Source organism: Sarcophilus harrisii, chromosome 3 (assembly GCF_902635505.1).
Source record: "Sarcophilus harrisii chromosome 3, mSarHar1.11, whole genome shotgun sequence".
Classification (NCBI taxonomy): domain Eukaryota; kingdom Metazoa; phylum Chordata; class Mammalia; order Dasyuromorphia; family Dasyuridae; genus Sarcophilus; species Sarcophilus harrisii.
In genome coordinates, this window is record NC_045428.1 from 242,595,213 (window position 1) to 242,731,691 (window position 136,479).

The 136,479-nt window shown below is 34.3% G+C and overlaps 1 protein-coding gene across 4 annotated transcripts; it reads right to left on the reverse strand.

Moving 5' to 3' along the window:
- Positions 1-21,225: 21,225 nt before the first annotated feature.
- Positions 21,226-92,635, reverse strand: CLIC6 (chloride intracellular channel 6). 4 transcript variants are annotated; one of them, XM_003763417.3, is made up of 6 exons: positions 90,882-92,635; positions 27,261-27,370; positions 26,699-26,824; positions 25,880-25,986; positions 23,975-24,156; positions 21,226-21,546 (listed from the first exon to the last, which is right to left on the reverse strand). In XM_003763417.3, the coding sequence occupies exons 1-6, from the start codon at positions 92,304-92,306 to the stop codon at positions 21,385-21,387; spliced, it is 2,112 nt and encodes a 703-aa protein (XP_003763465.1). In that variant the 5' UTR covers positions 92,307-92,635; the 3' UTR covers positions 21,226-21,384. The 4 variants fall into 4 exon arrangements, with proteins under 4 accessions (XP_003763465.1, XP_031815167.1, XP_031815169.1 ...); XM_031959307.1 differs by lacking the exon at positions 90,882-92,635 and adding an exon at positions 89,869-89,964; XM_031959309.1 differs by lacking the exon at positions 90,882-92,635 and adding an exon at positions 62,783-62,801.
- Positions 92,636-136,479: the final 43,844 nt, after the last annotated feature.

Here is a 136,479-nt window from a genome sequence, read left to right on the forward strand (position 1 = left end):
CTTATGGGGTGACCTCATCTGACAACATTTTTAGATCTACATCACCATCATTTGGAGGAGAAACATTTGCTCACATTTCAGAAAGTACAACTTTCTCCATATCAAGAAGAACTTCATCTCCCCACCCACCCTACCCCTCCTCCCAGTGGTTGTACTGCATTCCTTTTCCCTTTGTGCCACATTCTTCTAACCTTCAGACTCCTTACACAGGTTAGAATGCCATTTTATCTCTTCAGATTCTTTTTGCTATTTTCACATGGAATCCCTTATTCTATTTAAAAAGTAATACTTTGCCCCATACCCACTCCTGTAAGCCTGAACAATGAGGAGGTGTTCCTCAAACCCCTTTATCTTTTCTTCAAGGGAATTGAGAATTATTTTATTTCCATACTTGCTTTAGTCTTCTGTCATTCTCAATGAGATATCCTCCCACCCATTCCTACTTATTTACAAAAAGATGGATTTAGGTGTGAAGCTAGGAAAAACAATCAGAGCTATTCAAAAGTGAAATGAACTGTTTTGGTTTATTAATTACCTCTGCCAGTCATTGAATGTCTTCAATAAAAACTGAGTAACCATTTGTTGGATATTTTATAGAGATGATTATATCCTGGAGTCTTAAAAGGAATTCTCTAGAACTATTTGAAAGAGCAATAACAGACTAAGGCACTCATGTTCAGAGAGATCCTGGATTGTAGATTACTTGAAGGCAAAAATTATATTTTATACTTCTTTTTATCCCATACATTACCTGGGGAAGGGAATAAGTATTAATAAAGCATATACTATGTGCCAGACACTGTGCTAAATGCTTTAAAAATATTATCCCACTGATGTAGCATAATGCTGAGACATTAAAATTTTTTCAATAAATATTGGCTAAAAAATTTGATCCACTTGGCAAATTAATCATTGTATTCTGTTGTTCCTTAGTCTAAACTTAAAAAAAAATTAAGCTGATTCCCAAAAGAACCATCTATTTTCTTTCCTTGACATGCATGTGAATGCTATAACTGACCTTCAGGAATGAATATGACTATTTAGTACATTAACTAGTTCTCTAAGATTTTTTTTTTAAATTAAAGCACATTCCCAGGAGGTCACCATCCTCAGGTGACTCAAGGAATATTGGAGCAACTAAAAGAAAATCATCAATTAATTTTCCCAATGAAATTGAGGGTCAATGAAGTTAAAAAAAAAAAAACTTACCCAAGGTCATGTCATTCATGGGTACTAGAACTGGTACTAGAACTCAAGTCTTCTGATTCTTAGCCCAATACCCTCTTTTACATCATCCTCATGGCTGTTGGCACATAAACTCAAATTACTGTAGCATGTCTGAAGAACAGTAACAGAAATGAGAATTACTAGATCTAACATCTCTGTGATTCACTATAACCATCCCTACTAATTTCAGATAGTCACATTATCCTGAGGATGTCTCTTATGAATATGTATCTTCTCACCTTCCTCTCCTAAAGTGAAGAATTTAAATCATCCCTAAGGGTTCCAGGATTACCCTGAGGGTTTGGCAGGTGTCTATATTGCCATCCGGTGAACCCCAACTGTCTCTAATGTTTGGTGGCAGTAGTAATACTTCAGTTCTACTAAACCACTTAACACCAATTTACAAAGGGATATTTACTTTGAAGATAACTAAGAACAAAGGTAAATTTTCTCAGCACTTCAGGCCATACTCTTCCCTATCCCACATCAGTCTCTAAGAAGAGTGAGCTCAAAGCTATATATTTTTTACATGGCATTGTTTTTTTATCAATTTCACATCCAAAGGAGATAAGAACAATAAATGAGTCCTCTTCTCAGGACTGGTCTGGGTTCTGAAGGTCATTCCTTACTCACTGATACTAGGTTGGCTGCAAAACTCTTCATGTAACCCAATTCTTAGAGGCTTACTCTCTTGATCTTTCAAAATTGAGAAGGCCAGAACTTCCAGATTAATCTCTTTCATCAAAATATGTTAAAGCAACCAAAGTATTGAGGCTTATTTTCATGGGACTATATAAAGTTGGAAGGGAGCCAAGACCTCTTCCTTTATACCATTATGTCTCTTTTCAGTACTCAGCATAGTGCCTAATATAGAGCAGGTGCTTAATAAATGTTTATTAACTGACTGACTGATCAGACACTATCTGCAAAAGAATCAATGAGATCTTCAAAGAGTACAGCCACATAGAATGGGTTGACCATTCTATGGTGACCTTTGGTCACTTCAAAAAGGCACCCTCAGTTCAGTCAATAGAATTTTCGCTAATTTCAGTCAATAGAAAAAGCTTTCTCTTAAACATATGGCTAGCAGACTGAAATCAGTTACAGATTATATAGATATCTTCAAATTCCTCTCAAGCACTTCTATTACATGTCATCATGTTCTTCATGAAGCAAGCTCCTCCAGCTTCTTCACATGGGGAGACACAGTCAGAGGAGGACACGTGCCAGGAGATGTACCTAGGAAAGGGAGATATGAACTGAGAAGCATTGGTACCCTTCCATGTTCTTTGGATATAAATTAAGTTTTTTATTGATAGAGTGAAATCCCCACTAATAGGTTTCTTAACAGAATAGACATCTCTCTGTCTCTGATTAGGTGGGCCTACCTATGAGCAAAGGAATGTCTACAGAAGTCAGCTTTGAAAATATAAAAAAGAAAATACAAAAAAAAAAAAAAAAAAAGACTAGACCTACCCACTATGGATGCCAGATGGTAACTGATTACCATCTATCCATCGTGAGAAATATGGCATTGATTCTAAGTTAATGGGGGATTTAGGGAACTGGGACTTCATATGATAAGACTGCATCAGGTCCAACTGTAAAAGGCAATGAAATGAAAGCATCAACAATAGAGAATCAAAACCATGTAACTAAAATTTGAAGATTTCACTTTAAGGCTAGGTTTTCTATTTACTAACTGTGTGACTTTGAGGCAATAATTTCCCCTTTCTGTACATTCTTGAAGAATCAGGACCAGCTGACTTTAAGTTTCCTCTTGGCTTTAAATTAATGATTCTAAGATTCTAAGTAAATTAACTTTTTTGAGTCTATTTCCTCATTTGTAAAAAGGATTAGTAACACTCTACCTACCTTGCAGGGATATTGTAAAATGAGATAAAGTGTTTTGCATCCATCAAGTTCCATGTAAATATGAGCTATTATTATTTGTTATTTTTAACCTAGCATGATAAGCATAAAATCAATAAGAAACATACCTTTGAAGTGTGAGCAGCAGGAGTTGTTGAATTATGCAACTGAGAAAGTGATTGAAAATAACTTGTTTGGATGTCTCCTTTGTCTCAACATATTCTACTACTTTGTGGGATACATATTTGTGTAAAAATACTATTTTTTCCACCTTTTAAGCCCAGCACTAGGATATGTGATATATACTATGTACATTCAATAAGTGTTCTGAGTTAAATTGAATCAAATTGAAAGGTAATTTTGACATCTTCCAAATTAAAATGCACTTCATGAGGCATTTTGTTTACTCTCTCTTCCTTCAAACTTTTCAAAGTATCTAAGTTAAATTAATTTAGAAAGTTAGTTGCTAGCCAAATCTTGAGTAATTTCTTATATTTCTAAAGATTTCTGTTCCCTTTTTTCCTTCCCAATCTTGACAGTTGTTCACAAACTAGCTGAGGAAGTGAATAGAAAGAAGGGTACATTCTGGAGGAAATGATTCAGTGCATTGCGTGTCTGTTCCAGCTTCAGATATATTTGAAGTAGAGGGGATGTCCCAGTTACTCAGTTTCAGTAGTGATCTTTAGAAGGATTCCAGATTCCAGGACAACTGAGATAAAGTAGGATGAAACCTATATAGTTTTCTAAAATTAATATTTTATTTCTCTTATATTATCAAGCACTTATTTTTTCCATCCTATCTCCAATTCATGAAAAAAGATAGGAAGCGAAAAAGAAAGGGAGGATAGGGAAGGAAAGAGACAGAGACAGACAGAGACAAACAGACAGAGAGAGAGAAACAGAAGAGAGAGAGAGAGAGAGAGAGAGAGAGAGAGAGAGAGAGAGAGAGAGGAAAAGGGAGGGAGGGAGGGAAGGAAAGAGGGAGAGAGGAAAGAAGGGAAAGAGGGAGGAAGGTGTAGAAAGAAGGAGGAAGGGAGGGAGGGAGAGACAGACAGAGGTTGAGACAGAGACAGAGACAGAAAGAGAATGAGAAAAAAGAACAGAAAGAAAGAAAAAAGATCCTTTACATTAAGCAAAGCATATTCCCATGTTAGTTGTATCCAAAAATGAATTTCTTATTCAGTATCTTTCTTTCATGAGAAAGGCATCATTCTTTTTCCCCCAGTCCTCTGAAATTGTATTTGATCATTTAGGTGATTAAAGTTTTTGTCTTTCAAAATTGTTTACTTTTATAATTTGATTGCTACGTTATAATTTGGTCCTATTCTGCTCAATTCATTCTGTGTTAATTCATACACGTTTTGCCATGTCTCCTTAGAATTGTCTCTTTCCTCTTTTCTTACAGCATAAGAATATTCCATTATATTCCGATATTAAAATTTATTCATACATTTCCTATTTGATGGTTAACCCCATGCTTTCCAGAGCTTTTTGGTTTGTTTTTGTTTTTTACCAGCACAAAAAAAAAATCTTGATTTTTAACTATTCATGCATATATAAGACCTTTATCATTTTTTAAAATTTCCTTTGGGTATAGAACTAGAAATGGTATAGCTAGGCTGAACAATTTAGTAACTGTGCATAATTCCAAATTGCTTTCCAAAGTAGTTGGACACATTCATAGCTCCACAAAGAGTATATGAACGTGCCTGTTTTCTCATTTCTTTCCAATATTTGTTATTTTTAAAATAACTGTTATCTTTGTCAATCTGATAAGTTGATTGAATCATATTGCATATCAGAATTACATTCATTTCTATAATTATTAGTGATTTTCCTTTTTTTAGTGTGGCTATATAGATCTGTGGTTTCTCCCTGCGAAAACTGTCTATTAACATCCATATATCATTAACCAATTTGGGAATGGCTCTTCTTAAATTTTTAAATCAGTTTCTTATACATATTGAAAATTGACTTTTATCAGAAAAACTTGCTTCAAAGATTTTTTTCTTAGTTAATTCTATCCCTTTTAATCTTAATTGTATTAGATTTGTTGGCATAAAAACTTTTAAACTTTATATAATCAGAATTATCTACTTAATCTGCGATTTTCTCTATCTTTGATTTAGTCCAGCATCTCACTGCTTCTACCAAAATAAATTCCAAAGGGATACTTAACTTAGATATGAAAAGTCACATAAAATAATTGATATTGTACCAGTTGTGATCCTTACATCAACACTATGAAGTAGGTTCCATTATCATCCCTGTTTTTAGCAGGGAAACTAAGACAGTATAAATGACTTGTCCAGAATCAAACATGTATTAAATATCTGAGGCCAGATTTTACCTGATGTCTTCCTAACTCCAGCTTCTATTCACTGTGTCACAACCTTATAAGCATATTAGAAAAACAAAAATTGCCTGTCATATCTATGGACAGTGGAAGAGTGCTATGGGTATACATATAGGACTTTTCTTTAAACATAGTCCTCTTGCTCTCATTTGTTTTTATCCCCAATGAGCCAGGCATTATTCCCATTTTTAAGGAAGTTTCAAATCAAGCTTATTATCTTTTCCCAACATACTTTTTTCTCTTTCTGACAACTATTTCTATCAATGTCACTAAAGCTCCCATATTCAAAACTTTGATGTTGCCTTTTAACTTTTCCTTATTTTTTTTCCTATGACTGTTTGTATTCAAACAATTCCAAATTTTATGAATTATCCCTCTGAATTGTAACTCAACTCTCTTCTTTCTTCTCTATTTCCATTGCTTTCATTCTTGAATAAATACTTATTATCACCTATCTATATATTGCAATATCCCCCTGATAGTGGTTATTTTATTATTTTTACAGACATTTATTTCCACTAACTCTAACTCTCCCCACATGCAAAAAAATTTTTAAAAAGAAAAAAATCCCCATAACAAGTATTCAAATTCAAGCAAAACAAATTCCTATATTAGGCATACCAAAATTGTACTGCATGTGTGGTTGTAGTGGTGGTGGTGTTTAGGGCAGGACAGCTCAATGGATAGAATGCCAGGCCTGAAATCAGGAAGAATCATATTCCTGAATTCAAATCTGGCATCACGCATTTACTAACTAACTATGTAATCCTGGGCAGGCCACTTAACTTAATTGTTTCAGTTTTCTCATCTGAAAAATGAAGTGGAGAAGTAAGTGGCAAATCATTTCACTATCTTTGGCAAGAAAACTCCAAATGAAGTCACAAAGAGTCATAGGACATGACCTAAACAATTGAACATTTTTGGTTATTGTTTTTTTATTGCTACAAATATTTTATTTAGAAAAAGTAGTAGAATTGTATCATGGAAAAACTGAGTTTCAAGTTTACTTGAAACTCACTGGGTCCTGGTTCTGCCATTTACTAGTTAATTATCTTTAGACAAGTCACTTAAATTATCTGATCCTCAATTTCTTTTTCTGTAAAATAAAAGCAATAATATTTACACTACCTTAAGCAGACAATATTTCATAAGCTTTAAGCTTTGGATTCAGTATTTTGTACTTGAAGAGATTCCAGAGATCATCTATGGTTGCTTATATTTTTGAATATTAATGCATTTAATTTATTTATTAAAACCTACTTACAGAATATATAGTGCCTATTTATTGTCTAGAATCTACTTTACAAGGTTTGGTAAGGCTGTAATGAAATAGCGTGCAAAGTGCTTTGAAAAATCAAAAAGACTATTGAATGGTGATGATAATGATGATCTTCTAGTCTAATTCCTTTGATGTGTATGTGTATATTATAAATAATGAAATTGTGATCCAAGAAAGTTATATAAGACATTCTCTGATGGCATATGAGTAATAAGTAACAGATCCAAGTTTTCAATTCAGATCTTTTGACTCCAAATCCATCATTTTTTCTGCAAAACAACCCTATCTAGATCAGGTGTAGGTCTTCACATATTATAGATAAGAAAAGTCTCATTAAAGCAAAGATCACAAAATCAGAATTCAGATTAGTATCCAGGTGCCCACAATCAATGGGGAAGACTTTGGGTACAGAAAAGAAAAAGACAACTCTAAACAGAATAGTAAACAGAAATACTACATTGCTGTAAATCATTTGGATCCAATTAGAAGTAAGGGAAAAAATAACTGCAGGATTCTTTGTGGAAACTGAGGGAAGAAATATTAACTCTGAAGAGTCAAGGAATACTTCTTGAAGAAAGTAACATATGAATGGGTTAGGTTGACAAGGATTTTGAAAGGAGGAAACAAGAGAATAAGGTTATCCATTTTAAGGTATATCTCCCAAATAGTCCCCAAATCCAATACTATGTTGTTTTATAATTTTTAAAAGAAAAGCTGGTATTATAACATGATGTAAACTAAGCAAATTCTATCACCATTCATCAAAATAGCCTATATTTGTCAATGGTGAGAAATTATTTTTGTCAGTTCACTCTCTTATTTGAAATAATTAAATTTATGAGTTTACTGTTTGAAATATTTAACCTACAGGATGTTACCATTCATTTTCTTCTAAGAGTCTGAGCATATTTAAAATAATGTCTGCCAGTCAGGTTCTCCACAACAATCATTTTTTAAGAGTTCCCAAAAAAATTTAATACAGAGCCTCCTATTGAAGGGCATTATTAATTAAATCTCTACTGGCTTTTGTTCTGAATATTTATTTTTGGTCAAACAAAAGATATCCTGTTCTTTTCCAAGGTCCATTGATTAAAAGTATAAATGTTAGGTAACTTTCCTGTTCCCACCCACTTTAAACATGACTCCTTTCCTCATTCTCCATCAACTTCTCTATTATCTTAATGAAAAGGTTAAGGTCCAAAATACATGGGTATATTTGCATATTTATGTGTCTAGAACATTTAAGGTATCACAGTGATCCTCAGGATAGCACATGTGTAAGTGTTGGGAAGCTAAAAGAACAATAATTCTATTAATATTATGTTCTATCATAAAATTTATAACCCTGCCTTAAACTTATCTGATCTCTCAGGACAAATGTTTTTTATTAGTTGCATGGAGTTGGGTAGGGCCAGGATTGGATGTCCTCCACAAGGAAGACTGAAGAAACTCTTCATGATAATAGGCCAGTCTCCAGAGCCACTTTTGCCACATTTCCATCTTGTAAAAGTATAGGCTGTCCCATAGGCTACAAGGGAAATGCTCTGTGAACCTCTCTACAATAGTCCAAAGCTCAGAAAGAGATAAAAACTCTTTCATGTTTATGCTTCTAAAATGTTGTGTCACTATAATTTCAGTGACAGTGTAAAATGGGAGAAAGAAGGGTTAGAAGTAGAGTGAGAAAAGTTTGGTTCTAGTAATGAGGTATACTAGAAAGAGTGGAGGTTTTGGAGTTTGAGGACCTGAATTCAAATCCTAATCTTCTGTCTGAAATCTTGTGACTCTTGGGTAAATTATTCCATTTTTCTAGGCCTCAATTTCTACTTCAGTAAAATGATGGAATTGAACTATATGATTTCTAAAGTCTTTTACAAGGTCCTTTTAAATCTGATAACAACTTGATAGCTGTGTAACTTGAGTAAAGCATTTTAACCACTCAGAACCTGGAAATCTCTAGGGATTATACTTCTGTGACTGCCTCTTTAACAGGATGATTTCTCCTTTCAATGCATTCTCCTTTAAAAAATTAATGTGCAACTTTCTAGTAACATTGCACTTCCTCTTCTCACATAACTTTCATAGAGGCAGTAGTGCATAATTCCAAGGAAAGTTTTCTAGCTTTGTTTTTAATGGGATAAAAATGAAATCCTTTCACAGGGAAAAATGGACAATGGATTAACCAATTTTAACTTAATATCTTATATTATTATTAATAATAATGGATATTAATATCCATCCACTCATTCAGTTTGCTCTAAAAAAACTTACATCTTACTTTATTAGCTAAGTACACACAAAAGTGAAGTAAAAAAGGTATGTAGTTCATAGTATGGATTTTTGACTTTTTAAATTAGAAAAGACCTTTAGAAGTTATCTAATCTAAATCTCTCATTTTATAGATGAGAAAATTAAAATACAGAAAAGTAAGGTTGTCCAAGATTGCATAATTAGATAGGAGCAGAACTGGTATTAGAACTCAGATTTACTAACTCTTAGCTCAGTGTACTTTCCATTATCCTTCATTAGCCTCTCCAACTCCTTTAGTCAGCAAAGACATCCAAACAAATATTTGCATCAATTCTTCATTGAGATTTTCCTTTATAGATAGAATTTTCATATAGCCAAAGGAGAAAATATGTTTTTCCTTTCATTATGGTTAAAATACATGACTATGGGTCTCCTAAATGAGTTTTTAATGTAGGTAAGAATCAGAAAACTTTTTTCAGTTTCAAATTTTCTCACCCAAAAGACCATTCTATCTGGGGGAGACAGAAATATCTCCAGCCAAAAAAAAAAAAAAAAATTAATTAGAATTGTGCCAAGATTAAAAAAAAAAAAAAAAACCACATTCCTAGGTGACATGGAAAGAAGTTTGAAATGAATAGGTTATAAGATTTTTCTTGGTTTCTACTTTTTAAGTTTGTTTTGATAAGTACTGAGTAATTGCTCTCTGGTCCTTTATTTTCTCTAAAGTAAACTTTCCCTATAGTCAGAAGAAAAAAAAAAGTAAGGTCATTGTTTTCATCCTTGATTTTCACAATTTGCTTTTAGTCTTCAGGAGAAAAAAAAAATCTAGCTATTACATGAGACACTTGGACACCTGTACCACATGAAGTAAAATCATAACAAAGCACCTCATTGACCAACAGCAAAAGAATTCCTTCTGCTCCACCCTCCCTTCCCACCCTTTGGCAAAAGACTAAGTAAATAGCTAGCTTTAGTGCCAGTACTTTAAGGTCAACAAACTTCTGCTTTGTCAGTTGAACATGGGAATTAAATCAAGTACCTTTCATGGCAACGCCCTCTCTTCTAGCCCCATGAATATCCAAGCTGGAATATTATTAGCAAAAGCACCTTGAAGAGACCTGCCAAGACTGGGTGCAGCAGACATTCTGACACGGTCACACATCACCTAGAAAACTGGGAGATGTCACCTTACCTGACCTTAGGTTACAGGAACTATGGATTCATCTGGACTGGAGAGAACAAAGTACACACATACAGAAGTTCAGAAATATCATTAACTCCTACAATTTTGTATGATTTCACAGGACTTTGGAGAAGAAAGAACTTCCTAAATATTAAAGCAGTCTATAAATCTGATTTATTATTATATATTGTAATTCTATCTGTAGATTCTTTCCCTTCTGAATCAGCTTTTTCTGTATAGAATGTAGAATCCTTGAAGGGAAAAACTTTCATTTTTTCTTTATATCCATCCTCAGAGCCTAGCATGGGTCCTGGCATGTAGTAAGTCTTTAATAAATATTGATTCTCAACAAGAAATTTGAACATAAAGATAAGATTTTCAGTTCAGATTCATATTTTCATTATTCCCCCACAGTATTCTAGTCCAAATTATGGACTTCTGTTCGTCAAACTTGGCATTTTGTCTCTTTCCTCTGCACTTTTATCCAGGTTGTTCAACCCTTCCAATCTGCACTCTTTTCTCATCTTTATTTACCTTTTAAAATCTGTTGAAGGAATGGGGAATGTTTAGTCTAGAAAAGGATCAAGAAAGTCATGATTCCTGACTTCAAGTATTTGAATGGCTTTGGAGAAGGAAAACTTGTTCTGTTTACCCATGAAAAATGGGTTGAAGTTAAAGAGGTAAATTGAGGATTGATATCAAGAAATACTTTCTAATAATTAGAACTGTTTTGAAGTGGATTAAGTTACCTTAAGAGATAGTGGATTCCTCCTCCCCAGAGGTCTTTGAATGGTTGAGAAGAACACTTGTCATACAAACTCCTTGACATAGTTATCTTTGTATCATCTTCTATATCACTTGCACATAGTTTGGCTTATATAAATATTTGTTGCAATTAGTTGTTTCCATGTGGTATAGTAAAAAGAAAGCAAGATTTGGAGTAAGACATTCGTGCTGAAACCTTAGTCTTGCTCTTGATTACTTATGTGCTCTTAGACAAGTCATTAAAAATAATAATTAATAGTAACTACCATTGAGATAATACTTTAAATTTTACATAGAGTGTGACAAACAGTATCTCATTTTAACTTCAATTTTGGGAGGCAAGTGTTATCTCCAGTTACATCATGAGAAAACTGAGGTAGACAACAGTTAAATAATTTGCCCAAAATCACATGGATAGTATGTGTCTAAGGCTGGATTTGAAATTATCATCCTGACTTCAGATCCAGTGTTCAGAACTTACTGTTCTACCTGATAGCCTTTCTGGACCTTAGTTTGCTTATGTATAAAATCCTTATGTATAAAAATAAAATGTCTTCTAAGTTCTCTTCCAAGTCTAGATTAATGATAGTATGAGCCCTGAAAGCAGCTATTTAGGATTGATTAGGACTTTCAGAAAGGATCATTGTCTATTTGTAATATGTCAGTGGTATTTGGGAGAGAATAACAGAAAATGATCAGTTATGAACACTTTAGTTCAAATTTTTTTGCAATCCTGATTCCTTTTGAAGATCCTAGCAACAACTTTCTTTAAAAAAAAATCTTAAACTTTGAATTGAGACCAAAGGATTGTTACTCTTTATGAGAAGATAAAATAACTTCTATTCTTATAGTGCTTTAAGATTTAATATTTCCACTCAACAATGCTGTAGCAGGGGTCCTCAAACTTTTTAAATAGGGGGCCAGTTCACTGTCCCTCAGACTGTTGGAGGGCTGGACTATAGTAAAAACAAAAACTTTGTTTTGTGGGCCTTTAAATAAAGGGCCTTTAAATAAATAAAGAAACTTCATAGCCCTGGGTGAGGGGATAATCGTCCTGAGCTGTCACATCTGGCCCATGGGCTGTAGTTTGAGGACCCCTGCAAAGTATGTAATATAGCTGTTATTATTTCCATTTTTATGTGAAGAAATTTAGGACTTTACCCAAAAATCACACACCTAGTAAATAGTGATGTCAAGATTCAGAAGCCTGAAAGTTTAGGTGGCTATTATGACCTGAACTTGGAGCCAAACTACCCAGTATGCTAACTAAACAAGTCTGTTCTCCTAAAGATTCTAACTATTGATCTCCAGGCTTAGACTCATAAAATGATAGAGCTAAAAGAAGCCTAAAAGATTACCTAAACCAAATCCTCCACTTTACAGATAAGAAAATCAAGGTCCAGATTGGTAACAAAGTTTTGAGAAAGTTAGGTGGCTGATTTTTAAAGAGGTTAGACAAGTTCCTCACATCAGCCAACCAAGTTGTTTGACAGCTATAAGTTTTAACTCTTCCTTTTTCCTTCTTTTCCCTTCCCCAAAAAAACCATAAAAAGGGCAAATTAGCACCACAGGCTAACCAGGCAAAGACCTAGTGGTAAGAAAGGAGTCACTGAAGCTTTCTCTATGGCTCCCAAGGTCCTGATTGGGCACTGCCAAGTAAAGTAGGTCAGTTGCTAAAGTCATTCTCAGTTAATTCCCTCACCATCTTCTTGCCAGCTACTTTGCCATCATATTCACATGACATCTCCCATATTCTAGTTCTGGAATCTAACTCCAACATTACTACCACTCCTATTGGAAAAGATGTATTCACTTTTTCCCTTGTGGCTCCACTTACAATCCCTATAGCTTTCAAAACCAAAAAATAAATAAAAAATAAAAATAAAAACCCTTTTGAAGAGTTCTTCCCTTTCTGAATTATTTCCTATAAAAATTAAAATTCTTTGGAGTGACAAAGGAACAAGGAGTACCTTTGAATTTGCATTTGTATCCTCAGTGTTTAGCAAAATGCAAGCAAGTAGCCTAGTTAACTTCTTATTCATTCACTTTATCTTCTTTTATTCTTCATAGTCTCATCACTCCCCTTAACACTCTGGGACTTACTTCACTTCCTCAAGGATGAAGGATCCTGGGTGTAGGAGGGATCTCTTGGCTACCAAGGTAATAATAAATGGAGACTCTACACTTAGCACTCCCTGTTGCTTCCCAGAGAAAGACACAATCTGTCACTGGATTCCTATTTGAAGCCTTTTTTCTTTTGATAGGAACTCCCAGAGTTTGTGTTTCATTTACACAGCCTTCAGAGAAAACACCTGTGACTCTGATATCAATATGATATCAGAATGGGATTTTGTTATCATTCCTTAAAATTATATTTTATACATTTTTAGAAGATTTCATTGGACATATTCTTATGTCACTGATATATCTTTTCCTATCTCTTTATTCTCTCCTTCTAATTAGACTTAAGTTCTTTGAGGTCAAGAGACCATGATTTCTATTACTTCTGAACCTCCACAGATCCTTGGCCCCAGCCCAAGATAGAGCCAAGAATCCATGACAGAAAAGTCTGCTCAAGAAACTCTTCCCATTAGAAATCAGTGAGTCAGGGAAACAGAACTGAACATTCAAATGGTTGAGCTGATTCAGACTGGACATTGTGAACCACTACTCCTTTGAAGCACTTGTCTTTTTTCTACCCTTCCTTACTCCCTCCTACCTATTATTCTCACAACAATGAAGAGAAAATCTTTACAAATTTAGTGGCTAAACCTGAATCTTATCATACATAGTTTTCTACCAAAGACCGTAAATGGACCAAAAAAAAAAAAAAAAAAACTTGTTTAAAATGTTTTTTTTTTTCTTTTTAGTTTATTCCAAGATGTTGGAAAAGAAGGCTCAAGTGATAAGATAACTGATTTCCTTCTTAAGTAATTATAGCATTCATTATGACCAAAGGGAAAATGTGCTGGTCCTCTACCTCTATCCCCATTTTACATAGTTAATAGTTGCCTCCAGGAGGGAATCTGGACTAAGCAACCAAAAGCAGGAATAGAACTTTCAGAGTAACTCTGTGCCTTCCTGGTCATGCTCCAATACAGACCCACACCTCCGGGGACAATGAGCTATTATTAAGCCAACAAAATTAATTTGACAGGGAAGTGGGATTCCATAAGATAGAAGGGCTGGAGAATAAAGGACACTGCTCTTAAAACAAGTCACAGTGTTTCTTATAAAATTCCTTTCTTCCAGGCGGCTTTCAATCACCACTTCTGAGAAAATTTAAAGCTTCTTTCTCTAAATCCTGACTATTCTCTTCTGGGTGTTCTTTGAACAGGGACCTATGGATAACGTTAACTCAAATTCCCATTTCCACCAAAAAGGCTTCATTCCAGTTTGGAAAGAGGACTCCAGATGTCTTCCCATTATGGTGGCAGACTTTCAGAAAGACTTCACTACAGAATCCAAAAGAGAGTCGGAAAAGAGGTGAGGTTCTACTAAATTGTCTTGCCTTCTGTTTTCTTCTATTCCACAAAGGTTTCTTAAGCACCTACCATTTGCAAGGCATTATCTTGAAGGCTGAGATTGGTTTAGAAATAATTAGCAGTCTATGTCTATATGGTACCTCTGAAAATATGTCCAATTCATTTTTTTTTTTTTTAGCTTTCCTGCTAAGCAAGAGATTGGGTTGCCCCATAGATTTTGTAATTTGGTGATCAAGAAGCTCCAAACAACTAGGTTTTATGATCAAACTAGTCTTCAGGGTATTGTCTTTATCTGATTATTAAATGGTCCTAATAGCCAAGTTGAATTGATTACCCCATAAATTTGCCTTAGCAGTAAACAATTCAATCATGAGGATGCCAGATCCAGTATTATAGCATTTCATATAATTTTTTATCATCTTTATCATCTTTTTTATCATTCTTTATCACTCAATTGCCAATTCACCCCAAGTGACAGAGAGGGAGGATTATTAAGCAGTCCAGGGTCATCAACTAAGGCTACAGGAGTGTAGGTAGGGAAAGGAAGTGAATAATTCTCAAGATGCCACTGTATCACTTTCTCCCTCCCTCAGGACCATGTTAAAACAGTTTATACCTTCTAAGGAAGCTCAAAGAGTGTTTTGCCTCTGAGAGGTTTTCTTTGAGGGAAGAGGTACTACTTAGTACCTAGGACAAGTGATTTTGATGAAGAAAAACAGGAAGGAAGCTAAATCATTGGAATTATATAAGGAATTTTCTGATAAGCTTAAATATTAAAAAGTAGAACAAAAGATGGGGATAATAATAATAGGATTTCAAGTTTTTAAAACATTTTAAAATATCTCATTTTATTCTTAAAATAATCCTGATTTTAGTAGATTTTAATATTCCCTTGCAGATAAGAATACTGAGGCAGACAATAGTTGGTGATTTGTGCAGAGTTATATGAGTAGTAGGATTGAACTGAGGTCCTCCAGACTCCAAGCCCCGTCTCCATTTACTTCACTACCTGCCTATACAAGATCAATTAGTTTGGAATCAGTGGAAAGGCTATACTTAAAGAATATCAACCACAGTTCCTACATATCTGCCCTGCGCTCTTTAACATTTTTATCAACTGATTTTGATAGAAACATGGGTGAAATCTAACTTAAAGATGACACAAAGTTAGGTGAGAGATACAAAATTCAGGATCTTGAAAGGTGGGTAAATTGATTAATGAAAAGAGAACCTGAATTAAAGACCCATATTCAAATCCACTTTTAGATCCTTACTAGCTGTGTGATTAGAGACAAATTATTTATCACTGTCTTTGTATCCTTGTCTGCAAAATGCAAATAATATGACCTACCTCTTAGCCTTATTATAAAGATTATAAAGATCACTTGAGAGAATATTTGTGAAGTTCTTTTAAAACCTTAAAATGCAATTTAAGTGCTACTTATTAATATTACTGGTAGGCTAGATAGAAAATTGAGCCATGTCTAATGAGATGAAATTAAGGAATATAAAGTATTACACTTACATTCCCCAAAATTAACTTAATTTTTTTTATATTTATATATCTTCTCTAGGCTTACAAATTCTTATATGTACATTATCTGAATGAATTTCAGAATAACTCTGTGAAGAGTATAATATACTCATTTTACAACTCTTGTAAGCTCAGAGAGGTTAAGTAATTTGCTTATTTTAGCCCAGCCATTAAATATCTGAGAAAGGACTTGAACCTTCATCTTCCTAACTGGAAGATCAATGTTGTTTTCAGAAGAAATCAACTTTGAGGGTAGCTAGATGGTACAGTCAATAGAGCAGTAGTTCTGATCTTAGGAGAACCTGAGTTCAAATATGACTTCCTAACTATGTGACCTTGGGCAAATCACTTAACATCAATTGCCTCACCAAAAAAAAAAAAAAGGAAAGAAAAAGAAAGAAAGGAAGGAAGGGAGGAAGGAAGAAAGAAAGGGAGGGAGGGAGGGAGGGAGAAAGGAAGGAAGAAAAGAAGAAAAAAGAAAGAAAGAAAGAAAGAAAGAAAGAAAGAAAGAAAGAAAGAAAGAAAGAAAGAAAGAAAGAAAGAAAGAAAGAAAGAAAAAGAGAAAGAAAGAAGAAAAGAAAGAAAGAAAGAAAAAAAGGAAAGAGAAAAAAGAAAGAAATCAGCTTTTTAAGCATAAGATAGAGTATAGTTAGTTCATCTAAAAATTATTTGGAGGTTTGAAGTATTGTAAGCTCAGTATGAGTCAGTCATATATGACATGACAAACAGCATCAACAAAGACGAATTAATGCAATCATATAATGTCCAGAAATAAGGAAATAATGAGTTTCCTTAAACATAACAAATACATAGGAAGGACAGTGATAGGATAGAGATGTTCTTATGAGGGAAACCAGGATAGTGAAGGATCTTGAGATTTAACTATATAAAGATAAGTTTAATTATTTGGGGATGTTAAATCTGAAAAAGAAAAGAAAACTTGAGTTGGGGGATGGAAAAGGACATGATCATTGTTTTTAAGTATTTGAAAGGTATCAGATGGCCAAGAGACCAGACTTGTTCTGCTTGGTCCCACAGGGCAAAAGTAGGGGCAGTGGATAAAAATGACAGAGAGGTAGATTTAAGGTTTGATGTAAGGAAAAATTTCCTAATAATTAAGAGTCATCCACAAATGTCATGAGTTGTCTAAGCTGATAGTGATTTTCCCCTGACTAGAAGAATGGAAGTTAAAACAGAGTGATTGTTTATAATGTATTTTGTAGAGGGAATTTTTTTTCAGATGGTAGATTAGACAGTGATTGTATTCCTGTGGAATTCCTATTCTTGATGGAAATTTATATGTAGACTTGATTAAAGGTAACAAGGGAGAGCAGAGGTTCTCTTGGAATCTCTTCCAATTCTATTATTTCTGATAATAAAATCCTCAATTCATTTCATATGATCCATCCTTCGACTGACAAAAGAGGGACAAGGCTGAATTTACACTGAGACTAAGTACATAGCCTCCTATTATTTCTGCATCAGCCTAAAACTGCATAAGCCTCTGATAGTCGAGAAAACACATAACCTTTCATTGTTTCACATTCCTATGTGCCATCTAATATAAATTAATAGCATGGGGCACCATCTAGTGGTTATAATGGTAGTTTGAAAGCCTCATTTATTAGGCTATTTTGGTAGTTAGCTGGGTAGCCTTGCAAAAATAATTCTTCTTGTAGGAAATAATTCCATAGTAAATTACATACAAGATGACAAGAAGTTTTCTGTCTGTAAATTCTAGTTAAATCAATTGAGATAGCTCATCTACATAAATAGTTGTTTAATCTATTGTAGAATGTCTACTCTTGATTGAATTGTTACTCACCAGTTAAAACTGGAACTGTTTAATGATTGAATTGCAATAGTCTTGGTCAAGAGAATCCATAAAGTGAAAAATATTTTTGTTTTTCCACTCCAGGAAAACTTTTCCAAATTCTATATATTTATAAATTTCCCTTCTATTATCAAAGTTTATTTTTAGTATAAATATCTGGCAACATATTCCAGAAAATGACTTTCTAGGCACCATAAATGTGATGTTATTTTCCTTTTTCTCTCAAGCTGAAACCACTTCAGTAAACTACAAATGTTAGGCTTGGATAAAGCAACCATGTGAGGAACAAATTGAACTCAAAGCCATCTCTTGTGTCAGAGAAATTCAACTCCAGGATGAATAGATTATCCCAATTTCACATCCTGAGGCCAGTTCCACCTCTACCACAGCCAAAATACTTTTTTTTAAAAATGTTCGTTTCAGAGGGGATTCAAAAGGTTAGCAAGCTTAGTGAGATGGAAGGAAAAACACTGAGGCTTCAGTCACAACATATAGAGGATAGATAGTGTAAAAAGAGGTTTATAAGGTAAATTGTCCTGGGTTGATAGGTCTGGGGGATAAACCTCATCAAAACTGTCAGCAAGAGGTCGGTGGGTAAAGACTGACAGTGATTCTGCTCTCTTATGGTTCTAGGAGTGCTATATTTTTTTTCCTAGCCTTTTTCTTCATGATAGTCTATTTTTGATTTATTAAGTCTTATTGGCACAAAAGGTCATGAGATACTGACAGGAGAAAGTGACTGAGAATGAAAGTTATTAATCAGAGTAGGGCTTACTAATTAGTGCTTCCCTCCCACTTGGGAATCCCCTGAAACACAAAGGGAAATGAAAGTTACTAACAGTTTAGAAACAGAAAAAGTCAGATTTGGAAATCACAAAGTAGCATGTTGGGAACTGTTAGGACCAGATTTCTAAATTCATTTCTAAATCTAAAACTCTGTGATTTTATATCACTCTCAGTCTGGCAAAGAGATATTTTAAAAGCATAATCTCATTACTTGCTTGTGTTCTTTTCCAGCCTGTTTTTGGAAGTATTGTGTTCAGAAAAAGTAATATTTAATCTTCAAAATATATGGATAACTTGGGTGACTGAGAACCTACACATGGATGCCTATAACATCTGAAGACTTCTCAATACATCATCCTCAAAAAGAAGATTAAATAACTATTTGGCCAAATTTTCCCTGTATATAACCAAAAGATATTAGAAATCTAAAAGAAACAAAGATATTTTACACAGGATCATAATGTAATAAATGTTTTATACTAACAGAACAAACTTGCAAAGTCCATTTCTTAAAAATATTGGCTTTTTGAGTACAAATTGTAATCAGATATAATCTCATGAAAACTCTGTTGGAAAACAGGAGAAGAAGCAACTGTTAATTGTTTTCATACACCCACAGAATTAGAGGCTTTCCTGGCTGCTATTCTAAGAGTCATTAATAATCCTGATTTATTTTTAAGTCATCTGTTCATAGTTGTAAATGGTTTATACGGTTAATACTACATATGGATGGAGCAGAAAACCTCAATTTGTCTCCATTCTCTTAAAACATACATAATTTTCTTCATTGTTTTTCTTTAGACATAAGCAGAGAATTAAAAAAATAAGAGAAAAAAATCACCAAAGGAAGTCAGTATAAAGATTAGTTTAATTTATGAATTTTTACAATCAATTTAATTTTAAGGCACATGAAGTGTACATAGATGTTCTGTGTCTAGATCTAAAAATCTCTAGATCTTGATATTACTTCTACAACATTTGTGTACTATTTCTTTACTGCCTAAAAGATTGTATCTTAGCACTTAGGTTAAAATAATTCCTAAAAAGAGAAAAAGGTAGAGTAAGAAATTCAGATTTTGTTCTCATTGACATCACTGACAATTACAACATGAACTAGGCACTGGACTTCCAGAGGTTCATGACTAAGGAATACATGACCCTTCTCTCAACTAATTATAATAATCCAATGAATAAAGAAAAGAAAGTAGTCTCTGCTTCATGAGTGTTTTGTTCCTTTGAAATCAAGTTTTTCTTTGGACATTTATATCTGTAATGAATGTTTTAATAAAGCTTCTGTGAATTCCATAATACATGTGCAGGATATATAAATAGAAAATAAACATTTTTAAGTCAAGCATATTATGTTACTTTATATGATGTCACAGAGATACATCCCAATAGACAACAATTTATACCTCATCTGAGTCAATTTTATTTATGGCCTTAGAACACTCACCTTCCCTCTCTAGGCCTCAGTTTTTATTCACCCCTCTCACTCCCCTCCTCCCCCTATAAGGGAGTCAAAATAGAGAGTCACCAAAATTCCTTCAAATAATTTATGGTTTTGTTTTCTGTCAATTCTCATTATATAAGGAATCTCTCATGTAACTAATTAGAAGCTTTGTCTAGACTTCCAAAAGTCTTTCCAATTCCTAGCCAATAATACAGTAGCTTATGATTGTTGAGTACAGGTATGGTATCAATAAAACTAGAAATCCTCTTTTTAGTCAAAATTTTCCATTTCCCCAAACTGCTGAAAAGTGGCCAAACTGAACTGTGTGAGTTCTAGGGAAGATACTAAGAGATAGGGAAGTAACTCAAGTACTTTAAGAACTCAAGTTCATACACTGAACAATCAACTCTTGAAAAACTGAGAAGTCTGTCCCTAAGAATAATAAGTGGGAGGAGAAAAGGTGCTATTAAAATTCCACATCTGATCCCTTTGTCTTCTGGAAATTTTCTCCCAAATTTAAGCCAAGATTGAGTCTTAATGCTTTTGTGGAAGGTGAAATGAGAGGGTTTAGGAAATAAATCCATTAAAATAAAGAGTGAGTTTGTATTTAGAAGATTTATTTTCACTTCTCGAACCATTCTTCAATCCTTTAACACCTTGAGTCGAAAGACAGTGTGATACAGTAGAGGAACATCCTAACATAGAGCTGGAAGCCCTGGCTTCTAATTCCTGATATGACATGAATGAGCTGTTTGGCCTTAAACAAATCATTTACACTCTGTGGGGTTTAGTTTTCCTCCTCTGTAAAATGATAGAGTCAGACTAAGAAATCTCTAAGGTCCCTTTGAACTCTCAAATTCCATGAATAATTTTTTTTAAGTTCTTCCATGGACAATTGTCAAGGGGTTTGGCAAATGTAACCTTCAGCTGTTCCTTTCACTTAAATTGACATTTCAGTTGTGAGAAATCAAGATATAAGATAATGACAGCTAAAAATGTCTGAGAGAAAAATGAAAAAGAAAAAAGAAAAAATCAAGTAACAATTTTAACCATAACATGTCTTGCTTTGAAAATGAAACCACTAAAATATGCAATCCTAAACCAAAGATTATAACAGCCCGTTATTAATATTGAGTTGGACAAGGGTGTATATTTCACATCAATGGATATTTGGTCTATAGGGACAAGTAGAATGCATGCATGCTATTTTACAATGAGCAGATCACACTACAAGTTTGGTTGTAGTTTTTTTTTTTAAAGGATTGGCCATTGGCAAAACCTAAAAACAAAACAGGAAAACGTTTTTTTGGTGCACCACTTGATCCATTTCCATTTTTAAAGAAAACCAGAAGAGATAATGGCGTTATTTCATCCTTTTCGCCACATCAGAATATGCATACTCAATCTCCTGGTCAGCAGGGCAGGTATTTGTGAACTCATCTCTAGTGTAAGCATTGTTCAAATATCTCCATAGGCCAGTCATTTCAGAGGGAAACTCAAAATTCCTGTATTTCTTGGCCACAATCTGAAACCAAAGAAAGAATAATCAGAAGAGGGAAAACCCCAGTAAGATAAGCAACCATATTAGGCAATTCTGAAAGAACTAGCTTTATCTTCTTTCCCAGTTCCTGAGTTTATCAAACTAGCCCAAAATATCCCCACAGAGCTGCATTTAGGAAATGGAAAAGGGCAGTTTGGGGATCAAAAAACAATGTTATTTTTTGTAGTCCTGCTGAAACTTATTATTGAGACCAACATGTTACATATCAATGTTAGTATGGCCTTCTTAATGATAATGATTCAAGAGAAATGCTAGCGTTAATAGGAGTCATTGAAGTCCAAGGGAAGTAGAAAGTTCCAGAGCAACAACTTGGAAAGTTTGGGTTTTGAAGAAAATTAATAACTTTATGACCTCATAGAACTGGTGTCAATTAAGGAATCAATGGGTAGGTATTTGTATAAAGTGGAAAATCATTTGTACCACCTTATTCTGTAATATTTTTTTAAAAAATAATCAATGATGGGAGGTAAAAATATTTTAAAAGTTATTCTATTGGAAGAGTCAGAGAACCTATACTTCACAGAAAGTTATTGTCCACATTATTTATACCTGTCAGGAAGGACTACCCTTTTTCCCATTTAATATTTCTAATCAGTTCCTGAGTTCTTTGAAATCATAATAAAAGTGTGTCCTTCAGAGTTGTGAGGATCAAATGACATAAAATATGAAAAGTACTTTGCAGACCTTAAAATTATTGTTGTTCTTGTTGTAGCTGGTGTTTAGATTTTCTTTTGGAAGAATTACAGGCAGGTGATTATTCTGTTTGAATTTTTGTGGACACATTGCTTTAACAATAAATTTGGTGGGATTTATAGCAATTGATTATTGGTAAATGTTAAGAACATCATCTTATGTGATTGTAATGTTCACCCCCCTTTTCCTTATCTATGCACCTCAATAACATTGGTCTGGCTTTTTATCAGCACTCAATAAACAGGTTTAACTTTAAATGATGAAAGATGAATGGTCTATGTGTGAACTATAGCATATTACCAATGACAGTTTGTGTGCCTAAAAGCAATCACAAAGGATATTTGTCATTGTAAACAAAGGAATCAGAGAAAGCAGAAAGAGGAGAGGAAAAGTTGCTAAACAAGGAATAGTTAAATCTTCTAATAACTGCTATTATTTATTTTTTATTATTATTATTATCTAATAACCCAATTTCATAAATGATCTTAATGTAATTTGGAGTTGTTACTTTTTTTCACTGAAATTTAAAAGGTTTTCATGATGAAGTTAAAATCAGTCCATACAGATGGTCAAAGTAGAAGTGGGATCAAAATTTCTACTGAACATAAGTGATTAGAAGACAAAAGTCTGAACTCATATTTTGCTCCTCTGCTACCCAAGGGTTCCTAAATTTGTATACCATAGGCACAAAGTAAGCATAAATAGAAATCAAAGCTATAGTTAGTTCTTTGAACAAAGTGTGAATGTATCTGAAAACAAAGATTGTAGGACTGAGAAATAACAACAGTTAAAGAGAATAAGGGGTCCTTTTTAAAAAGCTAACAGCAATATTAACTCCAGCTCTAACAATATGAAGTGCATTACTCCTATCTCTATAATTTTAGGAAGGCTGGGCCAAATCCTAAATGGGCCTAAATGGGCCTACATCACATAAGGAGGAAAATTGATGATACAAAATCATTGCCAAAATCACAAAAATATACACCACCATAATGAAAATATACAAAAAAGGAAGCTGACACTGAATAATTATAATAATCAATCTTGGTCCCAGGAACAGATAATGAAACATACCTCCCCACTTGGCAGAGAATAAACTACTGCTAGAGTGGAATGCTTATGTTGTGAGACAGTCACTGGGTTGATTGGTTTTGTTTTTTCTTTGTTATAAAGGAGAACTTAATCTGGGTATATATGGAAATGACTATGATATAAAAACAAAATAAATCAATAAAGCATTCCTCAAAGAAAGTCAACAATTTAGAAGTATGCTTCTCTAGAGCTAGAAGGGTATTTTTAAAAAAGACTTGCAAAGATTCTAAATTTTACAAGGATCCCTAGAAAAGATTGCTGCAGCACTCCCAAGAAGGGCAGTCCAAAGCCACCTTGTTATCTCTCCTAGCTGCTAGAACATTGCCTTTAGTTCTTAGGCCCCTGTCGAGAGAGTGTATCTGTGGACATACTGGAGCAAGTGTTGAGGGTAAAGTGAATGGGAGCAAACCCAGATACCCCATGAGACTATCTGCCATCTTGACTTCATGAATCTGAAAGGGAAGTACTTATTACTAGAAATAGTTACAAGTTGAACTGGTTTTGATTCAACTCATGATTCTAGGGTTGTTCTTGTTCTTGTTCTTATTTTTGTGATCGGCCAAAAATGGGTGATTTCTTCAACCTATGTGAGAAGAGAAATCCAAACCTTAATGATATGGAGTTTAGGTAGAAGATTACAATCTGCTAAACTGAGTTCATTCCCATCAAGGAACTTCCTGTTGGAAACAGTGATGTCTTCTGAATTATAGGCATCAATTTCATCAGGCAGAGGGGTATTTAAGTAATTATCTAGTTTCTTCAAAGCTTTTATCAGATTTTTTTCCAAATCTAGAATCAAAAAAGGAGAAAAATTACAAAGAAGCACAATTAGAGGTAATGTCTGGTTTGAGAGATAAGTTCTTTGGATTCAGGAAGTCAATTTAGTTCATTCCTTGTGTCAGACAAAGGCTACCATTTGAGAGATCGGAGAAGTAACTCATAAAATGATGAACCTTGCTGGAGGAAGTCTCACAACTGTGCTTACAGGATACATTACAAATTTTTGTTAGCCAGCTCTGCCTGGATCCTTACCACAGCAAGGAAATCCTTTTATATTTCCCAAATTAATTCTCTCTCCCACTTCCAATAAAAACTGTTCCACATTTTTTCTTCTTTTCTCAAGCCTCCCATACCTTTTCTTCCCTCTCCGCTTCACTGAGGACTTTGCTCAGAAAAATGAGGCCATTCAATCTAAGTCCCCTTGTTATCCATTCTCTTTATCTCACAACCTCTTGGTGTTATCTCCCATTCTCTTCTCCTTTCCACTAGCTTTTTACAAAAAGGAAGCCCTCCACCTTTCCAAGCCCAACCTATTTACATTTAGACCTCATCAAGTCTTATTTCTCCTAGGAGACTGTATTCTTCCTCTTCTAGAATCTTCAATCTATCTACCAGTTCCTTCAACATTCTCAGGGTGCCCCCATTCAAAAAAACAACCCAAAACAAAACAAAAAAAAAAAAAACCTCACTTTCACTAGTATCCACAATCCTGTCAAGCTATCATTCTTTATTACTATTCATTTTCTCAGATCTTTGTCCCTCCACTTCCTCACTGAGTAAGGAATACTCATTCCTTAATCTTTTGTAATCTGTCTTCCAATCTCATCACTCAACTGAAACTATTCTCTCCAAAATTACTGCTGATATATTAATTGTGAAATATGATGGTCACTATATCTCTACATATTTAGCACTGTTGACTATTCTTTCTACTTTCTGGGCCTTTATGACATTATTTTCTCCTGGTTCTTCTCTTCTAGATCTAATCCTACTTTCTCAATCTCCTTAAACATCTCATCATCCACGTAGTGCCTCCTAACTGTAGGCATTATTTCAAGTCTCCATCCTGGACCTCTTCTTTTCTATCTATATTATCTCACTTGGTAACCTTCTCTATTAGCTATTATTCTATTACCTCCAAATTAGAATGTAAACTTTTCTGTTTCATTTTTAAAGTCCTATATAATTAGATATCTTTCCAGTCTCATCTGGAATGATCTACACTAATGAAATCACATTTCTGGATTTTATTTATTTGTTTGTTTGTTTTTGCTGAGGCAATTGGGATTAAGTGACATGCCCAGAGTCACACAACTAGGTAGTATTAAGTGTCTGAAAGCAGATTTGAATTTAGGTCCTCCTGACTTCAGGGCTGGTGCTCTATTCATTGCACCACCTAGCTGCCCCACATTTCTGGATTTAAAAAAAAGTTATTGCATAGTTATTAGTCTGCATTTGTGGGTTCCATACAAAAAGTTGATGAAATCTCAGCCTGTTTGAGAACCAAGAAGAACCTTAAAAGTCATCTCATCCAACCTTCTTGATTTAGAGATGAAGAAATTAAATAATAGAATGATAAAGTTAATTGTCTAATCATACAGATAGTGGTCTGAATTTCTGGAGTTCTGGTTAATGTTTTCCTCAGAATTCTAAATTGTCTAGAAGATGCAAAAAGAAAGAGCATAAAGAGCAAAAAGCAGAGAAACAGAGAGAGAAATTGTAAGGAACTCACTCTCATTGGCATCCTTTTTGGTGTTTTTTATAAATGCTGAAAATTTTGCAAATACATCATTTCCTGCAGAGTTTGATTCCATGTGTTGGGTTCCAAGCTTAGGATACCTGTGGAGATCAAAATGAAAGATGTCACAGACATTTTTCCAGAGCTATTCTGAATTATTGCTTGTGAAGAAAGCAGAAATCTTTTCTAAGAGAAAAAAAGCAAATGAAGAACTTAAAGTATTTTCCTTTGAGGCCTGCCCCCCTGCCTTCCAAGGAGTCCTCCTAACAGTGTACTAGAAAGAGCTGCTCTAAGTAACAACAGCTCTGTAGTCAGCTGGCACTGAGAAGTGAAAGGATCTTGGTCCCAATTCTACCCAAATTTTTGAGTGGGATAGTGACATAAATATTACATCAAAAGTATTTACCTAACTGTACTATGGTGCTAAATGCCATACAGTGAGCAAATAGACATCAGTTTCACGATCTCCCTTTTCAACAAATGTTAAGTAGCAAGAACATCCCTATCAAAAGATAAATCAGCCAACTATTCAATTAGTGTTTTTTAAGTACCTACAATGTGCCATGCAGTATGTTAGCAATGGGGATAAAAAAGGCAATTCCTGCTCTTAAACAGCTCATCATTTAATGGAGGAAGACAATATGCAAACAATGATATCACAATCAATGTGTACAGGATAAATTAGAGAAAGTTTCAGGAGAATAGAATGTGAACTTAATTCCTTTCTCAGTGCTCCTTGCAAATTTTTACATTCGTTTTTTTTTTTTTTTAAATATCTTAACTAGACTAATTCATTAATTTCCCATGAAGTACCTTGGTGGGGCTAATTTTTCTTCTAAGAATTCCTCGATCTTATTCACATCTGTCTTTACTTCTCCGTCAAAAGTCATAAAAGGTGGGTTTGTTCCAGGAGCCAGATCCTGCAAGTCTGCCGGTTTTCTAAGAGGAGATGAACAATGGAGTTAGCAGGAAGCAGCTGCTTATTAATATTCATTTCCTTTACTTAGTGTATCAATCTGCTCCAATTTTGCCAGAATAATTCTTGTTATTTCAAAGCAAATTGTCATGTTTATGATCATTTTCAAAGGCAAGGAGAACAAAAGAATTCCTTTAAATGAAAGTTTTGATTCCCCAGGCACAGGCATTGGAGAACAGCTTGACCCATGGAGTTGAGCCGCTCTATAGTACACCCACCTCCATATTCTAAATGCATATATCTGATCCTCAGTTCAAAAAAAGATCCACATTAACTGGAGGATTTTGTGAAGAATAGGAATAGGAATTGGGAAATCAGGAGAGTATAGAAAAGGGGAATGGACAAAAGAAAGAGTGAAAGAGGAAAATTAGAAATTAAAATACTCTTATGATCTCTTACCTTTTCAAGTCCACTGTTGTAACATTAAATATAACACCTTTTAGCCAAAGTATCATAAAAAGTCGCTGAGAAAATGGGCAATTTCCAATGCTCTCACCATCATAACCAGCCTACAAATTTAAAACAGAATTTTTAAGGTCTTAAGCTAAAGTAATTTCATATAAGTAAGGTATAAATTCCACAATAGAAATGCAATGGCTGATAGTAAGCCATTGCTAAAGTTTCTTTCTAGGACATTTTACTCTGGTCCCATGTTTATCTAGGTAGAATCTGACATGATCAAATGGAGGCTAGAGGAGTAAAGAGAACACAGCAATAAATAATTCAGCCAACTCTACTTCCAATATTGACTCCTTTGATTTATTGAACATTTCTTCTGTCATTTATCAACTCACCACTTCCTAATAGGAGCTTTCAACTAAGATTTTGGGAAGAAAAAAATGGTGGAAAAGAATGAAGAATGAGCACTAAGAATTTCTCCAGTGCTCTCAAAGACAAATGGAATATTATTTTTCTCCTTGAAAGAGGAGAGGTATTTTTCCCCTTGAAAGAGGGTAATATCAATGATATTACCCACTACCGCAATACAATGTAAAACTCCTATTGCAAACTATAAGCAAGAGATGATTTTAAAAAGCAGAGATTTGGGTTTAAGTCACAGCTTAAACATCTTCTCTCATGTGATTTGGAAAAATTATGTCCATTCCAATTTCAGTTTTCTCTTTTACAAAGTGAAAAAGAGAAAAAATTCTATTAATATAAAATATTACATATATTTCCAGATTAAGTCAGTCTTATTAGTTTTGCTTACTAGTTAATACTTAAAACTTTTTTTACTGAGCCCTCTCAAGAAGTGGAATAATGTGCAAATGTACGTAATATAAATACAAAAAGTGAAAAAAAATGAGAGCTTCCCTCCCCTCCCTACTCAAAAGAATAAAGCAGAAGGATTTCACAAGAATGATGGTATAAAGCAATGAAAAATATTACCTGGGTGACCTTTGACAAGTTATTCAGTCTCTGTTATCCCAGTTCATTTAACTATAAAATGGGGAATTGGACTAAACTGCCTCTGAAATTGTATCCAGCTCTGAAGCTATGATCCTATGAACCCTAATGTCCTATCTATATCTAATATTCTACAAGGCTCTTTTCCACTCCTGTAGAATTATCTCCCATTGATTTTTTTCCTCAGAGACAGAACAAGAGACGTACATAAATGAGATAGAGAACAAAGAGATATTTACTTCTCAATTACATTAAATTAAAACTTAAACTTTTATTTTTAATTTTTTTCCTTTTTAAAATTTTTAATAATATTTTATTTTTCCAAATACATGTAAAGCTAGTTTTCAACATTCATTTTTGTAAAACTTTGTGTTCCAAATTTTTCTCTTCATTATTTTTCTTCTCCCTTCTTTATTGGTATCTTAGGGATTGGTATCCCTATTGATAAACCTATTGATATCCCTATGATAAACAATCTGATAAAAATTAAATTATGTGCAATTCTCTTCAACATATTTCCATATTTGACATGTTGTATAAGAAAAATGAGACCAAAAGGGGAAAAAATGAGAAAAAAAACAAACAAACTAAAAAAGGTGAAAATACTATCCTTTGATCCACATTCAATATCTATAGTTCTCTTTTTCTGGATGCAGATGATATTTCCATCCCAAATCTATTGCCTTGAATTACTGCATTGTTGAAAAGAGTCAAGTCCATCAGTTGATCATCATATAATCTTCTTATTGTGTACTATGTACAAAGTTCCTTGGCTCTGCTCATTTCACTCAGCATCAGTTCATATAAATCTTTCCAAGCTTTTCTGAAATCAGCCTACTCATCTTTTCTTATAGAACAATACTATTCCTTTACATTTATATACCATAATTTATTTAGCTTCCCCTACTCATGTGCATCAATTTCCAGATCCTTGCTATTACAAAGAAGACTACTACAAACATTTTTGCATGTGTGGGTCTTTTTTCCTCTTTTATGATCTGGGATACAGACATAGTAGGGACACTACTGGATCAAAGAGTATGCACAGTTTTATAGCCCTTTGGGTATAAGAACCTAACTTTTAACTCTGGAATTCTGAAGAGAAAGAGATAGGAAAAAATATAAGGATTGTCCAGTAGAAAATATGTTTTCTATAAAAGATGTGGGGGAAGTGAAATAATTCCCCCTACCTTCATTTTTCAAATATACTCATTCTCAGAGAAATGAACAAGCCTTTCACTATATCTGGACCTTCACAATAGCAAGGCAATCATGCTACTCATGTTGAATTGAATCCTTATCCTACTTCCCATAGTGACTCTCCCAAACCTCATCTCAGCTCTAGCTTCCTATAGCACCCAATCCTTTCAGCTGAGGAACTTACCTTATATTTCTAAAAAATTGATGCCATTGGCCAAAAGCTTCACTTTTTCCACTTCTCCTCATTTCATAGAATCCTCCACTATCTGTTCCTTCACTCCAGTATCAGATGACAGGTGTCCTCGTTACTAAAGCCAACTTCTCTACATTTCACTTTGATCACATTTCCTCTCATGGTCAATAGCACATTACCCCCACCTTCACTGACATTCTTTCTTTAATCTTCAATATCTCCTTATATATTGGATCCTACTCAGTTTTCTACACATGTGGTCATATTTTCCATCATATCATCCTTTATCTCTCTTTCCCTTCTCTGTTATATTATAAAAGTCTCAATAATGAATTTGTTTTTGTCTTGCCCCCTTCTAAACCCATTGCAGTCTAACTTCTGATATTGTTTTGACATGAAGCTGTTCTCTCAAATTATCAGTGATCTATTAACTATTAAATCAAGTGATATTTTCTCATTCTTCTGCTTGACTCTCTGCAGCTTTTCCCACTACTGATTTCCTCCTCCTAGATTTTCTCAAGTCTCTGTCAACTTTCATGACAATGTTCTTTCTCCATTTCCCTCCAATTTTTCTCTGTCTCCTTTGCTGGATTATCATTCTTGTTATTATCTCCTAGCCACAGTCATTCCCCAAGGCCCTATCTTGTGCCCATAGAGTGATAGATCTGGATTCAGAAAGAACTGAATTCAAATCTGGTTTCAGACAATTACTAGTTATATCATCTTTGCCTTAACCTCCACCTACCTCAGGATCTTCAACTGTAAATGGGGCTAATACTAGCCTCTATTTTCCAGGGTTGTTATGATAATAAAACAAGACTATACTTGTAAAGTTTAAAAAATATTTAAAGCATCATATAAATGCTATAAATATCCTTATCTCATAAGTTTTCAGACATTCAATTATCATCTCTAGGAAAATGATTTCCAGATCTGTATACCAATCTCTTATTTCTTTTCTGAGCTCCACTATTGTATCTACAATTGTCTAGTGGATATTTTGAAGGAGCTGATCCACAGGCATCACAAATTCAACATGTCCAAAGAAAAACTCATTATTTTCCCCCTAAAGTCTTCTCCTCTATTAAATATTCCTATTACAATTGAAAACAACATCATTATTTCAGGTTTGTTACTTCAAATTCCTACCTGACTTTTCACTCTCACTTTCTCCACATATCTAATAAATTGCCAAATCCTCTTACTTTTCTTCACAAATTCTCACTTATATGTCCTCTTCTCTCCAAACAACTTTCTGATTCAGATTCAGATTCTTGTTACCTCTCACTTGGACTATTGCAATGGTATTGGAATAGGTCTTTCTGCCTTCACTCTTTCCCAAGTCCAATTCATTCTCCACACAACTACCATCCTGACTGACAAAAGTATAAATCTGACCATGTAGAATCATATTTAAACTCCTCTAAGGCATTTAAGGCTCTTTACAATTTAATCTCTTCTGATTTTTCCATCTCAATTCATTTCCCTACATGAACTCTACAATTGAGCAACACCAGTTTTCCTCATGTTTTTTTAATGACTAATATCTTAATTTTTTGACAGTTAACAAGCAATTATTTTTCTCCCTCCCACTCTCCTCCAACTGAAAAAAAGCAACCCTTGTAGCAAATATGTATAGTAATATGTATAGTAAAGCAAAACAAATTATATCTCTTTCACCATTTCTCACAATGCAATTTATTATATTTATCAGTACGTTTGTATACCCTATTGCATTTTTATGCCATAATTTGTTTATTATTCCTTTGCTATTTTTACTCATGACACTCCATCTCTCAACTTTTCCTGCTTTTGCACAGGCTATTATTGCTTATGCCTATAATGGTCTCTAGCCTCAATTTGACTTCTTGGCATCCCTAGCTTTCTTTAATACTCAGCTCAATTACTACCTTCTGCAAAAGGCTTTCCCTATTTTCCTCTTGAATTTTCCCATTTAAAATTACTTTCTTTTTACTTGATATGTTTATTGATAAATATATAGAAATATTTATAGGAATATATTTATATTTATTTGTTTCCCTCATTCACATGTAAGCTTCTTGAGGAGACAGACAGGCTTCTTGAGGAGAGAGACAGTTTTCATGAGTTTTGTCTCTCTCTATATCCCAGGTACAGTGTTTGGCATATAGTAAATGCTTAATAAATTCTTATTGATATTGATTGATTTGTCCTTCTGGCAGTGGAGTATATAAGCAGTGAGGTAATAGAAAAAGAAGGAAGGTGTCAACTCTTATAATGGTAAACACCTCCTCTGAGATGGACATTTATTAGCAAAGTTGACAAAGCATGACCTGAAATTCTTCTTCCTCTGTCCCAAAGAACTACTAAATAAGTACATAATAATGAAGGATGCTTGGACATGTTCTTCAGTAAAGGACTCATGTGACTTCAAATGAAATCACAATGTATGGCAAGAAAAAATTACATTTAATAAATTAATTCTCTATACCAAAGTAATATAGGCATAACCTGAACAAAAAAGGTCAGCTTAGTGGCCTTTCCTTTGTATACTGAGGAAAAGAAAATTAAAATGTGGAACAGTAGGAAGAGAATTAGAGAAGTCAATTAACTTTGGTCAGCTGTTTTTTGCTGTGTGACAATAAGCAAACTGCTTATTTCATCTGGTCTCTTTATCTATAAAATCAGGTAGTTGGAATACATGGGGTCTCAGGTTCTTTTTAAGCTCTAATCTTCTCTGGTGCTATGATCATATGGCTCTAAGGGAGCACATTCCTCCATGAAGTTCAAATTACTTACAAGGAGATATAACAAGGACTACATCTGAGCACCAGAGAGCCTCAATTAAATAACCAAAGACAGAAATGTGACAACTGCTTTACTTAAATCTACTATTACAGTTCATAACAAGAGGATTTGAGGGGTTGTCTATATATTCATTTTTTGGAGAGGATTTGCTTGAGCTTAATCTTTAAAAATGGGAAAAGATATACAGATTGCATCCTAAATTTCATATGATTGAATTCAATTAGAAAAGAGAAGATAATGGTTAATTGTAAAACTAATTTTATTTTCCCTTGGGGCCTGATATTATTGTGCATCTTCCCTTCTTACCAATCACTGATATACTTCTTTGCATCAGTTTCCTGAACACTCAAAACAAATGAAATTTTTGAGATTAATAAGGAGTTAGTGAAAAGGGGAAGACAGCAACAATGAATACCATGTGTTTATATGCTCATCCTTATCATATGGACTATGAAAAGACCCTCCTTATTAATCTCTTTTCTTTTGGCTCTTCTTTCCTACATCTTCTACACAATGGCCAAAATGACTTTTTGACCATTTCATTGTTTTTTATTCAAAAACTTCAGTGGCTCTCTATTATCTCTAGGATAAAATATTCATTTAGTCTGACATTTAAGAGCTCCAGCAATGTGAATGTAAGCTAATTTTACAGTTGCATTTCACATTATCCTCTTTCATATATTCCTATATTCCAAAAATGCTGTTCCCAGAACTTGACATGCTATTCCTCACCTCCCTGGATTACAAAGATATAAAATATATCACCTTCTCATCTTTACCTTTTAGAATTTTTAATCTTCCTTCATAGCTCAACACATTTGCTTTTCCTGATTCTTACTAGTCAATAATATTCTTTCAATCAATCATCATCTACTAAATAGTTTCTTTGTACCAGGCACTCTGATAGGGGAAGGGGATACAAAAATGAAAGGAAGAGAGGGGGGTCAACAGTGTCAATAACTGAAGAAATCAAGGAGAATGGGGATTGAGAAAAGGTCAATGGATTTGACAATTTAGAGATCATTAGTAACTTTGGAGAGAACCATTTTTGTAGAATGATAAAATTAGAAGCACTGTTGTAGGGGGGTAAAAAGAAAGTGGCATTTGCAAGTAGTTAATGACACAAAGCAGAAGAAATATAAGAAAATAGTTAATTGGAATAGGAGGATAAACGGTTTGTTTTGTTTTTTGAAGATGGAGGAGATATGAGCATGTTCAGTAAGGAAAGAATCAGTAGATAAAGAGAGATTGAAAATACATGAGAGAGTGGTGATGACAAAGATTGCAATCTATTGAAGAAGATGAGAAGGAATAAGGTAAGATAAGAAGTAACGCCATCTCCTCAAGTGAGATAGGTGAAGGAGGAGATAGTGGCAGAGATAGTCTGCATCTCAGAGATACAAGATGAAAGAGAAGGGAAAAGAGGGAGTTTGTTGCCTCATTTTTTTCCTGTAAAATGTGAGACAAGTTTCTTGGCTGAGAAGGTGGGAAGATGAGGAGACATTGAAGATTTGAGGAAAGATGAAAAGGCTTAGAAAAGCCACTGTAGAGAATGGAATAATTTGTGACAAAACAGGTATAGAAGGATTTCCCAATAAGACTAAAAGCCCAGTTGAGGTTGTGTAACATCAATTTGTAGTGAACCTAAGTCAAATGGTTGCATAATTTTGTCCAGTAAGTTCAGAGGAATGTATGAAGGTGCAGCAGATATTTAAAAAAGTAACCAGGGAGGCTATATGATTGGGGTGGCAAGTAGGCTTCAGTAATTGCAAATAGATGGAAGAAAAAAAAGATTTTAGAATGAAAAGCTTTTGCCTTTGGAACAGATTTTTCTCAGAGTACAGTGGAAGATCTTGGTGGTATTTGGTTGAAATTTTGGGTGAGAAAGTTGAGGCAGTTTGGAATAAGTAGGCATGGAAAATGATGTTTGATTGCTAATCTATAGGAGCTTAGAATTACTGAAATGTGGAAGATATAACCAGGTATGAGAATATTCATAATGACATGGAGGTCACCACTCCACTTCTCAAAGGAGGCTAGAGATCAGGCTGGAGGCATGTACAGAAAGAAGTACAGGGTCAGCAGAAAAATAGGAGGACTTCTTGGAGAGAAGATTAAACCAGAAAGGGGCATCCAGGAGAAGGAAAACCTGGGGTTAAAGGCAAGGTTTATCCTCTTTGCACCAGAAGCTTTCCACACTTGATAGAGAGATTGGGCAGGTAGCAGAAGAAAGCTTTCTCGTACTGACAAGGATGAAAATCATTGCTTTAGAGAATATGGAAAATTTCTTCAGGCAATATACTCTCCCCCTTTCTAAAAATCCCTAAAGTTATTTTGTCTCGATCTCTCCTTTCCCCCTATCCTTTGCCATCATATATCACATTTTGTGTGTGTAAAGAAAACTAGATGGCACGGTGTTTAAAGTGCTGACCCAGGAATTAGAAAGACCTGAGTTCAAGTCTAATAACTAGTTATTAGCTTTATGACCATGGACAAATCACTTAATGGTTTTCTGCCCCAGTTTACTCATCTGTAAAATGGGGCTTATAATGGGGCCTATGTCACAAGGTTATTGTAAGGCTAAAATGAGACATTATTTATGAAGCACTATCCAAACTTTAAAGCAGAGAGGTAGATAGATAAATATGCATACACACATATGCAAGCTATTATAAATGCATGTCACATTAAATCCATTCCCTACTATCCAAAATCCCAGGTGTGGAAAATATCTGATGCAAAGAGGATCCACCTTGGCTTTGACCTCAGGTCTTGCATCTTCTGGGTACCCCTTTCTTATCTAATCTTCACTCTTTGGAGTATAGAGGAACAGCCCCTTATAGGAACATTGTATTTCTAGAAGTTAGAACAATGCTTTAAATAAATGTTTTAATAAATAATTGTTTTCACATTGGAGGCAGCAAAAGACACAAATACTGTGTCTGTTGGTAGGAATAACCCCAAATAATTCTCCTTTCTTCACCTTAGAACACAACAAAATGTATTCTCACCACTGCTACCTCATCTCTTCCCCAATCTTTACTAAGGGAAAAGAAACCTGAATTCTATTTTTTTTTCCATTTCCATGGCTTACTGTTTTGTTATTCTTTAAAACTGTGTCACATCCTCAGTAACTGCAGGTTTTAACATACTCAAGGCAAGAAAAGGGGAAAGGGTACAAAAGAATAGGACATTCAATCACATAGTTTGGCTAGTCTGGACTTGCAGTCTTTTACAGCTCTATTTTATAGTAGTCATATTAAGTACAGTAAAGTCCAAAGTAAGTCTGCAGAGTGGTGCAATCATTTATTTTTCTGACTTGTCTCTTTAACCTTTGGAATCTTAGTCTAACTCATTTTGAATGCAATGAAATCTCTGTTTAACTGTGTATTTTTTATTGTTGGATTTCTTGATAAAGCTCACCTTCACAAAGAGCTCTGTGTCTGGAAATGGACATCTTTAATGCAGAAAGTAGTTTTCAACCCTGAACTCCAAAGAATAATTATATTGTGTGAGCCTCTTAATTTGTTCCATCTCTTTAATGATCTCAACCTCTGTATCAAGTCAATGTTTTTCCTGGTAATTGTCCTACTCCTCTCTATTTCCTGTATCCTAGCAGTTACTGCTCCCATTTTATGGAAGCAGGGTTAAATGAATGGGGGACAGGGATATGTCCTTGTTAGCAGATTCTGTTAAGGTCTCAGGCTTCTAGAGACTCAGTAGCAGAATTACAGATGAGATCTGATATCTGGCTTGTTGGTGGCAGGAGCGTCTGTGTGGCCAGAATATTGGTGATTTATATAATAGTCATGAAAGCTGCCTTTGCACATTATCCCCCAGGGTCACTTTAAAATCAAAGAGTTCAAACCTAGTATAGATGTTTGACTGAAGGCTGAACAACATTTTAGAAGAATTAATTGGCCACCACTAGTGCCAATAAAACAGGATTTACATATGCAGTATTGCCTCATCTTAAATTACTCTTAAAAGAAATCTGTCTCGGTAAATTGTAAATGAGGGGGGTTACGGGAACATGGTGGGAGTGACTAGGACATCTTGCTGCCTAATTTTATTACTTTAATGTGTTTCAGTACTAGAATGTGCCAGCAAAAATAAAGGAGAGAATACATAATCTACATAGCCCATTATTGAGCAATAAGAATTCCATCTTGATGGTATTCGTAAAATAGACAAGATGATGGGATGAATACATATAAGTGAAGCATGACTAACTGACAACATCACAATAAATGAAAAGTCTGATCAAATAAAGTCTGTCCACAAGCATTTATTAAGCCAGATACTGTACTGGGGAGAATAAAAAAGACAAAAAATTAGTTCTGCTCTCAAGAAGCTCACAGTCTAACTGGGAAGGAAAGTTTTTTAAAGTTTTATTTGCCAATACTAATAACTCTAGGCTAATTTTAAGATTTCTCAACTATGTTCTAAGCCTTGGAAGAAATGTTTGTGTGTTTGTGTGTGTGTGTGTGTGTGTGTGTGTGTGTGCGCATTTTTAATACATTCAGATCAAGCAGATTGATATATAAAACTATTTTCCCTGATCCTCATTAGTTGTTGAAGACAACTTTGGATAACTGAAGTCTTTGAACAACTCAGAATTGTATGTTCTGCTTTTAAAACTCAATTTTTTAAGAGTTTGAGACTGTAATTCTCTTTACAATTTATTCATGTTGCATCATTTCAGAACATTGAAATTTCTGCCAACTTTTCCCTCAAAAGAGATTGGATGAAATGAACAACACAGCAACCTGCATTATAAAAATGGATCATTTAGCATTTACTCTCTTTTGATCAAACCTTACTTTAAATAATGTCTATATGGTTTGTCTCTTTCACACTGATTTAATCTATTTGAAACTCAGAAAAAGAAAAATTACTTAATTTTAGTATCTTTTGCTATAGGCAAACAGAATTTCATTCAATTCAATATACAATGATAAAAGCTTAAGATACTATGCAAAGTAATTGTTCATGAGTCAAAGCTATGAAATAGTTGTTACACAATTAAAAGGTCAAAGTTTATTTGCTTTTTTTTAGCATGGATTTGAAGCTTTATAAGCTCTCCAAAGTCTATTTTTTTCTTTTCTTTTCTTTTCTTTCTTTTTCTTTCTTTCTTTTTTTTTTCTGAATCAATTGAGGTTAAGTGATTTCCCTAGGGTCCCATAGCTAGGAAGTGTTAAGTGTCTAAAGTTAGATTTGAATTCAGGTCCTCTTGACTTCAGAGCTGGTGCTCTATCCACTGTGCCACCTAGCAGCCCTCAAAGTCTATTTTTAAAGACAACTATCTAAAAAAGAGAAATATCTGTAATATGGGTAGTTCCACATTTTAATAGGTTTCTCCCACATGTAGTTTGGGAGTGATTTTGCTGGTGTGGGTAGTTCTTCTATTGAGTCAGATATCAACTGATATATGACAATATTAGAGAATTGTTTGAGGCTCATAGGACATGGGCAACTTTCCTATAGTAACATAGCTAGTAAGTTCCAAAGGAAAGATATGAATTCAGGTCTTCCTGATTTCAAGTCCAGCACCATTTCATAGCTGCCTTTCTATAGCCAATGACAATTATGTCTTTTTCATTGCACAATATTGCTTTTCTTTCTTCTTTCTTCCTTTATTTACTCCTTCCTTCCCTCCTTCCACATGTCCTCCCTTCCATCCTTCCTTCCCTTCTGCTTTCCTTCTTTCCTTCTTTCTTTCCTTCCTTCCTTCCTTTCTTCTTTTTTTCATTCTTTCCTTCCTTTTTTCCTTCCTTCCTTCCTTTTTTCTTCTTTCCCTCCTTCCTTCTTTTCTTCTTTCTTTTTTCCTTCTTTCCTTCCTTTCTCCCCTCCTTCTTTCCTTCCTTCCTTCCTTCTTTCCTTCCTTCCTTCCTTTTTTCTTCTTTCCCTCCTTCCTTCCTTCTTTCTTTTTTCCTTCTTTCCTTCCTTTCTTCCCTCCTTTCCTTCCTTCTATTCTTCTTTCCTTCCTTCCTTCCTTTCTTCTTTCCTGCCCTCCTTCCTTCCCATTTCTTGAATTGAATTGACAAATCCTGAGTAGAGCAAATGATCTAAATCCATTTATATTGGTTCCAGCTTATTATTCTTCATGAACAAGGTCATGTCAAACAAAAGGACCTTTATTTATGTGTCCAAATGTCCTTGAAATACATGCAAAGTTTTGTCTTTTCTTAGGGAGAGGGAAAGAAGAAGATCACTTTGTTGTGACCTCCATAGTGGAAATGCAAGTTATTCAGATTTTATTGGGGCTCATTTTTTTTTCTCTGTGTAAATGAAATAGCAAGAGGTGACCTGTAGTGCCCCAGGAAGAAGAGAAGCTCTGGAGTTTGTTTAGAGGTATAGCCTGGAAGGCATCTGCCATCAGTCTGTTGTGAACAAGAACAGGCTGGTTTGGGAGATGATACTAAACCAGCATAACCAGCCATATGATACTTCCAAGCCCCCTAAAGGCCTACTAGTTCTTTCTATTCATCCAACCAGAACCATTCTACCAGGACACTCTGTCAGACTTGTACTAGATTCATGCTATTTAGTTTTCAGAAGTATACTCTACTTTTTTTTGATAATTTCTTTCTTGGCTTTGGGAAGATGTTTTTAAAATGCTATGAATTTTAGTAATGCCATGTATATGGTTGTCCCCTCCTTGTGTATTGACTATATAAAAATTCACTCCTCTGCCTTTGTTTTCAATGTCTTCAATGACCCTTAGGGTCATTTTCTCAAGTTAATGTCAAGTTCTCATTGTAGAGAGGTTCTAGAAGTGTTGGGAGAGATTTGGGATTAGTACTTCTTTGGTCTGGGTCATTAATATGGATGCTTTTCTTCAGGGGAAATGTTCAAATGACTTTGGAGAATTCCAATAAAGAGTCATCTGGCTTATTAAACAACAAAAAAAGGAGTATAGCCTATTCAAAGAAGAACAGCCAGCTGGTGTTATAGAGTGCTGGGCCTGAAGTCAGGAAGACCTATTTTCATGAGCTCAAATCCGGACCAGGACACTTACTAACTTTGTAACCCTGGGCAAGTTATTTAATCTCTGTTTGCCTCAGTTTCCTCACCTATAAAATGAATCAGAGAAGTAAATGGCAAACTGCTCAAGCATCTTTTCTAAGAAAATCCCAAATTAGATCATGAAGAGTTGGATAAACTAAAATGATTAAGCATCAACAACAAATATTCAAAGGATCATGTCATTTATAATCAAAGAAAATAGATTCAAATCTCAGCTCCACTACTTTTGAAAAACATTCAATCTCCGATTTAGAATGGATCTCAGCATCCATCTCCTGTCGTTTATACCTAGAAAAAAAAAAATATCTTCTACAAGATACTAAGCAAATGACTATAAAGCCTCTGTATAAAAAGATAGGTAATAATGAAGGGAAAAAATTACCCCCCAATACAGCACATTCCATTGAGAGATAGCTTTAATTGTGTAGACATTTCTACACAGCCTAACCTAACCAAATGTAAATTTCCTCCTTTGAAATTTTGACTCATTATTCCTAAATCTGTTCTTTGCAACCAAACAAAACAAATTTAATCCCTCTTTCACATGACATTTCAAATATTTGAAGACATATCATAGCATCAAGAATCTTTTTTTCCCCAATATCCAGTACTTTCAACTGATCTTATTATGGCATAAATTGAAGTCATCTCTCTCACCATTTTGGTTCCTTATTCTATAATTTCTTTTGCTTATCAACTTCCCTCCTAAAAGATAATACTCAAAATTGATCCCACTAATCTAGGTATGGTCTAACCAAAATATTGTGAGACTCATTCTTGGAAACTTTGCGTTTCTTGTTGTTGTTCAGTTCTTCTAACTCTTTATGACCCCATTTGGGATTTTCTTTGCAAAAATACTGGAGCGATTTGTCATTGCTTTCTCCAGCTCATTTTACAGATGAGGCAGACAAGGTTAAGTGACTAGCCCAGAATCACACAGTAAATCTTTGAGACCAGATTTGAACTCAAATCTCCTTAACTTCAGGCCCACCACTATATCAATTGGGCCATCTCACTTTTCTTAATGCAGTTCAAAATTGCATTAACATTTTCCATACTTCCTTTTCTTAATTCCTTTAAAAAAAACAGCATAAAATTGTATAAAGATCTAAAATTCAATTTCATCAGTTGTAAAATGAGGTTAGATTACTGAGAAGTCCTGAATATTTCATAAAAAGTACATTGGCTCCAGAGTTAAAGGATCTGAAATCCTGACCCTGAGATCAAAGTGATCTTGAGCTCTCTTTCAGCTCTAAATCCTATAATCTCAATGCTATAATAATGGTAGCGTGAGAGGTCATAAATTTAGAGCTGGAAGGGATGTTAGAGACAATCTAGTGTAAATCCCTCATTTTAGAGATGAAGAACATAAAGCTTAAAGAGAAGTGATTTACCAAAAAACACAAACCTAGTAAAAACATCATGGACAGCCTATGACATTCTTTCCATTACACTAATAATGCCTTAATATAACAAATTAAGAAGTAAAGTGCTGTCAAGTAAAAAAAAAAAGTTAATAACAGGAAGTAAAAAATTAAAGTGATTTACAAAAAAGTTTTTTGTTTATTAAAAAAAAAAAAAATAACACCAGATCACCAGCCAATTGCTAACTCTCCAGTACAATTGGACACAACCTGTAGCTGAACTGCTTCCCTTCCCCAAATCTTGGTATGGACTTTAGTTTTAGGATTCATCTTTTATAGTTCTCTATTTGTCAGTGGTAGAGCAGAAACCTACTCCCAGGGAAGGCTGAAATTGGTAAATCAGAGAAGCTTGAGACTCAAGAGAAAGATGAAGGGATGGTTATAGAGTTGTGTAGAGACCTGTATAGAAAATTATATAGAAGGAAGAGGCCCAGAACTGGTAACAACTATATAAAATTATAAGAAGAAACAATTGTTTCTTTCTGTAAATTGTAAATATTTCTCAAAACTTTTCCTTTCAGTAATGTTCTGAGGGACCCTTCTCCAACTTCTTTTGTGTCCAACCTCCTGGAATCAGACCAAAAAATTTAAGAAAGTTGGTCCCAATAGTTTGAGAGTAGAGTCCACAGATGAATAGGACTGTAAAAAGTAAAAACTTTATCTAGGTACAAATGGCTTCTCCTAGTCTCCCTGAAAAAAAAAATTCTCAATGGATTGTCCTCACCCTAATGAGAACCACAGACATTTTACATACACTAGTTTGAGAAAAAGGGAGAACAAGCAGTAAGGGATGGTTATAGCTGGGCCAACAAAAGGGATTTGAAAGGATTGACAATAGCATATTTATAACAAGAATATCATAGAAAAATAATCAGGAGTAAGACTGAAAAATACTATGAAGATTGGCCAAGGAGGAGAAATGTTAAAAAAATAAATAAATAAACAAAAGACCATCTAACTAAATACTTTAGAAGAATAATAAGTCAAAAATCCCCTGAAAAGGTGATGATGAATAATAATGGAATATTTCCAAGATCTTCAGGAATAGTTCAAAGAGGCATTCAAAGAAAACAAAATGTAAAGATCTTAAAGAAGAAATCAATAAGTATAATAAGAGAGGAGGCAATATGGGGGGAAAACCAGAGACTCAATAAAACAACAATTGTCTGAAAGAAACAAATAGAAACAATAGCAAAATGCAGAGGCAAGAGAAAAAAATTAAATAAATATAAATACTAAAACACTTAAGGAATATGTGAAAACTCTATAAATGAATAATTCTGTTTGAAGATAATCTAAGGATCACACATTTTCTATAAACAGCTCCTGAAAAATAAAATTTAAATAATATAACTCAGCAAATCATATGGAAAAACTTCACTGAAATATTGAAAGACTATAACAAGATACCAATATAAATGAACCTTAGGTTTAACCCTACAAACAACAGCATAGTCAAGTTCCAAATTTACAAGAGCAAGTCACAAGTTTTTCAGGGAGCAAAGAAAAACTTTTCAGATTACAAGATAATTGATCACAATGTCATAGAATTATTTACTATTTGTTAAACATCAATGGAAAAGTAAATGACAGTTGCTGGCTCAAATAATGTATCTTGCAAAGATGAGCTTTGGTATCAAAGGGGAAAAATCCCTGAATATTCAGGAAAATGAAATATTTTTAATTATTTCTTCAAAAAAATCCAAATTTTAAAAAGAATCCAAATATATCAAGGTTTTCAATATGTAAATTCCTCAAACAGAATAAAGTGAAATGCTTTAATATTAACAATGAAAGACTAAAAATGAAATATTTATTCTCGTATAACTAGGTCTAGACAAGGGTATATGGGGAAGTCTTTCTTTTATTTGTTTTTATTTTCTTTATTTAAAAAGATTCTCAAATTGCCCAAAGGACCTTGAACAAATGAAGAAGCATCAGTGAGCAAAAGAACCCAAGGAACAAAAAAATATGAAGCATAAAATAAAGAGAACAAGAAAAAAAAGATAATATTTTGGGGACCAAAAAATATAGACAATGATAGTCATGCAAAATTAGTAGAAGACTTTAATAGTCCTTGAAGATCTGGATAAATCCACAGAAACATAAGCAATAAAAAAGACAACTAAACAATTACAAATTAATTCTACTGAACATAGGAAGCACACTGAAAATTTAAACTACAAAAATTGTCCACAAAACTATACTTTATCAATTTTTCATAAAACAAATGTTTCTGATATAAAAATCAGAGAAACACAAAGTAGAAAAAAAGAATATAGACCAATTTCTTTTTAAAAACTGATGCAAGAAATTTAGGAGAAAGAAATGAGCATTTATTAAGCATCTGCTATATGTCAAGCATTGTGTTAAATGTTTTACTAATATTATCTCATTTGATTCTCTCAAGAACCATGGGAAGTAGATATTATAATGCCCATTTTACAGTTGAGTAAATTGAACCAGACAAACAATAAATGATTTTCCAAGGACACACTTAAGTGTCTGAGGCTCTTTTTGAACTCAAGTCTTGTTGACTCCAGAATCAGCCTTCTAGCCATATACAACATAGTGTTTAAAGAATATCCTTACAAAGATAATACAGAAATCCAAACTAAATTCCTGCTTAAGACTCAATGATGGTTTAATATTAAAAAAAAAAAACTATTGGCATAATAAAAAGCATGATTATTTCCATGCAGATGAGAAGGGAGCCTTTGACAAAATCCAATCCAACAATCATTCATGCTAAATAATAATAATAATAATAATAATAATAGTTATAATAATTATTATTATGTAAGGATGTTTCTTTTTCTTTAATGTGATCAAAAGCAGTGGAGAAACAAAATTGTCCCCATTTGTAAAAAGCATGATGATGTACGTAGAAAATGTAAGCAAAATTGGAAATAAAATTGTGATTATTTAGGTCTTGAGTTGACTAACAATATAACAAATATATCAGCATTTTAAAAACAATGTTAAGAAAAACACAAGAAATGATAAAGTGAAAAATCCTATTCATAATGATTTCAAAATGCATAAAATACCTGACAGCAAGTCTGCAAAGGCAATACACACATTCAATATAATTATTGCTTTAACATTTTATCCCAATAAGTGGAAATATTCAGTACTAATGGTTGAATTATGCAAATAAAATAAAAATACTATCTAAATTATTTTACAAGTATAGCATCACAACAAAAAAGACTATCATGGTAATATTTTTGCTACTTTCAGTTAGAGAAAAAAATCAAGATTCTTGAGAAAGAAATGACAAAAAGTACAAATGGAAAAAAAAAAAAAAAAACAAGCATTGCCAGATGTTAAAAAGTGAATTAATGTCTGATATATTCTAATAGTTGGCACTAATTAAAATGAAAGAAAAAATTAATCAATGAAACAAACCATATAAGGAAAAATGAAAGTAATTGAAAACTGCAGCTTAGTATTTTTTAAATCCAGGAATATAAATTATTGGAAAGGAGAAGAATGCCTTTAAAAAAAAAAAAATCTGAGAAAACTGAAAAGCAATTTGGTAAAATTAAGTCTTAGGTAAATGACAAAACATAAAGCCCAAAAAAACTCAAAATAAATGTGGGACTTTAATATCAAAGGTTGCATCATTAAAAATTAGAAGATAAAAGGAAGAGATAATAAATACCTATCAAAAAACATGGTTGAGAATTTTTAACCAAATAAAAGATGAGGAGATCATAAAAGATAAAAAAGATAATTTTCATTACATAAGATTCTAACACTTTTACACAAAATTAATGAAAATAAAATAAGAGAAAGTGTTGAGTAGAAAAAATATTAACATAACTGAAAAATTCCAAGATCCAAGATGAATTGCATATATGCAAATATATGTATTATGTTATGTATATATACATATAACTTAAGTATATACAATAACATGATGTATAATTATATTAATATTACAATATATAAAATAAAGAGTTATTCCCCAATACTGTGATTTAGTTGGAGCAAACAATAATTTTGATTTGGTTTTATATGATAACAACAATAATTACATGTGTGCTTTGACTAACACTAAAGCTGACACAGAAAATCTTTCACCAGATAAAACCAGAATGGCTGCTTTCCACACCTTTAGTTATTTCTTTGTCACTTCATTTATGGATTTCAAGCCACACACATATTTTATTGCTTTCTTTTGTTGCATTTGGAATTCTGTGAGTTTAAAAAGAGATATTAATCCATGGAAACATGAAAAAATGTATCTCTTAAAGAACAAACTTCAATGATTATAAGTGATATTGCAATGGCTCTTCAAGCATTTCAAGGAGCATTTAAGTTCATTAAAAAAATTGTCACACCAAAACAAAGAAATGGTAACTGGGGGTGTTAAAAAAAAATCATCCTCTACACTGTGACATATTTAACTTGTATAGGACTGCCTGCCATCTGGGGAAGGGGATGAAGGGAGGGAGGGGAAAAGTTGGAACAGAAGTAAGTGCAAGGGATAATGTTGTAAAAAAAAAATTACCCAGGCATGGGCTCTGTCAATAAAAAGTTATAATAAAAAAAAGAAAAAAATCATCCTCTAAATTAATAATATTTAATGAAGAGATGGTTGTAATTCTAGCTTAGTACTGCCTCTCTTTGAGAAAAACAGAGTAGCCTGTGACTACAATTTCCTGTTCCCTTCTTGGCCAGAATTAAGTCTTTCTTGGACAGGGATGGAAGGGGTGAAAAGGAAGAGGATAGTATTATCTATTCTACCTCTTTTTGAACCCCACAATAACTATGCTACATGTGGAGGACAGCCCTTCGATATATATGGGGGCCTTGCTACCAGCATATCTATCATATAAAATATTATTTGTTAAGTGCATTTAAGACTTGGAAAAATAAAATATTATGTAAGGTCAGAGTGGGAAGGTCATTACCAGCAATGAAGAATTTATGGAGGAAGTGACATTTGAGTTGGGCTTTAAAAGACTGGCATGAATTCAGCAGGAGTTCATTCTAAGTCTAGGCACAATATAAACAAAGATGTGGAATTATGAAAGATCATGTATGTTCCAGGGAAGGAGATTGTTCTGTTTGATAAAAGTATCAATGATAGGAAGGAAATCTCCTACTCAATTTATCATAGCAAACTGATAAGAGCATACTACTGGGGTCCCCAAAAATAAAAATAACGGGGCTGGTATTGATCGTACACAGTGTGTATAGTGGAACAAACATTGGAATGAGGCTGGGATTTTACTCTTGGCTCTGCAACTAGTATACTGTAATCTTGATTGAGTCACTTAATTCCTTGGGGGCTCATTTTTCTCACATGTACAATTAAGAAGTTGAACAAGATTATATGAAAGTTAGGATTTAAAGACCTTTTAGTTCAGGGGTCAGGAAATTATGTCCATAGACATAAACCTACCAGCTATTTGTATGTGCTTTGTCAAGCTAAGAATATTTTTGACATTTCAAGATAAATTTTAATTTTGAGAGAAATTTTAAAACATAAAAAACCTCATTCTTAGTTCATTGGATGATAGCAGGCTGTGGAAAGGATTTGATCCCCCAGACTGTAGTTTATCAGTTGAAAAGATGAGGAAACTGAGTGACCTGTCCAAAGTCACACAGGTTGTTAAAGACAGAGTTAGATGGGCCCTAATGCATTGTTGGTGGAGTGTGAAATGATCCAACCATTCTGGAGAGTAATCAGGAACTATGCCCAAAGGGCTATAAAACTGTGCATACCCTTTGACCCAGCAATGCCATTACTGGGTCTGTATCCCAAGGAAATCATAAAGAAAAAAAGACCCATATGTGCAAAAATGTGTGTAGCAGCTCTTTTTGTGTTAGCAAAGAATTAGAAAATTAATAAATGCCCCTCAATTGAGGAATGGCTAAACAAGTTGGGGTATATGAAGGTAATGGAATTTTATTATTCTATAAAAATGATGAACAAGCTGATTTTAGAAAGGCCTGAAAAGATTTACACAAACTGATGCAGAATGAAACAAGCATAACTAGGAATACACTGTATACAATAATAGCAAGAATATGTGGTGATCAACCATTAAAGGCTTGGTTCTTCTCAGTGGCTCAGTTATCCAAAGCAATCCCAATAGATTCTGGATAGAAAATGCCATCTACAACCAGAGAGAGAACTAAGGAGACTGAACGTAAATCAACATATGCTATGTTCACTTCTTTTTTCTGTTTTTTTTTCTCTCTCCCATAGTTTTCCCTTTTGCTCTGATTTTTCTCTCCCAACATGATTCATAAAGCAATGTGTATTAAATACACACAAAAAATTAAAAGGCAAGAGTTAGAATTACAGACTGATATCCTGATTCCAGGGAACATTCAACTAAACCACAATTATGTTCTTTGAACTCCTGTCAGCTCTAAAACCCATGATTCAAAGAAACCTTTTTTTTGAAAGGAAAAATAATTTTTGATGGGAGAATAAAGGAAAAGGCTGGTGTTTATACAAGTATGATGAGATATGTAATTCTATATGTCCCATCTTACTTTCAATTAATTAGAAGGAAACCTATATGTAGTTCTTTTAATAGATGAAAAGAAAACCATGGGGCAGGTGGAGGATCTCTAAATTATTCCATGTATAGGCAATAAACTATGAGAAGATTTTTAGTTTGAAAAGGGACAAAACATGAGATATATACAGGATTAATTTGACTTGATCAAAGTATATGTAGAAAAGATTATTGAGTGGTGATGGACCTACTCAAGTATGATTACTTCAGTGGGACTTCTAGGACAAATACAAACAATAGCAATCTGGATGAGAGCTTTAAAACAAAGAGAATAGATTTGATGTGGGCAGCAAGAGAAGACCATTGAGGGTTTTCTATGGAGGAAAATGATATGGTAAAATACCAGCTAAAAATAGTATTTGGGTGGCAACATTTGAGACTGAATAAAGTATTAGGGGAAGATTAGATAGGGCAAAGCCAATGGGGAAAAAATTCAGAGAAGTCAGATGAGTTCCTAAGGCAATGGATACCACGATTTCAGTTATTCTCTGGGTCCAAATCCTAAAATTATTGCTTGCAGGACCCCATTGTTTAATTTCTTTTTATTAATAAAAGACACAATAAGCCAAAACAAAGTCACTTACTAAAATAGTATGAGTAGCAGCAATACCTACCCACAAATAAACCAGAATTAACAAGGCAAGTGGACACAGAAATCAAAAGAGACACATATAAGTAGGAAATCTGTGAGGAAGTATGCACAAAGGGGAACTAATGCTACAGAGTTGCAGGCTCTGTTGTGGTCTTGTTGGGTCCCCATGTTTCTCTCTGCTGGAGGAGATGCAAAAATGGGGATTAGCTGGACTCCGTGGCACTTTCCCAGTGCCTAGTTCAGTGTTTCATTCTTTTTCAGGTCCTGTTCCTAACTGTACTTCAAAGTCATACCTTTCTTACTTGTTGCTTCATTCTGGAACTTCACTTGGTATCTGGAATTCCCTTGATCTACAACAACCCACCACCTTTGTAGCCTTTATAATATTCTTACTCTGAAATATTCTTGTGCAAGACCTGCTCTTTTTCTGCTGGGGAGTACCTCCCAGAGCATCAATTTTTATGGCAGGATCCAGGCTGGCCTGACTTCATTCTCTTTCTGCCTTCTTTCTGATATTCTAGACTTTAAAAGCAGCCACTTGTCCTGGATACCTTTCTTCTCCTTCCCCTCTTTTCATATTCCTTTTCTGTACTGTCTTCCCCCATTAAGCTCTTTGAGAGCAAGAATTAATTTTTTTTTTGCTTAAATTTGTATTACCAGTGCCTGACACATATTAAGCTCTTTTTTTCCCCTGAAGCAATTGGGGTTAAGTGACTTGCCCAGGGTCACACAGCTAGGAAGTGTTAAGTGTCTGAGATCAAATTTGAAGTCAAGACTTCCTGACTTCAGGGCTGGTGCTCTCTCCACTATGCCACCTAGCTGCCCCTATATATTAAATTCTTAATAAATGTTTCCTTCATCCTTCCTTTCCTTCTTTCCTTTTTCTTTTCCTTACCTATTTCCTTTCTTCCTTCCCTTTTTCCTTCCTTCCTTCTATCCCTCCTTCCATTTATCCTTTCTTCCTTCTGAAATCAGCCTGCTTCTGGACATTGCTTAATAAATATTTGTTGAATGGATGAATGAATTTGTAATAACCAAGTCAGACTGTCAAAATATCTTGAGTTGTCTGACCCGGGCCTATGGAATAAGTACCACTTTTAGAAATGTTAGTTCTACTGGTAAATGAGGTAATATGAGAATTTGCCTGGTCTGCTTTGTGAAAGTTTTACAAATAGTGTGAAAGACCTAAGAGAATGTGTGGTATGTGCTGTATTTATCATATCCAATTAATTCATCAAATAAGGGACAAAGGCAGGACAACCAAGGGAGGAAAGATCTTCTCTATGCCCTACTCCTCTTTATTTTGAAACTCTTTGACTCTGATATACTTAAGACAATGATGTGCATCATCTCTTTTTTCTTACCATTTCCTCTGGAGCCAAAATATACATTCTCCATAAACTTGCTAACGAAAACTGATAGGTAATCTTCTGCATAGGGAACCATATTTGAAGTCTTTTCAGACTGGCAAAATCTGCCAGAACTTGCATTCTACTGACATAACTTTTTATGAAACTGAGGTCACTCCCATGTTTCAGTGTGACATGGAAAAAGTCAAACAAGATGGAAAGACATGGATAATGTTGTAGGTCAGTCTTGATTTTGATTAGTCTGGTGCTTCAAGTTTTTCAACTGTATAATATTTTAAAGATCATACAATAGTTAACACAAGGTACACTTTCATTAAGCAAAAACATAATTTACCTTTGGTAGATCACAAAACCGATTTACAACAGAATGAGATCACTTTTTTCCAAGATCCCTCTCCTGACTCTGAACCCAATGCTTGATGTTGTTGGCATAGTGGGATGTGAATTCTATAAATATAAAGAGGCTTCCTGGTTGTATTTGAAGAAGTTGGCACAAATTTAAGATAATGACGAACTGCCAATCATGGTGGAATGTCCTTTTTTTCTAAGCTATTTTGTAAAGTTCCTCTACTTTTAAAAGTTAGATGTTCTGACTTTTCCTTGTAGAACCAAGGCAACTTCAGCTGTCCTCAGCTCTTTTGTCTGCCATCTCCTTGGTGATGGCAAATTTCAGAAACTAAAAACAGCTCTTATCTGAGATAAATTTCCATTAGAGGGAGCAATAGATCTAGAGGAAGAATGACATTAACACATTATGACTACAACAATGTAAAAGAAAAGAACAACCAAAAACAGTCAAAAGTCATTGTTGGCAAATCGCAAACAAAGATGATCCCAAAGAAAAGATATGAGAAAACACCTTCACTCACTACTCTGTAGAGACCCGAATTCCATGGGTTTGGTAAATTGCATATGTTTCGGACTTAATCAGATTATTAATAGACTTTACTGTTTTTTTCCTCTTTTTCCTCTACTTTCTCCTTAAAATATTATTTGTTAAGTAGGATAGCTCTCTGAGGTAGATCACTGCAAAGATACTGGGAGAAAATCTAGTGACAAAAAAAAAATGATCAATAAAATTTATTTTTAAAAAAGACAATAAAATATAGAGCAGAAGTATAATTAAGTTCATCTATTTCTTTTGAGCCAAAAGTATAAATAACCCACTAACAATATTTCCCCTCCAAAATGGGCAATTTTCAATATGGTATTTGCTGAAATTATTATTTTTAATAAATTTGACATTCCTTTATTTGCAAAAATTCCTTTTTCCTATTCTTTCAAAATTGGCAAAATCTTGAAGACAGAGGAATTATAGAGTATATTATGCCACCCTATTGTCTTTAATTTAACATGTCCAAAAAATAGGATCCCTCCCAAATCAACTTCCCTTTTCCAGCTCTCTCATTTCTATCAGTAGCAACAATACTCTCTCATTTTCCTAGCCAAGAAACCTTGAAGTCATCTTTGATCTTTTCTCTTCTTCAATCTATATATTCAATCTTTCACTAAGTCTTGTTTCACCCTTCAAAATGTGTCTCAAATTTTCCTTTTGCTCTTATCCCCACAGCCACCTCACTAATCAGACTTTCATCACCTCAGATGTAAATTATTTCAATAGCTTTCTCATTGTGCTCTTTCCCTCTGGTCTCTCCTACTCCAATTCATATTGCACATGCTTCTGGATGACTCTTACTTAAAGACTTCACTTTGATCATGTCACCTCTGCTCAAAAAGTAGGAAGAGACCCTAGAGGTCATCCAGTCCAACTTCCTCATTTTAAACTGAAGGGAACTGAGACCCAGAAAGCTTAAGCGATTTTCCCAGTATTATACAGGTAAAATACTTTACTAATTAGTTAAGTAAATTCTTAGATTACAAGAATTCTATAATCTAGTACAAACCTTATCCTTATTTCCCATTACTTACCTGCAAATTTTATTATTTGGTTATTCTTCAATCGTTTCTGACTCTTCTTAACCTCACTTGGGATTTTCTTGGCAAAGATACTGAAGTGGTTTGCTATTTCCTTCTCCAGATAATTTTAAAATTGATGCACATTTGGTTTAAGTGACTTGCCCAGGATCATACAGCTAGTAACTGCCTTACCTGAAGCTGAATCTAAACCCAAGTATTTAAATGGAAGAGGGGATAGAGTGCCAGAACTAAGTTAGGAAAACTGATCTTCCTGAGTTCAAATCTGGCCATAGCTACCTAGCAGCTGTGTGATGCTGGGCAAGTCACTTAACCTTATGTGTCTCAGTTTATTCACATTCAAAATAAGCTGGAGAAGGAAATGGAAAACCACTCCAGAACCTTTGCCAAGAAAACTCCAAATGGTGTCAAAAAGAGTCATTTGTGATCAAAAGCAATTGAACAACAAAAAGATGAGTCTTCCAGACTCCCATGCCCAGTACTCTATGCATTGCACCATCTAGCTGCATATGCTCTTCCTTAAATTAATTTGAACTCCTCATTCTCCTTTCTTCTTTTCCATGGATGAACACAGTGACCATTCTCACTGTAACCTCCATGCCTTTTCCCATGATTCTCCTCCTTACTGCAAATGCTTCCCCTCTTATTTCTATCCATATCATATGAATCCTTAAGACTGAACTAAGTCCTAATTCTTCCATTAAAGTAATCTTGTCTACTTCAGGTCTTTGCTTTCTCAGTGTACTCAGAACTAACACTGCATTGTTTTCATTTTAATATCTCTAAATGTCTGTATCTCTCAGTTTCTGGCTCTCTCTAGTTCTCAGTCTTTCTCTGGCTCTGTGTGTTTCTGTGTATCTGCTTCTGTCTCTCTCTGTGTCCATGTGTCTTCTCTGTCTCTGTTTCTCTGTCTCTTTTTCTGTTATTGTCTGTCTCAGTCTCTGTTTCTGTCTGTCTGTCTCTATATGTGTGTGTGTCTGTCTATCTCTGTCTCTCTCTGTGTGTGTATCTCTCTCTTTCTCTCTCTCACCAGCTTTTTAAGAGACAAAGTAGCACAAGAAAATTATAGCGGGCTTTCAAGAGGTCTAGGTTTCAAGTCTCCTTTAAAGATTTATTTCTATTGCTATGGTCAAAGCCACTTATTCCCTTAGAGCCTATTTCCTCATTTATACAAAGGGCATATTAATACTTGAGCATTTTATCTGATAGTTTTGAGATGAGGAAAATCCTTTGTAAACTATAAAGTACAAATGGTATCTCATTGAGGTCAGAGATTTGATTTCTATATTTCTCCTCCATTGTGCTTAGCATATGGAGATCTTAAGTGATCTGTTGGATCAATGAAATCAAATGGTTATTGTCCTTAGCAGCACTATTTCTCTTTCCATGGAGTTATATGAAAACTACTAATTGTGAAGGGAACCAGGAAATTTGTTTTGATCTTTGTTTTCCAATATAATAAGGTCTGACACACAATATCTTAGATAGCACCTCCACGTAGAAGATTCCATGGAAAAGATGGTATCTTTCTACATTGAGTAGGGAGTCATTTCTAGAATTGTGATGATATATAAAGGAAATACCTTTTAAAAACATACTAAAGAACATGTGTACATATTCTGATTGGCAAATATATAAATAAATAGAGATTAAAGGAAAGGCTTCTTGATTTAGCTATATTCAAAAAAGGCCTATAAGTTTCAGCTATTCTCAGTTTGCCTTATTCATTTTGGGGAGATCTTGGTGATTCTTTGTTCATGACATCTGCTGGAGGGAGCTGAGTCTCCAACTTTAGAAGTTTCAAAAGGCTAAGAGATCAAGGAAAGAAAACTGAGAATCAGAGCCTGGTGTTGCTGTATCAATATGGATATCCCAAAGCAATATGCAGTAACATCTTCAAGTTTTCTGTTCAGCATAAGTTGAGATGAAGTCTCATATATTAGAGAGGATGCCTTTGGAAATTAACTTAGTAGGATCAATACTAGATAGATAGATAGATAGACAGACAGACAGATAGATAGATGATAGAGGAAAACTGATTCCTCTCTCTTTCTTTCTCCTAGAGACGAAGTAGTACAAGGGAAAATATGCCCTGGATATAGATACTGAAGAATGTTTGTTTTGGTTCTTCCTTCAAAGTAAATATATTTTTGTAAAAGTAAATCAATGATAAGTTGTTAAATTATTCCTTTTAACTAGGGTGCTAGTAATGGAGTACTTAGACTGATTGAAGCAAAGGAAAAATTATCCCCATTCCCTTGAAGCTCCCTGGAACTTCAAGGGGTTGTTATAGCCTTTATGGTCTTGAAAGAGTGAATCAGAGCATATTCATTACATTGGAAAGAAATTATTTTACTATTAAAATGAGCTCTGTCCCAGAGTTAGACTAGTTACATCCCACCCCACTCCCTCACAATTGAGAAATAATGTATCCAGAGTTCTTGCTATAATATTTTTATGCTTCAAACACTAGTACTAATACTGGCAGCCTACCGGTAAGATTTTAGAGACAATAAAAGGACTCACTTGCTTCAATGTATTTCTTCCCCCACACCAAAGATATTTTTCACTGTCAGCCAATGAAACTACTTTTCATTCATACTTGACTTAAAAATCCCCCTTTTAGAATTACTAATAGGTTTTTCCAGAGAAGTAGAAGCACTATCTTCAGAAGAATTAGATTTTAAAATATTATATATTCATTGGAAGCAAGGATTTAATTCTTATTCTCTATATATCCTAAAAGCTCTACCATTTCCTTTGTCTAGAAGAATTCTCCTTGCCAACAGATCTCTTAGTTGATAAGTCCTAGGATATATGCAAGTTAAAGGACCTGCCCAGGATCACATAGCTAACAAATAAACACCAGAAGAGAATTTCAATACATCTCTTTCTGATTACAAGCCTAATAATATATTTACTAATCTAGATTATCTATGCATATCAATAGATTAACCCAGTAAATTATTTTATAGAATGGTACATAAATTGCTTGGGATAAGTAATAATTTGTATATGGTTTCATTTTCTCATAGCACTTTGAAACATATGTGCTTCTACTGATATGAGGCAGAGGGCATTTCACTTTGACAAATGAAACCAAACTAGTTTTCCTTTATTTGGTTATTTCTCTCTCAGTTAAGGATTGCACATTCAGGCACTATTCTAGGCACATTACTGGACACATATCTATCAAAAGTAGATTCTCATTGATTCCAGATCATGCAAACTGGGCTCTGTTTTTTACAAATATCATAATTCCTATAATGACTCTGATGAGTAAAATCCTTACAGTGTTTCTACAAAAACAGAGAAAACAAAGAGTTATGCATTATTTTGGTTCTACAATCTGCTCTGGAAGGATCATTCTAGAGAAATAGCAGTATTTCTTGGTAATTTTTCATTCCAACCTCTGTTACCATTGGAAATCCCAGAAAAAGCTGTAACAAAGATAATTTAGTTGCATTTCAAATGGATTTAGAATAAAACAACTTATCTTCCAACTTGGCTTTGCCTAAATCTATGTGCTCTTGCTAAAGTCATTTGACAAATTCTATATCTATAAAATGTTTATGGAAAAGACAGGCCAAAATACCTTCAACATGTGAAAAGTAACATTCATTTCCTCCAATTTACTACAAAAATTAACCTCATGTTTATATTGTCATTTTTCTTTCTTTAAATCAGTGAAACTACTTTCTTTTCATGCTATTGATGCCATCTAGTGGCATTATTGTAAATGTCAAAATATTTTTAAGGTGATAAATTGTCTCTAGTTTTGAGTTTGAAAAGAAAGGGCATAATATATTTAAAATGTGGCCAAAGGGACTCTTAAAATAAACTACAATATCTCCAAGGAGGAGAGGACAGCATGCTTTTGTTCCTTAAAGCCAAGATAATCCTATTTTAAAACATAATTTTTGAAGCATTGTGTCCTCAATAGAAATAAGGAAATTACAATAAAGGGAAGTTTTGAGAGATAATGGATTCTGTTTTAGACATATTGAATTTGAGATAATTATAGGACTGATGGAAGTAACCACCAAGAATTTGGCAATGTGGAATTGGAGTTCAGGAAAGAGACTTACTATAGAAGCATACAGTAGCTTGGAAGTAAACACAGACACTAAAGGATAGAGGTGAGCCAGAGTTGAATATTGTCAGGACTTCATATACCTAAGGCAAGGCTTTGTCTTGGTGCCTTTTTCTCACTTGTCTGCATGAGAGAGTGAAAGCAGTTTAGAACTGGAGAAATGGAAAAAACAGACTTTCAAAGCATTTGGTACTTTAGAACTACTACACTTTACATAGCTTGTAATGTCAATCCTTCAGAAATGAAAATCAGAAAGTTATAAAAAATTAGTCACCATGAGCTAGAATCAAGTCACCCAGGAAAACCCTAAGTCCAGAGACCAGAAAATTTAATGAAAAATTAATCCTAAGAATATTAGCTAGCTTGGAAGACTTTGGGGTTTGAAAAAATCTCCTGTTATTGAAGAGACACCTAGCCAAAATCCTGAAGGAAGCAAGATAAGAAAGGATTTCTAAAGTTTCAAAACAAAGATGGCCATCTTCCTGAAAAAAACTCTTTAAAAATCCTCTGAGTTTTAACTAAGTAGCCATAGTAGTACTCTTAACTCTTCTCGTGAGAAAGAAATAGCCAAGTATTTTAGCTGAGCCAGAAATGGCTTTCCAGATGGCCTTTGTCCAGAGTTAGAATGTATCTAAAAATATATTTTGGAGGTAATACATAAGAAATCATATAAACCACATGACCAGAAGACCAATATCCAGAAGAATTACCCTGTACATTATGGTACATTCCTAAGGGATAGAGAGTGAACTTCAAAGGTCGGAAGACTGTTGAGGTGATAAACCCCTACGCTAGTGTGGTGGTGGTAACAGGACAGAAGATGGTTTATATAAAAGATGTTGCAATGCAAGCTTAAAGGATGGGGAGAATTGTGATATACTGTTCTCTAGGGTTGGCGGAGCAGTTAGAGGAAAAGATAATTTTGCAAGCATTAAGTTTAAGATGCCAACTGACTATCCAATTCTAGATGTCTGGAAAGCAGTTAAAGATACAAGACTAGGGCTTAGCGGAGAAGTTGGGGCAGGATAGGCAAATTTGAGAATCATCCATATAAAGATGGTAATTAGGTCAAGCTGATGATTAGAAGCTGATGAGATCATCAATTGAAGTAGGATAAAAGGAGAAAAGGATCCAAGACAGAATGAGGGACACTTATAGTTAAAAGATATGACTTGGAAGAAGATTTAGCAAAAACAGAAAAGGAACAGTTAGATATGGAGGACAAGAAAGAGGACAGTGGTGTTCAAAAAATGTAGAAAGAAGAGTATCAAGGAGAGAGTGATCACCAATGTTATAGGCTGCAGGGAAGTCAAAAAGAATGAGAATTAAGAAAAGATCTACTGACTTTATTGTGATGATACATTTTATTTATATGATGTAACATTTATTATTACAAAAACTGTATATTAATTCTAATCTAAAATGTGTTAATTTTTAAATCATACTTATCTGGAGTTATTTGATTGATTTATTATTTTATTTTACCTCTAGTACATATAAAAACAATTCTTTTTCTTTCATATTTTGAGAATTTGCAACTCTTCCTGAGAATTTGCAAGCTTTTTCCTTCCTTCCTTCTCCTCTCCTCTCCCTTATTGAGAAGGCAAGCAATTTGATATAGGCTATATGTGTGCAGTCATGAAAAATATATTTCCCTGTAAGTCATGTTGTGAAAGAAAATACAAAAAAATAAAAATAAAATAAAGGAAAAATATGCTTCAAGCTGAACTCAAATTTCATCAATTTTTCATCATATGTCATTCAGAATTGTTTTAAGTCATTGCATTTCTGAGAATAGCTATGCTGTTCATACTTGATCATCAAACAATGTTGCTATTATTATATACAACGTTCTCCTAGTTCTGCTTATTCACTTTGCATCCATTTATATATGTCATCCCAGGCTTTTCTGAGAGCATCCTGATTATCACTCCTTATAGCACAATAGTATTCCACCATAATCATAGACAACAACTTGTTCAGCCATTCCACAATTGATGGACATTCCCACAATTTCCAATTTTTTGCCAAGCTATCTACTACAACAGTTGCTATAAATATTTTGTACATGTAGGGCCTTTTTCTTTTTGTTTTATATTTCTTTGGGATACAGACCTAAAAGTAGTATTACTTGGTCAAAGAGTAGACCTGGTTTTATAGCTCTGGCACTATTTAGTACAAAACATATTTTAAATCTAAAATAAATAATCAAAATTAACTTTAACTCAAATTTAAATAAAAATTAACTCCTTGAGGACACTGTTTTGGAAATTGTGGCAAGTATCGGATGAGGAAATTTTTACTACCAATTAAATTTGGTCATTTATAGTTTTGTTACATGTACATAATTTTGTGATTTATAATCTTAGGGAGTTACCTCCACCTCTAGGAAGTTAAATGTCACAGATGAGACTTGAACCAGGATCTTGCTGGCTTCAAGTACTACACTATATTACCTCTCATGGCCAAAACATATCAAGTGATTAATAAATATATGTTAGTCTACTGATGGAGATACTGATGGATTATTTTTCCATTCTGAGATTCTTAAGCTTTATCATTAATTATAACCCCAATAAGATAAAATTTTTAATTTCATTTTGAAAACAAAGTCATAGAGGGGCAGCTGGGTGGCGTAGTAGATAAGAGTACCAGCCCTGAAGTCAGGAGAACCTGAGTTCTAATCTGATCTCAAACACAACACTTCCTAGCTATGTGACTCTGGGCAAGTCACTTAACCCCAATTGCAGAAGGAAAAAAAAAAGTCATAGGAAAAGATAATGATAAATGTTGCAGAGGATGGGGAAAAATTGGGATACTAATGCACTGTTAGTGGAGTTGTGAACTGATCTAATAATTCTGGAGAACAGTTTGGAACTACTCCCAAAAGGCTATCAAACTGTGTATACTCTTTGATCCAGCAGTGTCTTTACTGGATCTGTATCACAAAGAAATCATAAACAGAAAAGGACCCACATGTGCAAAACTGTTTGTAGCAGCCCTTTTCGTAGTGAACTAGAAATTGAGTGGATGCCCATCAGTTAGGGAATGGTTGAATAAGTTGTGGTATATGAATGTAATGGAATGTTATTGCTCTATAAGAAACAATCAGCAGGATGATTTCAGAGAGGCCTGGAGAGACTTACATGAACTGATGCTGAGTGAAGTGAACAGAACCAAAAGAACATTGTACACAGCAACAAGATTATGTGATAATCAACTCTGATGAATGTGGCTTTTTTCAACAATGAGGTGATTCAGGCTAATTCCAATAGACTTGTGATGGAGAGTCACCTGCATCCACAAAGAGGACTATCAGAACTGAATGTGGATCACAACAGAGTATTTACACCTTTTCATTGTTGTTTGCTTGCTTTGTGCTTGTTTCCTTCTCATTTTTTTTTCCTTTTTGATAGAATTTTTTTATGCAGCATGATAAATGTAGAAATATGTATAGAAGAATTGCACATATTTAACATATGTTGAATTAGTTGCTATCTAAGGGAGGGAGAGGAGGAAAGGAGGAGGAAAATTTGGAACAAGGTTTTGCAAGGGTGAATGTTGAAAACTATATTGCATGTATTTTGAAAATCAAAAGCTATTATTATACTTTAAAAACAATCATTTATAATTAAATTTTAAAATATATCTATCTTCAGTATAATAATTAAATTCCATAAGATATTTTTGACATCAAAAATAAGAACTTTAACATTTCACAACAACAAAAATCTTCCTTGAATTTCAAAGAAACAATTATACATTTTCCTTTAGTGCAAATGCACTAAACTTTATATTTTTTTTCCTTAGATTTAAAGATACTAATGTGGGTTATACTAGCTAGAATGTGATAAAGAAAGATCAACACTTTTGTTTCTGATTACAAAGTCAGGAATGTGAACTGAGTCGACTTCTCTACTTCAACTCTCTTATTCTTTCTTAAATTCATTTTAACATCTCACTCTTTACGTTGCTTCTGTGGTTTTGTTTACTTGATGGAAGAGAGAAAGAGAGAATAGATTCAGAAAGGGGGGATTAAGAAGATACAGTCTCTGATATTCAAGGATTAAACAAAAGTTCAAGAGAATTTTTTAATTCCAAATATGGTAGTTGTAAAAAGTTGTAAAAAGAGCCTTGATCAAAAAGAAGGGACAATCTTATCCTGGGGCAATCTAATGGCTTTTCTTTACTCCTTTAGTTCAATTCAACAAATATTTATTCAGTGCCTACTTCATGCCAGGAACAGTGATTGGAGGTACAAATAATTTTTTTAAAGAAAGATTGTCCTTGTCCTCGAGGAGCTTACAATCTAAAGGGGAAAGACCACATGTAATGGGAAGTTGGAAAGAAGGGAGGTAGAAATGGGACCTGGAGATGGGGAGACAGGACACCAGTATATATCTAGTTTAAGGGAATTTTATTCCTTGGAGTTGGAATCAAGCAGAGCTGCAGAGGGAAAGGAGTGAGGTTTAATGGTTCATAACATCAATAATAAATATGCATAAAAACTTCAGCCTTCTCTTGTCAGGGAAAAGTTTCCTAGCCATATAACCCAATAGATGGGAGCAGAGAGTCCAAAATGTCCTAAATACCTAGAGTCTAGCAGCACATGATAGCAGAAGATACTCAGAAAAAGCTATATGAGAGGAAGCAGAGAACAATGATATAATATTAAATGACAATTTCAGTTCTTCAGTGTATGCCTCCCTATTTGTGATGCCTATATTCTGTTAATTTATTCAATGTGTTTTTTGATGAAGTTTCATTTTAATTAATGGGTATTCTAGTCAGAGCATATGTTAATTTTGTGTGAATGAGGATTGACAAAGTACCTCAAGCCTTGCTTAGTTTTTCCCGGGGAGGGAGGAGAGAAGAAAGGGAGAAGAGAAAGCACAAATGATATATAGATTTAACCAAATTCATCATCAATTTTAGAATTCTCCATGATTTTACTTCAGATGAGGTCCTAGGTAACTAGACAGGGTTGGCAGAGAAAATGTGAAGTACTGATAAAATTATAATACTCCCTGAATCAACAATCTCATCCCTTCTTATTTTAGTATCCAATAGTTAAATTGAAAATCAGTGTTTATAAACTGGAGCCTCAGTTTTTATAGGGCTTAGGTAAAAATAGACTTCTTATTTTTCATTAATTAAAGGGAACAAAAGATTTAATTAAGGAAATATAAAAGTTTATTATCTGTAGAATACAAAAATTAGATTTCAAATAATAGGATTTTGAGAGAGAAAAGAACCAAGATGGCAAATGAAGTGAGCATTCTTGCCAAGCTTTCCTAACACACTTTTTTACAATAATTTTTAAAAACAGATCAAACCGAAATCTGAATAGAAAAACCAATAAAAATTCTCAGTCATTTATTCTAACCCAGGGCAGCTTAGAAAAGAAGTCTGAAAACATTGCAATGAAGGCTGGCCAAAAGCACAGTGAGGCAGAGTAGAAGTAGCCCTGGATATGGATTGTGGAGCAGCAATGAAAGCAACCAAGTTCCCCGGGATGGTAAAGGAATGAAATATCTGCTCGGAATAAAATAAAAGAGAACATTTATACTAGTACAGGGATCAGGTGGAAGAGGGGAACAGGATCAAGTAGTATTTGGCAGCACTGTCATTCATTATCTAATTCCCAGGTCACAGTTTAAAAGAAGAAAGGAGTAGTCACACTTATGTGAGGACCACATCACAAACTTTGGAAGCACTGAAAATTACAAGTGCTCATTGAATTGTAAAAGCTGAATGAACTTATAAAATACAGAAACTCAGTCCAGACATCTTGCTGCCCCCAGAAATGAACAGAACTTAACTCTAATATAAAAAAGTTCAGAGTCAAGAAATACTGGGAAAAATTAAAAACTAAAAAAACAAAATGAAACAAAACCACAACAAAAAATTCGTCCATAAAAATCTATTATAGTGAAGGGAGCTCAAGACATAAACCTAGAAAACAATAACTTGAAAATATTTATAAGCAAAACCTCAAAGAAAAATGCAGATTTTATACAACTCCAACAAGAATTCTTGGAAGAACTAAAGTAAGATTTTTTAAAAAATTAAAATCAAATAAAAGCAGAAGATGAAATATTGGAAAAGAAATTAGAGCAATGCAAAAAAATTATGAAAAGAATTTTGCAAAAGAGGTACAGAAATACTGAAGATTACTTCTTCAAAATCATAACTGACCAAATAGTTTAAAAGGGGCTTGGGGTAGGAACATAAATATGAAAGAAAATTACTCCTTAAAATTAGAATTGGAACAAGAAAAACTAAAGACTTCAATAAGATGCCAAGAAATAATAAAATAAAATCAAAAATAATTAGATTTATTGCTAGAAGTTGCTTATGGATTATCTGGTAAATTTTGTCCAATGCTGTTCAATATAAGTGTTTATTACTATACTAGCACAAGACACTGTGCTAGGTCCAATCTGGAATTCCAAGAAAAAAAATTACTGTAAATCATTTATCTAGCCCAAGTTGGAATGAGAACAGAGAGATCTTTAGGAACCTGGGGATAGGTTGGTTCTAAGAGTGCACAGGAGCACACAGTACAGAACATTTCAGCTCATGACCTGAAAGAGGAGGCTACAGCAAAAGAACTCTGGGAGATGACTAAGAACCATTACATTGAATTCCCAATCCCTATATTTTTGCCCACCTGCATTTTGGATTTCCTTCACAGGTTAATTGTACAATATTTCAGAGTCCAACTCTTTTTGTACAGCAAAATAACAGTTTGGTCATGTATACTTATTGTGTATCTAATTTATACTCTAATATATTTAACATCTACTGGTCATCCTGCCATCTAGGGGAGGGGGTGGGGGGAAGGAGGAGAAAAATTGGAACAAAAGGTTTGGCAATTGTCAATGTTGTAAAATTACCCATACATATAACTTGTAAATAAAAAGCTATGAAAAAGAAAAAGAAAAAAGAAAGAAAGAAAGAGGATGCTATATACCAGAACAAGAAGATTTCCCAGGCCTTGTATGTAAAGGTCTGAAACTCTGAATAGGTGCACTGGAATCAGACAAGCGAGCACTTAAGGCTAATTACTTATTGGACAATATTCTATTAGCATCTGCTTGGAATATGGCCCTTCCCACTATTCTGTGCTGGCTCAATCTTTTGGTATATACAGAGAATTGTAGGAGGAATTAGGGAATGGAGTAAGACAAGCCAGAGTCACTTTGGCGGTGGACAAAGAGAAGGGAGGTTGTGAAGAGCTTGTGTCCATTCCCTTCACTTCTCCCCCTAAAGACCAAGAATAAAGACCAAGGACTTTTGCTTATCCTGACTCCAGCTTATTCTAAGGCATTCAAGGTGCTAACCTGGACTTCACACTTGTGCAGATTTCAGGAACAATTATTAACTGACAGTTGGATCACTCACTATCTTGTTCCAGATGACAGATATTGGGCTGACTGAGGAGGTAACTGTAACTTAGGAGTTGCATTCCAAGGTAGAGATGTGATTGTAAATGACCATGTCTGTCAATGAAATTCTTTCTATGGCAAAAATATGATCTAGTAACCTAAATCAGGGACAAGTAGAAATAAAACTACAGATTAATATTTTTATTAATATCCATATAAAAATGTTAAATAAAATATACGCAAGGAGACCATTGCAACATATAACAAAGATTACATACTATGACTAGATTGAATTTATACCAGTTCAATATTAAGAGAACTATAAATATAATTTTGTTATGTCAACATAACAATAAATAATGTAATTATATCAATAGGTATAGAAAACACTTTAAAAAATATATAATATCCCTTCATGTTTAAAAAAGTCCTAGACACCTGGAGAGACTTACACGAACTGATGCTGAGTGAAATGAGCAGGACCAGGAGATCATTATATACTTCAACAACAATACTATATGATGACCAGTTCTGATGGACCAGGCCATCCTCAGCAACGAGATCAACCAAATCATTTCTAATGGAGCAGTAATGAACTGAACTAGCTATGCCCAGAAAAAGAACTCTGGGAGATGACTAAAAACCATTACATTGAATTCCCAATCCCTATATTTATGCACACCTGCATTTTTTATTTCCCTTCACAAGCTAATTGTACAATATTTCAGAGTCTGATTCTTTTTGTACAGCAAAATAACGTTTTGGTCATGTATACTTATTGTGTATCTAATTTATATTTTAATATATTTAACATCTACTGGTCATCCTGCCATCTAGGGGAGGGGGTGGGAGGGTAAGAGGTGAAAAATTGGAACAAGAGGTTTGGCAATTGTTAATGCTGTAAAGTTACCCATGTATATATCCTGTAAATAAAAGGCTATTAAATATAAAAAAAAAGTCCTAGACAGTATAAGAATAAATGGATTTTTTCTTAATTTGATAAGTATTATCTATATAAAATAAAGAGCTAAGATTACTTGCAATAATAAGTTGGAGGCCTTTCCAATAAGATTAGGGGTAAAATAAGGACATCTATTATCACTGTTACTATTTGATCATAAGAGATAATATGAACAATTTTGATTGTATAAAATTAAAAACTTATTGCACAGATAAGATTGATGTAGATAAAATTAGAAAAGTAGGTAAAGGGGGAAATTGTTACAGAAAATTTCTCTGATAAAGGTCTCATTTCTAAATTTCATAAAGAACTGATTCAAATACATAAGAATAAGAGCCATTGTTTAACTGATAAATGGTCAAAGAATATGAACAGGTTATTTTTAGGGGAAGAAATTTAAAGTATCAATAGTTACATGAAAAAATGTTCCACATCACTAATAATTAGAGAAATGATGGTTAAAACGGTTCTGGCATCTGACTTCACTTTCATCAACCTGGACATGTTATGAAAATTATGAAGATGGCAATTTTAGAGAAACCTGGAAGACTTTTATAAACTGAAGCAAAGTGAAATGAGCAGAACCAGGAGACCAATTTATGCAACGACAACAATATTGTTAGGACAAACTATTTTGATAGATTTAGCAGTTTTGATCAACACAATGATCAATCGTGATTCTGGAGAGCTCATAATGAAACGTGCTATTTATCCTCTGACAGAGCTGACAAAACTCAAAATGCAGACTGAGACAAATTTTTTTTGGATATGCACAATGGGGGAATTTCTTATGCTTGACCACACATTTGTAATAGGATTTTTTTATTTTCCCTCTTTCTCACTTTGAGGGGGAAGGGAGGAAGAGAGAAAGGTAGGAAAGGAGGTGAAATGGTAAAAAGGTGGAGTTTGCTGAAAAAAATTAGAAAGATGTAAATGAAATTTAAAAGCAACAAATGAAATGATATCTACATTTGAGTGTTTTTGAGTGGTCAATACCTTCCAGCTGTGTCATTGTTAGGACTGCTACTTGTGAAGAGTTAATTTCCAGTCTATCGGATATATTTTAACCTGTCTGCAAGGCATAATTAATGCAAATTACCCAGAAAAACAAATAATTCTCTAATAGAGTGTGAATGCACAAGTTTCAGACACTAATACCTGAAACACATGAATATGAACTTCATATCTTTTTCCCTTTCCTTTCCTATCTTCTTTTGCTGCATGAAATGTTGCAAAAATACATGAAGACAAAGCAATAAGAAAAAAAGCATGTGATTATATAACAAATTACCAAGAAAAAAAGAGATGAATAAAGATATTATATCAAAATTCTTATAGAATTTATCCAAAAATGAAAGAAATATTTTGGTACCCCATTTTTAAAAAATGTATTTCAATGACTAACTCCAATTTGTTTAGTTCTTTCCATATTGTGTTTATCTTCCATTTGTGAGTTAGACCTTTCTTTGCTATAAATTTTTGCTTGAGAATAAAACAGAACAAAGTATTTTTTCAAATTTTTTTTAAGACCTAGGCTATACATACAAGGACTATTCACCAGGCTGATCCCACTACAGGCTGATGCAGGAACTTTAGCCTACTCCATTTACAACATAGTCCAATTGGCCCCTCCTTAGGCAACCCTTTCAGAGATTCGTACTAATTCTAAACTTAGAATAAACGCCTGGAGGATATAATTCAGTGCAACTCAGAACTCCCAAGACTATCTCAAGAGAGCTACCAATCTCAGATCATTGGGATTATGGATATATACCAACCTTTCAATCTTCTCCAATCAATACAGTCCTTATCTTTTGCACAGTATAGAGAAGTATAATAGGGATACATAGAAAGCAGTTTGCCAGTCTGAGTTAGTTCCTTGTCCATTTGTGGAAATATCAATCGGAGAATTCTTACTGAAATAAGAGGATGTCAGAGCTAAAACCTAAAATGGCTCTCAATGGAAGTAAATTTTATTTTAAAATTTTTAAAAATTAGATGAGAGTTAAATTGCAGGAGTCAAAAAAGGCAGTAGAGAATAGAAGAGTTCAGAGAGAATAATTCTAAACTGGTCATCTATTATACTTTCTTTGAGTAGCCAAGCCAAGATCTTTGTAAACATTGGATGAAAGCATTATCTGAAGAGCTTCATGGACATTGAATAAAAGAAATTAATGTGGTAGAAACTTACTAATCACTAAACCCTCAAGTGAATGATGTACAGACAAGAGACAGAATAGTTAAGTGGTCATGAAAAGAAAACTTCAATTAGAGAATATAATTTTGGAGGCCCAGTGTTGGCTAAAAGAGTTTTCAGGGGAGAAGTTTACTAATCATGGCATCTTTCATGGATGATGAATAGGACATTAAGTGACTGATTGTAGCTGAAAGGTGGCCAGTTGTAGTAGAAAATGACACCCAAAAAGACACTACATACTAAATGCTTCTTGGGAAATAATAGAGAAATGCTGCATGCATTTAATTAAATTATCAGTTTAATTAATTAAAATGCAGTTTAATTAAATCATCAACAGCTTTGCATTGATAGAGGTTTGAATTGATCCACTACATGTACCTTAGTTATAAGTTATTTCCTTTGTGTTTCCTCTTCCACAAAGATGCCCTGGAATACTTGTATGGTACAGATGTGATTCTTATACATCTTATAATCATCTCTTCACATGGAAATGAAGATGAGGTAAATTTTTGGTTTTCACTTTTGGTTGTTTGGAAATTTTGGTTGTTACTTTTATTAATATGATAATTAATTAAATGCTTTTGCCTTGTATATCTTCTGGTTAGCTAATAAAAGTAACCAATCACGGAACCTGTGGGCTATATTCTCAGGAACAATTATATTTTCAGAAACTTCCTAGAATCAAATCATTCTAGGACTCACTGTGGTGAGGATTCTTGGGTGCTATATATATATCAGCCTTCTGGAGTTATCCCCCCAAACTCTGCCTCACAGTTTGGGTCAGTCGGGTGATGACTACAACAGGATCATGCATTCTGTGGATCAGTACTGTAATCTAAAAGTCATGAGACATTATTGATGCACTTACCTTTACTTTAATTGGCTAAAAGACACAACTAGCTGAAAGCAAAGGCATAGCAATAGTGCAAAGGCATAGCAACACAACAATAGCAATATAATATTATTGGATGATCCTTGAGAGTAGTTTCCCACACATATATGTTAGTGGGAACTGTGAATGCTCAGAATTCATAAGTAGAAGGGCACACACTCTTATGGAATAGCTTTTCATAAGGGGAAACTTTCTTTCATAGTTGAAAAAGTACTTGCTCTTCTAGCATTGCTCCAGCTAATATTGTTCTCTCAGTCTCTATTGGACACTAGTTTCCTTCAATGCCTATAATTATAATTGCTTCCAGCTTCAGATTCAGATAACATCCTGGTTTGGGATTGCTATGTCCTTTCTGAAAAAAAAAAAGGGGGGTGGAGTCCACACTCTAGGACCATCTTGGTTCTCGGAACTGCCATGATCTGCGCAGGATCTTAGTTCCAGGTGCTAGACTTAGAACTTTTCTTATCAATTTACCAAACTGAAGTTCACAGATGGATCCTCTAGTCAATTCTGTCAAATTCAAATAGAACAGGACCTAGTCAATTACATATTGCCTAACTTAGAAAAGTATAAATTAACATTATCTATGTTGTATTGTGTTTTTATTCGTTTTGTTAAACAATTTCCAGTTATCTTTTAATCTAGTTCAGGAAGCACTCAGAAGTTTTGCAGGATGAGTAACCTGCAGACATGACTTTGACGCCTCTGCTATACAGAAGTTCTAGGTTCTGGGTTCAAGAAGCAATATTTTTTAAATTTTCCTTTCAGGGTATATAAAAAATGGTAATTACAAATGGATCAGGAGTTGAGAAAGAAGTCTCCTCTCTTGTTACATTCCAAAAGAGTAACAAAAGGAAAGGTGAACACTGACTTTGGGAGCTGAATTTTCTCTTCTCATCTGCCAAAGCTCAATGCTTTCCCAACTGTTATCTTGTCTGGATTTATTTGCTTTTAAATTTTACCAAGGCTATCTCCACCCAGGGGAGTTTTAATTGTCTGCAAAATCACAACTAAAATAGGTTAATCAATGTCTAAAAAGGAACCAGTTTTTACAAGATGCAAATGGGTCTAAAGGGAGTATAGCCTTATAGCTCATTGAGTCTGTTACCTGCCCCTTACATTCTATCATTTCATCAAGTGGATTGGAAGAATTCAATTAAACTGAGATCCCCTGATGGGTTATTTACTACACATAATAATAACATATTGCAAATGTACAAATCCTGTGTCATATCTACTTTCACAAACATATTCCATAATCATTTATATATTAGATGGATTTAATGATTTAACCTAATAGCTTAATTAAAGTAAATTTCTTTTAGTTTTAAATTGTCAAAGGATATGTAGTTTACCAGTGTCATAGATTACATTAGCTGAAATCATGTTAAAAGTAATACAAGACCAAACCAAATAGTATTTGCTATTTATCCTAATGTAAGAATTATGCTTTTAAAAACCTAGTGCTATTTCTAATCCGCATTTAATAACATGGCTAGATACCAGCTGAACTTTTTACTTAGAGATAAAACCTTGTTTCCTTGTTAAAGTCTTTCAAAGGATTATTTTAACAAAAGAACTACTTGTTCTAGAAAACATTATTTGGTCTGGGAAAAGATTATTAACTGATCTTACTTTAACATTAAATTATGACATACAATGTTTGATGACATTTACATACTATTTATATGTATTTATATTTAGGATTTTAACTATGCTTACTTATACCAATGCTTTGAAAATGCATTTATTTATGTTGTCTAGTGACTAAGTTATGCAGTTCTTAGAATTTTCTTTATTATTCTAAGTAGGCAAATTTAGTTATATAAAATTATTCCTTCATTTTAAGAGCTAAAAACTATCCCTTTTTTTTTTTTTTTACTTTCTGTTCCTTGGGTCATATTTGCAACTTCTACCAGACATATATGTTGTTAATATAGGAAATGAAAAAAATATTCAATTGATCTATCTATAACTTAATTGAACTATTTTGAATTACACTGTCAGTTTTAGCAATAATTGAAAATTAACAGGTTGACTTTTCTAACATGCTGTTAAGAATCTAAATTCCTAGTAGTGATAATATGTTTCATTTTATGAAATGTATGTTTTATGTTTGACAGAATTGATCACAATGTAAGACATTTTATTTCTATCTTAAAAAATCTTCTTTCCTATTTTATTGTATTCTTTCTTAAACATTAATTGTTCAATCTGGAGATTTAAATAATCATATGCCAATTTTTTTTCAGTTTTCCTAATCTGACCATTTAACAATATAGTTGATAAGTCTGAAATTGAATTGAAATCAAATCAAGAAAACTGATAAAAATGAGTTTCCTCATAAATTTTCTCCTTTACTTAATACTTTCTAGCTGTGTGACCCTGGGTAAATCACTTAACCCTAATTATCTCAGAAAAAAAAAAAATTTCTCCCATGCTCTGATAAGAAGCTTCCATGGAATCTCTTGAACTTAGGCTCCGGTAATTCACTTTATTTGAGAAAGAAGTTAACTTAGTCACCCTGAACAACCAAAGAATTGGCCTCAATCTAATAATATGGACATAGAGTGTTTGGTGTTCAGATTATGTAGTAATTGATTATTGCTAATTTCTGGATCTGGTTCATGCAATATGGGAGGGTATCTTAGAGCATATCAGGATGATTCAGGAGCTTTCACATGCCTTTAAGCAAGTCACAGAGAGAAACATGATTTCCTTGCTTCACTCTTTTGGGCTGTGCAGCTCCAAATAAATCCAACTAGAGACAGGTAAGGGTGTGGCTGGGGAAGAGGACATGGAACAGGAAAGAGGACTATTAGAGCAGCAATATTGGTTCTCCCATATGTTATTGTACCCTGTGGATTTCCAGAAAAGGGGGAAAGTGAGTTTCAGCTAGAGTGAAGTTCCTTCTTCTCCTCACAACTACACATCCAGAAAACAAATAAGGAAAAATAAATCCAGTGTTCATAGTAAAGTGAAACTCACCTATTCCTCCAAAACACATAGCTAGCTGCTTTCCAAATGCAAAAACAGAAAATTGTGTCCAGACTCTCTCTATTCCTCATAATATTTAGGCTTTATGATAAGTATAATTATTTCTTTTTAGAAATGGGAGAAGGGAAGGAAGAAGGAAGGAAGGAAGGAAGGAAGGAAGGAAGGAAGGAAGGAAGGAAGGAAGGAAGGAAGGAAGGAAGGAAGGAAGGAAGGAAGGAAAGGGGAGAAAGGAGAAAGAAAGGGGAAAAAGGAGAAAAGAAAGGAGGGAAGTAGGGAAGGAAGGACAAAATAATACAATATCAAATAACTAAACAACAGAATCCTAAGATTTTTGTTTTTTGCCTTATGGTATAGTCCATTGCTTATTATAAACAAAAGCAGGAGAAGGAGGGAAGGAGGAGAATGGAATGACAAATGTGATTCTTTAACATGCTGTCCCATTTTTATTATTAAAGTTTCCTATAATTAGAAAAAATAATAATTTATATCTGCCTTAATTTGAATATATGCTTAGTGCTTTGATAGATTATTTTCCTTTTTTTTAGCAGGTGAATTATTCAATGAGGCATTGTTAAGCAGTGTAAATGATTTTTGAAACTTGAAATATTCACATTATCCAAATATCATTCTTTAAAAGACAGAAATAGTGACTGTAAAATTATTCAAAATCTTGGCATGAAAGAACCAAAGAGATACAGAGAGAGATAGAGAGTTAAATGAGAGAAAAAGTAAAGGGAGTAAGAGGACAGAGATAAAGAAGAGAGACAAAAACAGAGAGAGAATAATAAACACAATGTTAATATAAGAAAAAAATACAGGAAAGTAAAAGCTAAAACTTGAAATGAGCAAAGCAAAGAAGTATCAACACAATTAAAAAATAATGTAGATAATTAAATAAACTTGAGTACCATAAGCATCAGAAAAAATGAAAGTACCATACAATGTATCACCAGAGACATCTTCAAATGGAAAAATTACATATTCAAAGAAAATAAATAAAAATTAACTATGCTAAGAACATGACCTAATCAAGAGCTCAAATAAAAGCAGATTTTAAAAATCAAGTGAAATATTACATTAAAAAGTGAAAGTGAGGCATAAAGTGATTAATGTGTATAATACAATAGAAAACCTTTAAAAATCCATAGAAGGAACAAATAGCAAAGTTGCCACAGTAATGCTTCCGCACAATTCTAAGATTCCACACAATGCTAGGAGTTTGAAAATAGAGAATCAAAAAAAAAATCACTGAATTATTCAAACTATTGAAAAATATACAATCCTGAATAAAATTTCTGGAAGACAGATCATGATGCAGAAATCTTGGGATTGCCAGTATGCCAGAAAACAAAGGGGGGGGGGAAGATCTAGATAGCTTATTTCAAATCATCAAATAAGTTTTCCAAAATTGGTGAAAAATCTATGATCCAATTGTTTTGGAAAGCAATCTGGAATTGTGCCTAAAGTGTGGTTAAAATACCTATTATCTTTTGGTATAATAAGAGAACCACATATAGTAATATCAATGTTGTTTTAAGAATGTCTTTGAATAAATTATTTAGTCTATTACAAAAACCCAAATTAACTATAAAGGACATAAGAAAGATGCTATCTGCATCCAGAGAAAGAATTAAAATAGAAGTATGGATAGAGTGAGTTTACATATATATCCACCTACTTGTGTATAATGGTAGCCATTTCTAAGACTAGGGAGAAGGAAGGAAAAAAATGTTTAATTTACATGATAATTTTGTGTAATTGAAAGGAATAGCAAGTTGTACATAATAGATTCATAATTTCATGCACAATCACCTTTTTATTTTAGTATGTTATGGGAATCCTATTTTTGTTCCATAAACTAAAAAAAATTTTAAACGAAAAAAATTTTAAGTCAACAACGGATGAAAAAGAATCTATAAAAGAATCCACAAGAGAGAACTCATATTAACATCTATATGCTACAAGGACAAGGAAAAATTTTTTTGTTCCCAGAACTAAAGAAATTACTTACCAAGAAACAGATAATAACACCACAGAAACCTCTTCAAGGAGGACAAAAGGAGGTTTTGGGACACTGGAATACAAGATCTATAACATTAAAAGACATGGACCACGAATGCAGAATTATCCAGCAAAAATGTAGTACTTTTTATGGAGACAAGATGAATATTAGAGAAGCAGGTAGACTTGGCAAGATTATGAAACAGTTCCACATCCATCAAGTCTTTCAATTACAAGCATGCCACCCAGTCAAAAATATGTTTTAAAAATATTTAAGATAAAATAAAGTATCTGTGAACAAAATGTGAGAATTCACTGTGTATGTATTGCCTATAGACTTATATATGTATTATATAGAGAGACTTAGAAAAATTCATATGGGGGCAAAGTGGAAAAATCCAAGACAAGTTATGGAACAGAGTTATTTTAAAATCAAGGGGAAATTCAAGTTAAAAGCACTAGAGGAGCTGGGTTTAAATCCTGCCTCTGTGTACTCTTGGACAAGTCAGTTAAATTCTCTGGGCCTCAGTTTCCTTATCTGAAAAATAAGAATGTTGAATAAGATGTCCCTGGTATCTCTGCCAGTTCTAGATCTATTTTCTTAATAGATCTGATAAAGCAAAGGAATTTTGTTTAGAGCGATTCCATTAAATTTGAGCTAAATACATTCCATATGTAATTCTAGACAACTAGATGGTACAGTGGATAGAGTATTCAGAGTACAGTCAGGAAGATTCATCTTCCCGAGTTCAAATCTAGACTAAGAAACTTATCTGTGTGATCCTGGAAAAATCACTTAACTCTATCTGAATCAGTTTCCTTATCTATAAAATGAGTGAGAGAAAGAAATGGCAAATCACTCCAGTATCTTTGTCAAGAAAATCTCAAATGGAATCATGAAGTTAGATACAAAATGCCTGAAAAATGAAATATGTAATTTTATTTATGTATGTATATACATACATATACTAGCCAATAAAAGTTCACTCTTATAACCAAGTATTCAACCTGATGCAATCTCTCATGTGGACTTTTGAAGAAGGTGCAGTTATTTAGTGACTGTTTCCAGTCCATTTACCTGTGATGAGAAAAAGCTTTTCTATTGGCTTCTGAATCAGAACTGATGAAGAATGCATACAAAAAAATTTTATTCTCATTTCTACTCCAATGTAGCAAGGAATCAATAACTCTTATAAGTCTAGGTAAGGAGAAAGCTAATGGCCTACTTGCTCCTTTCTGTTTCTGCTTTTATTTGGGTGTGTCTGTGCTTTCCTGACTTAGATGAAGTCCAGGAGACAGAACAGGCTTCAACCTTGTGAGCTTCACAAGGTCAAATGTACAGAAACTGAAGTTCATGGCAGAATTTGTAGGCAGCCAAGCCAACTTAGCAGTGAAACCCTGAGCAACTTGTGTGATTCATCCTAGCAATAGACTTACATTGAGAAACTGGTTTCTGCAAGGAAGAGAACAAATTCATTCATTGTGTGATGGATTTGGAAGTAAATTTGGTGGGGTGAATTTATTTTACAGCAATCACTATAAGTTGGAACCCACTCTCTTTAGGGACTGAAGTAGTATAAAAAAGATTTGTACTTCTGGGTGGGAAGGGGACAGGGGTAAGAAAGTTTGTATTTCTGTTCTGTATTCTGGTAAGTACCTTTTTTGTAAAAATGAATTTATTTTGATTGGCTAAGATACTAGAGCTGTAATCACTGACTCCACGAATGATATGAGATCGATACAAGTCATAACTGGTGATGAATACTGTGGGAACTGCGTCAGATGCCTGGCATTAAAAAGACCCAAATTCAATTATGACCTCAGACCCTTATTGACTGCATGAATGTGGACAAGGCACTTAATTATTCTCTGCCTCAGTTTCTTCAAGTATAAAATTCATAACTTAGATATTTTTAAACATACTAGAAAGGAAAAGAATAAATTTTCTTTGGGATCTATGGATAGGAGAAAGTTCATAGAAAAACAAGGGATACAGAGGATCATAGATTAAAATAGACAATTTTGATTACATAAAATTAATTATTACATAATTAAAAGATATATATTTATCATAGTTTGTTAAAATAGTTTGGAACAAAACCAATGCAGCTAAAATTAAAGAGAAAATATTTACAGAAAGTTTCTCTGATGAAAGTGAAATTTTATTATAGTGAAAGTGAAATTTATTATAGTGAAAGTGAAATTTAATTCAAATTTATAAGATTGAGTCATTCCCCCACAGATAAATGGTCAAAAGATATTAACAAGTTGCTTTCAAAGAAGAAATCAAAACTATCAACAGCCACCAAAAAAAAAAAAAAAAGTTCCCAATCACCAATGAGTAGAGCAATGCAAACTAAAGGAACTCTGAAGTTCTTTCTGAATCCCATCAGATTGTCAAAGATTGCCCCTTAAAAAGTAAATGAAAAATGTTGGAAGGTTACAATACAACAGACACAGTAATGCATTGTTGGTGGATCTGTGACTTAGCTGAGGCATTCTGGAAACATATTTGGAGCTATAACCCAAAAGTTTTATTTGACACAGAGATTCCACTATTAGATCTCTACTCCAAAGAGATGAAAGAAAGAAAAAAATATGCTATTTACAAAAATTCTTATAGTGGCTCTTTTTGTAGTGGCAAAGAACTTGAAACTGAGGTAATATCCATCAATTGGGTAATGGCTAAATATATTGCTACATATGAATATAATGAAATCTTTCTATGCTGTAAAAAATGAAAAAAGAAATGTATTGGGGTAAAAATCTTGGGAAAACTTATATGAATTGATGTAGTGAAGTCATAAGAAGTTCACATTATTTACCAACAAATAATGAACAAGCCCAAAATAAGAAGAAAAAAAGATACTGAAAATTAGAGAGATATGGGTAAACCAGAAATCCAAAAGCCTACAGAAGTTATAAACACAACTGAAAACACTAACAAAACTGATAAATTTTTAGCTAACATGATTAAAATGAAGAGGTAAGAAAAACCAGATCAACAAAACTGCAAATGAACAAGGTGAAATAACAAGACCAGAAGAAATCAGAATTATCAGAACCTACTATACAAATATATGCTAATAAAACTAAGAATACAATGATATAATATACTGCAACTACCAGAAGAATAGGGCAGTTGAGTAGTGCAGTGGATAGAGCATCAAGCCTGAAGTTTGAAAGATCTGAGTTTCAGTTTCAATTGATCAGTGATGGACAGAAGCAGCTACACCCAAAGAAAGAACACTGGGAAATGAATGTAAACTGTTGGCATTTTTGTTTTTCTTCCCAGGTTATTTTTACCTTATGAATCCAATTCTTCCTGTGCAACAAAAGAACTGTTCGGTTCTGCACACATATATTGTACCTAGGATATACTGTGACATATTTAACATGTATAGGACTGCTTGCCATCTGGGGGAAGAGATGGGGGGAGGAGATGGAGCGAGGGATGGGAAAAGTTGGAACAGAAGTGAGTTCAAGGGATAATGTTGTAAAAAATTACCCAGGCATGGGTTCTGTCAATAAAAATTTATAATTATTAAAAAAAGAAAAGAAAGAAAGAAGGAAAAAGAAAGAAAGAAAGAAAGATCTGAGTTTAAATTTGGTCCCAGACATTTGCTAGCTGTGAGACCCTGAATAAGTCACTCAACCCTGATTGTCTCTGTTTACTCATCTGTAAAATGAGCTGGAAAAGGAAAACCCAAAAATATTCCAGTTTCTTTGCCAAGAAAACCCAAATGGGGTCATGAAATCAGAGATGACTGAATGATAACAATCAGAAGAACATATCAAGTTCTTCAGTAATTCAGTCTTAGAAAAGGAAATAGCACTAGCTGCAAAGTAACTAAGAAAGTGAAATATACCTGAGCCTAAAAGATTTATAAAAAAATTTTATCATATTTAAGAGAATTAGTACAGATATTATGCAAATTATTGTCAAAAGAGAAAGTATTCTACTAGTTTGTTTTATGAAGCAAATATAGTCCTAACACATAAACCAGAAAATTATTAAGCAAAAAGAACTATAAGATGAGCCATTAATATCAATTTGAAAATTTAAAATAAAATTATGCCAAATAAACTACATCAATTTATTTAAGAAATCATTCATTATGACCAAGTTAGATTTATACCAGAGGCATAAAGAATATCTCAACATTGGTTAATCAACATAATTGATCACAATAAAAACAAAAGGTAAGCTTCAAATGGATCTGTTAACTAGATAGAAAAGATAAAATCATGAACAAATTAGGAAAGCAAGAAAAAAGTACCTAGCAGACCAACGGATAAGAAAATAATCAAGAGCCAAGCAAAGGTTTAAAAGAATCACAGAAGACAAAATGGATAATTTTGTTTCCAAAAAAGTAAAATATTTTGTATAAGTTCAATATAGCAAATAATAAAACAGGAAACAGTTACCTGGGGCAAAAAAATCTTTGCTAGGGAGTTCCAGATTACCCTCCTCATGTATGAAAAACACAAAATTTATCTTTTTTAAAATTTTTCAAGAATTTTGAGAGATTTCAGTTTCTTATTCCCAAATACTGAAGCTCAATATCTATTGGGAATTTAGACCCACAAACCCATGTTCTCTATAGCCACAAGAAAAAAATACTCCAAGTCACTTATAATTGTTTAATAATTTTCAATCATGGATGACTCTTTATGACCCCTTTTGGGGTTTTCTTGGCAAAGATACTAGAGTGGTTTGTTAGTTCTTTCTTCAGCACTAGTAATTAGAGCAATGTAAATTAAAGAAATTCTAAGATTGTATCTCATAATAATCATATTGACAAAGATTAGGAAAAAAGGGAAAACCTTCAACTCAGATATTGAAGGGGTTATAGGAAAACGGGTACATTGATGTACTACTGTTGAAGCTGTGGATCAACTTGATGATTCTGGAAAACAATTTGGAATTATTCACAAAATGTTACTAAATAGTGAATGCCCTTTGACCCAGCTATATTTTACTAAGATTTTACACAAAAGAGATCAAAAAAAGAAGAAAATGTTCTGTATGTATAAAAATATTTATAGCAGCTATTTTTGTGATGGCAAAAAAATCCCAGTAATTAATAGTATGCATATTTATTGGGGAATGGCTCAACCAATTGTGATACACGTATGTAATGGAATACTATGGTGATGTAATACAGAAAAATATGGTTTCACAAAAACGTAGAAAGACATATGAATTGATGCAAAGTGGACAATATAGAACTAGTAGAACAATTTATACTTGAATTGATCATTAATTTATGAAATTATGAAATAGAAGAAGGCACTACTAATTCTTTTGGTATTTGCCAAGAAAGATCACAATTGGCAACTGGAATTAAGAGGCAGTCACACTTTAAAAATGTACAAAGACAAGTTGTAAAAAGTGGTACAGAGTCAGGTTGCAGTATGGGAACAGGGAATGGGGAGGAAAAAAAGGCAGAGATTAATAATAAAGAAATAAAGGAAGATCTGGGAATTCTGTGATGATGAAGTACTAAGCATCTCCTGCCTTCTCATGTCCACCCTTCATGCCCCAATGAATGTATTTATGTATATGTGTGTATGTATGTGTATATACATACACATTTATGAGTTGTGTGACCCTGAATAACTAACTAAACCCTGTTTGCCTTAGTTTCTTCATCTGTAAAATGAGCTGGAGAAAGAAATGGTAAACTACTTCTATCTCTGCCAAGAAAACTTCAAATGGGGTCCTGAAGAGTTAAGACACAATTAAGACCAACAATATAAAAGCATGTATCATACATAGACTGGGATGGAGATTTTAAAATACCTCGGGGGGAAAAAAGGAAGGTGCGAACAGGATATGTATAAAGAGAATTTCTTCGGTGTTCTGCTCTAACACTTAAATATAATTTAAGATATATATGTGTGTGTGTGTGTAAAATTAAAGAATCATTGATTTAGAGTTAGAAGAAACTTTAGAGATCATCTATTCTAATCTTTTTAATAGATCAGAAAATTGAAACCCAGAGATGTTTAACCAAGTTAATATAGGTAGCAAAAAATAATCTATCTAAATTCACATCCTCTTGATTCCAAATCTATTGTTCTTTCAAATGAATCTCAATAACTTTTAAGTTCTACTTTTACAAACTGAATAAATTTGTAAGTAATTTTTCATCACAATGTGTAGTTGGTTTTTAAAGACTACCAGAGAGCAAATGCTGAGTTGTTTTTCATTTAGAAAAAGAAATTGCAAAATGAATAATCCTTAAATATATGGTTGCCCATTTTCCTTTAAATTATATAGTTTATAGAACATTACAAAAATAAATGTTTCTTTTTTTTCAAACCCTTTGGAGACCAAAAGGCAGCACCAGGAAATGTGCCACAACATGCCCTCTCTTGTTGCAATGAAAAGCAACAGGGAACCCAACTACAATTGGTTTATTCAGAGAGAGCCGGTGTGGCAATAAGCACACAGACATGATTGTTTTGGGGATAATTGTGCACTGCAAAATGTCAATGTTTGTTCAAATGTTATACCACTTTGGGGCAATTACTGGGGTTGAGAAATTGAAAGCAAAGTTCTGCATTTTAAAAATAGTTTATCTATTCAACATATCCCTACAAATATTTCCTAGAAGAGATTAAAGTGAGTTTGGGTTCTTTTCCCATTCCTAACTTGAAATATTTTAATTCACCATTATGTCTTTGGCAGACCTGATGTCTTCTAAAATGAAAATGCTAGAGTTTAAGATTAGTCTTTCAGTTGCTCAATCTAATTATTTGTCAAGACTCTAAGTAACATAAGAAGCATTCAGTAGAAATAAAAAGTGCAAAGGAAAAAACCCTTCCTAGGTTATAATTTACATTAAATCTACTTCAAAATTTTAATTTCTAAAATATCAAATGTTGAATCTTATTAACTCTCAGTTTTAACTTTCATTTTTGAAAGAGTCTTACATGATTTCAAATGAGTTTCTTTGCAGCCCTATCTCACTGTCCTTAACAAACATTCCTGCCACAATAGTTGTGACATTCACTGCTATATGCACGTGCCCAAGTCATCCCCTGTGCTTAGAAAACAATCTCTGTTCACAGTCCTTTGTAGGAATCCTTAACTTCTTTCAAGACTCACTGGAAACTCTGCCTCTTTGAAGCCTTGTAATACATAGACAGATTAGTGCTCTCTTCACTTCAAAGTAATTCATAAGTTACTTCTCTAGTTCTTTATTGTATCCCATCTTCTCCTCTAGCAATATTATAGTAGTAGTTTTATCAATGCAGTACCTTGAACATAGAAGATACTAAATAAATGTTTGTTTAATGAATGTGAATTTAAATTCAGAGGGCACTGTAGTAACTTTGTTATTGTTCAGTTGTTCAGTTATGACACTTGTGAGCCCATGAACTTGTGTAAGGAATTTTTCTTGGCAAAGATACAAGAGTGGTTTGCCATTTGCATTTACAGTCTGTCCCCATTTTACAAATGAAGAACTAAGGCAAATAGGGATTAAATGACTTGCACAGGGTCATACAACTGTTAAGTGTCTGGATCACACAAGTATTAAATGTCTGAAATTAGATTTGAACTTAGATCCTTCTGAGGTCTGAGGCTCAATCGACTTTGTCACCTAGCTGTCCTGTTATAGTAACTACATACTTCAAATCAAGTCTGTTATATCCAACTTTTAATTTGAGATATTTTTTTAAATGTCATCTATAAAGATTTTCAATAAATCCTAATTTTAAATATAAAAAGTTAATAAATGTTTGTGTGAAGCAATGTGATAATGAAGAAGCATTAATCCTTCTATTGCCTCCTATAAGCTTCATGCTCACTTAAAGCATGTCAAATTAATGTGGTCCAGAAACAGTTATAGTCTGTGGCACACTCAGATCTAAGTTACCTTTAGCTATTGCACAAAAATTCTTCCATCTAATAGCTAAACTAAGTGTCTTCATACAAAAGGGAAAGTATAATCACCTTCATACATATAGATTACTCTACTAAAAATGAAAGCAGTGGCGTTCTTGACATAAGTCTGATCCTATATATTGTATGACTTTAAACAAATTTCTTCCTTTGGTTCTAAAATGAAAGAACTAGCAAGACATGAGCATCATAAGAACAGCAAAAGCAGAGAGATGGACTTTAGCTATGCAGGAAAAATAAGGTTATTTCAAACTTTTGATTTGAATTTGAAAGGCAGCATGATATAATAGAACTAGCTTAAGACCACCTGAATTCAAGTATTGCCTTTGACACAAGCTGGCCATATGATTTTGACCACATCATTTAACTTCTCAGTGTGTTATACCCCCTTTGAAGATGATAAATAGCAGAGAAAATGCTGGTCTCTTTTTAGAGAGGAATTTTATTCCTCTATAAAATCCCTATACCTATAAAATCACAGTCACTATCTCCTATCCCAATATGAAAACTTTAGCCTAGAGAATTCGCTATAAAAATTATACACAGTGAACTACTGGTTAAATATCAATGAGAGAACAATGGTGGTAGCTATAAGCTGGGTTAGAGATGAAGCATAATAATAATAAGCACCCTAAGTTACTTTCACCCCTGTTCAGATCTAGACAACACACAGGTTCAGAAATCAAGGACCAAGTGCAGAAAAGGAAGGAAGACATTGAACTCTAGAGTCTGGAAATGTCACTTTGACTGTTTTCTTCATCATTCATTTAGCCCAGACTAAATCAATGGGTTCTCTCTTATCTTTACTGCTATTGAAGGAGAGTAATAGAAATAACCCAAGAATAGCCTGGATTTTCATGAGATATTTGTTCCAAAGACCTTAATGAATCTGCTCATAGATTTCATTGTGAGTAGCCATTTGGTGAGGAGGAGGAGGGAGTAGTACCAGGGTCAGAGAAGAGTGATCAGATAGTTGTAGGTAACTGGTAAGTGTAGATATTAGCACGATTTTGTTATAGAGATTCTACTTATACCTATAAAGAATTCACTCCAAAGATAAATTAAACAATAGTTAGTCTTGGGTATATTACAGGTTCTGCTATATGAAGGCAGAACATCAAGTTTTCTGATAAAGCTGACAAAATAAAAGTTTGCAATACCCTAGTTTTACAACTTGAAAGTCATTGAATCACACCCACTCATTTTACAAATGGGAAAATTGAGGCTCAGAAAGAATAACTCATCACTGATTTTTGCTTTCAATTTCTCAACCTCAATAATTAGAAAGTGTCAAAGGCTGAATGAGACTTGCACAAGTAGACAATCAAAAGTGTGATGGAGCTTAGAATGTTAGAAAACATGACTCTGAAAAATAAAATGAAGCAAATAAAACTCAATGATTTCATAACAAATGTTAGAATAAATTCAAGTATGTGAAAAAAATAGAAAAGTTTATGAAGTATCTATCAAAATTAATTGATCTGGAAGACAAGTAGGGGAAAAATAAAATAAGACTCATTAAGTACTCTGAAAAAATATATATGTATATATATATATAATATTTTAAGAAATTATGAAAAATTAAAATTGAGTGGAAAAATAAAAAATAAAGCACTATATAAAAATTAGATGATGTTGCTGCTGTCATCATGAGCTGAAATAGATATTACCTTTGGTCCTGAATTTGATAGGACCAATGCTATTTAAGAACTGAACTAAATTTTAGACTGATTCCACTCTGAGACTGAGGTAGTCTAGGGGAATGTAGATGCATATAATGTTGGAAGAACAATGTATATGCTATTGTCTCTGAAGTAAATAACCTTTGTAAAAGCAAGTTTATTTTAGATTAAATGGAACACTAAAAATTAGGAGGAATTCAATAAAGACTCAAGTCAAGAAGCACCCCAACTCTTTAAGCTTAGACCCACCTTGGAAACCTGAGAGACTGATGTAGAAACTTGGCTCTGAGAAAATGAGTGAGAATGTACTTGATACATATACATTATCTAACAGTTTACCAAAGCTGGGCTTCTTAAACTTTTTCCACTCATGACCCCTTTTCACCAGAGAAAAGTTTAAACAACTCTGCGTATATGGGCATAAAACACAGGTATACAAATCAAACGCTGATTTTTAAAAATCATAAACAACTTCAAATTTAATACATGTAATTTTGCCGTTTTTTAAAGATGAAAGCAAGTTTGCATACTAATGAGTTGGTTGGGCTTGTTTATTTTTATATAAAGAATTAAATCTTGGCAGAATATTTGACACTTTTTATTGTTTTCAAATTTTTTACAACCCCCACATTCAATTACATGACCCCATAGTTTAAGAAGCTCTGTACCAAAGCACACTCAGGACTTAGAGCAATTAATTGAACTATAAAACACTCTTACAGAAATAAAGACTCGAATAACCAGAGTAATATCAACTAATCAATCAAAAGGAATTTATTAAATGTTTACTATGTGTCAGCACAGGTGCCAGAATGGACCAGATTGCTGGGCTTGGGGTCAGGAGGACCTTAGTTCAAATTTGACCCCAGACCCTTGGCATGTCATTTAACCCTGTTTGTCTCCAGTATCTTAACCCCCTCCAAAAAAAGGGGATCACCAAGAATCAGACACAATTGAAACAACTAAACAACATGTGCCAATGCTAGGCACTGGTGATACAAAGCAAACAGTTCTTAACCTCAATGAACTTACATGCTAATAGATATTTTTGTAAATGAGTATAGGTGAGATGAAGATAACTAGGTGGCACAATGGATAGAATTCTGGGGCTATCAGAAAGATTTCATCTTTAGCCTCAGACCCTTCCCAGCTGTGTGACTCTTGACAAGTCATTTAACCCTGTTTGTCTCAATCATTTATCTATAAAACGAGTTAGAAAAGAAAAAGGCAAACTACTCCAGAAAACCTCAAATGGAGTCATGAAAAGTTCCATGACTGAAAAATGACTCAACAATAACAACATATGTAAGATAATATAAATGCAAAGTAACTATACAGGGGAAAGCCCTGGTAGATGGGGGAAGAAGGGAAGGAGGGAGAGAGAACCAAGACAAGCCTCTTAAGAAAGTATAACATTTAAGCTTAGTCTCAAAGGAAGTCAAGTATTTCATAGGTCAGGGATAGCCATTGCAAAGACACAAAAATGAATTTCATACTATATTACAATTCAAACTATCCTATTGTTGCTTCTATATTTTTTGGTTTCTGTTCTTTCCTGTCTTCCCTTCTATTTCACAGTAGGTTGGAGAGTGCTTTGACCTTGTGAGTTTTGAAAAGTCAAGACAGTGAAGCCAAAAGCTGGAGTCTTTGCTGGAATTTGGTGAGAAACAAAACAAAGTATTCAGAGTTCTGATTGAATCAACTCATTAGTAGTTGAGACAAAGACTAATCAAGAGACTCTACCACTTTTGGAAATGAACTTGAAGATTGTGTATGAAGTGCTTTAAATTTAAGCCCATTCTTCCCAGAGGGCCCCCAGGTACTGAGTGAAATGTTTGTACTTCCATTCTTAGTAAATCTTTGAGGGGAAATATCCCTTGGCATGATGTTAATTGGTTAAATGAAACTATAGTGCAACCATCAAAGGTAAACTCACTGGATTTGGCAGCTTGAATTAATAAGCATTAGGGGAAAAAAATTGACATTAGAACACAGCTAAACTTGCTCTGGAGTAGTAAGTCAAAAATATATTTAAACTAAATATTCCACTTTTATAAAAAGTCATAGGAAACAGCACAGGAAACTAGTTTAGATTGATAATTGCTACAAAGGGGACAATCAAAACAGAAAGGAATATATTGAATAAATGAAGTGAAAGGGTAATCATTTAAGAACCCTTTCCCCTCAAATAGATCCATACTTGGATAGAGCCATTAGAGCTTTACCCCAAGTCACTGACATGGAAAATGACAAGAGGTAGACTCAGAGTTGACTGATATTGGATGAGGAGCAAGCAGAAATATGATCCTCTGAAGAGATCTGGGTTTCTTGGTGGAGACACAGGGAGAAGGGCAACCAAGCTCCTGAACCAACTAATGCCAAGACCAGGAAATGGAACTCCAAATAGTATCTGGTCTCCATTGTGGACATCGAGAAATCCATACAAAATATATGCCAAGTAAATATAAAATAATTGAAAAGTGGTGAGGATAAAGAATACAAACAACTCAGAAAACAGGAAAAAAAAGTGAAATTCAGAAGCCTTATTAGAAATATAATTCAAACATATATATAAAATTTTGACAAACACAAAAGTTTACACAAAAAACAAATTAGTGAATCAAAATAAGAGAAAATCAAATGAGAAAAAAAATCTTTGCCTCAAAGTTCTCAGATAAGGGTTTGATATCTGCGATACAAAGACAATTAACAGATAAACATGCATATAATACATAAACACTGGTAGATCCTGATTGGTTTAAATAATCAATCACTTAAAATGGTTGCATTTTCAGAGTTTGAATAAAGGATTCTGTGTTAATGTCTTGTTGTCATTGAAGAGATCGAACTTGTTTTATTTAAACTATAGATAGAATTTCTGGCACCAGTTTTTAATGGCTTCATATTTTGCATTGGAAGCTAAAGTTCTGATAAAGTAACTGTGGAAAAGGATTTTCGATCATTTAGTCCTGAGGTTCTTAACCAGGGGGTGGTAGGTGGGGTGTCTGAACTTTTAATCCCATTCAGAGTTTTCCTGATAAAGATAGTGGCATAGTTTACCATTTCTTTCTTCAGTGTGGCCCCATTATACAGATGAGGAATTTAGGCAAAAAAAGAATTGGGTTTTTTTTTTTTTTGACTCAGGCAACTTGCCCAGGATATGCCCAGCTAGGAAGTATTAAGTGTTGTTATGCTACAGTTCTCTTTTATTGTCCTGACTCAGTTTCCCTAATTGTTCTGCCTCAGTTTATAATTGTTCTGCTCAGTCCTGTGGAAACTACCCCTCCCTCTTAATCAGAATATTTGATAAGGATAAAAGATCTTATGTTTTAGAATATCAGAATGTCTCTCCCCATCCCAAGCTATCAGAACATCAGATACAGTCTAAGCAAGACCCTCTCCCCATCTCCTGGGTTCCTCCCCACATTACGTCATCCCATCTCCCGTGTCTCACCCCATCCTGTCAGAGTCCCTTCCTGCTCTCAGCACCCTGACTCCAATCCTGCCTCCATCTACTCCCTGTGTCTGAGCCACATGTATATATGTCATTGAGAACTCACATTGTTTGCTGGATTCTTGGAGATGATAGTCTTATTCAGCCCGGGGACCAAATCATGGATGCATTTGGTCCCAGTAAATCTCTCCCTATTAAATAAATTATTAAATACTCTCTGTAATGGGCTGAGGCTTGAGTTGATGCACTGAGGCCCCAAGCACATGAGGCTAAATAGTAATTGGACTATACTCTAATATACATGCTTGGATAAAGAATGGCCCCTGTCCACTCCCTGTGCAAGTCCTGATGTGTTATATAGGAAATGACGATTTTGGTGGGTGGAGGCACAGGGGAAGAAGAGGCTGGGAGAGATTGCTGGCTGGGTTCTATTCTGGTGGCTGCTGGTCTGGTGGCTTCTGGTCTAGCTAGCTTCTTGACTCAGCTGCACACACTGCTATTGCTGATTTTCTTCCACCTCCGATCTTTCTTCACTGGGAATAAAGATTGACGATTTTCCCCTAACCTGAATTCCTGTCTCCGGCTGATTTTAAAATATGCGGTCATCACAACTCTCTATAATCTCTTATCTTGCCTCAGTTTCTCTGGTATTACAGTGTCTAAGATCAGATTTGAACTCAGGGTCTCCTGATTTCAGGGCTGGTGCTCTATCCACTATGCCACCTGGCTATCCTTATTTTAACAGTTTTTTTTTTAATGGTTACATTTTCATTATTTGAACTTATAATTAATTATATAAAATATGATTCATTGGTTCCAGTGCAATGGGAATATGCAGTATCAATTTGAACCACGTGACAATTTCAGAGGGCATGTCACTTGTACTAATAGCTACATACACATACACATATACAAATGTTTATATATACACACACATATATATGTGTACATGTGTGTAAACATATATATGTGTGTATATATATACCTATATGGATAAATATATTTCAGTCACATACAACTCTTTATGACCCTCTTTGGAGTTTTCTTGGAAAAGATACTGGAGTGGTTTCCTATTTCCTTCTCCAGTTCATTTTACAGAAATGAAAACAGACAAAGAGGGTTAAGTGACTGGTCAAAAAATCTTGTAAGTCTCTAAGGCCACATTTGAACTCAGAAAGATTAATCTTTCTAACTCCAGACCTAGCATTCTATCTCTTATGCTATGTAATTGCCCCAGATAGATAGAACCAAAACTATTCCCTAACAGATAAGTAGTCAAAAAATATGAATGCAGTTAGTAATTCACAAAAGAAGTGAGCACCATTACATATCACTAATAATTATAGAAATACAAATTTTAAAAAATATATATTATTGTTCTATAGGAAATGATGAGCAGGATACTCTCAGAAAAAAAAAAAAAAAAAGCCCCATGAACTCAAGCAAAGTGAAATGTACTGCATACAAAGTAAGAGCAATGTTCTGGGATGACCAGCTATGAATGATTTTGCTCTTCTCAGAAAGACAATGATCCATAACTACATTGAAGGACTTTTGATGAAAAATCCTATCCACACCCAGATTATATCTGAATACAGATTGAAGCATTATCTGTCTCTGCATGTGTAAACTATTTTTCTTGAAGGTTTTTTTTTTCATTAGAGTGGGAGATCTATGTTTTCTTTCATAGTATGATTTTTACTACAATCATGATATGTATGTAGCATTTAAGATTTTAAAAGTATTTCACATATATTATCTCATTAGATTCTTACAATCATCTTTTGAAGAATATGTTTTTAATCTCTATTTTACAGATGCCATACCTGGGACTGAATGACATGCCTAAAATCACTAAAAAAAAAAAAGTAGTGTAGAAATTTGTGGTAATTGGAGAGGGTAGCTGAAAAATATCAACACAAATGGCTTTATTCTTCTTAGAAAAGTAGATAGCAATTACCTATTTTAAGTGTGCCACAGGAAAAACATTTTAAGTAGTAAAAATTATTGAGAAAAATACATATCATAAAAGTAAATCTCAGATCGTACCCAATGTGATTAACTCTCATAGCAATAAGTCCTAGAAGAGTTAATAAACTATCTGCTTCTCCTAATTTCAAAGCTAGAGGATTTGTAATTTAAGCCCTAGAGATATTCTTTCAAATAATATTAACTGTAATATTACTACAAAAGAAGGTCTTCAGGAGTTGAAGTCAGACACACACACACACACACACACACACACACACACACACATCAACTATAGCAATGAACCTCTCCATTAAGACAGTTTTTATAATGCAGTTTTACTTCCATGGTATGATAACGTGTCAAAGTGTCTTAGAGTAAATTACTACAAAGATAGAGGATTTTTTAAAATGGCTAGAACCACTAAATTTTTACCACATAGCCCAGGAAAAAAAAAAAAAAGTTGGGGCAATTATTTTCATATGTTCCAAGGCAGCAAATTACTATTTGAATCATTGCCAAACTAGACTTTTGTTTGTTTGTTTGTTTTTGTTTGGAATTACTTATGCTTTTTCTCTTTTGTTCCTTTATTCATAATATTCCTTGCCTGGAATGCCTCTTTCATAAAGTTCTGTCTAACTCTTACTCATCCTTCAAGACTCAATTCAAAAATGGCCTTTTTCATGAAGTCTTCCCTGTTTCCCCAAACTAGATATGATCTTTTTCTCCTTTGATCTCTCTTTGCTTTTTATACAGTAATTCATGCTTCATTTTCACATTGTACTGTGTCACAATTGTTTGCTTCAATCATATCTCCCCTATTGTGTTCTAAGTTCTATGAAGGTTTTTACTTGCTTCCTCCACAATTCATCAACTGCTCCTAACACATTCAGTTAATTTGGCTAAATTAATTCAAAATCAGTTAAAATCTTATGGCTGGGTAAATGAATACATCATTTTTACCCAAATAATTTATTTTTTATTTTAAAAAATGAACTTCAAAAATGAGCTAAAAGCTTGTAAATAGGATGACTACTTAAAAAAAGACAAAAAGAACTCTCACATGAAAGCAAATGCACTTAAAAAGTTACAAACTCACTGCTGAACCTCAAAGGAAAAATGTATTGAGTGTATATTATCAAAGTTGTTATTGTTTATTATTTGTTAATTATCACCATCACTTCTACTTGCCTAAAGATATACTGTATCTGAGGTGTCTTCTATGGACTTCTTGATCCTGATCAAAACAACCTGATTGCAAATAGCATTTAATCTAAAAAAGAAATCCTAGAAAAATATATTATATCTGACAAAGAGTTCTGTGTAAAGCTTAAAGCAAGAGCTGTTTTAAATTTGATATCATTACAAAGAAGACAAGATTTTGAATTTTATTGTGTTTTAAAAATCATTAATAATGCAGGAAGTTGAAAAACTTTAATAATTTAATGAGAGACATACTTTGAGTCACCTTCAAAGTTTGCTTTAGTCAGAAATCTACTTGAAAAATTTGTCTAGGAATTTGTTTCCTTTAAAACATAACAAGGAAATTTAAAAATTTCACCTATTTTGTTTGTTGGATAAATTATTTGTTCATTAAAATCCTTCAGGTTGCATTTTTCTGTACAAACAAATCAGCTATACCACTTCCCAGTAAAACTCGAGAAACTAATTATTTGTTTTCTTCCTTCTCAAACCCTCACCCCAGAAAAGGGGATAATTAAGTACCTAAAGGGATTTTTTTCCCAAAGCAGGATTTTTTTTTATCCCCATAAATCCAATAAAGTCACTGGTAGCTGAGCAGCTAAAAATTCCCTCACAGTGTTTAAAAAGTTCTCCTTGCATATTTTAAGTTCCACATGACAAAAATGCACAATAATATTTTGAAGGTCTTAAGTAGGGTAGCACAATCAGGTTTCAAGAGAACGCATTAAGTCTGGATTTTTAAAGGTTTGGAATTTCCTTTAAAAACCATCAGTCAGAAATATTCTCTACCACATTTTGTTCTATTAGTGGAAATGAAGTCATAAATCAGAATTTCTGAAAATCAAACAAAAAAGGCCAGGGAAGTAGAGTATGCAATTAATTGGTACAGTGGATAGACTTCTGGCTTGAAGTCAGGAAGATTCATCTTCTTGAGTTCAAATCTGGCCTCAAACACTTAAACTATCAATGTGAACCTGAGCAAGTCATTTAACTTTTTTACCTCAGTTCCTCATTTGTAAAATGAGCTGGAGAAGGAAATAGCAAATCACTCCAGTATCTTTGCCAAGGAAAACCCAAAGAGGTCATGAAGAGTCGGTTAAGTTAAAATTACTGAACAACCACCACCTCAAAAATCAGTTAATTCAGATCCCACAACCCAGAGAGGTATAATGGTCTAGAGCTGGAGACAGGAATTAAGAGACCTCAATACTGGCTTTAATTTTGTTCATGGTTTGACCATGAGCAAGTTTTAATCTCTTGTCTGAATTTACTCAATTGCCAAATGGAATGCCAGAGGAGGAAATAATGTCATGCTATAGAAAAGTCATTACAAATATAGATTCAGAAAAATAAAAGTTAGATTTCTCATGATCAGCAATATGCAGTTTGGGTTGGGGAAGTAAGGAATATAGATTTTTTTTAATCATCCAAGAGAAGATTAAGGGGGGGGGGGGGGGGGGAGTGAAATAAAATCCAAGTCTATCAACAAAGTGCTAAAGAAGAACAAATATTGGTTCTACCTATATTTTGGTGGAACTGGAAATTTGATTCCTAAATCTAGCAGCCAAGATGGTGAAATGAAACAGTTCCTAATCTCTTTAGACTCCTGCAGGTTGAAGGATATAGCCTGAAGATATATCATAAAATTCATTTTTAAAACATCTTACAAAGAGTAGTCCACAATTTTTTTGGAAAGTGATATTTCCTTTGAATGAAGTGCCTTTCCTTCCACATTTCCCTTTCCATTAAATAAATCTGAGATTTACTTTACCTTAATTATATAAAGACGTTTCACATTCTCCTTTTTTACTTTAGAAATCTTGCTTGTATTTGAGTAAGCTAGCTTCTAGAACTCTGTCAATAATTTCTTAAAGGATTATGATGCAATATACAAAGCACATTCTTAGTCTTATTATAGCCTTCTCTCCTGGTCATCCAGAACTTATTAACAAGGCTCTTTATGTGAAGCCATGTTAGGTTGACTGGTTATTGTTTTGTTTTGTTTTTTAATACCTCCTACAGCTTCAAAGTTAAACATAAAACTTAACATAAACATAAAAGTTTTCCTAAACAACAGTGTAATATAAGGAAGGTGATGTATTTAAATTGAAACTGAAGTTTTAACATACAAATAAAGGAGTTTTTAATCATCATAAAGTATTACTACTTTATATTTCTTTTTTTTTTTTTTTTTTAGTATGTGGCATTTTAATCTGCCCGTGGCATTATATTTTTTAAGTACCCATTTTTCATTACAAATATTCCTTATACTACTAGAAACTGCATCTTTCTGGAATTTGGGACACTGAAAACATATATCATCTTTAATCGTTGAGATTTGAAGTGCTGTGATTACTTTTCACTTCACCTGCTTCCTGACTATTTCATTCCGTGACATTTTCACATCTTTAATCCTATTGGCAGAAACTATTTAGCACTACTCTGACCCCAGCACTAATTGTTTAGTAGCTAGTTTGCAAGTAAATAGAAGGTGGGGAGAAGAGGTAAGAGAGAAGGAAGAGAAATGGGAGGAGGATTTTTTAATAGTCGTCTCGAATAACCAAGTTATTATTTTCAGGACAAAGGACAGTGGAAAGTTTGTATGCATTTACATAATTACCCCTGATTCTGACTGCTCTTCCCTGGAAATCCACCGGAGCTCAGGGTACGAAGGGGGAAGCCCACTCTGCCCAACGTCTCCTTGAATGTGAGAAGCCCACACTCCCAAAGGGGAAGGGTTAAGGGAATGGTAAAGTGGGAAGAGATCTGAGAAGTGAGACTTACCTTGACAAAAAGGGAAATGTCGTGTTCGTTCCCCAGGGCCAGTGGGGGTGCTGAAGCTCTGTCTCCTGAAGCCTCCTCCTCGTATATTTCTCCTTCCTCTCCCGGACCATTCAGCCCTTCCTCTAATTTATTTGTCTCGGCTTCAGCAGGGGCATCTTCGGAGCTCGTCTCCGACAGGTGGTTACTCAGCTCTGCCTCTAACTTTTTCTCTGAAGTAGTCTCGTTTTCTTCTTCCTTCTGTGGGCTCCCATCAAGGTTTTCTTCCTCCCCTTGGACCGTGACTTCTACGTTAGGTTGTTCCTCATCCCAATTTTCTTTCCCCTCTTCCAGGGCTTCTTCCTGGACATCCCTGTTGGCACCAAGACTTTCACATTCCACCTGCCCAGATTCTCTAGGATCCCCTCCGGCGGCGGAGTCCTTTACACTTTCCGGTCCTCCGCTTTCCTCCTCTGCCAGTCCTTCTGCAGATTCAACTTCTGTATTCTCGGCATAACGTGTACCTTGGAGAGCCTCATTTTCCCGCGCATCATCTGTCAAACTGCCCCTCTCCTCAGGGTTCCGTTGCCCTTCCGCTTCTTCCTGCTGCTCCAATGCCGTTGAATCTACAAGCTCCATTCGGAGCACAGGACTGTTTTCTTCTCCTTCGTAGCTCTCTCCATTTTCAGAATTTCTATCTTTTGGTTCTTTCACCTCCCCTCTTTCCGGGTCCTCTACATCCATCCCAGCTCCAGGCTCTGCTAGATTTCCCTCGGGTTGTAACAGCTTCACGCCTCCCTGGACCGTTTCCTGGGAAGCTGCTCCCGCTGCTGCTGCTGTAGTTACAGCTGCTGCTTCACCCGCAGCGTTGTGCTCCGCCCCTACCTCTGCCTCTGGCTCCGGGTCTCCCGGGTCCTGGGCTCCTTTGGCTGCTCTGTGGCTCTCCTCTTGCCTTTGGAGCTCAGTATTGCCACAGTCCTCCAGCTCCCATCTCCTTTCCTGGCAGACTGTCTTTCCTTCTACATCGTCCAGTACTTCACTCCTCTCTTCCTTCTCCTCCTTTTGCTGTTCTTTTTGATCCTCTACGTTCTCGGGGGGTTCCCTTATTTTGTCTTCGTGTTTTTTCTGTGTATCCTCCTCCAAGTCGCTTGGCGTCAGCGTTCCACTTCCTTCACCTTCCTTGTGGTCTACTTGGCCAATTGTTGCTCCTACTTCCTCCCTCACCTCCTTGGGAGTCTCAACTGGGGCAACTGCTCCCGCCCCGTCTCCAGTAGCATCTTCTTCAGAATACCGCTTGTCCTCACTGTATTTTACCTCCGTCCCCTGCTCCTCCTCTTTAGCCCCAGTAGCAGGCCCCAGTTCTCCGGTTCCCTTTTCCAACAGTGCAGGGGGTTCTGCATTCTCCTGGGGAGTGAGGTCCCTAACCGCAGGCTCAGTAGCCTCTGTCATGTCTCATGAAATTATTGTCCTTTCTTGAGATCGCTGTTGAAAGAAAAGGGGGAAAAAAGGCTAGTGGAAATTCCGTAGACTGGGCGAGTCTTCCAAACCTCTCAGCTCTAGTCCGTGGGATAGAATCCTTTCCTGGCCTCCAAAGTCTTGGACTTCTGGGACCTATGGTAATCTTGGTTCAGATGGATTAGTGCTTATTGCCAGCTATATTCATGAGGTTCATAGCTAAATCCTCTCTGTTCCAAGACCTTGATCTCAGTCTCAAAAATCTAATGACTCCTTCCCTGCCCTACTCTTCACTCAAATTCCAGTCTGTTTACCAGCCTGAAAAGTGGAGAATTCGCTTGGTCACCCAGGGGGATTGGGTGACTTTCACTACCTAATGACTTGCAAACTTACCTGCCTGCCCTTCCCCCACAACTCAAACTTCATCTCTTTGTCCTTGGGCGGAGCTCAGTCACCTAAACTAACCTTTGGCACCAGAGCCAACACCACACATTCCCTCATGGGGCCCCCTATTGGTTTTAAAGAACGGATTCCACATACAAAAGCCTCTTAGGCCAAAAGTGTGTATTTTTCCAAACAATGCTGATCAATCACTTAAGCTTTGCTTCACTGAATCTTTGAAAATTCAAAGACATCCTAGCTGCCTTCTACTTCTATTTTTGTAGAACCCTAGTTCTTAGGACTTTTTTCTCCCTGATAAACTGATCTCTTTGCAATTCTAGCCATTTCTCCCAGTTCTGCCCTCTGAAGCTAAAACACACAACCCCAAAGCTCAAGACAAATACTTGAAATCAACTAAACAATCCCTCCCTTCCCTCCCTTCAAGTCTCTAGGCTTAAACATCACTAATTCCTTCAATTTGCCCTCATATTACATGAACTCAAAGCCTTTCACCAATCTAATATTCCTTTTATGATGGAATTAATATCTATCAATTTCACCCCCTCCACACTATAAAGAATGGACTTGGGCGCATCCTTATTCCTTTCCACACCAAGGATTAGATTTTTTCCTAAAAGCAGACAAAGTTGTTTCCAGGACCAAATTGATCCCTTTTCCTGACATTGCTTCCTAGTAACCAAAGGCCTTAAAAATTGAAATCTAGGTGTCTCAGATGTGAACACAAAAGTTTCCATATGGACATAATATGTTGACTAGATATATTTCCATGGGAAATGAGGAAGGTTATGTCTGCCAAAGCTGAAAATATGTATCACTTGTTAAATATCCTTTCTGTGATAGGGTAAACCCCCTTTTTGGGCAACAGTGCAGTTAATTATGGATGTATTGTTTCATCCCCAAACCAAAAAGTGCCACTACTAAAGCTATGCCTACCACCTCCTCTAAACATCATCCAGATTATCAACGTTCTTTTATATGGTGGTGCTCAAAAATTATTTTTACTTTATTTGTGTAATTCCCATTTGTTTTACTAGATAGTTGTATTAATTGCCAGTTTCACCAACCATTCATTAGTATGGCATAATCTATTCCTGAAGAATTCATGCTGGATCTTTCCTAATCAGATCCAGAATAGAATTTCTCTTTATTTGTTCCACTACCTTGTGAAGGATGAAATAATCACTAAGATAAATTTAAAATTTTATTTTGAGAGAAATAACACTATAGCAAAAGATTAGATGATTGGAATCCTCCATTAAAATGGGATATCTCTATATTTTTCTTTGACTTTAACCTGAATATCCTCTTTTATGTTACTTCTTCAAATTTCCTTATACACTTTCTTAATGTACAATGCTACTCTCCTCCTTCTACTCTCCTTTAGCTATCCTATTTCTTTAGAATATGACACAACCACCCAAAGCCATGTCCAGTATGGGTTTCATTTTACTAGATAGTGTTCTAGTTTGGACTGCAATTACCTCTTATCTGGACTATTACAAGAGCTTCCAAATTGTTCTCCCTATCCCAAACTTCTCCCCTCTCCAATTCATTTTCAACCCAAATGTCAAATTGATACTCCTAAAATGCCAGACACATCATCTCCTAACTCAATAAATTCTAGTGGCTCCCATTGATTATAGGATCAAAATATTTTTTCATCTTAAAATTTCTTTTTGAGGAGGACAGTTACATAGTAAGACCCAGAAGTACGCCAGAGTTAGTTCAAAGCAGGCCACAATTATATTTTTTCTTTCTGGAAAGACAACTATCAAACATTTACAAGCACACCTTTAGTCATACCTATGCTTTAGAAATACTACTTTGAGAACTGTGAAAGGACAAGTTCTAGAGTGGAAAAAGTGAAAACAAAAAGACAATCAGGAGACTGGAGAAAGTCTAGGGGAAAGGAATGATATGAATCTGAACTAGAGTAATTGAATAGAGAAGAGAAAAATCTATGTCAGATCTAAGCCAGGCCAGTCCAAAAATTTAGACTAGAGTATTAAAATATGATGAAGCATTTGTATCCCATAAAATACAATAAAAATCACTTTACCAATTAAGGATGGAAAGAGTCAATCTGAAAGTTAAAAGAATATAAAATGCTACTTCCCTCTACCACAAGGAAAATTCATGAAAATATTTCCCAGAAACTTCAGGAGCTCAAGTGCATCCTCTGAAGTTAATTCCCACTTGACTGGATCTTTTTAAGATTTAAGCAGTAAGGTAAGTCAATAACCTTCCCATTTCCTTAAAGGACCAAACAAGTATATGCTTTTGGGAAAAGCCTCTAGAGAAACCAGAGAAAGGAGAGTAAGATGGTGGTGGCGGTGGTGGTGGTGATGATGGAGGTGTTCCTGATCATTTGTGTCAGACTTATTTCCTCAGCAAAGATATTGGAATGGTTTGCCATTTCCTTCTCCAGTTCATTTTAGAGATGAAAGAACTGAGACAAACAGTTAACTGATTTTCCCAGAAGCAAAAGCTAGTAAGTATCTGAGGCCAAATATAAACCCCGGTCTTTCCATCTCCAGACCAGCCATTCTCTCCACTTCAGGAGAAAAGTAGCAAAGATTATAGAGAAAGAATGGAAGAAGGCTGTTTTAGTCATTGTCATAGTAGCAGGAGAACCATAGGCATATTCAGAAACTATGGATTGAAATTCTTTAGTAATGGCCCCAGTGACCTCCCCACTGTTTACATCCTCATTATAACCACTGAAAGAAGCAACAGCAAAGTTAATGTAGTTACCATGATGAAAAACAAAATGGACCTCCTACTACATTCACTTTTTAGTGGCAAAATCCCCAAATTTTTCAATGGAACTTTTCACTACTGAAATAATCTTAAAACCACCCTAGCAATTGGAGGAGGAGCTTAATGAAAATTATAAAAACATAAAACAATATAATCTTTTTTAAATAGTCAGGAGTATAGCCAAATGCAGTTCATAAAAGTCATGACTGCCAGAAATAGAAGCCTTATCCACAATATAAATGATCATACTTTTGATGGCATCATTAGTCTGAATTAAGTTTTTGCTTCCTATATCAAGATAGCCAAGAGGTTCAAAAACCTAAGATACTGGGATATGAACCAGAGTAAGAACTGAGTTTTGGAAAAAAATTACATAGAAAATACTATGGCATAAATTAGGGTTAGACCGACATCTCATACCATACCAGAGTAAGAACTCAGTTTTGGACAAAAATTACATAGAAAATACTATGGCATAAATTAGGGTTAGACCAACATCTCATACCATATATAGAGATAACCCTTCAATGGACATATAAGCTAGATATGAAAAGGTCATTGTTATAAACAAATTTCAAGAAGGAAGGAAGCATCTGTGGCCAAACTAGAGATAGAATCACATTAGATAAAATGGTAAATTTTGATTATATAAAAATAGTTTTCCATAAACAAACTACAAACAAGAAAACTAAAATTAGAAGACAAATAGTTTACAAGGGGAAAATAAATCTTAATAATATTCCCAATTATATGTGGACAATATTTAACATTTTTTTTAAACTTAAAAGAGTTCCAGATTCTCTCCTTCCCCCTCCTTTTTCTTCCTTCCCTGAAGTACTAAGCAGTTTGATATGGGTTATACATGTGCAATCATTTAGAATGCTTTTCCATATTAGTCACATTGTGAAAGAAGGCAATGACAGACATTAATTAAAATCAAGGTACAGCAGAGACATTAAAAACACCTAAGTGTCAATGATCATTGAGACAGAAACAGGTGGGGAAATAAGCTAGGGTGGACAAAAGCAATGAAACACTGTCACGTTACCTGGAATTCTCATTTGTGATTCTAAGTTAGGTTAGCAATTTAGGTTCCCTCTTAGGAGCTATAAAGCCCAGGTGTTGATGTAGGGAGCTACAGGCAGCATGCTAAGCCCTTTGGGTTAAGCTTTCCTAGATAGCAGCCTAGGAGTGATCCGAGAATCTGCCCTGACAAACTTCCTGGATTTTTTGTCCTCACTTATGAGCACTACAGGTTTGAACTCTTACATGAACTTTTCTCCATGAAAAGTTTCCATGAGACATATTGTGCTGTGCCCATGAAGGAGTTAGTCCTGGCTTGCTTACTATAAAGTCTGTAATTTGAATCTATTGTTCTTGGGTTTCAGGTCCCTGTGAATAATATCTTTCCAATGAAAATATATCACGGCAAACACTATCTCTGCAGAATTAAAATCAGGCACAGGGCTCAACCCACAGGATCCAGTTTCTGGATATAATTTAGTAGGTTTCCATTTGAGCTATAGCTGAGGCCAAAATATAGTTTTTCATTGTCCTAAAAAGTGAAGTAAAGCTTGACAAAGGAAGGGTAGTCCAAGCAGAACATACTGTCTTGTTCATTAGTGATATAACATACCTTCTCTTTAATTATGTTTTTCCCCCCAGGTTTTAATTGTATAATTCCTGGAAGTTGTCAGTACCTGGACCAAGTTCATGATGGCATACTATCCTTCACCAAGACTTTGACAAAAACAAGGTAAGTGACACGGTCCTGAAGCCAGGAAGTCTCATTTTCATGAGTTCAGATCTGACCTCAGGCACTTATTAACTGTTAACCCTGTTTGGTTTAGTTTCCTCATCAGTAAAATGAACTAGAGAAGGAAATGGCAAATCCCTCCAATATCTTTGCTAAGAAAACCCCAAATGCAATCACAAAAAGTCAAACCAAGTGAAATGACCGAATTACACAGCAACTGAGTCCTCAAGTTTATTCCTCCCAGGTTGTCTTGAGTGCTAGTTCTGCTGAGGTATGTTGGGCTCAGCCTTGGCATCAGGTGGGAGTGCATGGGAACCCATTGTATGAGAATTAGGATGCATCTGTAGACTAAGATAGACACAAATTGACTTGTTCTCTTTTATCAGAGTACTACCACAGGATAGGCATAGGACTGCTGGGCTCTTGGTATATAGTTCTCGCATTATTACAGCTTGTTTTTGTCTTTGTTTTTGCTTTTTAAGAAAGCAAAAATAGTTTATTTTTTTTATTGACACATATTAAAAAAAAAAGCTGGGACAAGAGAATAAATCACTATTGATTAAAGAAATACAAAGTAAAACAACTCTGAAGTGTTACCTCATACTTTTCAGATTGGTTAAGATAATAGAAAAGGAAAATGACAAATGCTGGAGGGGGTGTAGAAAAATTAGGATACTAATGCACTCTTGGTAGAATTGTATTATAGTTCAACTATTCTGGAGAACAATATAGAACTATGACCAAAGTGCTATAAAATTGTTTCTACTCTTTGACTCAGTAATACCAGGACTAGGTCTGTATCTGAAAGAGATCAAAGGAGAAAGAAAAGGATCTATATATACAAAAAAAAATTAGCAGCTCTTTGTGGTAGCAAAGAATTGGAAACTGAGGAGATGCCCATCAATTGGACAATGGCCAAAAAGTTGTGATATATGATTGTGGTGGAATGCTATTATACTATAAGAAATTATGAGCAAAATAGCTTCAGAAAAACCTGGGAAGATTTATATGAACTGATTTAAAGTGAAATGAGCAGAACCACAAGAACACTGTACATAATTACAGTAATATTGATGTAACGATGATCCATTGTGAAAGATTTAGGTACTCTGATCAATATAGTGATCCAGGACAATTCCAAAATGATGAAAATGCTATTCTCTCCCAAAATGAAAACTGATGAAATCTAAATGTAGCTTGAAGCATAATTTTTTCACTTTATTTTTCTTACTTTCTTTAAAAAATGTGGCTAATTTGGAAATGTTTTGCATTATTTCACATGTATCAACAATATTACATTGCTTGCCTTCTTAAATGGTAAGGTAAGGCCAGGTGAGAGGAAGAGAATTTAGAACTCAACTTTTTTTTTGTTTTTAAATGGAAGTTAAAAATAAATAAATAAATAATGCATTTATTTATAGTGGGTGAAATAGCCAGGCAGCCAAATGGCCTTTCTGTCCCATAAGGGACCAGCTCAGCACATGCTTACAGACAGGGCCTCCAGAGAGTCTGGGAAAGAGAGAACAAAGTAACAGTGATGAAAAGGAAAGGAGAAAAAAGAAGCCTTCCCAACTTCCCCAACAGCATCAGGAGTATATACAAATTTAGTAATTTGAAGGAAGCTTCTTCCTAGTGTCTCATTCATCTACCTATATTAACAGTGCCATTAAAAGAAGCAACAACTAAGTGAATGTCATAATCAGTATACAAAACACAATTCCTATCACAGGGGAAAAGAGGATAAGTATGAAGGATATTAGGGAGGTAAAGTTAACAAGATTTAACAGAGTATGTGGGAACAGGAAGAATGAGGAGCCCAAGATAATGCTGAGATTATGAACCTATGTGGCTGGAAAGATGGTGTTAGCTTCTAAAAAAAATACGGCTGTTTGGAAGAGGGATGGTTTAGGAGAGAAAAAATGTGTTATACTTTAGCTATATTAAATTTAAGATATTTATCAGAAAACTGAGTGGATGCCCATCAATTGGAAAATGGCTGAATAAGTTATGGTATATGAATGTTATAGAATATTATTATTCTATAAGAAATGATCAGGAGGATGATTTCAGAGAGGCCTGGAGAGATTGACATGAACTGGTGCTAAATGAAGTGAATAGAACCAGGAGATCATTGTACACAGTAACAACAAGACTATATGATGATCAATTCTGATGGACTTGGCTCTTCTCAACAATGAGATGATTCAGACTAGTTCCAATGATCTTGTGATGATGAGAACTATCTACAGCCAGAGAGAGGACTGTGGGAACTGAAGGTGGATGAGAACATACTATTTTCACTTCTTTTGTTATTATTTGTTTGAATTTTATTTTTTCTCATTTTTTCCTTTTTTGATCTGATTTTTCTTGTACAGCAAGATAATTGTATAAATATGTATGCATATATTGGATTTAACATATATTTTACCATGTTTAACATATATTGGATTACTTGTCATCTAGGGGAGGGGGGAAAAGGAAGAAGGAAAATTGGAACACAAGGTTTTGCAACCTCATTGACATGATTTTCTTCAACAATGAGATGATTCAAACTAGTTCCAATTGTTCAGTGATGAAAAGAGCCATCTACACCCAGAGTGGAAACAGTGTGGATCACAACATATCATTTCCACTCTTTTGGTAATTTTTTGCTTGCATTTTATTTTGTTGCTCTTTTTTTTTTTTACTGGTTTGATTTGATTTTTCTTCTACAGCATGATAATAATTGTATAAATATGTATGCATATATTGGATTTAACATATTTCTACCATGTTTAACATATATTGGACTATTTGCCATCTAGGAGAGGTGTGGAGCAAGGGGGAGAAATCAGAACACAAGGTTTTGCAAAAGCTAATGGTGAAGAATTGTCTGTGCATGTTTTGAAAAATAAAAAGCCTTAATAAATAAATAAAAGAATTGCACATATTTAACCTACATCAGACTACTTGTTGTATTGAGGAAGAGGGGAAAGAAAGAAGGAAGGAAGGGAGAAAAATTTGGAACACAAAGTTTTATAAAAATGAATTTGGAAACTATCTTTACATGTATTTGGAAAATAAAATACTATTGAAAATGTAAAAAAAAAAAAAAAATCAGATCCAAAATGATAGTTTTCCTGGTTGATCCTTCAATTTTTTAAAGAATAAAATTATTTTTTAAAAAAGAACAAAATTATAATCAAATTAAATCAAAAATTTGCCAACTATCCTACTTTTAACAAAGAGAATTCTAATTGGCACCTAATCAATTGAGCTTCTCCACCATCTTATCATGACTTTGTACCAGATTTATGATCTGATCCATGGCATTCTTGTCTGTTTCTTTTTTTTTTTTTTTTCCTGTAAAGGTGATCAATAACACCCACTTGGGGCAATATTATTGCCATTTCTTGTTATGTTGTCCTTATTCAAATTCTCTATACCATGCAACTGCAGTCAGACACTGGCCTCTGGATATAAATCTAGCTTTTCCCACCCCATATATTCATGACTCACCTTTAAGACTGTTCCTGTTAAGGGGATACAGATTTCCTACTAAAGTTTTATTGAGAGAAATCAGCTGCAAGTCCAGAAACAAGCAGTCTTGGGGCTGGTGACCAATTCATGAACAGACTCACCTCAACTCCTTATCTTACATCACAACCTTCTCTCTACCCTCATCTTGCCCAGTCTTCAGTACTTTCTATTATAACTGAACTTTGAAGCTTGGTGTATACAACATATAGACTTTTAAGTATAAATTGAATTTGCTACCTCCTTCTCCATCTTTTACAGCCTAAGTTTCTATCTGGTTAGATTTGGCATGAAGGAGAAAATGATACAATTTGAGTAGGAAGTTACATATGTGTTTATTTTTATTGTTACTTATAACTCATCCCTAGCCAAAAGCTGTATTTTAAACTATGTACAAGAAATCTGAATACAATTTTTGGGCAATTTTTAAATCTTGTATTCACTTTCAAAATTTGCCTTTCTTCCTTGAAACCCCTCTCTTCAACCAACACAATGAGGAAAATACCTCCTGTGCCCCTAAGCTTTATAGAACTTCTGATTGAATAATGATTTCTGGGGTCCTTCTGATATTATTCTTTATTCCAAATAAATCATCAGGAGTTGATAGGGATTGTCAGGTTTGTCATATCTCAGTAAATTTTTCATTTTATTCTAGATACCTGCCCCAGAAAGATAGCACAGCTCTTTATTATTTATTTCAAAGCAACAAAATAGTTGTCTCAGTACTTTTCAGAAGAAAGTTAACAACCATCAATATTTATCTCTACCATTATTAAATGATTCTATATTCTAAGAGAAAAGCCTCAAAATAAGTTAAGAATTCTTAGTTAAGAATTTTCAGTGTTACTTCTTTCTATTCTCCTTTGTCACATTCTTCTACCCTCCAAACCTTACACAATTTAGGATTACCTTCTGTCTTATCAGATGCCTTTGTTTTTTTTATTTTCTCCTCAAACAGTTCTTCTATTCTTCTCCCTGATAACTTAAAAAGCAGATAGGCATTAGTCTAGCCCTTTCACTGTGTCCCGTAAGAGGAAAACCAAGATTTACTTTGTGAATACATACTGGTTGAAAAGTAAACATAGTACACTCTCTGCATGTCACTGCAAACTTCTTGACTTTTATTCTTTCTGAAAGCAAAATCCTAAGATCTTTGTCATTTGTATTGGTAGGCCTCATGATTGACTCATAATAAATTTTCAATTAGGCTTATTTGGTCATTAGCTGATGATTCAATCTCTTGAGCATTAAATATATTTATGATGGCAGACTCTTCCCAATCTTTTCTTGAGATACTGAGTCTATCTTACTCAGCTACTTTTATATAATAATATGCGGATTCTTGCCAAGTTCCCTGAAATTTCTAGAAAATTTTCCTGGTTTTTGTATAAAGGACTCAAGAGAAATCTAATTACCAGCAAGACTTAATTCCATCTAAATGTCTACCTCTTCTCTCCTCTTGCTTTGTCTGGCTGATACTTCAGATATCACCCTCCCTTCATCTATTCTATCTCCCAATTTGACCTTCCCTGGTTTCAAAGCCCTCTTAAGAGTCCTAAGAATGAAATTCCAGTTGAATGTCTGATAGAAAGAAGCATCAGTGAGTATTTGGTATGATTTGAAATAACAGAGTATTTGAAATGAAGGGACATCAGAAGGGAAGGAAATAAGCATTTATTAAGTATTTTCTAAGTGCCAGGCACTTTGCATTACAAATATTATCTCATAAGAAGCAAGACAATCTGGCCTAGATGAGGAAATTGAACCCTAAAGAAATAAAGTGATTTAGTTTGAAGATCACACATCTAGTTAGTGATAGAGATAGGAACAGAAAGAGTGTTTTCTGCATTTGCATCCAATTATATTTTCATTATAGTAGGTTTTCTCTTAAGGGCAGAACACACTTGTACCAATAACTACCAATCCCAAATAGTCTAATTCTGTACCATATTTTAGAGTGTGTATTTAAAGGTTTCAGATATGGTTTAGTTTAAGAGTAAAAATGTACAGCTTAGGGAAACCAAGCATTATTTTCAAGTCTTAGCTAAAGTCCAACTTTTACAAAAAGTCTTTCCCAGACCTCTTAATCTTAGTGCCTCTCATGAGATTAGCTAGATGGCAATCTAGTGAATAAAACACCTGATCTGGAGTCAGGAAAACCTGAGTTCAAATTTAGCCTTGGATACTTACTAGCTATGTGACCCTGAACAAATTACTTAACCCTGTTTGCCCTGTTTCCTCATTTATAAAATGAAAAGGTGAAGGAAATGGCAAACCACTCCATTATCTTTGCCAAGAAAACTCCACAGCATCAAGAAAAATCAGATACATCTAAACAAAAACAATTAATTTATCCCCAATATACCTTATATTAATAGATAGATATTTTATTTGTATATAGTTTTCCTCATAATTCTTGCCCTTTGCTTTAAATTGGGGTAGTCATTAAATATGAATTCCTTGAAAGCAGGGGCTTTTGTAACTTCTTTGTACTAAGCACAATACCTGAAACATAGTAGGCACTTAATCCTAGCTGACTTCATCCTGTCTCCTAAACTTTTAAGGCTTTCTACCTACTTCAAATCTTTGGAAAATATTTTATTTACTACTTCTGTAACTTAATCATTGGTTAATTCCAAGCCAACTTGCTCTAATAGTTTGCTTTCCTCTGAAGAATCAAACTTACCACTCAAAAAAAATAAATAAATATTTGACTAGATAGTGTTCCATAAAATGCTTCTCATAGAATTTTAGCTTTCTGACAGCAATCTTTTGGTTCTATGATAGAAGAGACTTCCTTTTGAATGAGAGGGAGGGAAAAAAAAGATGATTCCAGGTTCCTTGAATTGTTCAACAACTTTATTTGGACTCACATAATGACAGAAATGGTTATTACCTTACCCAGAGATATTTAATAAGTATTTGATAACTTTGATTCTTCGTTGTCTGTTACTATGGTTGAGGCTTATAGTTTGAATCAATTTATTAACATTGAAAAATTAATTTTATGATCTTTTGATAATGAGAGTCATCTATACCCAGAGAATGGACTGTGGGAACTGAGGGTGGATTATAACATAGTATTTCACTCTTTTTGTTGTAGTTTATTTGAATTTTATTTTCTTTCTCATTTTTTTTGATCTGATTTTTCTTGTGCAGCAAGATAATTGTATAAATATGTATGCCTATTTTGGATTTAACATATATTTTTACCATGTTTAACATACATTGGATTACATGCCATATAGGGGAGGGGATGGGAGAAGAGGGGAAAAATTAGAACACAAGGTTTTTCAAGATTCAGTGTTGAAAAAATTATTCTTGCATTTGTCTTGAAAATAAAAAAAATTCAATTAAAAAATAAAAAATAATGAATAAAAAGAAAAGTTAATCTTTAGCCCTCACAACATTATGACTTTTAGTAGAATTTTCCATTTCTTCCGAACCTGTTGGCAAACACCTTTCAAGTAAACTCATTTTTAAAACTTCCATAGTTGATTTCACATTTTTAAGTGAATTTTTGGATCCCAAATATAATGAAGCATAATGATAAAAATAGCCAATGGCTTCCTTGGTGAATGCTTTACATTTTTCTAGCTGACCAAGGCCAATTCAGTTCACATAAAGAAACGCAAAAAGTTTTCTTTTTACCAAATAGTAACGTCAAGGTCACTCACTGTAAAGTCACTTAGAGATTAATACATTGTTTGGTAACTTTACAGCTAGCATTAGATTAACTATTTAAATATTAGTGGTGATTAAACAGAGGTCACAAAGTGGGAGTGAGGAGGAAGAAGAAGGGAACAACACTGAACAATTAGATGTTATTCATTACTTGTAGGACTATCCTATTTTAGGTCAATGAGGTAAGACAATGGTAAATTACACTGATAAATTACAAATGATGATTTGTAATTTTAGATGGCAAATTACAAATATATGAGTATACCTATGTACTTTTAATTTACATGAGTGGTATGCATGTGTAACATATACATATGTTATATATATTTATATATCTGTGTATTTTATGAGGTATTCAAGAAGGACTGACATCTCAGGTATAAAGGCTTGATGTGTCCTTTTCAGAGCTGCTCATCCATCTTTGAGTTTTGGCACGACTCTTAGATGGTAGACCTATTCCCAATATAACAGAAGTGTGAAGTCTCTTTAATCGGTCATTTCCAAAGCAAGTATACATTGTATAATTAGATGAGAATTTAAAAATGAATAAATCTTACCAATCTCTCTTTACTTCTCTTTGTGTTTAATGGATCAAATCCATAATTGGATTTAATCCAAAGGACACTTGTACTCCGCTATTTCTAGAATAATAGGTTCTTTATCTGGAATATACCTTAAGATAGCATCAGATCCAGTATGTAAACATATAAATTATACAAGAGAGTTGTTTGATCTTTTTTTAAAAGGTTCCTTGAAATGCAGGATATGCAATAAACTCTAAATATATGTATTTGTTCTCTTACTAAAGATTTCTAAACATGATCTAACCTAGACATTCTCAATAAATAATCTCCTACTATATCAATGAAGCTCCTGTCTTGAATAGACAAGAGTTCAGGACTGAGGGAACCTGACCACTAAAATAAGAAGGCTTTCTCCTATTGTCTGACTCATATCTTTATCCCATAGTATAGGGGTTTTTAACTCTAGGGTCCTGGAAATTTTAAAAATATGTATATTTTATATTTTTAATTAAATTTATTTTATTTTAATAAATGATCAATGGCCTCCTTGTGATAGAAACCTAGTGATAGAATCTCAAGGTCATTTCTCCAAGCCTTTCGATTTAACTTTGGCCTCCACTACCCCAATGAAATGTTTTTTTACCAAATACCTTCTTAATTGCTAAATCCAATGGACTTTTTAAAAGTTTACTTTCCACTTGACCTTTCTGCAACATTTAACCTCCTGGTTCCTCCTCCCTTAGCTTTTGTGACACTGCTCTATCTTGATGTTTTTTTTTTTTTTTCCCATTTGACCTCTCCTCAGTCTCATTTGTTATATCATCAACCATCTTTACCTCATTAAATGTGGCCTTTCCTTGTTCTATCCTGAACCATCTACTTTCTTCCCCACACTTTTTCCCATAAAGATCTCATCATTTCCCATGAGTTTGGTTATAATCTCTTTTCAGAAAACTCTCAAATACTTACAATTGCACATTTATCTCTAATTTCTCTCCTAAACTCCAGTCGTCCTGCTGGCCCTGCAAATTGAACATATTCAAAACAAAACTCATATTTGCCCCCAAAACTCTTCTAAACTTACTTCAATGCTACTTAATGCTCTATCTTTCCAGTCTACCAGTTTGCAACCATGGAAACAGATACAATTATCTTTACTCATTTTCATGCTTCCAATCAGTTGCCAATAATTTTTGTTGGCTCTATCTTTACAACATTTCTTGAATAAATACCTTTCTCTATACTTATATTGTCATCATCCTAGTTCTGATCTTTCTTATTTCTCACATTGAAATTTTTTCCTGGATCTAAATTTCTCCCTCTCTAATCCACTTTTTACATAGTGTAATTGGACCAATATCTAGATTTCCTTTCCTCTGCCCTCCACCCCCCACACCACCACAATATAATTAGGCTAGGTTTGGTTTTGTTTTTTGTTTTTTTCCCCTAAAAGTCAGCAAGGCAAACCTTAGGAATAGATTGGCAAAAGTGTCTGATGGGGAGGTGTCCTAAGTCTCAAAATGTTCTTTCCTTGACACTGCTTCCTGGTAGCCTCTTGCCATTTTGAAGTGAATTCCTAGTCTCCTATGTATATAAAAGAACCCTCCCAAATCCAGTCAAAGTCCTGTCCTCCAGATTTGGCAGATATCTCAAGATTTCAAGAATCACCACACCCTGATGACCAGATATATTTCCACATGGAGACAATATTGTGTTAGGGGACACATCTGCCCAAGCCAAGTGCTGGAGTATGTTTGTTGAATTTCCTTTTTAAAGAAAATATATCTCCTTTTAAAAACTGCTGCATGACCTTCAAGTACTTCACATTATACCCTCTAACTTGAACTCACAGAGTGCTGGCCTGGTAACAAAATAATCTTCAGACACAAATTTTGACCATGTCACTCTCCAATTAATCAATCAATATTAATCAAGCATTCTCATTGCATATATTCTACTGGAGAAAACCACATATATATAAATAAGTAGGGTGTGTGTGTGTGTGTGTGTGTGTGTGTGTGTGCTGGGAGAGGAAGAAACCAATAGCTCAAGAGATCAGGAAATGATTCTTGCAGAAGAACATGAACTGAGATGTGAAAAGATAACAAAGGTATATAGAGGTAAGGAAGTACATTCTAGGCAAGGAGGGACAAACTATGGAGAGACGTGTTGGGAGATGGATGTTGTATATAAGGAGTAGCAAAAAGGCTACTTTGACTTGCTATAGAAGGGTAAAAGGAGTGGGTTATAACAGATTTGTCAAGGTAGGCTAGAACCAAAAATGTAAATTGCTTTTAATGTCAAACAGAAAAATTCATGTTTGATCCAATAGAGAGCTAGTCACTAGATCTCTTTGAGCAAAGAGGTCATATGGTCAGAGCTATGCTTTTAAAAATAACCAATTTGGCAGCTATGTGAAGAATGAAATGCAGAGAAAAGACAATGGAAGCCAAAAAACCAATTAGAAGTGTACTGCAATAATTCCCTTGAAAGGGGATGAGGGCCTGAGCTAAGGTAGTAGTCCTTTGAGTAAAGAGGAAAGAATAGATAAGAAAGATATTGTGGAGGTAGAATCAACAAGACTTGGCTACTGATTAAGCATGGGGGAAGGGTTCAGGAGAGGAGGAGAAGGATTAAGGATGACTCCAAGATTGTCAATTTAAGTGATTGAAATGGTGGAATTAAGATGAAGAGTGAGTTTGTGGAGGTAGACAAAAAAGTTATTTAGACATCTCTGAAATAGCTATGGGGCATCCACGAGAAAATGTTCAAAAATAGTTGTTGACTATTCAGCAGGCTCCCTTTTGCATTTAAGATAAAATATGAACTCAGCTTGGTATTTAAAGCCTTCGCAATTGAGCTTCAACTTCTTTTTCAAGATATTTCATATTACCTATCTTTATATGTATTATTTTCCAGCCAAAGTAGCTTCTTTGATTTCCCCAAGCTCAATATTACATTTCCTACTTCCATGTTTTTACATAGGTTGTCCCCCATGGCTGGAATTCACTCCTTTATCTCCTAGAGTCCTTAGCTTTCTTCCAGGATTAGCTTAGCTGCTATATCCTACAGAAAGATTTTTCTATATTTCTGCAACTGATCTCTCCTTATTCAAAAAAAAATTATTCACCTATTTATATGTTTTTCCACTAGTAGAATGTATATTTCCCCAGAAAACTTTCTTGTTTTTTTAAACTTTAATCTCGTGCTTAATAAAACTTAATAAACTGACAGACTGACTACAGCATGTTGTATTAAATGCTGATACAAATTAAAAAACAAAAGACAATTTAATAATTTTTATTCCCAATAATTCCCTGAAATGTTTTTAGAATACTTGTCTATATATTCAATTCTGAAAAGTTCTCTGGGGTTATAGGTAGACTCCTTCTCTAGGTTTAAATGGATCTCTAGCTAAACATTCCTAATCTTAATGGAAGTTTTAGGAATTTGAGATGTTAGGAGTTTCTGGGTCCTTCAGTGAGAGTCAACTGGCATCACAAAGGCTTTTGTGTATTGGAGAGGATGGTGCCTGAGAAAAGGAATTGAAGGTAGGTCCCTTGAAGATATGTGATTCTTTCTGTCTGGTAGTTCCTGACCTCATCACTTGTTGTGAACCAGTCAGAGGCAGTGATGTTCAGGCTTGTGGCACCAAACTCCAGCACAGGAGTGACAAGGGGAGTGTGCATTTTTATGTTCCATAGCAAAAAGAAATCCCATTGTAACTCATGGCTTATTATAATATAAAACTAATTGACCCTCTCTCCATGCTGTCAATAGAACACCCAAGTGATGTACAATTCCTTTCCAAGGAAGACTTGAAGGATTAAAGATTAACATTGTTAGGAGATAGGGAGCTTGCTTTATGGCAACAAAGAGAGGTAGAAATAACTACCCAATTTCTCAAAGGCCTTTCATGAGTCTAAGATTTTACCTTTTTTCCTGTTTCCTACACATGAATCCCAACAGAAGTCCCCAAAAGGGGGTGCTTCTATCTAATGGGCCATAGAACTCTGAGGAGTGGCCTAGAGCATTTCTCCTTGACCTCTGCCAGTGTGTGCCTCCTAATACCCAATTCAACCCCTGTTTTTATCATTTTCAAGATAGAATCTATTCCTTCTTCTCTCTCCCACGAATCTGAAATTTGAAAAATGTCATTAAATTGATCAATTCTGGGATAGGCTTTGTCAACTATTTCTAGAGTGGGATATCTCTATGACAATACTGCCTGGACAGTAATCTGGGAGTTCAAGGGTTACACATATGTCACTGATTCAATTATATTCATTTCATTTAAAAAAATCTTGTTGGGTAAGAATGACTGTATTTGATATCCATTAGTCCTGTAAACCACGCTATAAGCCTAGCTTTGAACAAGGAAGTTGAACTTTCCCAGCATTAAATAGACTCAGGTTTCAATAGAAACTCAGAATGCTTCAAGCTACAGGATATTTTTGACTGGGTGCTTTTTCTCAGGCCTAGTTATACTCATCTTGTTTCTTTGTTTTCAGGATATTGTGAATTCCTTTCAGGAAGTGTGAAGCCATAACTATTTTGCCATAGTTCTTCAGTACTTTAAAGATTTTTTTTCCATAAGTGAGGAAATTCCCTAAACCAATATGGATCACAACCCACCCCACCTACCTCCCCCCTCCCCACACACATACCCCATACGTTTGTTGAGAGTTTCATGTGTTGCTGTGACAAAAAATAATAATCACCCTTGGTGGAACTGCCTTTTGATAAAGAACTTCTCAAATCCTAATCTTAAGAGAATATGAAGTCCATCTTAAGGCTAGTGCTCAAAAACTTTCTATTCATAAGGACCTTCTGAACAGAGCTTAGTTTTCAATAACTCAGAATCACATGGACATCATAAAGAAGCAATAGAAGTCAAAAGTAGTAGTAGTAACATCATAAGGTAGGCATTTTCCAAATTCAAGTAGATAACAAGGATGCACAGAATTTACTGAAAAAGATAAATATTTTATGTGCCAAGCAAAAAGTATATATATATATATGTATATATAATGACATAATAGTATATTTCATTTTAGACTGAGGTTTACCCTATCCAAAGTGTGACAGGCTTCTAGATGTAATGGATTCCTTTCTATGTAACATATCTCCTTTTTATTCTCAGGTAATTTCATTCCTGGTGTAGCTCCCATCCACTGGAAGTATCTCTTGTTTATAGCCAGCATAGAAAATGGAGAAAATATAGTAATATCACAAAATATTACATAATAGAAACTTTTATCATCAATAAATAATATCATCAATACTACATGATTACATTATCTCCTGCTTCCCACTGGCCATTCCTAAGCAATGGGAGAATAAACCAGGGATTTAGTGGTGAGAAGGTTCCAGGATCGAAGAGTGACAAGGTATAAACAGATGAATAAGAAAATATTCAAGGACAGAAGATAAACTAGGTTGAATTCATTAATTGTAGAGTTAAAACTATCAAGGGAGGAAATTAGGGCAAAAAAAAATGTTATATCTGGGAGAAGAGGGTTAGTTCATAAAGGAGTGAGGAAGAAAGAGGCACAGATGGATAATGATAAGTGAGAGAATTTCAGGAAGTTTAAAGGAACCTTGGATTTATTAAGGAAAATAGCGAGTTGTGTTTGGGATATAGTAAGTCTGAAGTGTGCACTGGATATGCAAGTAGAGATAGATGTCTAACCAGAAATTGGTGATACCAGACTATGAGTAAATCAATAAGCTTTTATTAAGTGTTTGAAACCACTACCTCTCTAGTTGAACTTCCAATAGAAGAGGATGTTTTAAATGGAAGAAGACTCCTCTTGTTTGGCAAAGAACCTGGTGCTGATTCTATTATGTCTGAGATTTACAAGTCAGGGGGGTTCACTATTTATACAAAAGCTTACTGAAATCTTTTGGGTTACACAGCAAGAGGAGGTTATCCCCTGGGGGGTTCAAGGATGCCTTATCATCCATCTTGATAAAGGAAAAGGAAATAGGTTTTTCTATTAACAATCATGAGGGTAGGAGGGTCTTCTCTGTAGTCATTGTTGGCCAGATTATTGCTGGAGTTCTCCTTCATAGACTGATCCTTCACCAGGAAAGTGAGAGCTCTCTCTTCAGAAAAAGAAGATGATAAGTTAATATAGTGTTTGTCCAACAACTCCAGGAGAAATGCCAGGAGCAGAAGAGAGATCTGTAAACAGCATTTGTCGACCAGGATCTTTGATAATGTCAGTCATCAGGATTCATATAAGATAATGGCAAAATTTAGTTGCCCAGAGAGAGTACAGTATGCTAGCTCCACAACCGCATGCTTAGACAGGTTCTGGATAATGGGCAATGCTCTCACCCTTTTCCCCAGTCACCAATGGAGTGAAATAAGACTGTGTATTTGCTCACCTGATTTTTAACATGATGTTTTCAACAATATTTTCAGACCCCTTTAAAGAGGGCAAAAATGGAGTTAAGGTCTACTACCATATTGGCGGTAAATTATTTAAACTTGAAAAACCTGCAAGCCAAGACTAAACTAGAAGGAGAGTTATTATCAAATCAAACATGATATTGTTCTTTGCAGGTGATTGGGCACTCAATGCTAAGAGTGAATCAATTCTATCACTTATGCTAATTTTGGCCTGACAATTAATATTCAAAACCAGGGATTCTCTACCAGCCAGCAATACCATCAAAACATGAAACCCTCTGTTACAGCAAATGGAGAAATATTGAATACTATGGATAAGTGCACTTACCTTGGCAGTATACTTTCCAGGAATGTGCACATGGATGATACAGTCTATACCCACCTTACCAGGGACAAGTTAGTATTTGGGAGGCTCTAAAGGAAAGTGTGGGAAAGCAGAGGTATTAGCTTCCTACCAAACTGAATGTCTGACCTCATTGTTGCATGCTTATGAAACTCAGACAGCCTATCAACTGTCAAATAGAAAATCAAAATGTTTATATGGACTAATTGTGCCCAACCTGTGGTTGAGCTTTCCAAACTTGTATTGATCTGATCAGCCAGTATATTTTGACTTTGATATAGGGATATCATTTTGATCCTCTTCCAGCACAAATGGCAACAAACACAATCACCAAGTGTTTACTATGAGCCGGACCCTGTGCTAAAAATTAGATTTACAAATAAAAGCAAAAATAGTCCCTGCTTTCAAAATGTTCATATTCTAATGGAGGAGACATCATGAAAATAACTACATACAAGATATATAAGTTGTGAATGGGAGGGGATCTCAGAGGGAATATGTCGGACATAGGAGGGGAACTGAGAAAGAACTTTTGAAGACTATGGGATTTGCCCTGAGACTTGAGGGAAATCAGGGAAGCCAAAAGGTAAGGTGAGGAGGAATAGCATTCCAGGCATGGTAGAGAGCCAGGACACAGGCACAGAATCAATCAAGAGATGAAGTGTTGTTTGCAAGGAACAAGTTATTCTTGCCGGATCGTAAAGTACGTAGAGGGGAATAAAGTGTAAGAAGGCTGAAAGGGCAGAAGAGAGCGGGTTGTTTGAGATGTTCCCTTTAAATGCCAAACAAAAGATTTTATTTTTGATCTCAGAGATAATAGGGGCTGTTGGAGTTTATAGTGTAGGAGGGTGACATGATCAGTGCTTCACTTTAGGAAAATTATTTTGGCAGCTATAGAGAGGATAGAATGGAATGAGAAGAAATTTGGAACAGGGAGACCAACCAGCAGCGTAGTGCAATAGTGCAGGCCCAATGGAATAGATTTTAGGAGAGAGATTAAAGTTGAATATAAAATTTATAAGTTTTCTAAATAGAAATAAAAATCAAACCTATAATTGCTGACAAGATCACCATGTAAGAGTATAAAGAAGGACAGTCTTGAAGATGACACAGACTTGGTAGAAAGTTACGAGGAGAAAGAGAAAAGCAGTGTTAGGAAAATATGGGAAAGGAGAATAGCTCTTAACAGAAAGGGTGTCAATGGTTTCAAAGGCTGCAGAGAATTCTTAGTTTGGCCCAGCAGAGGTCACTGTGGCTAATTCAGCACCAATCTTCTCTTGAAGTTTCTGCACTTTCCTCCTCCCTCTAGAAGTTTAGAGTGGGGGAAAAATACCAAAGGATTCAGGCAGAAATTAACCAATCTGTTGGGGGGGGGGGGGAGGGGGTGGAAATGAGATTAGTGCTAAGAGCTTTAGTGGAGGGTAAATAGGCAAAATGTTAAAATAACAAAGAAACCCTTAATGAAAGGGTTGCTCAATAAACAACGAAACAAAAGTTCACTATTGTTCCAGTGATTTTTTTCCCAAAAAGTTTGAATTCAATATTTCTCTGCTGAATTTTTTTAATAAACTGTAATGCCACAGTAATGCCACAGTCTCCTTGAACTGCCCTACTTCAGTCATTCTGCCTATCATACCACCCCTCCCTCTTGATCATCAAAATAATTGATAAGGATAAAAAATATTATATTTTAGAATATCAGATGTTGCTCCTCCCAATATATTAGAATATCAGATACCCTTCCCCATCAGAATATCAGATAATCTTCCCATCTCCAGTGCCTCCCTATCATGTCACCCCATCCGCTCCCCATTATATTATTGTTTCTGACTCCCTATAAAGAATCTCTATACCCCACATTCGATGCTGGATTCTTGGAGAAGATAATCTCGTTCAGCCCTAGGACCAAACATGGATCCATTTGATTCCAGTATATCTATCCATATATAAACTATAAAATACTCTTTAATCTCTATCTTGCTCAGTTTCTCTGACATTACAAAACTAAGCTGCAAAAAAAAAAAAAAGGCTCCAACCAATAAGAGACTTCTAAGGCCCTTGAAAAGTATCATCCATCTAACTCTGCCTTTCCTCATCCTCCTTTCTTTCTCTCTCTCCCTCCTCTCCTTCCCTTTTTCCTTCCCTCTTCCTCCCTCCCTCCCTCTCTCTCTCTCAATCTCTCCCCACTCTGTCTGTTTCTCTGTCTGTCTTTCTGTGTCTCTGTCTTTTTGTCTTTCTGTCTCTCTGTCTCTCTCCTTTTCCTCCTCCCTTTTCCTCCTCCTCTTTCTCCTCTTCTTCTTCCTCCTCCTCCTCCCCCAGGGATCTTTTCCAAACTTCCACAGCATCCATCCAGTTCTGATCCCTCAATTAAGAGTCATATTGTTATGCCATGGTTCTCTTTTATTGTTCTGCCCCAATTTCCCTAATGTTCTGCCTCAGTTTCCCTAAATTGTTCTGTCTCAGTTTCCCTAATGGATCCTGCCTCAGTTTCCTTAATTGTTCTGCCTCAATCTCCTTAGTTGCAAACCCCTTCCCATCCCCCAGTTCATTAAGACTGGTATAACTTAGAGGTTATAAAATTAAGTAAACTCAAAAAGGGGGAGTCCAGACTTTCTGTCTCTAGCCAAACACAACCTCCCCATTAGTAAGAATTTATGGTCCCACTCCCCAACCTGTCAGAACCAGATTGATGGTTCCTGCCTGGAGATTCCCAATTACCAGAGTTAGGGACTTCACCCCCTGCCTTTCTTTAGCTACTGTGTATAAATATGTCATGGGAAACTCACATTCCCTGCTGGATGCTGGATTCTTGGAGAGAATAGTCTCATTCAGCCCTGGGACCAAAACATAGATCCATTTGGTCCAGTAAATCTCTCCCTTTCAAATAAAATATTAAAAACTATCTAATCTCTATTTTGCCTCAGTTTCTCCAGCATTACAATATTTTCCTGTCTTGGAAGAAAAACAATTCCAGGATCCTTAGCAGTTTATGCTTCCTTGCAGGCAATCAGTCCAGCCTTGTCATAATGACTGGTACACTTTAAAAGGCCATCAGAGTCAGCAATTAAGAGATGGTTGAAGGAAGCAGTTTTAGTAGAAAGCTAGTAGTAGAAGGACATTAATAACATAGGAAGAGTATTTGACAATATGTCAGAGTAACTATGAGCATTGGGAGAATGAATTGGAAAACAATAGATGACATCAATAAGAATGAGAAGATGCTGGTATAGTTTTTGAGGAATGGAGACAAAGAACTGCTCTGAAACCAAAAACCTTCTTCCTGAGCAATCTCCTTTTCTTGGCTCTACATATCAGAAGGAGTCGGAGAAGAAAAAACTTACTTTCCATGAAGATACTTGCAAGGGATGTGCTATCCTTAGGAGGTGCCCCACTTTATTTAATGGGGTGATTCTATGAAGTTTGGGGTTCTAAAGTTGTTCCATGATTCCTCTCTCATTCCCATTTTATAGTTGTGTGGTAGAAAGAAATAATGCTCTTTGTGATAGCAGGACAGAATTTTCTTTTTCCTTCATCTTCCATCTCTTTTCCCTTTGATGTTTATCTGAGTTGAGGATAAGGATCAGAGAACATAAATCTGGTTTGTATAATGGGAAGGACAGAGACAAGGAGAAAACACACAGGAATAACTAAGAAAAGATACAAAGTTCTTAGTCACTTTTGCCAGGTTATTTGTAATCAATAGTAGATACTAACAGTGTGTAAATGTGTGTATGTATGTGTAATACACATATATATCTATATATTCGCACCTATATACACATATAGATATTATATACATGATAGTTTATTAAATCTGAAATTATACCTACACACTATATCTAAAGTTATCATGAAGATTCAAGTTAATAATAGAGAATGCAAGATGAGAAATTCAGCGTTTATTAAAAGTTGAAATGATGATTATTTTGTTAGGTAAGGTTCTAAATGCAATGGTATCTGTGAAACACGTTAAACAGTGAAACAAACATTGACTCTAGAGTTAGAAGGTTTGGATTCAAACCCTGCCACTGCCATGATTCCCTGTGTCATCTCTGGCAAGCTGTTTAATCTTCTTGGGACTTGATATCCTCGTCCATAAGATGAAGGGGTAAAACTAGATGACTTCTGGGGTCTTTCCAGCCCTATATCTATAAGCTTTAAATGGGGGAGGGAAGAGTTTTTTCAATGTAAGTATAGTTTCTTTTCTTTTCTTTCTTTCTTTTTTTTTTTTTTTTTGAGTGGTAAGTAGGGTTAAGTGACTTGCCCAAGGTTACACAGCTAGTAAGTGTTAAGTGTCTGAAGTCAGGATTTGAACTCAGGTCCTTTTGAATCGAGGGTCAGTGCTCTATCCATTGCATCATCTAGCTACACCTATAAGAATAGTTTCAAAATAAAAGTTCAAGTATGTATAAAAATGTCATAATATATCATGAACATTTGTGCAGCAAAGGCTGTAAACCCTACATATAGCATGAGGGTGTTGTTGTGGGGCTCAAAGGAAGGCAGAATAGATATGTCTAGCCTCTTTTCCTTTTACTCTTCTCCAAAGCAAACTTTTAAATTGATGGTAAAACTGAAATCAGAGAAAATAGACCTAGTTAAATATAATGCTAATAATACAGATTTGAAGTTTTCCACTTGGGAATGAGGTCACTTAATTTTATTCATATAAAACAGACTTTTCCATTCCTATGGAATATGTGCAGGTTATTGTCTATGGCTGAAAAGATGTAGAGCCTTTAGGATATGTTTTGACTTTGTATTTTACTTTACCTCCACTTCACATAAAGGTCATATAGAATAATAACAGAGCTAATTTACTATTCTTTTTAAATTTTAGCTGCAAACTTTCAAAATTCTAGTCCATCTTGTACCCTATTCTATTCATTGATACCCTCTAATTCTCCTCATAATGTTTCTTAACAATTAATCAGTCTTTATCAAAACAATATACTCATCGGAATTCTCCTCTGTGAAACCTACACAGGTACCATAGACTCTTCTCCTCCCTTTTCTATGACAAATAAAAAACTCAACCTTCCCTTTAAACTTTCTTTAAGCCAATAATCTTGTTTTTAGTAGGCTTCCTTTGTCACTTATTCTACAGGAAAGTTGCTGAATAAATCAATCACCTGATACTTTACTGTATTGATAAGCTCTTGAGAAATTAAGGGCCCTGTTTTCTTACACCAAGACTTTGCTTTAATACTATCCTTGGTTTTATCATATAACAGAGAATTGTATCACATATCAGAGGTGAGTAAACCCTTCCATTGTAAACAATTACACTATAAAAGATTTTTTGGCAAATGATCAAAAATAAGAGATTTTAGCAGCATGAAAACACTGGAAATAATACTGGATTTGTAGTCAATGTATCTGGATTCAAATCCTGTTCTTGCTCTTATCAGGCAAGTCTTTACTTCTCTCTCTTGTGCCCTTGATTCCCTAATTTCTAAAATGAGGGGTAGGGCCAGATAATCATTCAAGTTCTTTCCAGATCTAAATCCTGTGTTCTTAATCTTTTAATGGACAACATAAGCTTTTGATCACAGAGGTAGATTCAGTGGCTTTTAGCTCTCAAAAATGGGAATAGCTCTTGGTCTTTGTAGTTTATGGAATGTGTGGGATTTGCTGGTCTATTTCTTTGAGTGTCCTCAGAAAGAATCTAACCTCTTTATATGTACTTCTTTTGACTGGGTCTTAAGTCTTATTACATTTGAAGATAATATAAGGCAGAAAAGGATTACAGGCCTTCTTCAAGATGTAAATGTGAATAGAGAGCTTGGAAGAAAACCGGTAGGTCAGGTCAACTTGCCTTACAGAAACAAGGCCTTTTTTTTTTTCAAATGCAGGGGTAGTGATCATGATCTCAGACAGAGCAAAAGCAAAAATAGATTTAATAAAAAAGAGATAAGGAAGGAAACTATATTTTGCTAAAGGATACCATAGATAATGAAGTAATATCAATACTATATAAGCACCAAGTAGTTGCAAGAAGAATAAGACAGCAAAACTATACTAGTGGGGGATTTCAATCATAATAAGGTGCCATAAGATGGACAAAGAAGAAAGAGTCTCTTCTGAGTTGCAAGAAGAATAAGACAGCAAAACTATACTAGTGGGGGATTTCAATCATAATAAGGTGCCATAAGATGGACAAAGAAGAAAGAGTCTCTTCTGAGGGCCAAACATCCATCATAGCATAATGGATATTGGCAATCAGAGTAGAGGAAGAGTAGTGGATTTTTACCCCTCCACTGTAAAGGCAGGTAACTAAGTTACCTTCTCTCTCCTCCTCTTCTTTCAATTATATCTGCCCAAATATAGAAAATTTTCCTAGAAGTTTCTGTTTCTTTTACATGGATCTTTCACTAGGTGTTTTTTTGTTACATTTTGGGCAGTTTGTTCTCAGTTTTATTCAGTAGCACTGAAATTGCCCTTAAGACAGTAAGGGGGAGTTCAGCTCTCATTCTACTTCACACAATATACAAAATACTATCTCACATCCTGATATGGTGGTCAGGAAGACCCCATGGGAATATAGTTCAGTGAGTTATTGATCCTATATTTGTTTCATAATTTAACAAAGGCAGAATAAATCAGAAGTTTTTTGTTTTTTTTTTTTTTTGTCTGTTTGTCCTTTCCTTTCCTATTACAAGCCTGAGTTCATATGAAATCACCAGAAGTGGCTTCATTCTTGAGCTAAACCTCCTGGCCAATGGAAAGGAAGAACTTGAGAAGAAAATTCTGTCCCAGGTAGTTCAGGAGGCAGAAAAAATGTTCTGACGCTGCCCCTTTCTCATATAGAAGATAAGGAATAAGGACAGAGTTATCTGGGTGCTAGAATAACATCTAGGAGCTAGCTATAAAGTGAAATTCATGCCAGGATACAATTTTTCCTTTTCTTTTCTGTCTTGAAGTATTTTAATGCAATTATTCCAACATTTTTATGTGTATGATTATGTAGATTTTTTCATTATTGATCAAACATGTATTTACAAGAATTTTATTTTTGACTATTTTCAAATTTTAATTGTGAAATTAACTTCGTCAAACTGACTGTCACAAGCTATTCAGGTACATGTCATCCTACGTCCTCAAAAAAGAACTAAAATGACATGCCTGTGTTAGAGTCAAGTTACTGTGTCCAGCTGTGACTGATCAAACTTCTACTAAAGTAAGAGCTTGAAATGCTCTGTCACAGGTCAGACACAAATAGTCCTTAGAAACATTTGGCTTGATTCTCTATGCATCTTGCATTTCTTCTTAAGCTAATTCAATTCTGCTTTGCTCATAGAGCACAGCACCTTCTTTGATTTACGGTTCAAATGCCAAATGTATACTTGCCAAAAAGACAGGGCAAGCACTCATGAGGTAGTCAGAAAAAGCAAAGCAAGGACATTCTTAAAGGTTCTCTTAACAACTTTAGAATTTAATGTATGACATGGGAGACACTGGCACAAGACAGTATAGTAATATTTATTATTTAATAAGAGGATACCAAAATCTAAGCAAAACCATTCATTTTATAATTCTCATTTTCATATGTTTGGATTTTTTTTGCCAAGTGTTAAATTTTTAGACAGAATACTCTTCTACCCAGTATATCTAAGACAAAAGGTATTTCTCCCTAGTATTGTGATTTTTTTATTATTTAATCTGAGTATCTTAGGGTTCTTTATAGTGAATCACTGATCATCAACAATTACTTTTACATATATAATTTTTGTTTGCTTTTTTCTTTGCAACATGACTGATATGGAAATATGTTTTGCATGACTTCACATGTATAATTGAAATATTCTTTGTCTTCTCATCGGGTTGGGGAGAGGTGAAAAAGAATTTGGAACTAATGATTTTTTTTAAATGAATGTTTAAAATAATTATTTTTAAAATGCACAATGAAACAGGATCAGTCACATCAAAGACTAAAGGAAATGAAAAATAATGCCAAGAAGGAACAAATTATTTTAAAAGCCTAAACAATTCTCAAAATACAAAGCCTAATTATTACTCAACAGGATGGAAAATCTAGAAGTGTTATTGATTCCTTAGCAATGGAATATAGGATTCTTGAAGATGGAAGAATCATAAGATGAGTTAAAAAAAAAAAAAGTTTAACTATTGTTATGAAGCACATCACTTGTCATTTGTCATGGGCATTAAAATATAAAGACTGGAATATTGAATATAGGGGAAAAGGTGATTTTTTTCCTGGTGAAACTTGTTTTTTTTCATTCAAGGCTATCCCATTGACAGATGAAGTCCAAGATAAGCATTTAAGAACTGAATAATTTCATCAGTCTGGAAAGTATTTATCCAAAATATATTTTGTATTATTTTTCATTTCCAATAGACCTAGAAGTCTTTTTTTCTTGGAGGAACAATGAAATTTGATAGATATATTGATATGCTGAAAAGCAAAATTGTTCATGATTATAGAAATTGCTAAATGGAAATGGAATATTAAAATAGTCCTGTCCCATATTACACATCAAAAAAGATTTAGAAATTTACCCAAGAGATATAAACATGTTTCAATGGCCTGACCTAGGACTTATTGAAAGCCTATAGGCTAGATTTCAAAAGGAGAACTGTTCATCAAGGGTAAACTTAATTTTATATCACAAAATAGTGTTTTCATGACAAATTTAATGATTTGAATAGTCAAATCTTGTGAATTCAATGTCAAGTCCTATTAAAAAAGGTGAGTGCAGCAAAAGAGTAGATGTTGCATATTAAAAATTCCTTTAAGAGCCATGCCCCAATTGATAAATTATCAAAAGATATGATCTGTGCCCAAAAGGCTGTGCATAAATTCATGCATATCCCTTTATTTAACAATATAATTACTTGGCATGAATATCAAGAGATTAAAAAAAAAAAAGGAAAATGACTATATAAAAAATATTCATAGCTGCTCTCTTCTCAGGGCAAAAAAAAATAAAAAACAAAAACAAATAGAAATTGAGGGGATACCCATCAATTAAAGAATGTCTCAATAAACTATACAGTGTATTTATGATAGAATGTTATTATTCTATGGGAAATGAGCAAAATGTTCTTAGGAAAAAAACAAAAAACAAACCAAACTTGGAAAGTCCTCCATGAACTCAAACAAAGGACTTTGTACTTTATACAAAGTAATAGCACAATGTTCTGGGATGACCAATGGTGAATGACATTGCTATTCTCAGAAGTATAATTATCTATGCCTACTCCGAAGGACTTATGAAAAATTCAGTCTACACCCAGAGAAGGAACTGATTGTGTTTGAATACAGATTGAAGTATTCTCTCTCTCACTCTCTTTCTGTCTGTCTCTGTCGCTCTAATTTTTCTTGAGGATTTTAATTTTTATTAGAATGGGAGATCTATGTTTTTTTTCACAACAACTTTTATGGAAATGTTTTGCATAACTTCACATGTGGTTTCTTAACTGTGGATAGTGATAAGAGAGAGTACCTAAAACTCAAAAATTTTACAAACAAATGTAAAAAGAATTTTTAGAATAGGAAAAAAATATTCAATAAATCAAATACATGAAAAAATACATTTCCTTTAAAATGTAAAGCATTGTAAAGTTTATTGTATAAGTAAATAAATACTTATGTGGCTAAGGTACATTCATAGGGAAACACATGATCATGGCATATGCATGTCACACCCCTTATTATACAGAGCTGCTAATATCCTTTGGTGACATCATCACATTGTTTTCTGCTACTTCTGGGTCTTTCCTTCCACTTGAGCTGCTCTCTGCTACCATCTACTGGGGAGCAGAGGCTGCACTGTTAACCTCTCCTGTTAAATTGCTTATTGTCAGTCTGCAATCCCCAATGGTATCCAGGTATTCCAAGGAACAAAAGTCACAGGTGCTGTGTAGGGTCTAGACTAAAATACTTCCACTCTTCAACCCCATGAACCTTCCTAAAGGCAGAAAGGAAAAGCTGGGTGAAATTGTCAGGGCAGTGATCTTTATTCCTATCTTTATTATGTCTCCCTGAGAGTAACAAAATCCCTGATTTGTATTTCATTCTAGCAAACTTTACAAGTCTCACTACACCTCCTTCCATCCTCTCTCCTTGTGAGATTGAAGTAACAGACATGTTTGTGACTTTATGTAAAATGTGCTGGCTTTTAATCTGCCAATGCCCCCATTTGCTCCTAATTCTGCCCTTGTGGATGGATTTTCTAATCCCTTTTCTATGTGGCAGCACTTCAAAATCTTGAAGATAACCATCATAACGCCTAAATCATTTTTTTTTCTCCAAACTCAGTATTTCCTTCATAATCTTTGTGTGGCATGGTCTCCAATTTAAGATTTCCAGACAAAATAAATTAGTTGGAATGGAAAAAACAATACTTCAGTATATATGGACTCAAATCAATGTGCATCCTTTCACCAATGATGAAGATTGAGACTGATCCATGCCTTGTTAGAATACAATTTTTTCCCAAGAACTCTTAAATTTCTCCATAAAGAATCTACCCAACTTGCTAAAGACCTTGCCCTAGGTCTTTTAATGTTTCATTGGTACCAGTGTCATTAACCATCTTTTATCCCTCACTCTCACCATATGATGGGTCCAACTGCTTTTTTTAGTCATATATTTTGAGTAAATTATTTGAATTTTTCAGATGTAAACCTCCTATTTATGTCCACCTTTCATAGTGAAAACTAACATACAGACTAAAAATGTGGTTTGCTGAAGGAAATAATAGACTGTGAAAACTACCTGTTTCATATTTTCAAAGACACTATCTACCATTCTTACAAAGATTTTATAAACTTCTGGCAATTATAACAAAATGAGAGGTTCTAGTTGAATTCATGCATCATTTGGGCAAGTGGAGAGCCTTGGTCTAACCATTAAGCCAGAGCAGAAGAACATTCCTTTTTCTACTCTTTTCTGGACTTAAATCTTTTTTATTCAAACCCCATCAGTCAGAAGCTGTTTGCTCTTATATGACTTATCATCACCTTTTCCATTAGTATCTAATTGGGGAAGAGTCAAGCAAATGATAGCTTGCATAAAAGCTAGTCAAAGGATATCTCTGAATGTTTAATTTTCCATAAGTCCATCATTAGCAATCTGAGAATAACTATGGTGGATGGGAAGAAACAAGAAAAAAGTTAAGGATTTGAACAGAATTTCAGAAAAACTAAAACTGAAAAACTCTAATGATTACTAAAGGATAATTAAAATTAACAGCTTGATTGATTGATATAGATGAATACTTATAAGACACAAGTAAACAAGAACTAGAAATTTTAAAAAATCAAATTTCCTAAAAAGAAATTAAACCATAAGAAAAATACCAGGACCAGATGAATTGGAACTTCTTTCCCCATCCCTTTTTTTTTTCTGGAGGAAGACAAGTGGAGCCAAATGACTTGGCCAGGGTCATACAGCTGGTGAGTATCTGAGGTCAGATTTGAACTCAGGTCCTCCTCACTTTGGAGTCGGTGCTCGGTACCAGCTAGTTGCCCTTGCTAGTAATTCTTGCATATTATATATCAAATAGTCAAAGAACTCAATTCTAATATTACATAAACTGTTTACAAGGAAAAAGAAATCCTACTACAATCTTTCTATGACACAGATGTAATCTCAATAGCTGATCCAATGAGAGAGAGAAAAATTAAACCACAGACTCTATAACTGTAATAAAACTATAGATATCTTTGATAGCTAGGAATAGGGTCTGAATCTGTGACTTCATTAATACAGCAAACTCCTGGGGGAGGAAACTCTACCAATGAAAGTTGGCACCTTCTCTGCAATTTGCATTCTTAGAGAACTATCAAGAACACTAAAAAGAAGAGTCATTTGTCAAGAGTCACACAACTTTATGTATAAGAGGCACATTTTCACTACAATATGTTTCTTCTCGTACCTAATAGATATTAACATAATCACATTAAAAGTGAGTATTGAACCATTTTTAAAAGACTATATACCCTCTGGTTGAATTTAATTCATACCAGTAATGCAGTATTAGTTAAATAATAGAATAATAGAAACATAAAAGACCATATTATTTAAAACCCAATTTTAATCACATAATTATATCAATATATGTCATAAAGGTTTCTGAAAAAGTTCAATATCCATTTTCATTAGGAACATTGAAAAGTGTACCAATCAATAGATCTTTCCTTAATATGATAAGTAATATATATTATCTAAAACTAAGAATAAAGAAGTAAAAAAAAAAAAGGTTTTCACAAAGAGATCTTAAAGGAGGAAAAGGAACCCACATATGCAAAAAATGTTTATAGCAGCTCTTTTTGTAGTGGCAAGAAACTGGAAACTGAGTAATACCCATCATTTGGAGAATGGCTGAATAAGTTATGGTATATGAATGTTATGGAATATTATTGTTCTGCAAGAAATGACCAGCAGGATGATTTCAGAGAGGCCTAGAAAGACTTACATGAACTGATGCTAAGTGAAATGAGCAGAACCAGGAGATCATTGTACATGGCAACAACAAGATTATACAATGACTAATTCTGATGGACATGGCTCTCTTCAACAATGAGATGAATCAGGTCTTGTGATAAAGAGAGTCATCTACACCCAGAGAGAGGACTGTGGGAGCTGAGTATAGTTCACAACATAGCATTTTCACTCTTTGTGTTGTTGTTTGCTTGAATCTTATTTTCTTTCTCATTTTTTTCTGGTTTGATTTGATTTTTCTTGTGCAGCAAGATAATTGTATAAATATGTATGCATATATTGGATTTAACATATACTTCTACCATGTTTAACAAATATTGGACTATTTATCATCTGGGGAGAGGGTTGGGAAGGGGGGAAAATTGGAACACAAGGTTTTGCAAGGATTAATGTTGAAGAATTATTCATGAATATGTTTTGAAAAATAAAAAGCTTTAATTAAAAAAAAGTATTCATTATCTTTACTACTATTCAATATAATGCTGAACATGTTATAGCAATAAAACTAGAAAAACAGCTATCTTTTGTTTTGTAAAATTCTCTATATCTAAAAATTAATTAAAGTAATCATTTCAATTAAATGGCAGGATATAAAATAAACACATGTAAATCATTAGTTTTTCTATATATTATCAATAAAACTCAATGGGAAGAGCTAAAGAAATTCCATGCAAAATATATTAAAATATTTTTGTCATCTACTTAGTAAAACACACAGACAGGTACTACAAAAATACAACTATAAACTACCCTTTTAGAAATATAGACTGGGATAGCTAGGTGGTGCAGTAGATAGAGCAGAAGCCCTGAAGTCAGGAGGACCTGAGTTCAAATGTGACATCAGACACTTAACACTTCTTAGCTGTGTGACCCTGAGCAAGTCACTTAACCCCAACTGCCTCAGATCTACATGAAAAATTGGAGAAATGTTAATGACTCAGCACTTGGTTATGAAAACACAATAAAAATGACAATACTACTTAACTGATTTATGCAGTGGCAACTGAATCTAACTTTTAAAAAAAATTAAATTATACAGGTAGAAAAATAAACTTTACCTGGAGAGACAAAAGTTCAGGAATATCAAAAAGGAAAAAAATGGTAAGGAAAGAGACCTAGTAAGATTTCAAACTACTGGAAGGATCACAATAGAATGGGAGCTCAAACTTATGATTTTAAAGAAAATTATCATAATCACCCCTCAAGGATATCCCTAGAACTCTGAGTGTAATGCCAGAGAAACTGAGGCAGGAGAGAGATTAGAGAGTTTTCAATAGTTTATTAATTGTAGAGTATAATTGACTGGACAGGACTCTCGTCTCAATAATAATAGATCAGTGAAACTGATTAGGTACACACACACAGACACACACACACACACCAGAAGAAAATAAACACAGTAATATGAGATTTTTGATAAAGCCAAAGACTTAAATACTTGAGGCATGATCTACTATCTAACTAAAATTGCTTGGAATACTTGAAAGTAATTAAATAGAAATTAAGTTTAGATCAGCATTTCATAGTATATGCCATAGTAAACTTTAAATGGTTATATGAATTAAATATAAAAGGTCACATTATAAATAAGTTAGAAAAACAGGGAAGGAGGGATGATGGTACAATAGATAGACTATTGGACTTGGAATCAGGGAGACCTAAGTTAAAATTCAGAACATGACATTTACTAGTTGTGTGATCCTAGGAAATCACTTAACTTTTGTCTATCTCAGTTTCCTCATCAGTAAAAATGGAAAAATATCAAGCATCTACCTCTCAGTTGTACAGTGTTTAGTGTTGGGCCTAGAGTCACAAAAACTCTGCTTTCCCAAGTTCAAAAATAGCCTCAGACACTTACTAGTTGTGGGACCCCAGAAAGTCATTTAACACTGTTTGCCTCATCTGTAAAAAGAGTTGCAAAAATAAATCGCAAAGCACTCTAGTATCTTTGTCAAGAAAATCCCAAATGGGTTCACAAAGAGTGGAACATGACTGAAAACAATGGTTGTGAGAATAAAGTGATATATTTGTAAAGTACTTTAAATGGTTGTTGTTATTATTTTGTTTGCTTGAGGGGTCAGAGAATTCTTAATCAAAAAAGGTTTGGAAGGACCACAAAAGATAAAATGGACAATTTTGATAACCCTGAAAAACCAAATCAATGCAGGTTATAATAGAAGGGAAACAGTTAACTACAGAGAAATATTTGAAGCAAGTCTCTCTATAAAACATAAAAAATCAAAATCAAAATATCACAAATCAAAAAATCACACAAATCAAAAATATACAGGGAACTGATTCAAATATCTTTTAATAGTTATTTATTACTCAGATGGTGCATCCATCTTGTTTGGGGGGGGGGAACAATTTCATAATTTTATTTATTAACAAGGCCAACAGGTTATTAAAAGGATAGTCATTTGATCATCTCTTTTAGACCATAGTCAAATACTTCATCTATGGCTTCTTAGGATACTTATGAGGGGAGGAGACAATGTGAAAGGGAAAATGGAAAATTGGATAACATGACAAAAATCAAAAGGAGCAATCCCCTTTGATAGCATTGATAAAGTCAAAGAGGGCAGTCCCTTTTGATAAGTAGACCTGAAAGATAAAAGATAAAAAGGGAAAAAATAGATATTTCCTTTCCTCTAGAAACATCCTTTTGATGTTTTGATACAGCTTTTCTCCAATAACTTTTTTTACTTTGCCAATAAACAGGTAGGATAATGAAAATTAGCTCAAATCTCATGGTTTTTATTAGACCAGGGAATTCACAATTTTACCTATCACCTATATCCATCACTTATACCACCTATTTATATCTACAAACAGAAATCAGAAGCCAAAATTATAAAATGGTTCTAATACAAAAACGAATTCATCTAAAGTTATCAGATTTATCTAAAGTTAACAAAAGGTTCTGGGATGGAGACATAAATACAATGAGTAACAATTTAAAGTAATCCCAGTTTAAGGTTTAAAGAAATGAACATATAATTTACAATAAAATCATTTAACTTTTAGCTATGTTCAAATGAACAGACTCCTTAACAAAAGTATGTTACATCTTTTATGATATCTATTCCTTTCCTTAAATAAAACAGTTCTCATATTAACAGAATATCCTAGCTTCACAGACTTAATGCATAATTTGCTTAATTATCCTCATAATATTGAGAAATTAAAGGATGTTTAATTTAACCAGCCATATGTAGCTAGCATACTGCATCTTACTATATATACACTGAGTCAGATGTGCTCCTAAAATTTGCTTATATACTTAATATTGTTTTCTAACTGTCATCCAACATGATTATAGAAATTTGCCAAAACAAAACAGTGACATAAGAGAAAATGTTCCCTTATTTTGATGGCAATTCCAGGAAAAAGTGATGTAGAATGTATTAATTTTTAATTCAATATATAATACAATCAATGTTAAGATGTTTGTATAAACCTGGTTTCTGACAGCCTAGTTTCAAGTTTTCGCACTAAATCTTTTCAAATAGTAATTCTTTCGTAGGTAGTTTATCTTTTCAGAATATTGAACAGGTTAATTAAGTTCACTTATTTCTGAGTCTTTCTTATCTATTTTTTAATGAGAATCAAAAGGTTTGGATGATTAATGTCTTATGAATTCCTATTTTATATATTTTGGAATTAAAGGAATCAGAAGTCCAGGTAACATGTCTATGTACATGACAGCAAAGGAACTCGATATACAAACAAAGGCCCAAGGAATGACTGGGATCCAGTTCAATCACAGATTGACCCCACAACCAAGCTACCAAATTGGGAATCCATTGGCTAGGCTCCATTAAGATAGGAACTTGTGGGTACAAAAGCTTTGTATTGTAATGCCAGAGAAAGAAAGAGATTAGAGAACAATTTAATAATTTATTAAATGGAGAGACTGAAGGGGACCAAATGGATCCATGGTTTGGTCCCAGGGCTGAATGGGACTATCTTCTCAAAGAATCCAGCAGTGAATGTCAGATAACAAGGTTCTTTTATAGGGTAACAAGAACAATGACATAATGGAGGAGGTACCTGGATGGGGATGACCTAATGGGGGAGAGGCACCTAGGATGACATAATGGGGGAGGTACTGGAGAGGCTCCTGATATTTTAATGACATCAAAAATGGATAAAGACCTTTATCCCATTAAACATTAAGAGAGAATAAGTAGTCTAAAATCTAAGATATAAGACCTTTATCCTATCAAACATTAAGAGGGAATGGTTATAAATTGAGGCAGAGTAACTAAATAGGACAATTAAGGAAACTGGGTCAGGACAATAAAAGAGAACTGTGGCACAACATTATTAAGGCTTTAAGTTTGAACTCTTCACCCAAGGGACTAAGAAGAGTATGCCCCTGTTTCAGGGAAACATATTTGGTACTTCTGATCTTGCTGTATTTGCTCAATATTTTTGTAAAAATTAATTGACATTAAATGATAATGGAATGGTAATCAGTGGGTCAATCAATGGTATAAGGGATAGACTAGCTATAACTAGCAATGAATACTGGAAGGATCACAATAGAATGGGAGCTCAAACTTATGATTTTAAAGAAAATTATTATTATGACCCCTTAAGGATATCCCTAGAACTCTGAGTGTAATGCCGGAGAAACTGAGGCAGGAGAGAGATTAGAGAGTTTTCAATAGTTTATTAATTGGAGAGTATAATTGACTGGACAGGACTCTCGTCTCAAATTATCCAGTTAGATAAAGATATACTGGGACCAATAACATGTTGGTCCCAGGGCTGTCATCTCAAAGAATGCAGCAAAGAATGGGTGTATCTCAGGACCTTAAATATTCTTTAGAGACAAAAAAGGTAAAAAGGCGCGAAAGTTCCTGTCAGAATAGGGGAGACCATAAATCCTAAAAGCCCAGAGACAGGATGTCTGAATACCCAGAGATAAAGATGTCAGTGAGGTATCTTGGAATATTTTAGAGGGATATTGTAAATTCTTGAGGACAGGAGTTCTGCTCTCTTGTTTATCTTGCTAGCAATATATAACCTTAGAGTAAACGGTTCCCAGTCTTAATGGACTAGAGTGGGTTTTTATGACTAAGGGGATTTGACAGAACAGTTAAAGAAACTGAGACAAAGGAAACTAGTTCAGGGAAACCAAGTCAGAACAGTTAAAGAGAATCTGTGGCATAACATGAGGAAGAGCTGTATCTTGAAGCCTTTGGGGACCTGACTCATCAGTGTAAGTAAGCTGAGATAAGGATCTCTACATTTGAATGAACTAAATTCTTGAGTTTTCTAGTCTTGTCTACTATACATTTTCTTTTTCATTTTAAAAATAAATTTTATTGATATCTTTTGTTTTTATATCATCTGCATTTCTCATTGCATTCTTCTTCCTTAAAGGTGGAAGGTTAAAAAGTAGAAGGGAAAATACTCATAAAAATTAACCAACAAAACAAAAAAGTCTGATATTACAATGTTTCCCATCCATATTCTGCTACCACTGCAAAAATGAAGGGTGAAGCATCTTCTCACATTCATATTTCTTATTTGGAATCAAGCCCAGTCATGAACATTTTGCAAATCTTAGTTTATGTCATTTTAATTTTATATTTGCTTTTGTTATTTTCATCTACATTGTTCTAGGCATTGTGGAGAGGGCAACTAGATGGCTTAGTGAATAGAATGCAGGGCTTAGAGTAGGAAGACCTGAATTCAAATTCAGCTGCAGACTCTTCTTGACTGTGTGACCCTGGACAAGTAACCTAATGCTGTTTGCCTCAGTTTTCTTATATGTAAAAATGAATTGGAGAAGGAAACGGCAAAGATACCATCTTTGCCAGGAAAACCTCAAAGGGAGTCACAAAGGGTAAAATACAACTAAAATAGCTGAACAACAATAACAATCACTATGTATAGTGTTTTACATTAATGTCTTTCCATGCTTCTTTATATTCATCATGCCCATAATTTCTATTAATCAATCAATAAACATTTATTAAAAGTCTAGTACGTGCAAGCACAATGCTAAATTCTGGGGAAACAAAAAGACACAAAGGACAATTCTTATCCTTAAGGAGCTTGCAATCTAATAGAAAAGATAATATGCAAACAAATTGCAAAGCAAGCTGTATTATAGGAAAACAAGTAGTGAACAAAGAGAAAGCACTGGAATTAAGATAGGTTAGGAAAGGCTTTCTGAAGAAGGTAGAATTTTAATTGGGACTTAAAAGAAGCCAGGGAAGACAACAATTCAAAGGGAGGAATAAGAAGAACATACACGGAGAACTGCAAAAAAGAATGCCAGAGCATTGAATGTCTTATTGGTGGAACAGCCAAGGAACTAATCCCTGGATCTAAGAGAATGTTTGAGGGGGGCTAATTGTAAGAAAACCGGAAAGTTACAGGGCTAAACTATGAAGGGCTTTGAATGACAGAGCATTTTGTATTTGCTCCTGGAGGCAATGGCAATAAAAAGCCATTGAAGTTGACTAAGGGGTGAAATGATCAGACCTGCATTTTAGGAAAATTACTTTAGTGCTTGAATGGAGGGTAGATTGGAATGGGGAAAGACTTAAGAAAGGCAGACCCATTAGCAGGGTAGTGCAGTAATACAGGTATGAGATGAGAGCCTGCAGCAGAATAGTGCCAGTGCCAGAGGGAAGAAGGAGATATATTCAAAAGATGTTACAAAGATTAAATCCACAGGCCTTGGAACTCCTTAGATATTTGGAAGGAAAGAGAAGGGAGATGGTTAAGAGATACTAAGGAATCTAGGATAATTCCTAGGTCTGAGCCCAAGAAACTAGGAGAATGTTGTTAACCTGTGCAATAATAGATAATGGGGATGGGGAAGGGGGGAGTTATATATTAATATTCTGTTATATACATATATTATGATTTGCTTAGCTATTTTCCAATTGATAAATATGTTTTGTTTCCAGTTCTTTTCTATGACAACAAAATTTGCCATTCATATTATTTTGATTCTTTTTTCAAATTAGAGTGGAAATTTTGAATTTTTAAATTTACATTTTGATTTCATTGTTTTTGCATAATCTACATTTCCTCTTGCATCCTTGTGTCCCTCCCAGAATGCCATCCCTTATAATACTTTTTTTAAAGACAAAAAAGAAAAAGAGGTAAAAAATTCAGCAAACCTAATCAATACATTTTTCAAAATCTCATATTATATGTTATGTTCCAGACCCATAAGCCCTTAGTACTCTGCTAAGTAGTAAGTAGAGGGAAATATTTTCTCATAACTGGTTTTTGGGACCAGATTTATTCTTTCAAATTTTGCTACTTTTGTTTTCAATTGTTTCAGTTCTGTGTCTATTCTTTCCTTTTTATGTTGTTATAGTCATTGTGTATTCTGTTTTCTTGACTGCTTTAGTTTATACCTGTTCATTTAAGTTTGTACCTGTTCATTTAAGTTTTTCTATGCTTCTCAGTATTCATTATATTTACCTTTTCTTATGGTACAGGGATAGTCCATTTTGTTTTTTGTATCATATTTTACTTAGCCATTCTCTCTTATGATCTGTCATTTATTTTTTGCTATGATTACTTTGTTTTTTCTCTCATTGAATCCTGTTATGGCTTTCTTTTTAGAAAGAAATCTCCCCTAGTATTTTGTATACTTTAAAACAATCTTGGTCTTTTCCCTTTCAAGTTTCTGCCCTAAACTCTAAACTCTAAGTCATTAATCTTTCCTCTAAGCTTTTTTTTTTTTCTCCAGAGTTCTAATGAGATATTTGCAAAGCACCTAACAGGGTTGGTACTTAATAAATGATTATTCCCTTCCCCCTTCCCTTCTCTAATTTTCCATTTGAGATGGGTTGCAACTTAACACTAATGGAGAGAGTGCCTATATTGATGTCATCATAGATCCATCAGAATATTGAATCAAGATTTGGGAGTTTTGTTTTTGTATTTTAGCTATATATATTAAAAATTACATTAGTTCTTATCATAGCTTTGGTTTTTTTTTTTTTTTTTCTATTTTTATTTTCTCTTTTTAGCAGTGTTCTCCTTTATGTTGTTATTTTTAGAGGGAAGTATAAAGATCTTGGTTTAGGAAACATGCCAAAAGCATTTTACAGAAAGTTGCATAATTTAGTGTTCAAAATAGACTCAAGGTAAAACAATGAAATGAGTAAAATTTGCCTTCCCTAGTCCTATTTACCTTGACTTTGGTCAACTATCATTCTATACCTGAGCACCCATTCTGGTGAGTCTCTCTCTTAAGTCTGTTTATTTACTATCTCTATCCTCTTTTTTCCCTTATTTCAAACTTAGATAGTTCAAAAGCCCCATAATTTTATCAGTATAGGTATTCTTTCCACCAATACAGATTACAGTCACTTCTTATCTTTAACAAAAGGCTTTTATGAATTGCTGTACCCAACAAGAACTTGTTAACTGAAGGCAACTTTTTAGTTTAGTTTAGGCACTTAGCTTGACAGGCTCATGAGCCACAAACACAGCCAGTTAGCACTCTGAAGTCTTTCTAGTTTGGTCCAATTTACTAGTACTTGTGCTCTGAAGTTTCAGTATTAGGGAACACAGGGTTACCTTCATGATAAAATGAAGGACTTTAGTAAAGAAATTTTAATTGAGTGGTTATTTATTTCACCATCTCAGGACCAAATTTTCTGTACCTTTGAAAGTCCTAACTAATAAACTAATTAGTACTAATAGAAAAGGGTCAGCAGATTTTTTTTCTATTACCAGATAATGAAAATGTGCTTAAAGAATGACCTTTTAAAGATAATTACCCTATATTTTTTCCCCTAGCAACCACAATAGTGAGTATTTCAATTTAATTAGGAGGGACAAATAGTACCATGCTGTGGAGAAATTATGAAGCAGATGGACTTTAAATTACATTGTTTACAGAATATAAATCCTCTGTCTCTCTCTCTCTCTCCATTTCTGTGTATGTTTGTGTGTCTCTTTGTCTCTTTCTCCCTCTCTTCCCCCTTTACTTAGAGTTTTTAAAATGTGTCTAGTTGATCAGATAACCAAACTAACTTTCTACCTTCCTTTTCAGAGAATGGTAAGTACTTAGCAAGGATATATGATAATGGATGTAAAACACTTTGCAAACCTTAAAATGCTATATAAATGCCAAATGATATTAGCTTACAGTCACTAGGTCTCTAGTCTGGTGATTAAATTCTGAGTCTTCTTTGCACTGCAGCTGAGCCCAAGCAATGTTTATAGAGCAATACAAGGTGGTCTAGTTATTAATCTCCTTCATGTATTTTCACACTTTTAAATTTAATCTATAATATTAACACTTTATTTAAAGTCTAGACCTCACAAAATAAATCAAGCCCTAATTTGTAGCAATTGCAGATTTCTGAGGTGTAAACACTCACTGAAAATTTAACAGTTGGTTAGAACTGGTTCCAACCCACCTCTGGTCCTTGAAGATCAAGTCATTCATTTTACATATGAGAAACTGAGGTCCCAAATGTGAAGTGAATTGCATAAAACACATAGCTACTCAATGACAGAGTGTGAAAAGTTAAAAAGAAACCAGAATTCTTCTGGTTGAGTACTATTTTCACTATATTAAGTTGTTTCTTCTCTACTCATTCTTCTTCCTTCTGTCATGGATATGGGGTATACATGTTAAATATGTTAAAGTATAAGTTAAATACAATATATGTACACATATCCATACAGTTATTTTGCTGTATAAAAAGAATCGGACTTTGAAATAGTGTACAATTAGCCTGTGAAGGAAATCAAAAATGCAGGTGGACAAAAAATGGAGGGATTGGGAATTCTATGTAGTGGTTCACAGTCATCTCTCAGAGTTCTTTTGCTGGGTATCTGTTTCAATTCATTACTGTTCTATTGGAACTGATTTGGTTCATCTCATTGTTGAAAAAACTCACATGCATCAGAATTGATCATCATATAGTATTGTTGTTGAAGTATATAGTGGTCTCCTGGTTCTGCTCATTTCACTTAGTATCAGTTCATGTAAGTCCCTCCAGGCCCTTCTGAAATCATCCTGCTGGTCATTTCTTACAGAACAATAATATTCCATAATATTCATATACCACAATTTATTCAGCCATTCTCCAACTGATGGGCATCCATTCAGTTTCCAGTTTCTGGCCACTACAAAGAGGGCTGCCACAAACATTTTTGCACATACAGGTCCCTTTCCCTTCTTTAAGATCTCTTTGGGATATAAGTCCAGTAGTGACACTGCTGGATCAAAGGGTATGCACAGTTTGATAATTTTTTGAGCATAGTTCTAAATTACTCTCCAGAATGGTTGGTCCACCAATAATGTATCAGTGTCCCATTTTTTCCACATCCCCTCCAACATTGGTCATTATCATTTCCTGCCATTTTAGCCAATCTGAGAGGTATGTTATGAGTCTTACAAGGTGCTGTAGCAGTCAGTGGAATTGATAGAGAAAATGGTTGTTCAGCAGGGTGCGTAACAGTTCTCAAAATGTATTTAGTACTTATTAAGAGTTCCACATGATTCACATCTTTCAGAGAGCATATATAAGCTAGAAGCCTCAACCAGATGCACTTTGGGAGATTCACAAGGCAGGTTTCAGTTGAGAAGATTCACAAGTCAGAGACGGCAGTCAGGCAGAATAGAGGAAGACAGAGAAGTGGTGGCCAGCTGTCCTGTGGAGAAGATCTGGAAAGCCTCCAGAAAAGCTAGCCAAGCCCCAAGTGAAGGAAAGAGAAAATAAAGGATTTGGACTTTAACTCCTGGCTGCATTTGAGGTGATCATTGAACTGAACTGAAACTAAGACTGCCTCCAGAAGCCCCCCCAAGAAACCTGCTCCCAGAGAACTTTATATTTTAGAGAAGAACATTACAGTGTGTTGTGGTATCTCAGAGTTGTCTTAATTTGCATTTCTCTGATCAATAATTTGGAACACCTTTTCAAATGACTAGAAATAGTTTCAATTTCTTCATCTGAAAATTGTCTGTTCATATCGTTTGACCATTTATCAATTGGAGAATGGCCTGATTTCTTATACATTTGAGTCAATTATCTATATATTTTGGAAATGAGGCCTTTATCACAACCTTTGAATGTAAAAATGTTTTTCCAGTTTATTGCTTCCCTTCTAATCTTGTCTGCATTAGTTTTGTACAAAACCTTTTTAATTTAATATCAAAATTTTCTATTTTGTGATGATTAATGATCTCTAGTTCTTCTTTGCTCATAAATTCCTTCCTCCTCCACAAGTCTGAGAGGTAAACTATCTTTTGTTCTTCTAATTTATTTATAATCTCATTTTTTATGTCTAGATCATGAATTCATTTTGACATTATCTTGGTATAAGGTGTTAGGTATATAGGTCAGTGCCTAGTTTCTGCCATATTAGTTTCCAATTTTCCCAGCAGTTTTTGTCAAATAGTGAATTCTTATCCCAAAAGCTGGGGTCTTTGGGTTTGTCAAAACTAGATTGCTATAGTTATTGACTATTTTATCCTGTGAACCTAACCTATTCCACTGATCAACTGTTTTATTTTTTAGCCAATACCCTTTTGATGACTGTTGTTTTATAATATAGTTATAGATCTGGTACTGCTAGGCCACCTTCTTTGCTTTTTTTTTTTTTTTTTTTTCATCAATTCCCTTCAAATTCTTGACCTTCTAGATGAATTTTGTTATTTTTTCTAGGTCAGTAAAATAGTTTCTTGTGAGTCTGATTGTTATAGCACTAAATAAATAGATTAGTTTAGGTAGTATTGTCACCTTTATTATATTTGTTTGAACTATCCAAGAGCACTTAATATTTTTCCAATTGTTTAGATCAGGCTTTATTTGTGTGGAAAGTGTTTTGCTCATATAGTTCCTGACTTTCTTTTGGCAGATAGATTCCCAAATATTTTATACTATTGACAGTAATTTTAAATGGAATTTCTCTTTGTATCTCTTGCTATAGGATTTTGTTAGTGATGTATAAAAATGCTGATGATTTACGTGGATTTATTTTGTATCCTGCAACTTTACTAAAGTTGTAGATTATTTCTAATAGCTTTTTAATAGATTATCTGGGATTCTCTAAATATACCATCATATAATCTGCAAAGAGTGATAATTTGGTTTCCTCATTACCTACTCTAATTCCTTTAATCTCTTTTTCATCTCTTAGTGCCAAAGCTAGCATTTCTAATATAATATTGAATAGTAATGGTAATAGTGGGCAACCTTGTTTCACTCCTGATCTTATTGGGAATGGTTCCAGTTTATCCCTATTACATATGATGCTTATTGGTTTTAAATAAATACTATTGACTATT

Bases quoted from the DNA above. Each gene is read 5' to 3' on its own strand.
- CLIC6 (XM_003763417.3), bottom strand. From the start codon at position 92,306: ATGACAGAGGCTACTGAGCCTGCGGTTAGGGACCTCACTCCCCAGGAG. The intron at 25,987-26,698 runs GTACTTCATGGG...TGATCTCCACAG, and splicing joins GAAAAATTAGCCCCACCAAG to GTATCCTAAGCTTGGAACCC. The intron at 21,547-23,974 runs GTTTGGATTTCT...CTTTGGTTTCAG, and splicing joins CTAAACTCCATATCATTAAG to ATTGTGGCCAAGAAATACAG.